The sequence below is a fragment of the Kogia breviceps genome, chromosome 12 (assembly GCF_026419965.1).
Source record: "Kogia breviceps isolate mKogBre1 chromosome 12, mKogBre1 haplotype 1, whole genome shotgun sequence".
In the NCBI taxonomy this organism is placed as follows: Eukaryota; Metazoa; Chordata; class Mammalia; order Artiodactyla; family Physeteridae; genus Kogia; species Kogia breviceps.
This window is the reverse complement of record NC_081321.1, coordinates 11,931,960-12,076,138: the sequence shown is the minus strand read 5'-3', so window position 1 is coordinate 12,076,138 and position 144,179 is coordinate 11,931,960. Positions and strand designations below refer to the sequence as shown.

The following is a 144,179-nucleotide window of genomic DNA, read 5'->3' as shown; positions in this document are numbered from 1 at the left end:
CTGTTGTGGCCTCTCCCGTTGCGGAGCACAGGCTCCGGACGCGCAGGCCTAGCGGCCATGGCTCACGGGCTTAGTAGCTCCGCGGCATGTGGGATCTTCCCGGACCGGGGCACGAACCCGTGTCTCCTGCATCGGCAGGTGGATTCTCAACCACTGCGCCACCAGGGAAGCCCGTGGGATATTCTTAAGTGTAATTGTCTGCCTGGGGTTAAGAAGGACATCATCCCTTTCATTCAAGCAGCAATACCTAATCTTGCCAAGATTCTCTGGCAAATGTTTCCGGCAACACGGAGAGATAACTCTTCATTTGTAGGACTGAGGTTCACTTTCCCTGCATGCACCACTCTACGGATTCACAGGTCCTACTATGGGTCCAGGGTAAGCATCCCAACACTCCAGTCACAAAAATTCAGTCCTATACACACTTAGGTTAATTTAATCCGTCCCTTCAGTGTAGATGATATATTGGATATAGATTTTAAAACACTGAGTTGACAGAAGCAAACCTGAAAATATTATTTCAAGTTTAGAAAACAAGCAGTAGGCAACATTTGCTATCTCCATAATTGCTTTCGTGTTTTTGACGTCATGTGAGTTAAATGACAACAATTACCAGGACATACTAATAAAAGTTACCATGGTTTCTATCATGGGGGTTCTTTTAAAAATATTAGAGCCTTCCGTATGCTGAGAGAAATCACTTGGCAAATCTCGTAGAACCTGTTTTTTTCCTGCCAAGCCTGCTTAAAATTCTTCTTTTTCTCAGTTTTGATTTAGTAACTTTAGATCTCTGCATTATGTTATGTTTTGCACGGAGCTATTGACTTCAGCTAAGGAACCGTGAACAATAATTATTTTGCATGACTAAGCGCTGGTACACCACCGTCAGACAGGCACTTTACAGTATCACTAGTTTCAAAATTTAGAACAGAACTGTCAAACAAGCAAATGCCTACACCAAAGACTTCTATTTTCAAGCTACAGGCATGAGTTCTATGATGTGCAATAATAGAGTGGATCTTTGTGTTCTCGTGAAAGCTCCTGATTTGACAGTCCTGGAAACGAAAGGCTGTTTCTTTCTAGAACAGATATATCAGTGGTAGCAACAGTACAAATTTTCAAGCAGGGCTGAGGTATGCCATGAGTGGTAGGAAAGGGAGACTCCAGGCACTGAGATTATTAAGTGTTTTTAAGAAGGACTGGTTTTAGGGTGACCAGAGAACAATTTACCCCGAACTGAGAACAACTGATTTGGTTCATCTTGGGTGCACATCTTTCCAATTATTCCAGAAAACTTTTATGGAGTTATCAATTTATACCCACTAAAATTTTTTATCCTAGAAATAATGTAAATCTAATTCAAATATTTCTCAACATTGTACAAAGCCCAAGAATGGAGCATGTGATAGTAAACATTCATAGACAGGGGCATACATTTTATATCAATTAAATGTCTTATACCTTTTCAGCACAGCCAGGTATGGTCTATCAGGAACATAGGGCCAAACAATTTCTATCTATAAAGTTAACTTTTAATCCCTTTAAATTTTTATAACACCTCAGTTCTTTTCTCTGTCTTTTCTTCTACTGATAATTTGCTTCTTAAGAAAACAATTTAGAACAAGTATTAGCTTCCTTACATAGATTAGGAAACCGAAGAACAGAGATTAATGACCTTGAAATGGCATATGGCAATTAAAAAATAAAGGGGAGGGACTTCCTTGGTGGCACAGTGGTTAAGAATCTGCCTGCCAATGCAGGGGACCTGGGTTCAAGCCCTCGTCTGGGAAGATCCCACATGCCGCGGAGCAGCTAAGCCCGTGCACCACAACTACTGAGCCTGCACTCTAGAGCCAGTGAGCCACAACTACTGAAGCCCACGTGCCGCAACTACTGAAGCCCATGTGCCTAGAGCTCGTGCTCCACAATAAGAGAAGCCACCGCAGTGAGAAGCCCGCACACCGCAATGAAGAGTAGCCCCCGCTCACTGCAGCTAGAGAAAGCCCGCAGGAACATGGCTAAGAGGCCACACAAATGACTCTGTCTTTATTTTATATTTAAGTATTTAACTTAATATTAAATTATTTGAAATATTTCCTTTTTATTGGCCCAGACAAGTGTTCAGTCTCTCCAAAATTAATTCATACTACTAGATTTATTATTGCTGATTTATAAATCAGAATTCAATTTATTAGGTAAAAAAGGAGACTTGTTCCTTTCCACTGATCAGATAGTCGTATCTTCTTTACCAAGTGCTCCCTTCCTAGGTGGAAAACCAAATGGGAAATAATAAATTGTCCAGAGCAAAAGAAATACCTCATCCAGGCTGTAGTAGAATTGGAGAATTATCTCAGGTTCCCTTCAGAGGATACCTTTCCATTAACCACAGAAATAACACCAGAATTTTTAAAGTGGATTCTCCAATTTTAGCCTTTCCCTACTAGTATAGCCTACCAAGCACTGCCTGTTGACGCACAGCTGCGATCAATCCACTCCTCCTAGAAACTTGTAGTAGAACTTAAGAAACAATGATTTCCACCAACAGTGCCCTTCCTTAACTCTTGTAACAGTCTTTATTTTAATATCTTTTTTATCTGATACAAGTATTGCTACTCCAGCTTTCTTTTGATTTCCATTTGCATGGAATATCTTTTTCCATCCCTTCACTTTCAGTCTGTATGTGTCCCTAGGTCTGAAGTGGGTCTCTTGTAGACAGCATATATATGGGTCTTGTTTTTGTATCCATTCAGCCAGTCTGTGTCTTTTGGTTGGGGCATTTAAGAAAACCATAATTCAGAAAAGAGACATGTACCACAATGTTCATTGCAACACTATTTACAATAGCCACGACATGGAAGCAACCTAAATGTCCATCAACAGATGAGTGGGCAAAGAAGATATGGCACATATATACAATGGAATGTTACTCAGCCATAAAAAGAAACGAAACTGAGTCATTTGTAGTGAGGTGGATGGACCTAGAGTCTGTCATACAGACTGAAGTAAGTCAGAAAGAGAAAAACAAATGCCATATGCTAACGCATATATATGGAATCTAAAAAATATGGTACTGATGAAACTAGTGGCAGGGCAGGAATAAAGAGGTAGACATAGAGAATGGACTTGAGGACACGGGGAGGGGAAGGGTAAGCTGGGACGAAGTGAGAGAGTGGCATGGACATATATACACTACCACTGTAAAATAGCTAGCTAGTGGGAAGCAGCTGCATAGCACAGGGAGATCAGCTCGGTGCTTTGAGACGACTTAGAGGGGTGGGATAGGGAGGGTGGGAGGGGCGTTCAAGAGGGAGGGGATATGGGGATATATGTATACATATAGTTGATTCACTTTGTTGTACAAGAGAAACACACAACATTGTAAAGCAATTATACTCCAATAAAGACGTTAAAAAATCAATCAATCAATCAATCAATAAACAAGGAAAAAAAAAGAAACAATGATTTCAATTGATCTGTCTTTCCAGTCTCATCTGTAATATGCATCAGATTGGAGGACAGTTAAAGTACTCAGAAAATGGGGTGAGTCTTCTTACCTGGTTTGGTCAAGTTCTATGGCATCAAAATCTTGACAGTGACAGTGAGGTCAACTGTACGTGCACCCACTTATAACAGTACCCAAAAGAGTAAGTATGTGTAACTCAAGTTTCTCTCTGTGAAAAGAGTATGAAAATCACTAAACAGACATTTTGAAAATAACCAATACATCTTAGTACACAAATAAAAACTGTGAAATTCGTATTAGGGAAAGTTTGCAATTTTACGATTTCCAGACACCCTCAGAAGAAGTTGGCAAATTAAAAAAGAGAGAGGGTTTTAAAAGTTCTATGTGAGATAGAAGAGACATAAAAATCAGTCAGGCTTACTAAAGCAGAAACCTTACAAAACAGGGCCAGAAGGTCAGGAGGAACAGTTAGGAGAAGGATGGAGAAAGAGAGGAAGTGGCTAGTGAAAAAGAGGAACTTCAGAGGGAGAAGAGACATAGCTAATTTTCAAATGAAGATTCTAAGCACAGTATGTAATGTAACCCTCCTCTTCTTTGCCTATCAGTCTTCAGTGAAGTATCCAACCCTCTAAAGACTGAAGGAATTAGTTTTTCTTCAGGAACTCATGAGCGGTGCTAAGCTGGGCTCCAACTAACAAGTTGAGAATGTAGAAGCCTCCTGAGCACAGCCGTGTCTTGGTTAAACAACACATCTACAAGGAACACACAGCAGGCTCTGAGCACAGTGCCAGCTCCCCCTTGGGAAGAAACTGGCAATCATTGGATTCAATGGCTCAATAACTGGCAACAACTTGATTCAGAATGGACTTTTCCCCTACGTGTCCTACTGTGTGTCCAGTAAAACCTATGCTGCATCTTGTTTTGGAAACCTTATTGCAAAGTCTCAGTCTTTACTTGGACACTTGCTTATCCTGCAGTCTATATATATGGAAGTCTGTATATGACGTCTATGGAAAGTGCTGACTGGCTGCAGACAACGACGGTCTCTGTGTCTGCCATCTCTTTGTAAGATCAATGACCTTCTATTCTGGTACTCACACAGCATAGGAAAGACAGGGGTGGGGTTTAAACCCCTATTAAGATGAAAGTGTTGCTTCCTGCTTCACATGAGACGTGAAAATAGATTGCTCTACATTGGCAGTGACAGGACACTTTATGTCAACTCTATGAAGTTTCCATCCCCCATATTCTCTGTCAGCAGTGGTTTAGGAATGCCAAACTATTTTAATAGCTTATGGGGCCAGTATACAAACTCTTTGAGGTATCGTTGATGTACAATATTTTATATATTTCAGAGGTACAACGTAATGATTCACAATTTAAAAATAGTTATTATAAAATAATTAACTCTTCCCGCTGACCTTTTGGCCCTGGTTTGTAAGGTTTCTGCTCTAGTAAACCTCTCTTCTTTTTACATCTCTTCTGTCTCACATAGAACTATTTAAACCCTCTCTCTTTTTTATTTGCCAACTTTTTTTGAGGGTGTCTGGAAATCATAAAATAGAAAACTTTCCCTAATACGAATTTCACAATTTTTATTCTTGAACTAAGATGTACTGTTTATTTTCAAAATGTCTGTTTAGTGATTTTCATACTCTTTTCACAGAGAGAAACTTGAGGTATACATAAGTACTCTTTTGGATACGGTTATAGTTATTATAAAATATTAGCTATATTCCCTGTATTGTACTATATAACTCTGTAGCTTATTTATTTTATACATAGTAGTTTGTACCTCTTAATCTCCTACCCCTATGTTGCCCCTCCCCTCTTCCCTCTCCACTGGTAACCACTGGTTAGTTCTCTGTATCTGTGAGTCTGTTTCTTTTTTGTTATATTTACCAGTTTGTTTTGTTTTTTTAATTCCACATATAAGTGATATCATACAGTATTTGTCTTTTGACTTATTTCACTTAGCATAATACCCTCCAAGTTCTCCATCCATGTAGCTGTAAATGGCAAAATTTCATTCTTTTCTATGGCCAAGTAGTATTCCATTGTGTGTGTGTGTGTATGTATATATATATATATACCACTTATTATTTATCCATTCATCTGTTGATGGACACTTAGGTTGCTTCCATAAGTTGGCAATTGTAAATAATGCTGCTGTCTTAACTGTACAGGCATACTTTGCAGATATTCCAGGTTCAGTTCCAGACCACCACAATAAAGTGAATATCGCAGTAAAGAAAGTCACAGAAATTTTTTGGTTTCCCATGGCAAGTAAAAGTTATATTTGCACTATACGTAGTCTCTTCAATGTGCAAAGCATTATGTCTAAAAAAAAATGACATACCTTTAAAAAATATTTTATTGCTAAAAAAATGCTAACCATCATAAAAGTCTTTAGTGAGTTGTAATCTTTTTGCTGGTGGAGGCTTTAAAATATTGTGAGAATTATCAAAATGTGACACAGAGACACGATGTGAGCAAATGCTGGTGGAAAAATGGTGCTGATAGACTTTCTCGATGCAGGGTTGCTGCAAACCTTCAACTTGTAAAAAGCACAGTGTCTGTGAAGTACAATAAAATGAGATCTGCCTGTGTATGAAATCCCAAGCCAGGCAGAGAAAGCAGAGACTAGGGGGAAAGTCTAGATGGATTGTCTACTCTGGGGTTTGTCAATTGACACTGGTTCCCCCCATTTCCATGCAATACCCTCTCCTCTGTTGTCTTATCTGAGAATATCTTCTCTCTCACATCAGTCTATCTGAAATCCATAGAGCCTCTTTTCTGAGGCTTTTACCTAGGTAAAAGTGATTTCATTTCTGCTGAACTCTTGCAGCAGATTATATTTACCTCCTTTATAGTATGTTTACTTTATCTTGTAATTTAATTACTTTTGTATTTTAATACTCCTACTAGTCTACTCTTACCTTTAAATGTATGGTATATAAATGTGCAGAGCCCTAAGTTTGTTGAAAAACATAGTGCCTGTGTGTACACACACACACACACAAACACAAAAAGACCAGAAGAAAATAAACTAAATGGTGATAGTTATTTTCTCTGGCTTAAATCATCCATATGATTTCCATTTTCTTCCTTATACTTCTCTTTATTGTTGAAAGTGTCCATCACAACATGTATTACTTTTTAATGTAAAATACAATAATAAATATATTTGATCAGAAATACAAATATGTGATTAGTTCCTTTGGCCAAAGATACTTTAGGCCCTTTATTTCACAAGACGCTCTCAAGTGATATCAATAAAACCCAAATCACTTATCATCTAGGGTTATTTGCCAGAAGGATGAAGAATTCGAGTTCATATCATGAAAACAGACTCTAGTAGCATCTGCTCAAGTGGTTTTCAAACTATTCTTTTCAGGAGAATTCTATTTTCAAAAGAAATCTTACATAGAATCTTAATATCTAAAATAATTGACAGCAAGGTGCAGGTTTCTCAAATGGTCGGAAGTCTTTAGTAATAGGAGCAAATATGCACTTACTTGGTTAGAAAATCCCTGAATCACCCCTTGGAACCTTAAGGTTCATCTAGTCCAACCCTCTTATTTTACCAGAGAGGAAATTGAGGCACAGAGAGGTTATAATGCCTGTCCAAGATCAATCAGCTAGTAACTAGAACCTACATTTTCTAAGTCTAAGGTTTTGGCTCTTATATCATACGGTCCTGAATCTTATTTGGGATTATTTTAGAGCATTACATTTATCTGACCTAACTCCAGATTGTGACATACATCCAAGCGAGTTCTTACCCTCTGCTTACACTCTAGTCTCAATGTCTAAAGTCCTGCTTTCATTTCAGACCCCAGGAAGCCTTCCCAGTCAAGAACTTCTCTCACCAAATGGCTCTTTGCTGACTTCCCAGGGCTTGTTCTCAATGCCTGGTCTATTTTCAGACCATGTGCTCATCACTACATTGTTCCTCCTTTGACAGACTGATGATTTGTTTGAACCTAAAAATATTGACATCTTTTCTGTCTATTCCACATTTGGCCTGATTTTACAGTTGAAAGCACTCCAGTCTCCACGTGCCTATCTCTAAATTCACCATTCCAGGCTAAGCAATACATCTAGATCTTCCTCCATTCTGTTTTCTCTTTCTTGCCCAACCCATAAGTCAAATCCTTGAGTACGTTCTATCTTGGTCTTACAAATTGGAGAAGTACGTCTCTCTCTCTCTCTCTCTTTTTCTTTCAGGGACACGAGTCTACAGGGTAATGATATAAGACAACAAATGACTAAGTGCTCAAATGAGTAGAACAGGCAATACCAGCTTCGCTGGTTTAGAAAAGGAAAGTTCAATCTGGGTTAAAACAGGAAAATGCTTTTGAAGAAGACAGCACTTTTTGGTACCATTGGATAGACAGTTAGGAGGCGGACCATGTGAGCAAATGAACAGTCTGAAATATAGCGAGATTGACCAGGATTGAGAAAAAAAGGAAAATGTTGTAGAGGGGATTTGTGAAAGGTTATTTTTGCTGGAGATTAAGATGAATTCTTTTATAGAGTACACTAAAATAATTTTAGTCACCAATCCTTCAGAAAATTTTGGTTTAGATATATGGCCACATCCTTCTCTTTATTTGTTATCATTAAGCTGTCTTAAGTGAAATCGTGAAGTAGGCAATAGTTCATCTGGCAAAAAAGGTCAGCCAGGCTTTTCTTTGAACCTAGAAATACATGAAATGTCTGCATTGCTTTCCTGGATCTAATAGTCAGTGACCACAGTCCTTTTGTGATAAATCATGGTAGCTGCCTACAACCTGAGGTTGATCTCAAAAAGTTTGGGCTCCTTCCCTGCCTACTTCTCTGTATATATTTGTTAGAACTTTTTATGTTACAAGTATCAGAATGCTGAACTCAAATCCAATTCAAAGGGATTTATTAACTCACATAATTGGGTAGTCCACAGGTATATCTAGTTTCCATAAGGAAACTTGGATCAAGTTTCATAAAATAAAATTGGGATGTCTCTCTTTCACTCTGCTCTGCTTCCTTGCTGTTGGCTGAATTCCAGGCAGCATTTCCCCTCATGCTTTCCAGATAGTCCTGTCTCTGGAAACACATTAAGCCACAAGGTAAACATTCTTGTCCCTAGTTGGTTTTAATCGAGTCAAATATCCATCTCGGAAATTGTATAGATGAAATACACTGAATGGCTTACACTGGTTATGTCAACTTGGAAGATGTTTTTGAATGCGATTAATATTTAAATTGGTGAACCTTGAATGAGCAGATTGTCCTCCATAATGTAGGTGGGCCTCATCCAATCAGTTGAAGACCTGAATAGAACAAAAAAATTGGCCTCCCAGAGCAAGAAAGCCTCCTTCAGTTGACTGCCTTTGGTCTTCATCTGCACCATCGGTCTGCTGGTTCTCCAAGCTGCCAGCCCACACTGAAGATTTTGGGCTTCCCAGCCTCCAACATCACATGAGTCAGGTACTTATAATAACTCTATCTATCTATCATCTATCCATCTATCTATCATCTCTATCTATCTATCATCTACATCATCTATCTATCATCTATCTACCTACATCGGCTATCTATCATCTATCTATCTACATCACCTATCTATCTACATCATCTATCTATCATCTATCATCTATCTATCTACCTATTTGTCATCTATTCTACCTATCCTACTGTATCTCTAGAGAACTCTGACTAGTAAAACCACTGAGTAGCTCCTTATAAGACAATGAACAAATATCCACTGAGACAGCAATTTTCTATGACCTTTGGTCTCGTTTCTGAGACCAAGTAACTGGCTTTGAATCTCAGTTCAGTGTTTTGTTAGCTATACAACCCGTAAGTTACCTGACCCCTCTGTTCCTTATTTTCTCCTTCTCTGTTCCTTACTTAAAGATAATAGAAACTACCTCATAGCATGTTGTGGTGATAAAAAAAATAAAGAAATACATGTTAAATGATTTAAACAGGGCCAAGAACATAGAAATTATTATATTACTAAATATTATTATCTTCATCATCATCATCATCATCATCATCATCACCTCATTTGATCCCTACTACTTCCTCCCCATTTACTGGGTTTCCAGTTTTTCCATATTATATTGTCCAGGGCTCTCAACTGAACTTTCCTGGCCTACTTTTTTCAGGCTTCTTCTGGCTCTTCTATCAGAATTTACTCATGCCAAGAAGATATCCATCAATGCATTCTTTCTATAATTTACAAAGCTGAACAGACAGCCTAGAATCACAGATTTTTAGAACTCATAGAGATCACCTAGTCCCATAGTTTACAAAGTAGGGTGCACAGGAACCCTTAATATCTTGATTCAATCCTGAGGGGAAAGTATTTGGATTTATATTTTTAGTGTAAAATTTAAGAAAAAAATAAGCTCATTATTTAATGAATGGATTCACAATAGTATATATATGACTTACCATAAATATGTATTAGGCTGTAAATGCTCTAAGATTTTTTTAAGCTAATAGAATAGTATAATCAAAAAAGTTGAGAGATCAGTGATCTGACCTATTCCTCTTACTTCACAGAGGAGGCAAGTGACCCCAGAGTATGGAACAACTTACCCAAGATCTCAACTGTGAGTAGAAAAACCTGGTTGTCCATGGGAGACAGTGTGAGATGCCCAGAGCTAAATTACTTAACCCCACTGGATCTCAGTTTCCTCGTCTTTAAAGGGGAAATCATGAACCCTACCAAAAAAAATTGTTATGTGTGTTAAATTAAATGAGAGCATATTTAAAGAGGGTAGTACAGTGCTTGGTCCAATTTAAAGGCTTGATTAATGTTCGTTCTCCTCCTTTAGTGTCTGAGTAGAGGTATTTCTATGGAAAACAATAGTGCTTTTCAAAAACTGGAATAAATAGCACTGTATTATTTGCTGCTACTAAAGATAAATGTCACTAAGTAAAAATTTTCCAATTCAAACTATTTTTTAAAGGATGCAGAGACTATAATAATATTAAACCTATCTACCACAGTAGACTCGTAGCTCAGGGATGTAGGAGTAAGGGGATCCTCTGCTACGCTGCCTCCAAATCAACCCACATGGGTCAACACTGTTGTTGGTACCAGGATTCTCTATCGAGGAGTCTAAGAACAGTAATCTGTTTGGAAAGGGAAGCCAGGAACTTGACCTAAAGCTGGTTATATAGAAAGCACACTGTTTACTTAATGTGTGTTTATTTGGGGTCGTATTTTAAGGGGGGGTTTCTATTGCTCCACCCCCACCCCAGCCATCATTGGCTGTTGCCACCCATTGTCACACATGCCTATATTCTGAGGCTGGCAGTTCTCCCATTCCTTCTCAAAATCCTATGCAAAAACTACTAAATCTCCTTCGTAGTCCTATGTGCTCTAAATAGCTGCTATACTATGCGAACTCTCCACTTTCAACTTAATAAGTCTTCCCATCCCTAAATCAAAACTAATTAGCTTTGTTTTTCAAATTGCTGACACTGGCGGTCTTCGCTATAACAAACCTCTGTGTGATTAGTGATATAACGGCTGGTGCTGAGCTTGGGCAAATATTTATAGAGTAATCATATTGGATAGGGTTGAATAACCTCTTGGATTAACTGAGAGCTTCTGCCAGGCGGTGCTGCAAAATTGTGCTAATTTAACGGTACAGTCCGTTGTTCCGTCTGCTGATACAACCTCTACGGCACTGATACAAATATAATCAGGGATATTAGGGCACAGCATGATTCCTTTCTTGGCACTCTTGGCAATGATGTGCCAGAAGAATCCAAATATCACTTTGCACATATAAATTATGTGGTAGGTAAGTGGAAGTTCATACAGGGAGAAGATTAAATATCTACACACCTAACACCACGATGAGCCTAAGGTAAGTAGTCACTGGACAAATAATCGTACTAATATACATTATTAGTATATTAGATACCAGAGGAGCAATTTTGCTTTTATTTACTCTCAGGAACAGTAAACAGATCCTAATGAGACAAGCCCGTTCTAATGCTAAAGGTGGATTTCTTCTATATCAAGCTGAATTGATATGAACTCCAAGTTCTCACAGACACAGGGAGTAAATCTGAAAATATACAGTTAATTCTTTTTTTTTTTTTTTTTTTTGCAGTATGCGGGCCTCTCACTGTTGTGGCCTCCCCCGTTGTGGAGCACAGGCTCCGGACGCGCAGGCCCAGCGGCCACGGCTCACGGGCCCAGCCGCTCCACGGCACGTGGGATATTTCCGGACCTGGGAACGAACCCGTGCTCCCTGAATCGGCAGGCGGACGCTCAACCACTGCGCCACCAGGGAAGCCCTACAGTTAATTCTTAACATGTAGTCCCTAACCGGCAGTCTGAAAGGAGACTCGGACCTTGGGAAGCAAGAGATGAAGGCAATAGTTTTTAAAGGTCGTGCGGTTAAGCAGTGGCCAAACAGAGACTAGAAATCCCATTTTACAAACCCTACCCAGTGCTTTCCCAACCTGGGCATAGAGACCTAGTATAGCAAAATACTGTAATATTGACATCCAAATGACTTTAGGAAACTGGGTCTTTTTCTCACACATATTCCTTACTCATATTGTTATATAATTTTTAGTTTAATAAAGATTATATATTTTCTATGTATAGGTGCTAAGACACAGAGCTTTTTATTTGCATAGATGAATTGCAATTGCACCATTTTTAAAATACAGCTTAGCTATCTGCCTTAGATACTCCAACCGGTTGGCTACATTTAGATGTGAGGAGAGGCAGCGTAATTCTTAAAGAGTTCTATGTTTCTTACAACTGACTTGACTGACAGTCCTTAAGTGCTATTTCTTTCAAAGCAAATATGACTCACAGCCCTTAGGTCGAGTGTGTGCACAGGCTGGAAATATTGATCTGTCCACATCCCAGAAACATTCAGACACAACAGAAAGAATTTTTTAACTTCATTCTGAATAATGCAATAGGAAAAACGTAGGAACAGGACACAATCGACAATGGTAATGTATCTGTAATGTTTTATAATGTCAAGGATTTAATTTAAACTCGAGAAAAAGAAACTGTCTTTCCAGCCCGAACTCACCCCCTTCAGCTTAACTGTGACAGTTCTAAGAATAGCAGGTGCCTAAAGAAACTTATTTAAAGATACAAATAATATGAATTATTTAGTCACTGAGGACAAGGTAGCCACCTTGTAAGTCACTCTAGTCAACAGCTCAAAATTTAGAAATGAGAGGCAGTTTGCTAAGTCTTCCCTTTGGAGTTTGCTAACAGTGGAATAAAAATATGTTCCCAATTGCTCCACAGCAGCACTGGCCAGAGGTAAATAGAGGAAGAGGCAGTTGCGAAAGGCAGCAGGGGACCCAGAGGTCCCCTTTGGTAGATGCTCCGTCCCTGGGGCTTCCTGAACTACTTGGAAACCCCTTTTGCTATTTTCCCCCCCCGTCAGCCTTCTTGCTACAATCATTTCTGGTTCCCACAGAAGGCAGCAGAGAAGAATCAATACTGCTGTGGGTTACAAAACATGAAGTTTTCTCAATTTTGGCTTCACTGGCTCTGCCAGCCCCACAGAAGTGCCCACAGCTGGATTCTTCCTTCCAGCAGGGGCTCAATGACAGGGTTGCAGGCTACAAGGCTGGCACTACCTGAAGAGTAGTATTTTCAAACTTTTTTTAAAAGTTAAGCTTTCTACAAATAGCTCTGTTTCCATTTAATAAATGTATACAATCCTTTCCTAGGGCAATAGCGATTGGCTTCCACAATTACATTATTTGGGGAGCAAATGTCAATGGATGAGAGAAAAATGGGCTAAAGGCGGAGAGAGCTGGTGAGCATGGGAGGAAAAAGACTGACAGGTCGCTGAAGGACATCTCCTTGCCTGCTGAGTTCTCTCCTCGCCCCCCACCTCCCACCGCAAATCATCGCCACTGTCTCGCACCCACTCCTTTCTCAGAATCTCTCTGGAGTCTGCAATACTGTGCTTATCTCTTGTCGCATAGATCAGAGTTATTGCTTGGAACATTGTCCACTTTAGCCGTCATCTGTAGGCTAAGACTTGCCTCTTACAGTGAAATCAGCCCAGTCCTTAGGCAGGGGGATTGTAAGCATTCATATTTTTTGTTTGTTTGTTTTTGCGGTACGCGGGCCTCTCACTGTTGTGGCCTCTCCCGCTGCAGAGCGCAGGCTCCGGACGCGCAGGCGCAGCGGCCACGGCTCACGGGCCCAGCGGCTCCGCGGCATGTGGGATCCTCCCGGACCGGGGCACGAACCCGCGTCCCCTGCATCGGCAGGCGGACTCTCAACCACTGCGCCACCAGGGAAGCCCTAAGCATTCATATTTAAGTTTTATCTTGGTGTTAAATCAATTTGTTTGCTATCAAGACCCTGTGACTAGTGCAGCCAAGTCTCCCCAAGGCTGGGTTCCGGTCCCTGAGCCTTCTTTATCACTAGTCCTTCACCTAATTTGACGCCCATCCCGGCAACTAGGTTCTTGACATTCACTACTGAATATCTGAATACGTGTCTCTTTAGGTCGTTGCCAGCTTTCTCTACAGGGATGGGGTTTCTGCAGACTCTATAACTACCTGCTCTGTCTCTGCTTAAGGTGACACATGAGGTTCCCTCTAACCTTGGTTCATATGGAAGCTGTTTTTCCCACTTGGAGTCATCTCCCCGTTTCAGATTCCCTTTCTATATTCACATCGTTGTCCTCCCAAAGCTAGATCAATAATTTGGTTATAAACCTATAGAAGATCTGGGAGTGTCTGTGGACTCTTGGACCTGACCTTCTCTGGTCTGGTTCAGTTCCACAAGTGTAATACATGTAATAAGTAATAAAAAGCATGAATGCTAATAGTAACTTCTATTTGTTGAATTACTTACAAGGTACTTAGCACTGTGATGTTAAGTATTATTTTAATATTCACAACCATCTTTTAATTTATACAGAGCTGCTAGCCTGCTGACAGGCATAAGGACATCTCTTTCCCAATTACGGAAATACTGTAATACCTTCTCGTGGGTTAGTAAATAGCCATGGCCTCAGTCTTCCAAGTGCCCCCCCATCAGACTCCCCAGCTCCCAGGTTCTCTTGCCATCAACTGCCCTCTCCATGAATGGGAATTAAAAAGTCAATTCCTGGCGCAGTGCCCTGGCCAGCGTTGACTCTCATTGGTGGCTGCCATGCCATCCTGGCTGCCAAATAGTTTTCATATCAGTCCCTGTATGTAGTGTCCTTAATCTACAAATTAGAAAAATGAGGCTCAGAGAAGTTTACTTGCCAAGGCCACACAATAAGGAAATGAGAAAGCAGAGACTCAAGTCCATGTCTCTCTGTCTTCATAGACCATTTTCTTCCCCCCATACCAGTAGCTCACAGACACAGAGAGATGGTTCTCAAACTTGTCTGCTAGTAAAAGTAAGCTTTTGTCAAAGTTGTAGATTCCTGGGCTCTTCCCTTTGGAAATTCTGATCCAAATCAACCGAGTGTTGGGCTCGAATCTACATTTTCAAGGTGAATCTTACGGTTATTCAAGCTTTGGTTAACTGCACTAGAGCATTTTTTCCAGAGTACAGTTTGAGACTGACTAGAATTATGGTGATATCTGCATGTCTTAAGTGAGCACATAAAGCTTTTAACACCATTCCTGAATCATAGAAAATGATTTGAACAGAACAGGATATGTGTTTCAGGTAGCAGGCTAGCCGCTGCTTGTTTTAGGTGAGGTGGTGCAATCTAAAAGTAAAGTCATTCTTTGTCATCTCTGGAAACATCATTAGAGATAACCAATAATTAGAATGAAGCAAGATTACAGTTTAGCTTCTCCCAAGCGGTTAGTGCTGAGAGAGGGGAGTGTGTGCTCTGGTCTCAGAACACACCTTTCTTATTAAAAAAAATCCAAAAAAAAAAAAAAAAGATTACAGTTTACAAATAGGTCAAGTGAAAAGGACAGAGAAGGAGAGCTAGAACAAAAACAATTCCGTGAAAACTGGAGAGGGGACACCGCGTTTACTAAGAAAAACATCCTCGTTCTAAAAACTATCAATTCACCCCAGTAGCATTCCAAAATCTGCTCTGCATTCACCTGTGAATAAAGAACTTCAAGGAACTTAAATGCATGTGATTATCTGGGGTGCCATTGGCGTTTCCCCCCGTGTTTGTCATCGTTCTGTAGCCATGTTTTTTTCCGGTAATGTTTGACAATGTGGTTTGTCACATAAAGCCTTTCCAGTAGCTTCTCCCTCCTGACGTCCTGTCCCCCATTTCTGCTGTTAGCAAGAGCTCATCGTGAAACATAAAAAGATGTCCAGAGGAAAGGCAAGAATCACATATTAATTGCACACCGCAGGATTAGGAGGCAATTCTCTTTCTCAGGGAAAGGCTTAGAAAGAAACAGGAAGAAAAAGAGCAAAATAGATGAGCGGTTGTCTCCAGTCTTCTCTTATAACGGGAACTGATTCATTAAATATTTCTGAGGACGGCAGAGTCATCTAACTCAGTAGAACCTCCTAGATGCTCTTCCTGGCATGTAAATCATCGATGAGCAGGAGAAACCTACAGTGGAGCTGAGATGTACTAGCACAGGACATGGCCCAAGCTGGGTTTGTTCTCTTCCAAGTGACAAACCCTGCCAAACGCGTAAACACCTGCCACCGTTAACAGTACGCAAACTCCCTTAGACAACTAAGAAACAGCTCATCGGATAAACCAATGAGTAAAATAAAGTGCAAAATGTACCCTCAGCAGAGGCTGATAAAATAAAACATTTAAACAAATTTAACTGAATACTTCCAAAGGGCACATCCAACAATGAGGAGAATGCACAGTGGTGAAAGCCATGGAGAGAAAAACAATATTGAGCCATTTTTCTATAATTCTAGAAAGCTGAACGCATATCTAACTGCACCCTCATCATCTACAAATAATGTAACTTTCCACTCTAGAGTGAAGAAAAATGAAATAAAATAAAACAATAGCAACAACAACAATAATAAAGCTTAAAATTACATGGTACAAGGGACTTGGAATAAGGAACCCTGTCTTCCCTTATTTATTTGGGTGAAGAATGAAGCTTTTCTTCATTTACTTGTTAGGTTTCTTTTTTCCTCCAGTACTTTACGCCTGTATGAAAGTTCCTGACTTAAGAGGTAGGGCTTAGCTAATGAGGTGTGTCAACACGACTGGAAGCCCATTTCTAAATGAAAATTGCACTGTGCTGTCAGCACGATCCCTTCGGGTTGAAGAGAGCATTTATAAAGCAGCAGGGGTGGTAGCCGGGGCTTTCTCTGTAAGAAGGGGCTGGTAGGGTTACCACAGCTAGCGGAGAGAGACGCTGAACTAGAACTATGGGCTAAAGTGATAATTCTCCTCCAAATTAGTCATATTTCTCCAGGTTACCTTCATAGATAGTGAGCAAAGGCAGACATAATCCCTCTCCTAATTGTAAACCAGCACCAGACTAATTATATTTCCATTTACCCCAGATACTCTAAAATCATAGGCTTTCTGTTTGCTAATTCCTCTTATTCATGGTTTTATGGCGCCAGAGGAGGCTTTGGGGAGTACGAATTGAAAAACAGTGCAGCAAGTTAGTTCCACATAGACATTAACTATGAAAAAGTAATGGAATGAAGGAGAAAAGGGGGAGGGAAGAAAAAGCCTCGTATTTAGTTGAGACTGATTTCAGTCAAGACTGGAGAAGGATTTGAGGCCTTGCCACACGTGCATGGGAGTCAAGGTCACAGTTGCAAGAGGACAAAGTAATGTTACAGACACCCAGCCTGTGTGTCTTATCCAGTAAACAGAGCCATTCTGTGATGAGCTCCACTCCCTTTGTCTTAGAATGTATTTTATTTTATTGTATTTTTATTTTATTGTATTTTGTATTATGTATGTATTTTATTTTATTTATTTAGTTTTTATTTAACATCTATGTAATTATGAGTATTTTTATGTCAACTTATTAACATTAGCTTGGGAGGGACCCATGCACCAAAGCTCTTGGGATAATGCTGAAAATCATACCATGTTGGAAGCTGACAAGTAGGATAAAGGGTGAAGGTCACAGTGGTAAACAAATTCATCAAGTCTTTCAATACTGTTACCCCCATGCCCCCTTCCCCAGTACTAACCCTGTATGATGCATGTGATGTGGTTCGAGTCTGTGTCAGGGGAATGATAACATGAGAATGTTATATAATTGTATGCTGGGAGAAGGCAGTGTGTGAGCACGCATACATGCATGTTTGTGTGTGTCTGTACGAGAGAGAGCGAGCGAGCGAGAGAGAGATCAGGCTACATAATTCTTGATTGAAGACAAACACTCTTAAAACCGGCTTGAATGCTTTATTCATCTATAGCTTTCTGATGCAAGTAAATAATAAAAAATCTTTCAAGCTATTGCCAGGATCACACAACTTTTGTCTCCCAAGTGTCCCCCCACCCCGAAGTGAGCAAACTCTCTGATAGCAAAAGTTGATGTCCTCCCTTGAAATAGGGGCGTTTAAGGTGGACACATATTACCCCGAGGCAGCGTGGAGCCAGAATTTGATCCTCCACGACTACACATCAAGGAATTTAATGGTCAGCTCCTCTACACGATAAGACTCACATGTATGCCACAAACAAACACCCTCACAAGTTTGTAAGCTAGCTGAGGACAGGGAGAATGTTCTAGCCATGCTTAGACCGCACCCACAGCCCGGAAGAGTTCCCTGCAGAAACGAAGTGTTTAAGCAGCATTGCTTGAAATGATGAGCAAGAGAAAATTTAATGATTTTCTGTGAAAACTTTTGCTTCACAGCAGACAAGTGGTCTGCGTTTTTAGTTTCTTAGACCTTTTTAAAAAAGTTTATTTTATTGAAGTGTAGTTGATTTATAATGCTGTATTAGTTTCTGCTGTACACAAAGTGATTCAGTTTTATATATATATATATATATATATATAAATTTTCATGTTCTTTTCCATTATGGTTTATTACAGGGTATTGAATAGAGTTCCCTGTGCTGTACAGTAAGACCTCATTGTTTATCCATTCTATGTATAATAGTTTACATCTGCTGACCCCAAACTTCCAGTCCCCCCCTCCCCCACTCCCCCCACCTTTGGCAACCACAAGTCTGTTCTCTATGTCTGTGATCTTAGACCTTTCTCATCCAGGTCAGGAAACATTGAGGAATTGAATTTAAATTCAAAGGTTGCTTGGTAAATACTGTTGGCCCTCCGTACCCACAAGCTCCACATCCACAGATTCAACTAACTGCAGCTTGCAAATAATTGGAAAAAACTCCAGAAAGTTTTAAAAAGCAAAATCTGAACTTGCTGCATGCTGGCCACCATTCACATGGCATTTACATTGGATTGACTACTATTTACGTAGCATTTGAATTGTATTAGGTTTTATAAGTAATCTAGAGATGATTTAATGTATACAGGAGGATGTGCATATTATGTGTTAATATTTCACCATTTTATATAAGGGCCTTGAACATGTGGGAGTTTTGGGTATTGCCGGGCGCGGAGGCTGTCCTGGAACCAGTCTCCCATGGATACCAAGGAATGACTGCTTGGAGTCGGAGAAGTGGAAATTGTGTATTCCCAAGAGATGATATTTGCATCAAGCTATGAAGACTCATGAGTCATTCCTCTCCACCGAAGGGTTCATTCTGCCAATTTTCTCACATTTTGTGTTCTCTAGTCAAGTTACCCTCTTTCTTTTGAATGTCGTTCTTTCCCTGGAAACACATTCATTTATCGTACTTTTTTTTCTGGATGCTATAAAAATCTTATCGTTTGTATTTATTATCACCATGTTCCCCATTTTTGTTTAATCATCATTTTTTCCTGCCTATCTCTAGAATATTCTCCCAACTAACTTGTTGATTTTTAAGGTCTAGCTTAAGACCTTTCTTTCTTCACCTACCCTGCTGATATTCTGATTCAGTCTGATACACAACCATCACACGTAAGGCAGTGAATTAAGTGCTAAGTGGATATGAACATTTGTGAGATATGGTCCTGGCTTTCATCATTCAGTATCAGTGTCACACTGATGAGCCTGTTACACTACTTTGGAGAATCATAGAGTAGGGTAGCCATGTGCACTAGGTTGTTGCATTCACATCCTGCCCTAACATTTGCTAACTGTGTGATCTTGAGCATCAATTTACGGAACTCCTTTGTGACTGTTTCCTCATCTATAAAATAGGAATTTTAATAACAGCTTCTACTTGGTGGGGTTATAGTGAGAGTTAAATGAGTTAATGTGCTTACATTGCTTAGAACAATCGCTGGCAAACAAAACACACAAACAAAAACAATGTGTTTGCAATTATTATGCACTACTTTCTCAACTGTTAAAACCTTCATATTTACTTCTTTTCAACTACCCGTAGGCACAGAGACATCTAGTATATTATCATCACGTGGGTGGTCTTCATTGTCACCCCATTTTCTGACTCTGTTAGTCATGGAGACATGGATGGTCAATAATACTTCCTCGAGTTCATTCGTTCAGTCATTTGCTCACTAAAAAATATTTATTGAGTCCTTGCTCTATGCCAGGCTCATTTAACTTTGGAGATACAACAATAAACAAGATAGGAATAAGCCATCTGACCTCATGAAGCTCTTATAGAAGAGAGAGGCTTATACCAATGAAATTTAAAAGAAACAAGAAAATTGTGATATAAAGGCTGTAAAGCAAATGAAAGGGGTGATTATTTATGAACACAAATTTGTGACTCATCATGAGCAGGGAGAGAGCATTTCAGGCTAATGAGACCAAGAAAGAAAACAACCAAGAAAGAAGCAAAAAAGCTTTGATATTTTGAGAAGTAGAATAAGATCCTGTGGCTGTTAATGATATGGGAGATGTGACAGAAATCTACTAATGGGAGACGTTGGAAGCCACGGTTAGGAGTTTGGATTTTTCTCTAATCAAAACAAAAATCAATTGAATGGTTATTTTTTTTTTTTAAATTAGAGTAGAGTTGATTTACAATCTCTGTGTTGAGGGTGGAACAGATTGTAGGGGGAAAAAATGCAAACTGGAGTCCCATCGGGAGGTCACTGCCATTGTCAAGGCCATGTAGATGGTGAAAGATGGACAATTTAAGGTGTATTTTGGAGGTAAGCAGACCATCCACCTGCCAAGTAAATGGGTGAGACCTTAACACTGAGAAACCACTTTCTCAGGAAGCGCTTCTCAGGAAGAAGCGAGGCAGGCAGATGGCACTTCCATGGGGGGGTGGGGGGCAGGGGTCATTTGGAATCATTCTGTTTAATTAAATTATAAAGAATACAAATTAAGACAAAAATGTATCCCAAATCTAAATTTACTGGGCTTCCCTGGTGGCGCAGTGGTTGAGAGTCCGCCTACCAATGCAGGGGATGCGGGTTCGTGCCCCGGTCCGGGAAGATCCCACATGCCGTGGAGCGGCTAGGCCCGTGAGCCATGGCCGCTGAGCCTGCGCATCTGGAGCGTGTGCTCCGCAACGGGAGAGGCCACAACAGTGAGAGGCCCGCGTACGCAAACAAACCAAATCTAAATTTACTAACAAATGATTACACATGATCTAAAAGCCCTTTTCTGGACAGAATTATAAAGTATGTAATGTTTGTCTTTGGCTTTATAATTCATACTTTTAAAAATATTGTTAATAATTTTTGAGAGCTTTGTATAAACAAAATGCCCTTCATTCATTTTTCTATTTAATTCACATAACAGCCCTTTAGGCATTTACTATGATTACATCCAATTTTATAGATGTGGTAAAATTGAATCTCAGTGAAGTAACTTTTCCAAGATGATTGAGCCAGACACAAGACAGCTAGGATTCAACCCAAGTGACTGACACAAGAATCTTAATTGAACCACTATTTTACAACCTTGATGACATCACCTAACTCTCTGTCTCACTCTCTTTTTCTGTCACACACACACACACACACACACTCTCTCTCTCTCTCTCTCTCTCTCTCTGTCTCTCTCTCTCTCTCTGTCTCTCTGTCTCTCTGTCTCTCTCTCTTCCCTCAGAGAGAATCTATTACTTTCAGTCTCTCCAAATCCACTAATGACCTCCCGAGTTTTGATAAATTACATCTTTCATTTCAATAGGAGAGCCACTAATTGTGAAAATCAAGCTTGAGCAAGGCAGTAGAAGAGATACTTCCTGAAACAGAGGAGCCTTACTGGGACCTCTGATAGCACATCATAGCCAGCCCTGTGGATAAATGTGGCCTTAGCAAGGAAAGGATAAATGATAGATGATTTGGAAGAAATAAAGGACAGGAGTGTTAAAATGTTTTAGGGCAGGGGACATTCAAATAAATGCTATTGGATGATTTATTTTCCAAAAGGTGTTAGATTCACTGCTGAAACACACCTCCATGTCGGCCAGAAATGTGGCCATAAAAAAATCTATATGTATAAAAAATTTACACTGTAGCGAGCTGACCTCCACCTTTCATTTACTAAAGCCACCACCTTAGCTGCGAGAACGCATTTCCAACTTTCTCTTAGACTTCAGCACCTGGATGTCCCCCAGCACCTCAAGCAGGATTTATTCAAAATTCAGCTCGTTACCTTCTCTCCAAACATTTAATATTTGAAATCTTAGTTAACACATCATTTCAGCAGTTGCCAATACCATCAACTTCAAAGGTTTCAGAATTGACTCCCTTGCTCTCCCTCAGCTCTCCAATTCTAATCCAAAGCAATAGCATATACAGACATTTCTTCTCTCAAATTATCTCACACATCTACACCTCTTTACCATCTGCACTGTGGCTCATGTAGTTCAAGTCTTCAACATGCCTCAAGTGCAATATCTCAGACCAGTTTTCTGAAAATCAGAATTGAGGACAAAGCCAAAGTGCTAACACTTAATACTGAGGGAAAGAGTGAGGGGAAAGCAAAAGCGACGTGCAGAAGAAGGAAAAGCAAGCACAAGGCGATCTGTTTCCGAACTGGCACCGTTTCTCAAGGAAATCCAGGTGCTTCCTCAGTTCCAGAAGATAGAATGAAAACACTTCCAGGAAGAATCTACGGGAGAGGAAGCATAAGCAGATTTTCTTCAGATCCTGTCTTCTATCTCTTATTGGTCAAAGTTTCCTCCTTTGGACTTTAACTTTCTTACAGTTCCATCTTGGTTTCTGGGTCCCTCTGGACAGCTACGGAAGAAGCTGGAGTCTCCAAGTACCCACTCAAGTAGGAACTAAGCACTAGAGCTACTCTGCCTCCCCAATTGCAGAGGGTAGCATGGAGGTCGTGCCGAAGCCCAGCCCTCACCTCCTGGGGAAGGTGTAAACGATTGGAGGTTTGGGACCCTAAGGTTACTCAGAACGTAGCACGAAATGGTGTGAGCAGTTGCTAGCACCCATCTGGCCAGAAAAGAAGGCAAATCACTGAGACTGGGGTGGAGAGGCAAGTCTGGGATCACACAAACTGAATCTGTGAAAGTTTACTCGGTGATACTCAGTTCTCCTCACAACCTCTAATAAAGTACGGGTCTTAGATGGCTAGAAGATGTCCTCACTTCTTCCCCAGAGGGAGGCACAAATCCAGTCATCTAAGACTGTGCTTTTTGCCATCTCCTAAAAGAGCTTAAAGAAGGTTAGCAGCCCAAGTTACATTCTCAGCTGCTATAATGACATTTATCATATATTTCTCTCTTGTATCCATTTTAGATTTTCCTCTCCCTTGGCCGGAACTCCAACTGGTCTGTATTTCTTACCTAGTGAGTGACCTAGCCCTACTTTCTGGAAGTGTCTGAGCTATAGCTTCCTTGTCCTTGTCAGGCTGTGATCGCTACCATAGCCTGTTCAAAATTATCAGAGGGCACGGAGCACCAAGGGAAGATCCAGTGAATATCCTCCATTCCGGACATGTTCCTTCCTACCTTACTTCTGTCGTAGAAGCTCCGGCTCCTGAGAGTAAACAGTACCATTTACCTTGACCTTTAGAGTTACTCCATTATGCCTGTTGATTTATTGGCACAGAAACCCCAGAGGGACCAAACAGTATTTACAGCTTTCAGTTCTAACCTCATAGAGCCTAAATTTTTCTAGGATAAGAGATAAATGAGAGAAAGGAGTGCAGTGCAAATAGACAAATCCTTCTTCTGTCCTTTTATTCTTCATCCTAAGCATTCTTGCTGTAAGGGACATGGTTCCATACACTGGCTGTTAACACCTCAAATATACTGCCCTAACCCCTCAAAGATTCCCTAAGCTGATGCCTTAACTGAGACTTCAATGGCTGTTCCACATTTTGTCAAGCTGCCTACTTATGAGTCATGGGGAAGACACATGCATTTCATGGGAACGAGCCCAGTGCTGTACCTCCTTTGCCCAACAATGGCTCTCTTAGGCCAGGGCAATATTGTGTGGGATACCATGTCAGTGGTTAAGGCTGGGATTTTTGCCAGGATGTCATCCTGGTGGCCTTGGTCCAACATTGAATCCTGAGTCACTGCTGAGTACCCACCAAGTCAATGGATTTTTTTCCATATTCAGATATCTATTCCATATCTCCAAGTCATTTATATTATCCTAATCCCTGCTAGATAATAGTAACAAGTTCTTGTAGTCTTTGTCTTTCTGAAATAGGACTCTTACTTCCCCACCGAGGCTGTGTTGAGACTCTATCCGGGTATTGGGCTACCAGCATTAGAGGGGTGGTGATCGCACATCTTGAGAAGAGCAAGCATTCTTTCACATGGCAAGTTTTCAACTGAGGTCACTGAATGGTCTTTGGATAAACGGAGGCTGTTCTCCTCTAAAAAAGAAAGAAGGAGCTTCTTCTGCCCCCAGAAGCGTTTAGAGGAACTGTTGGGCTTACCGTTCTCAGGCTTATCTACTCAAATATCTCAGGGGCCCACTCTTTCCCTATCGGACATCTAACTTTGACTAGGCCCCCTGACAAGGCTGTTTATTTAGTTTTCTTCTTTGCAGTGCTGCTTTATGATAAGATCTTAGGCCTGATTTACAGCACATTCTGTCGTGTGGCTACATGAGGTAAGAATCTCCTTTAAAGCTGCCCGTGGCTTTAACAGTGGGTTTTAGCTTGGCAAGGAGGTGCCCTAAGCCCCTCAAAGGTAGCTGTCTTACACAACAGTCCTTATAATTATCAGTGCTCCAGTGTAACAGCCACTTCCCTTCCCAATACTTTGCTTTGCAGATGCATCCTTTTCCCAATTAACTATAGGAGTGTCAATCACTGTGATGCCGCTGGATGCTAAGGATCCTTTTACCTTCAGACCAGTGGGCAATTCAACTTCAAAATTCCATTCCAGAAGTCTGCTTTCTGGTATCACTCCTCATAGAGTTGTCTCAACCTATCCCAGAGATTAAGAAAAAAATATGCACGCTGGTGTTTCATTTGGGTTTTGGGAAGACAAGGCAGGATAGTCATAAGAAAAGTGAAGCAAGAGATGAAACAAAGCAAATATAAGGTGAGCTGTTTACAGTATCTATCACCAACAACAGAAAGTCACAAAAAACCTGCAGCAAACTTGCAAGACTGAATAACACCTCTGCTCAGAACCTGTCAAAAAGAGGAAGCAGTGTATCTGCCAACTCCTCCCTGTCTAATGTCTTTAACTGGACAAAACCCTATGTGTTAACTCCCTACCCTTCTGGGTTGTGTTACCTGCCCCCCACTGGGCAGCTGCAAGTCAAATCTCCTGGTGTAGTTGGTTCCCATTGCAGTAGGTGTGATGCAGGTTAAGCCAAAAGAACAAGTCCTTGCTCCAGGGGAGGCTGAGCCAATTGGTGGTGTTAGGAAATGACATGATTGGGGCTATGGCAGAGGCTCACGAGTCTGATAGTGGCATCGGCGGGGATGCTAAGGGCCAGGATCTAGTACAATAGCCATTTCAACAGCCTCCTATGACCTCTTCTCAAGTCTATATTTATGGTCAGAGTTATTTTTTCTCAAACATAACCAACATCTTGTTTCTCAAACAAACAATGTTTCTCAAGCATCACCCGCAAGTTTTTCTAAAATATTAAAACTTCTTTATGCCTTGCAGCCTGCTCAAGACTTTCCCCTCATCTATCAATATTCCCAATCTTTTTTGTAATCTACTTTTTTGAGTGCAAGGGGTTGTTCCTTCCACCTGGAATTCCTCCCCCTCATCAACCTGACTGTATCTGAGCGATTACAACTCTTTGATCAAGGCCCCTAACAAATGATAGCTTCCCAATAAAACCTTCTAGGACACCCAGGCAGAAGACATCATTTCCTATTCTGTGTTTCCTAGTAACTTAGCCTAGACCTTAAGACTCAAGTCAAGTGCCATCTATTCAGAAAAAGGTAGCTGAGACTTAGTAGAAAGGGCACAGGACCTGGGTGGTCTGGGTTGGAATCTGTATTGGTTTGCCATCAACTGGGTGGCTTAAACAACAGAAATGTGTTGTCTCATAATTCTGGAAGCTGCAAGTCCAAACTCAAGGTGTCCATAGGGCTGGTTCCTGTGAGAAAGGCTCTGTGCCATGCCCTCACCTCAATTCTGGTGGTTTGCTGGCAAACTTGGGAATTCCTTGGCTCGTAGAAGCATCACCTCAATCTCTGCCTTCTCCACATGGCATTTTCCCTATGCGTGTGCCTGTCTCCAAATTTCCCTTTTGTAAGGAAACCTATCATGCTAGATTAAGGGCTCATCCCACTCCAGTAGGACCTCATCTTAACTAATTACATCTGACATAATCCTCTTTCCAGAGGGTCATATTCTGAGTTCCTAGGAGTGGGGACTGCAGCATACGACTTTGGGGGGACACAGTTCAACCTGTCACAGAATCCCAGGGACTTTAGGGAAGTCTCACACATTTTCTGGGCCTCATTCTTTTTATTAAAAAAATAGGAATAACAATACAGATATGAGACCTAGATTAAATGAAGACCAATGGCAATATTTAAAAGCTGCTAGGGGCTTCCCTGGTGGCGCAGTGGTTAAGAATCCGCCTGCCAATGCAGGGGACACGGGTTCGAGCCCTGGTCCAGGAAGATCCCACATGCTGCCGAGCAACTAAGCCCGTGCGCCACAACTACTGTAGCCCTCGTGCCTAGAGCCCGTGCTCCATAACAAGAGAATCCACTGCCATGAGAAGCCCGCGTACTGCAACGAAGACCCAACACAGCCCAAAATAAATAAGTTTAATTAATTAAAATAAATAAATAAAAGCTGCTAGATGGAATAGCAGAGAAAGAGAAGGGAGCAAAACAAAAGGAATTTTGCTTAATTATTAGAAAAGAGTGTCTGCATCTGGACAACTCACCATTTTAGAGTAGGATCTGGGGTTAAAAGATTAGTCAGCACAAATAGGGCAAGGATATGAGATACATGAAGAGTTCAGAGTAACGAGTTCCTCATTCATACGGAGTGTTTCTTTAAATAGTGAGGGGAGAGAATGCAAAATCTAGAGCAACAAAGTAAGAAAATTAGAGCACATCACATGATCTTTCTGCGTCTCAGTTTCCACATCTGAAAAAATGCTTATCCCGCCACAGATATGAGAAGAGCACCTTGAGAGGGAAACTATTGCTGGAAACATGTCAGCAAATGTAGATTCGCACCATTTATTCAAATGCATGTGCTGTTTCTTTCATACTCATCTTTCTATTTTTTTCATACTTATTTTTCACTATGCAAGTACGGAATTCAAACTTTCTACCTGTATCCACAGATATTTTTCTCTACTCCTAAATAATTTTCTTTTTTAAAAAAAAATAGTATTTCTTTGTAAAATTTTTATTATGGAAGTAGGAGACAAAAATCTTGAGAGTCAAATTCGTTCTCAGAAATCGCTGGCATTGAAAATACTTTGTATTCATTCATTGAAACTGTTGGAAAAATTGTACATTGGAATCCCCAACAAAGGCATTTTGCATTATTCACAGTGTTTAAATGAGGCTGTCAATCTCATCACACAATAAATAAGGAGGTTATAATGGTTTTGCATAGTCGCAGCTACTAATGATTTTGGCAGAGATTTCCTAATCTTGATTTAAATATTTAGAAGACCCTCAAACCTGTGCATGCGAGTGCGCTCACACGCTCACACACACACACACACAAACACACACACACACATGACAGAGAGAATAAGAGAGAGAGATTCTTCCAACAGTCCTCCAGGGGAATCACAACTCAACATCCCTCTACACTTCACTTTCCCCTTGGGTTTTCAAGTCTCTCACAATCAACTCCACGAAGCACTCAGTTTTGTTCTTTGTAATCATTATTTATGGTCTTAGATTTGCTAGTTCCTGTAAGAGGAGTGAGAGGAAAGACCAAAAGTTGAATACAATAAGAATTTCTTGAATGTCTTATAATCAAAGAGATTGAAAACATATATGTACATAAATATTATAAGACAGAAGACATCATAGAGAGAAATAAATTATGGTGTGTATTCAGATGAGGAAAAAAATCCTACTGTGGATGAGAGGGAAGGAGGACAAGGAACACCTTCATAAAGGAGCAGCATTTGAAAAGGGCTTTTAGCAATGAGCCGTATTTTTAGAAAAGATACTGAAACAATAAAGAAGTCAAGCTTGATTAAGTTGAGTATATTTGTGGAGTAGGGAGAGGTGAAGTTATGTGGTTGAAACATATAAAATGCTATTTTTATAAGTCAAAATTTTATGTTGGGGCCAAGCTATAGAAGATCTCAAATGTTAAAATAAGGAGTCTGAGTTTATTTTCTCAAAAAATTGGGAGACCTTTGAGAAGAGAGCATAAATGTGCACTATTTTAAAGAAGATTTGCTTGATAATTTCAGCTTAAGCTGAAAATAGGAAGAGCAGTTGTGAAGCTCTTGCAATACTGGGTACCAACGAAGCCAAGGCTCCCCCAGAATTCATGCCATTCAGCAAATATCTCCTCTTTCCTGCACCTACTTTCTATCCCCTGTACATTCCTATTTAGTCAACATCCTTCACCAATTCCTTTAGCCTCGTCTTCTATCCCTGTCCAGTCATAAGTATTCTTGCCTCTTCACCTGGTTAGGCAAAGCCCAGCTCAGCAGGAAGATAGGGTGTCCATCTGTTTGAACTTGCAGTAACAGCTATCATGATACTTATTCCATTCTACCATCATATCTGTTTGCATGTCTCTCACTTTCCCATTTCATCATGCTCATCTGAAGGGCAACCGTAATGCATTATGTATGTACCTAGGGCCTAGCAGGGCAGCTGGCACATACCAGATGCTCCATAAATATAGTTCAGTGAGTAAACTTCCCACCATATCAACTTAGGGAAAAAAAATTGGTGCCTATATTAAAACCTTCCATGACCTACTACTCAACATTCTGAATAGCATGCCAATGGTTTGTGAGTCTTATGGCCTGGGTTTTCTGGGCTATCCTCAAACCAAAATAGTTTATAATTTTCTGAAAAAATTTAATCCCTGTGATATCATTTCATAGAGCTGTATTTAATGCATTTTTTCAATTTTCCTTAGGGTTTATCAAATGCAGTTCTGGTCACATATAGGTGCCCAATAATATGTTTATTGATTGATTAGATAAACATTTCAGGAATTTTAATTACCAATCAACCAAATAAGTACGTTATATTTTTCAAACCATGTGTCCTACTTTCGTGTCAAAAACAACTACTGTATTTATAATTTATTCTAGATAAATAAGCACTTAGATACCAAGTGTTATGTTTCTTTCAACATTCTTGAAATGTGAATGCAACTAGTTCTAGCTGTTAAGACCAGTCTAGGTCCCGTTTGCAAACCTCCCAGCAAATTTGACTCTAAAAGCTTTGAAGAGAGAGATTTTTACTGAAGGTCTGTTGGCAAAACAAGGAGATTTGTTACCTTACACATTACAGAGCACGAGTTTCTGAAAAATTTATTGTTTCTTTTCCACCCCAAAGATCCACCCCTTAGAGCAACTTCTCTCTTTTCTACCCCACCCACAACGCTCTCATATGAGACTCAGTCATTCTGGGTTTTCTCACTCCATTCTCTGACCATTTTTCCTAGACTCCTACCCCTTGTTTAGAAAGTTTTCCTACAGGGGTTTCCCCTCTTCTTAAGTAAAGTAATTCAGCCACTCTCGGCTTATCCAATATTCCTCTCCAAAACCAACTAAGCAGCAAAGATGCTTCCTCCTGGTGTGGATGGGGATAAAAACAGGAATTTCAGAGATGTATTTAATATTTCCCTTATAATATTGTCTCCTAGAAGCACATTTAATGCCTCTTTTAAATTTTCCTTAGGGCTGGTCAGACACAGTCCTGAGTATATTTAGGTAATCAATAAATATGTGTTTATTGATTTGTTAAATATGCATTTCAGAAATTTGAATTATCGGTCCCTAAGAAGCATTTTACGATATGAATCTAACAGATAGTCCTTGGACACCTACTATGTGTGACACCGTACTGGGTGCCAAGGGAGCCTTGGATGGCATGAGGGACGTGCCAGAATCCCAGAAGAAGTTGCCACCACGTCAGCCTATCTATCTCACTAACAAAATAAACCTGGAAATTGACCTGAAGAGGTGATCTAAAAGTGTCTTTAGGCTCATAATTTTCCAAGGCTCATTATGCAATTTCACATTAGAGTTTTCAGCTCTTTAGATCAAAAAGTAATAGACCCACCCCAAACAAGCTAAGAACATAAGCAATATTTTGATCACTGTAGGAAGACTCATGCTCCTCTCAGCTCACTGACTGAACCAGGAAGCCTAATGCCTGCTCGCATCCTTTCATGCTGGAAAGCATCCACTGTACGTTAGGACAACTTAATGTTAACCAACATTGTCCATTAAACCTAGTTCATGTTCACTAGCAAGGAAATCATTTTTAATGGAAAGAATTCCATTTTAATGTTCCGTAATGGGCCATTTATTAGTATACAAGAGGGTCAGAAGACCTAATTAGAGACTATTTGAGCAAGTGTAAGTAACATGGTTTTCCCAGGTTGCCAATTGGGACTCCAAATCCCAGAGCAGAATACTTGGTTGCAGATATAGTATCCGATTTTACATACCTGTGGGATTATTTGAGTGTCCCCCAGCTCAATTTAAATGTCAGGTTGTGGAAATTTGCTTCAGTAAAGCAAGTTTAAGTCATATCCGTCCTTTTGATTTGTATAGGATCTGAGCAGCTAAAAGCCTGCTTTGTTTTGTTTTTTTAAATTAGCTCCATGGCATTCTTTTTTTCATTTTATGTACTTCAGTATAAACACTGAAAAGCAGAAACTTTTCTTTTTTATACAGTCCTGCATTCAGGACAGTAATTATCTGAATTGTTTAATTCCCGATCCCTTCCTGTGTGCACGTAACACACTTTACCAAACTTTCCTCAATATGAGATCTTCCTAACAGTTTCTTTTTTCAGCAGTTGTGAGGGAAGCTGTCTGGGGAGAGGGAGTAATTTTGGAATTTGATAGCAAGGTCCCTGAGGATATAAAAACTCGCTCAAAATGCATTGTACAACCGCCTCAGGCAAGGAAGGTATACCCAAGCTCTGAACATCTGGCTTGCAACTATTATTTACATAATGAACTCATGCTTTCCCACCCTCAATATTTACCTCTGGATCCTCTGCTCTCTCCCTCAAGGAACACTCCAGAAAGCAGCTGAGCCATCCTAAGCCAAAATGGGCCAGCTGGTAGCCAGCCTGGCCTCCACTTACCCACTTCACGATTCAAGTTCAGGTACAAGCTTTGCTTCCTACCTTTACCTTTTATGACTTCCACTTTCATTGTTTCCATCTAAGGTATTCCTTTTTCTGAATGTATTCATTTTTCCTTCAATCCACAACAAAAACTCTCTTCTTTACTTCTTTTTTAAAACAATTCTTTAACTAGGATCTTTACTGTCTCTGTTTAATTTTGAACCAGAACTTCAACTCATAGAAAACAAGTTTAAAAGTCATGCTTATGAGAAACTTACATAAAAGAAATGTTTAAGTCAACTTAAAAACAAATAAAGAAATAAAGCCAAAATTTTCTCCCAGATTAATCTATAAAAACAATGGAATGTACAAACACAGTGCAACAACATGACAACCTGATTCTGAAGTTAAGACATGTTAGCAAAGAAACAGGACTCTCCAAGATAATCTTGGCTAAAAAGAGTGAGGAAGAGTGGGAGATTTGTGTCCTACCTGCCGCCATCATTTTTATTAAAGCTCTAATAAGACAACGTGGCATGTGAATTGGGTTAGGTAGGCAGAATAATGAAAAGAATAGAGAGGTCTAAAATATTCCCACACAAATAATATGAAGCAGAAATTTGAGATCAGTGTGGGGAGCAATGATTATTCAATTAATGGGTCTGAGACAATTGGTTATCTACCAGAAAATTGAATGTTTGCTTTTTAACCCAGGTCATATCCAAAAATCAGTTATCAGTTATAAATTTAAAATAAATGTGAAAGGTAAAAACTATAGATATTATAGAATAAAATATAGAATATCTTTACAAAGTCAGACTACAGAGGATTTCTTAAGCAGGAATAAAACTGGCAAACCATAAAGTAAAAGGTAGATATATCATTACATTGAAACTAAAAACTTGTATTCATCAAAAGGTATAAGAAGTTAAAAAGACAAATCACAAATCACAAATCATTGACGTAGAATCGATAAGAAAAAGATAACCCAACAGAAAAATGAACAAAAATGTAAATGGGCATTTCACAGCAAAGGCAACACAAATAGCCCTAAGCATATGAAAAGATGCCTATCCTTATTGGCAATCAGAAAAATACAAATTAAAACCACAGTGAGAAATGATTACAGTAAGTTCCCTACATATGAATGAGTTCTGTTATTGATTTTTTAGTTTTTAACCCTTAGAGGCATGGTTTCATCTTGGATGTATCATTTTGCATGTTTTTCTCATATGTCCTTATATTTCTGAGATTTTTCCTTGTTAATACGTGTAGCTCTAGTTCACCCAGTTTGCCCACTGTATAGTGATCATATGTGAATGTAATCCAAGCTACTTATTAATTCTCCTGTTGGTGAAAATTAGGTTGCTTTCAATTTTTCTCCAAAGTCCAAAGCTCAGAGAAAGGTGTTAGTGATAGTCCAGGTTGGAGTTACCCATGTTCTGAGCTATGTGTTGTGTCTATATTATGAAAATTAAGAAGACAGGGGAGTCAAGATGGCCATGTGGGAAGACACGGAGTTAGCATCTCCCCACAACTAGGGCTCCTTCCAGCCATTTGTGGGGGACTCTGACACCCAAGGAGAAGGGAGGAGCCCCACAGTGAACTGGTAGGACATAGGGGGACTGAGGGGGAGGAGAAGTGGAAACCAGACAGGATCGGCGCCCCTGAGGCCAGGGAGATCAGGAGAGGCAGGTGGGAGGGACTCTCTGGGAAGAGCAGGAGAGGAGCTGAGGGCAATCGCCTGGCCCACTCGGGCCAGGAAGCCTGCTGAGCTCCCAGGCCAGTACCCCCTCCACAAAGGCCCATCCAGGCCACGTGGGTCCTGGGGGCATAGGAGGGAGGCCAGGGAGATCAGGAGAGGGAGAGAAGCAGAGAGGGCGATTGCTCACCCACTGGGGCATGGGGTGTCTGTTGAGCTCTCAGGATGGTCCCCTGCCCTCCAAAGTCCCCTGCAAGCCACATGGGTCCTTGGGGGCATAGGAGGGAGGCCATGGAGATCAGGAGAGGCAGACAGGAGGGGCCCTCCCAGATGGGAGGAGCACTTGCCCCACCCGCTCGAGTCCAGGAAACCCAATGGGCTCCCAAGTGAGGTCCCCTGCCCTCTGAGACCAGGGGTGGGGGGCACGCCTGGGTCCCTTCTGTTCCTTGAGCTTAAGGGCCACCCCCCACAGCCCCCAGGTCCTTTTTCAGCCCTGTGGATCCTGAGCATTGGCCCAACCCACCACCCAAACCTCAACCTTGCTTAGGCCCCGCCCTCCACAGCCAAGGCCTTCCCCCCCACCTTTTTTTTTTCTTTTCCCATCTCCTCTTTTCTACTATTGTGGTATTGATGTACCTTCCGTTTGTTGATTCATCTATATTTTTATTTTTATATTCTTCCTAACATATCTTTTAGTTTCCTAGTCTAATTTTATTTTTTACTTTGTTATTGATGTGTTTTTGTTTTGGGTTTTTTTTTTTTTGCCACCCCCAGGTGGCTTGCAGAATCTTGGTTCACGAGCCCTGGGTCAAAGCCGAAGCTCCTGTGGTGGGAGCTGCCAGTATGGACCACTAGACTAATAGAGAACCTCGGATCCCAGGAAATATTAATCAGAGTGAGGTCTCACAGAGTTCCTCATCTCAGCATCAAGACCCAGCTCTACCCAATAGCCTACAAACCTCAGTGTTAGAAGCCTCAGGCCAAACAACCAGTAAGACAGGAATACAATCCCACTCATTAAAAAGAAAAAAAAAAAATGAGACAGGAAAAAAATATGTCACAGATGAAGGAGCAAGGTAAACCTACAAGACCAAATAAATGACGAGGAAATAGGTAATCTACCTGAAAAAGAATTCAGAGTAATGATAGTAAAGATGATCCAGAATCTCAGAAATAGAATGGAGGCACAGATTGAGAACATACAAGAAATGTTTAACACAGAAAGATATAGAAGAACTAAAGAACAAACACACATATGAACAACACAATAACTGAAATGAAAATTACACTAGAATGAATCAATAACAGAATAATTGATGCAGAAAAACAAATAAGCAAGCTGGAAGACAAAATGGTGCAAATAACTGCCGAGGAGCAGAATAAAGAAAAAAGAATGAAAAGAATTGAAGACAATCTCAGAGACTTCTGGGACACTAAATTCACCAACATTCAAATTACAAGGGTTCCAGAAGAAGAAGAGAAAAAGAAAGGGTCTGAGAAAATATTTGAAGAGATTATAGTGGAAAACTTACCTAACATGAGAAAGTAAATAGTCACCCAAGTCGAGGAAGCTCAGAGAGTCCCATACAGGATAAATCCTAGGGAAAAAACACAAAGATACATATTAATCAACCTAATAAAAATTAAATTCAAAGAAAAAATATTAAAAGCAGCAAGGGAAAAACAAAAAATAACATATAAAGGAATTCCCATAAGGTTATCAGCTGATTTTCAGCAGAAACTATGCAGGACAGAAGGGAATGGCAGGATATACTTAAAGTGATGAAAGAGAAAAACCTACAACCAAGATTACTCTACCCAGCAAGGATCTCATTCAGATTCGATGGAGAAGTCAAAAGCTTTTCAGACAAGCAAAAGCTAAGAGAATTCAGTATCACCAAACCAGCTTTACAACAAATGTTAAAGAAACTTCTCTAAGTGGGAAACACAAAAGAAGAAAAAGACCCACAAAAATAAATGGGAAACAATTAACAAAATGGTAATAGGAACGTACATATCGATAATAACCTTGAATGTAAATGGATTAAATGCCCTAACCAAAGGACACAGACTGGCTGAATGGATACAAAAGCAAGACCCATATACAAACTGTCTACAAGACACCCACTTTAGACCTAGGGACACATACACACTGAAAGTGAAGGGATGGAAAAAGATATTCCATTCCAATGGAAATCAAAAGAAAGCTAGAGTAGCAATATTTGTATCAGATAAAATAGACTTTAAAATAAAGACTCTTACAAGAGATAAGGAGGGACACTGCATAATGATTGGAACATCAATCCAAGAAGAAGATAAAATATAGAATATAGAAAAATAGAAATAGAATATAGAATATAGAAAATATAGAATATAATATGTTTATGCACCCAACATAGGAGTACCTCAACACATAAGGCAAATGCTAACAACCATGAAAGGAGAAATCAACAGTAACACAATAATAAAAGTAGGAGACTTTAACACCCCACTTACACCAATGGACAGATCGTCCAAACAGAAAATAAATAAGGAAACACAAGCTTTAAATGACACAATAGACCAGATAGATCTAGTTGATATTTATAGAAAATTCCACCCCAAAGTGGCAGAATACACTCTCTTCTCAATTGCACATGGAACATTCTCAAGGATAGATCACATCTTGGGTCATGAATCAAGCCTCGGAAAATTTTTAAAAATTGTAATCTTATCAAGCATCTTTTCTGACCATAATGCTATGAGATTGGAAATAAAATACAGGAAAAAAACCTGTAAAACACACAAATATATTGAGGCTAAACAGTACGCTACTAAATAACCAAGAGATCACTGCAGAAATCAAAGAAGAAATTTTAAAATACGTAGAAACAAATGACAACAAAACATGACGACCCAAAAACCTATGGAATGCAGCAAAAGAAGCTCTAAGAGGGAACTTTATAGCAATACAATCTCACCTCAAGAAACAAGAAAAATCTCAAATAAACAATCTAACCCTACACTTAAAACAACTAAAGAAAGAAGAACAAAGAAAACCCAAAGTCAGTAGAAGGAAAGAAATCATAAAGACCAGAGCAGAAATAAATGAAATAGAAATGCAGAAAACAATAGCAAAGATCAATAAAACTAAAAGCTGCTTCTTTGAGAAGATAAACAAAATTGATAAACCCTTAGCCAGACTCATCAAGAAAAAAAGAGAGAAGACACAAATCAATAAAATTAGAAGTGATAAAGGAGAAATCACAACTGACACCGCAGAAATACAAAGGATTATAAGAGACTACTACAAACAACTATATGCCAATAAAATGAACAACCATGAAAAAATGGACAAATTCTTGGAAAGGTACAATTTTCCAAGACTGAACCAGGAAGAATTAGAAAGTATAAACAGACCTATCACAATTAATGAAATTGAAACTGTAATTAAAAATCTTCCAACAAACAAAAGTCCAGGACCAGACGGCTTCACAGGTGAATTCTATCAAACATTTAGAGAAGAGCTAACACCTATCCTTCTCAAACTCTTCCAAAAAATTGCAGAGGCAGAAACACTCCCAATATTCATTCTACAAAGCCACCATCACCATGATACCAAAACCAGAAAAAGATATCACCAAAAAACAAAATTATAGACCAATATAACTGATGAACATAGATGCAAAAATCCTGAAAAAAATGCTGGCAAACAGAATCCAACAGCAATTTAAAAGGATTGTACACCATGATCAATTGGGATTTTTCCCAGGGATGCAAGGATTCTTCAATATATGCAAATCAATCAATGTGATACACCATATTAACAAACTGAAGAATAAAAACCATATGATCATCTCAATAGATGCAGAAAAAACTTCTGACAAAATTCAACACCCATTCATGAAAAAAACTCTCCAGAAAATAGGCACAGAGGGAACCTACCTCAACATAATAAAGGCCATATATGACAAACCCACAGCAAGCACCATACTCAATGGTGAAAAACTGAAAGCATTTCCACTAAGATCAGGAACAGACAAGGATGTCCACTCTCACCCCTCTTATTCAACATCATTTTGGAAGTCCTAGCTATAGCAATCAGAGAAGAAAAAGAAATAAAAGGAACACAAATTGGAAAAGAAGAAGTAAAGCTGACACTGTTTGCCAATGACATGATACTATGCATGGAAAATCCTAAAGATGCCACCAGAAAACTACTAGAACTAACCAATGAAATTGGTAAGGTTTCAGGATATAAATTTAATGCACAGAAATCTTTTGCATTCCTATACACTAACAATGAAAGATCAGAAAGAGAAATTAAGGAAACATTCCCATTCACCATTACAACAAAAAGAATAAAATATCTAGGAATAAACATACCTTAGGAGGTAAAATACCTGTACTCAGAAAAACTATAAGACACTGATGAAAGAAATCAAAGATGATACCAACAGATGGAGAGATATACCATGTTCTTGGATTGGAAGAATCAATATTGTGAAAATGACTGTACTACCCAAAGCAATCTACAGATTCAGTGCAATCCCTGGCAAATTACCAGTGACATTTTTTACAGAATTAGAACAATCTTAAAATTTGTATAGAGACAAAAAAGACCCCAAATAGCCAAGGCAATCTTGAGGGAAAAATATGGAGCTGGAGGAATCAGACTCCCTGACTTCAGACTATACTACAAAGCTACAGTAATCAAGGAAATATGGTACTGGCACAAAAACCGAAATAAAAATCAATAGAACAGGATCGAAAGCCCAGAGATAAACCCACGCACCTATGGTCAACTAATCTATGACAAAGGAGGCAAGGATATACAGTGGAGAAATGACAGCCTCTTCAATAAGTGGTGCTGGGAAAACTGGACAGCTACATGTAAAAGAATGAAATTACAACACTCCCTAACCATACACAAAAATAAACTCAAAATGGATTGAAGACCTAAATGTAAGACTGGACGTTATACAACTCTTAGAGGAAAACATAGGCAGAACACTCTATGACATAAATCACAAGATCCTTTTTGACTCACCTCCTAGAGAAATGGAAATAAAAACAAAAATAAACAAATGGGACCTAATGAAACTTAAGAGCTTTTGCACTGCAAAGGAAACCATAAACAAGATGAAAAGACAACCCTCAGAATGGAGAAAATATTTGCAAATGAAACAACAGACAAAGGATTAATCTCCAAAATATACAAACAGCCCATGGAGCTCAATATCAAAAAAACAAAGAATCCAGTTAAAAAATGGTCAGAAGACCTAAATAGACATTTCACCAAGGAAGATACACAGATGGCCAAGAGGCACATGAAAAGATGCTCAACATCGCTAATTATTAGAGAAATGCAAATCAAAACTACAATGAGGTATCACCTCACACTGGTCAGAATGGTCATTATCAAAAAATCTAGAAACAATAAATGCTGGAAAGGGTGTGGTGAAAAGGGAACCCTCCTGCACTGCTGGTGGGAATGTAAATTGATACAGCCACTATGGAGAACAGTATGGAGGTTCCTTAAAAAACTAAAAATAGAACTACCATATGACCCAGCAATCCCACTACTGGGCATATACCCTGAGAAAACAATAATTCAAAAAGAGACGTACCACAGTGTTCATTGCAGCACTATTTACAATAGCCAGGGTGTGGAACCTAACTAAATATCCATCAGCAGATGAATGGATAAAGAATTTGTGGCACATATATACAATGGAATGTTACTCAGCCATAAAAAGAAACAAAATTGAGTTATTAGTAGTGAGGTGGATGGACCTAGAGTCTGTCTTACAAAGTGAAGTAAGTCAGAAAGAGAAAAACAAATACCATATGCTAACACATATATATGGAATCTAAAAAAAAATTTTAAATGATACTGATGAACCTAGTTGCAGGGCAGGAATAAAGAGGTAGACATAGAAAATGGGTTTGAGGACATGGTGTGGGAGGGCGAAGCTGGGACAAAGTGAGAGTAGCATCGACATATATACACTACGGAATGTAAAATAGTCGGCTGGTGGGAAGCAGCAACATAGCAAAGGGAGAGTGGCTCGGTGCTTTGTGATGACCTAGAGGGGTGGGATAGGGAGGATGGGAGGGAGGCTCAAGAGGGAGGGGATATGTGGACATGTGTGTGCATATGGCTGATTCGCTTTGTTGTGCAACAGAAAACTAACACAATATTGTGAAGCAGTTATACTCCAATAAAGATCTATTTAAAAAAAAAAAGAAGAACAGATCTGGGAGATTATTATTTTGTCTCTAAGCATGAATCAGCACTGATTGGTTTAAATACCTGTTGTGTTTTCCAGCCACTTCCTACTTTGAACCTTGGGCTTGAATATAGTTGACAAAGGTAGCACTAATTAATTAATGCTACTTTAGTTTGCATACCTGGAGTAGGGTCTCTTGGATATTAATGCAGATTTATGTAAAAATAACCAAATTAATACTGCTCTGGCACTTGTTTTAATGGGACTAGAGCCTAGTTCTAGATAGAAATGTTAAACATCTGCCTTTAGGAACTATTTTTTTTTTCAAGCACGTTTGATTTTGATCTATCTCATAAAGAGTTATTTTTTAAAATTAGAAAATCTCTCAAAACATAATACACAGCTCAAATGCTAAGGCAACAAAGAACATTTTTTTGTGAAAACAAATCAGAGAGTAAAAAAAGATAGGATTATTTTTACTGAATCATAACATAGCTTGAAACACAATCTAGAAATCCCTGTCAACACCAACTTTTTTACAGCTAATCTGTTCAAGACTGCAATTCTTGTAGCACCTCATCTTCTCCTGGGTTCCTGCAGGACCTCGATCAAGCTGGTTTCCTGCAGGTTTAGCCAGGACTAGCAAGAAATCCATCCATGAGGCTGGCACCCTCCTGTTCAACCTTCATATCACATCTACATCCTGAATCCAAAGACTCCACTGCCTTTGTTACTTAGGCAACAAAGTAGGATGTACAGTAATACAAGATAAATTATAAAGCTTTGGGACCTCAAAAGTTAGCCTGGAAAATGATGGAAGCTTGGGAGACTGGATCCATTCAAATGGCATAAAGCTTCTTTCACTTTTTGCTCAATACTTCTGCTCACACATAACACACACACACATACACACACACACACACACACACATCACACTTTGCTTGCTCTAAGAACTTCGTTAATATTATTGACCAATTGATTGTAAACAAGAGGGAGAAAAAAGGCTTCCAGAATATATGAAATAACTTTTTGGTATGATACATTTGTATACTGTTGACACAAATAGGCAAGATTGAGGTGCCCCAAATAATATTTGAGGATATAGAAAGACACTTTGGAAAAAAAGTTTAAAGCATTTTATAGGCCAAGGGAGAGCTGTTAAGGGATGTGACCAATCACTAAGTGGATAAAACTATTAGTGGCAGTAGTGTCTTGAACTTATATAGAACTTTTTATTTAATGTCATTTAGGGTATTTTATTAATAATTAAGCATACAGTATAACTTGATTTCCTATCTCCATAAAATGCATGTTAAATTCATACCAGATGTTCACCTACATTTTCCAACACGCCCTCATTGATTTGTGTAGTAGAATAGTCTTCTTCACAAAAGAGAAGGGGAGACATAAACCAAAATTTTATTGAGTGTCTACCATATGCCAACACATACTACATACATTATTTCATTTAATCCCCACAGAGTCATATGAGTATCATATTATTATTCCCAATTTATAAATGAGAAATCAGGGATTTAGAAAGGCAAATAACTTTTTAAATGTTTCAAAGCTAGAAGGTAGAAGAATCGGTATTTGAATGGAAGTCCATCTGGCTTCAAATCCCAGCAAGCTTTCTTTCCCCTGTGTTAAATCCTCCCTAATCAGTGTAGTATGTAACTGTGAAGAGGTAGAATAGGAAAATTTTCCCCTCTCCCTTCTGTAGGGGAGGAAATTTTGGCACCCCAAATTGTGTTTCTTTGGCATGAGGATTAATTTAGGCCAATTATTTTTAAGGCCCAAAAGACTCAGGAAGAAATGTTGACCTTCTCTCTAACCGCCTAAAAGAATGCAAACAGAGGACCTGTTACAGGAAGGGAGATGTCACCGTGGATAACTATAGTATGAACTAGGTGCATAGACAGGGAGGAACCTAGCAAAGCCTGTTTGTTAAAACTCCTCTCTGTGTCCCATGATCTCTGCATGGCCCATGGAACATCTGAAAACACTTGCTTTTCCATCTCCATGTAAATTGCCTTCCTCCCCTTTGAGGTCCCAAACCACTGCCCCCAACATCCTCTTCTGTCTTTAGCTGAAGATGGTATTCAAGGTGAAGCCTTCTGCCGCTTAGGTGAGTTAGTTTTCTTGGGTCTCTCTCAGGTATACATGTTATTAATCTTTTGATTTTCTCTTGTTAATTTGTCTCATATCAATTTAATCTTTAGACCAATCAGAAGAACCTAGAGCGGTAGAGTAAATTTTTTCCTCCCTGACACCATAATCTAATATCAAGGATGATCTTAATGGAGAAACTGACATCAAGCCTCAGTAAAGCCTGTCAGTAGTGAAAGTCTTTTGGAAAACTTCTTGGAACACCAATCCCTAAGGGTAGTCAGGCAACATGGCTTTACCTCCTCCTACTAAGTCATTCACAGCCCATGCCTTTCACTAAAATGCTGCTGATTGCAAGTGACTTCCAAATCCAAACAAGCATTTTAGGTCTGTTTAATAGATCAATACAGTAATTCGCTCCTGGGCCCCTGAAATCATTTGCTTGGACTTGATGTCTATGGCATCAGATTGAGGTGTATACATTAGCACGTGCAGGGAATTACACAAATAACTTGCATTGAAAGATGTTAAACCAATTTAGATTGTGTGAAGGAGGTAGCATTTAACTCATTTCCAAGTGACTGGGATTAAATGGGTCATTATAAAGGCAATGCACTCAATGAACATAACAGAGGAAAGTAAACCTTTTGGCCAAAGAATACACTCCATCATGTATAGATGCTTCAGAGTTCCACTGAGCAGAGGCTAGAAAGAAAACAGTCAAGAAAACCTAATATAGGTTGAAGAGGTTTTTTTTCTTCTCTTTTTTTCTTCTTTTTTTTAATCACTTCTATTTGACAGTGAAAGAATCTCCCAAGGGAAATAGTAGACGACCTGTTGCTTGATTCACTTAAACTCAGTGGACAAAACACCAGAGGGGAGCAATTTTGCCTCAACTCCCCAGAGGAACAGGGTCTATGTGGAACTAATAATAATTTTCCATCTCTAATTTTGATGACACGAAAACCACAGTTATGTGCTTATTTGATCCAGTGTTGGGTTGGATTCTAGCGGCAACATTTCATATCAACTGAAGTCTGTTAATTACGTGCACTGGGACACCAGCCAAAAGACCATTACAAGAGTCCAAAGGGAATAAAATAAAAAGTTTTAACATGGATCCTTCCATCAGGAACAGAGGATTGGCAGTGGAAGGAAAATTTCATTACAGCTGAGGTGTGACTCATTTGTCAGGTGTTGAAGTAAAAGAGGAGTCTCCATGAGAGAAACAAAAGAGATACCTTGAAAAGAGAGTTAAAGGAAGTTGTCTGCTGATCAGTAAATGACTTGAATGTGTCCATTGATGCAATGCTGGTAACAGTGAGGTCATGTCAGCATTCGTTCATTCATTTATTCAATCATTCAAAAAATAGTTTTATCACCAAGTACTTTGCCAGATGCTATCAATTTGAAAAAGAATAATACTCCATCCATGTCTGCAGGATAGAAGGACAAAGTGGGGAAAAGAGATATAAATAGATAATGATAAGTGATATCTTGAAGCACAGTGTTATAGAAGCACAGAGATAGAACATGTCACTTTCCATGGACTGAAGTGTAGGGACATCTTCCTAGAGGTCAGAAAACTTGACATAATCTTGCAATACGAATAAAACTTAGCCAACTGGAGAAGATAGTATTCATGAAATAGGAGACAGCATGGGCCAGAGGAAAGAAACTAAGGCCAGAGTTGTGGTGGGAACTGTAAGTAGTTTGGTGTTGATGAAGCAGAGAGAGTTGCTGAAGGATGAGAAACAGAGAGAGGCCAGATTACGGTGAGCACTGTGTCTTCTCAAGGAGCAAGGGCTTCATTCTGGGGAGTGACACAGTAAACCGAGGATGATGGCAGCTGAATAGAGAGGGGATTATAACGTCACCAGAGTGGAGACAGGATGATCAGTGGGAAGTCTCTTACAGTAATTACGGCAAGGCATCGCGAGGGAACACTGAATAAGGAACACTAAGGGTAGAAAAGAGGAGACAATCTGAAAAATATCTGAAAGCAAAGTGGGTACAGCCATTGACTGGATGTGAAGGCTTGTGAAAGAAGCCTCAGAAGCTTAAATGAGAAAGGGGAAGGGAGGGTAAAGAAAGGTAACAAGAGACTTAGGCATGACAGAGGCTGAAAGAAACCATCATAAAGACCTGTAGGGAGTCACCCTGAGTTCCTAAGTAATCCTGGTAAACCACACCACCTTCCTGGGCTAACATTTTTATTTCTACTTGTAGTACTTGGTTTGATGTCATTTAACAACACATCCAGCTCTATTATATTTAGTTTTCCTTTTTTTTTTTTTTTTACTAGATAACATATATCTGTATGCTACACGTAGAAGTGCCTACACACATTTTGGTTGATTGAATTTGAATCTAAATGTTCTAGTACCCACTGTGCCTTGCCTTCTTTCAAATCAAATAAGATGCCAAGCTAGTTTTAGAACGCTCTGTTAGGCCCAACGTTTCTTCCTCTTTTCTTTATTTTTCTATTAGTGTCTCTAAGAGACTGAAGCATGACTGAAAGTAACTGTCCACTCTGATGAACCTGCAGCACAATTCTGATATGAATCAGCATTTTCATTATACCGTTCAAATGACCAGTGTATAAGGCATTATGTTTCCTGACATTTGGAATCTCTGACTCATTCAGCGCTTACCTGTATGAGTGAGAAAAATGATAAAAATCAAAACATCATTTTGGTAGCTGTTCGGAGAGATGAGACTATAACGTGGCCTTTCTATTCTAACTTTTACTAATCTGCCCTGACATATAATTTTTTTCATTCATTTAATGAGTATTTATTGAGCACTATTTTGAGGCCCTTGAATGTTTCTGGGGGCGGGGGGCAGGGGAAGAGCAAAAATCCTGCTGTTATAACATTTAATTCTACTATAGGGAAACGTTCAATTAAATGTGTGTGTGTGTGTGTGTGTGTGTGTGTGTGGTGTATATGAAGAGGAGTGGATAGATGGATAGATAGATAGATAGATAGATAGATAGATAGATAGATAGGTAAATTAACAACTTGAGCAGAGTAAGACATACTAGATGAGGGGGTTCCTGGGATGTGGGACTTGCAATGTTAAAACCAGGAAAGTCCCAGGCAAACCAGGATAAGTTGGTCCCCAGAGTGTAGAGCGGGGACCAGTATGCAATTTTAAACAGGAATCTCCGCGTAGGTCTAATTGAGAAGATGGTATCGGAGCAAAGCCTTGATGGAGGTGAGGAAGGCAGAACCATGGTTATCTGGGGGAAAAGCATTCTAGACAGAGGAAAGGGCTGAGGAAAAGGCCCTACGATGAGGACATGTTTGGTGTGTATGGACATAGTGAAAATATGTACCCCACACAGCAAAATTAAAAGAGTGAAGTTTTAATCCAATGAGCAGTCCTCAAATGCAGGATCTTCTACTTCTTAACTCTGATATTGACCTCTCCAAACTCTCAAGGGGAATATTTTCACATTATTGGAAATATAAAAACAATTAGTTTAAATAGCTAGAGAATGGATAACATTATATTTGTGCTGAATCAACAAACCAAAAGAACTTGAACCCCCAATTCATTGTAGCCGTTCTTTAATATCCTTTGAGTCATTTAGACTTTGTCAATATAAATAAGCCTAACATGAAACCAATCAATATAATTTTTCTTCTGCATATTTCTGCCTTTGCCTTAATAATAAAATATGAGTGTGGGAATCCTAAAACATTCCATAAGTATTTGGTACAACCGTAATAACCCCAGCCTTTCTCCACACAAAGACTAAGTCAGTATTTCACAAGAAAAACAGGAACTTGCACGTTCACATTATTTTAGTTCTTGTTGACAGCGTATAATTCACACTGAAGTACATCTTTAGCTGAGAAGGACTTTATGTGGATTCATTAGAGCTCTTGTTTCAGCAAACCATGCAATTGCATGAAATTTCATATTCATTTTGCATGTCATGGGCAGAGTTTACCTGTTCAGCCAGAGTGGACACTTCAAATAAAACCGATTTACAGACCCCAAGTCTTTCCCCCCTGGTCATTTTCTACTCAAGGATACATTTTGGCCTAACATGTACCACATCACAACAGAAGTCCCTTTCTTCTCATTTTTTACTACATCCTAAGCAATTTCTCCAAGGACTTCCTCAGAGTTATCTGCAGATGGGAAAGGCAATTCACAATGCAATAAAATTTATCGCTCATAAAATTATGAATAAGCCAAACGTTAAAAAAGAAAAGTTAAACTAGGTTTAAAATGATTTTTATAATATCCACCACATGAATTGACACAGAGAATGGACTGCAAATGTAAGGGAAGGCAACAGCTAAATGTTGTGTGCTCTCTGGGTGTTAAATGAGGTCTGTCAGCACAGCACAAAGAGATTCAGGAAATAGTCACTGATTTCTCTCAGTAGAGGAGGCCAGAGTAAGGTGCAAAGTAGGTTTTTCTTTAAAGCAGATTAACTGGGTATGACTATAAGCAAAACCCCCAAAAGGAGGAAGTTGGAAATTAGATGATGAAGTGAAGTGAGTCAACCCAAATCATCAGTGTGGTTTTTGTTGTGGTTAAAAGAATAAAAATGCAAAAGGGAACAAAGAATTAAACCATCCTAACTCTTTTTTCTCTGAGTAGTAGAAGTTCTTTCTAAAAAGAAATATTAGAATACTTACCAATATTCAGAATAAGCTCAGTTTCCCACTTCACTTGCCTACTTAACATAGATACCCTTGGAGAAAATGACATTAGAATTTAGATTGAGGAAAACAGATATTATCAATGTCTAATCCAGAATTGTCAAGTCCCCACAGGGTTGAGTCTTTGGTGGTCTTCTCTTCCTACTTACTATACACACCTTTTCTGGATGACCTCATCTATTCTGTTGGCTCCAATGATTATCCACACATCGATGATTCCCAGGTCGCCATCATTATGGCTCATATTCTCATGTCCCAGGTCCATATTTCTAGATCCAAATATCTGAATGTTTCTTGGTAACTTCAACCATATGCCCCAATTCAAGCTAAATGTACTTTTTCTTCCGTATTTTCCATCCCAGTTAAATGTCATTCACCCAAGTGTGTGTGGGGACCTAGGGAGGGGGGGGATGTAGTCACCTTCCATACATCCCTCTGGGGCCAGTATCCCTGGCCCATTCCATCCAATCAGCACACTTAGGCATCAATATCTAGGGCATGTCTATTCGTTTATCTCTTCCTATCCATTTCCAGTATTACTTTTTCTCAGGTTCATTCGGGCCTTTTGCCTACTTTGCTCTGTATCACTGGAGATTGACCTCTGAAAACTCTGTTTCTGAAGCTCCCTTACCAATTGGATTCTACTTCCGTTCGATCAGTTGGGGGATGGGGGTTGTGCACGTGTGGAAAATTGCAGGCCTGAGAAGGGTGACAGTCCAGGAGCGCCCAGCGACACAGGGACCCAAATACTCCATGTTTACCAGGCTGCAGGGTTTTGCTCACGCTGTTTCTCTACGTAGAGTTCACCTTTTCCACAAGGCAAATTCCCACTTTCTTCACAGCCAACTCAAATATCATCTGATTGTCCCCTCACCTCAGGGGAATAAATCCCTCCTCTTATACAGGTGTCTTATATAGGCATTAAGAAACATGCTCTGAGCCCTTTGAAAACACGTTCGGTACAGCACTTAATGTGCCAGTGAAACTGGTCCTTCATCAAAGATACCAATACCTTGTTGATTATTAAATTACACGGGTACAATTGATTGCTTATCTAACTTGACATTTGACTCTTCAGTTCTTCCAAAATCTCCTCCTGGGCAATCTCACCCTGGCTGCGACTCCGATTCCCTTCCTACATTCCCACATAAGCAACTCTTTTTCTGACTTAAATATTGAAATCCTTCTACCTGCCTTGTTCTGCCTTTGTTTTACTCTCCCCACCCTCCCTGAATGGTTTCAACCACTCTTATGGTTCCTTTTAGCCTCGATAAATACATGACTCTTAATCTATATCTCTGGTCCAGGTTTGTCTCCTCGGCTTCAGATATGAATATTCTGGACGTCTATTTCAGTATGTCCCTCAGGCTTCTCAAAAGCAATACATCAAATCTTAGTCCGTTATCTTCTTCATGCCCACATACTCTCCGGCTACAAAACCCTTCCACTCATCTGTGTCTCAGCAAATAGCACTGTGAAATTTCTCCAGCCAGAAACCTGGGGGTCAAGATTGATTTTTCCCTCCCCAGCACAGATATTTAAATCCATCAGAAATTTTTGTAATGTTTTCCTCCTTCATGCCTCACTAATCTGTACCCTGCCTTCTACCCTCATTAAAACACCCATAAATAGGCTGTCATCATTTGTCACCCGGATCACGCCTTTACTAGCCGGTTTCTATGGCCTCCTATCCATTCTTCCCATTGCTGCGGGAAAGATGCCCCTTGTGGCTCTTTAGGATATAGTTCTGACTTCATCAACCCACAGCTGGAAATTTGGATGGCTTTCGCCTGAGTTCAGCATAAAATCTAAGCTCTATATCATGACACAAGACCCTCCACGCTTTTGGCCCCCCTCACTCATCTCTCACCCTTCCCTCTCTTCACTCTGTGCCCTCGTACTATCAAAATATCTGCAGTTCTCAGACTCTCAATTTGGTTTCACACTGGATTGCTATGGCCCACTCCACCCTCTTCCCAGAATGTACTTCCCTTCCTTCTTGACCTGGATGACCCTTTGCACCTCGAGACTTCACTGAGGCATTACCTCTTCCAGCAAGTCTCTTCTGTACAATCTCCTTCAGGTGCACTTCACCTGTTATCCCATGATGCCCTGTGCATATTTCTACGAAAATAACTGTCACTGTTTCCTAACTGTATTTTTATTTGGTCTCTACCATCAGACTATGAATTCCTTGAAGGCCAAATTTCTGTCTTTTTCTCTGGGCCCCCCCTACTTATTATAGCTTTCTAGCACACAAGAGATATAAAATAAATATTTTTTGAATGAAGGAAGTAATCTTATCATAGTTATATGTATAAAGCATATTTAAAATATATAATATACTCACTGGAGGAAATTGAAAATTAAAGATGACTTTATTCACCTTTGAATCCCTAGCATCCTAGCAGAGTGCCTGACACACAACATGTGCCTAATAAGTGTTGAATTTTTATTGGTCCTAAGTGGCCTAGATGAATTGATTTTGGTGCCTCAGTTCATTGGAAAATCATGCCAACCCTCTGCTCTCTTTTCCTATGCACACTACTGAGTAGCTTAGTTGTCAGTCGGTCATTTGAGGACGTATATTGGGCAAAGCACTGTGAAAAGCTTAAAAGGGTTGGTCTCTGTTCTCTTGAGATTTTTACAAACTAAATACATACATAAATGCATATATAAGCTTAATATCAGAGTCCATCTCATGGACAAGACAGACAGGATCTTACTAGCCCTATAAAATATTTCACCACAGCGCTTGTGCTCCACGGATTCAGAGATAACATCGTTCCCATTTGTATATGCTGCCTTGCAATTCAAAAACTTTCTAAAATCCAATATCAAGAGCTAGGAAAAGAGTCAGAAAAAGACATCTCACTCTATGAGATAACTCGCTCTAATTTCCTCATTAGTGAAAACGACATCATCATAAAGAATATCTGCCAACAATCTGATATAAAAATGTACATGCATCATGAAAAATAATTGCTGTTCAATTACTACTGAATTATAAAGCCATCATACAGGTGCAATAATGCAAGAGCTTTGAAAGTATGAAAAACTGCTTAGCTTAGGTAATTACATGTGTTTGAATAAAGTCCCCAGAATAAAATTTGCAGAGTTTGAAGAAACAATGAAATCAGAATCAAAGTGCCATTTATAATTATATATTTTTAAATTTTCTATTTTTTCTCCTGCATAAATTTTGGAAGGACAGGGATAATTTTTTAACTCTTGGGTCCAGGGAGTGAGAGAGAGATAAGTAGCTCTTCCTTTGCTTTTTACCTTCCCACCTCTCAAATTGGATCCACATGGACAGTACTACCAAGATAGAAATCTAGCCATAACCATGGTAATTGCATCTTTTAAAATAGTTAAATCTTACTTATGCCCTGTGCAGAGTTTACATATATGAAAAGTAAAATTTATAGAAAGGTAATTCTATTACTACTGTGAAAAAGATATATTTCTTGTAAATTTCCAGGGTCTTTAGCAAGGGAAATTAGAATCAGAAAACTAGAAAGTGCCTGAAATATCATGTAATCCAAAGCCGTTGGTCACCATATAAGGAAACTGAGGTCCTGAGAAGTTAAGTTTATTGTACAAATGTGTGTAGTTAGTAGAACTGGGTCTAAAAGCATTTCTATAATATTATGGACTTGATTAAGCATAAACTTTACAGGTCCAGGTCAATTTCTCATTTTCAAGATACTCAACCTTCAGAGCTCTAAGACAGATTTTTTTACCCAACTACAATGCTATAGAAATAAAATTGGACGGGCAACAAAGGGGCATGAATTTTATTGCAGGACAGGCTGTTAATTAGTTAAGTTAGCTTAGGCAAATCACTTCACCTCTCAGACCTTCAGCTGTAAAACACTGTAAAACAAGGAGCTCGGCCAAAATGCCCTCTTCTGGATTTAAAATTGTATAATTTTGACATTAGGTGCTAGTTGATCTAAAATGATGAATTTAAAAATTAGAGGCCACCAGTCCTACCCCTGTACCCACATCTCCAATCCTCCCTCACCCTATGGTAAGATGCCTTCTTTAAGCAAGCTGTCATTCTTTCAAAACACATCTGTTAGTTAATGACCAAGCTTATAGTCTAAGGGAATGATTGGTTTAAAAGTGGGTGCTTTAACATTCATCATTTTAAGTTTTCAAGACCAGTACTATAGAGGTTAATGATTTCCTTCTACATATCTTCCCTAAAATTGGTGCAGGCAAAACACCAAACTGAGGTGAATGACAAGAAATTAGTTTTACCTTCACACTGATTAACATAGTATGTGATTCATCTGCTTACTTTTTTCTTTTACTGAAGATATAATCTAGTGTTAAAAATAACAGCCAAATTGTTTAGTTTACTCCACAAAATAAAAAAAGAAGTGATTCAAAACATTAAAATTAAAATCAAAATACTGACTGGTACTGTCATACAGAGTGAAGTAAGTCAGAAAGAGAAAAACAAATATCGTATGTTAACGCATATATGTGGAATCTAAAAAAATGGTATAGGTGATCTTATTTGCAAAGCAGGAATAGAGACACAGATGTAGAGAACAAATGTATGGATACCAAGAAGGAAAGCAGGGGGTGGGATAAATTGGGAGATGGGGATTGACATATATACACTATTGATACTATGTATAAAATAGATAACTAATGAGAACTTACTGTAAAGCACAAGGAACTCTACTTAATGCTGTGTGGTGACCTAAATGGGAAGGAAATCCAAAAAACAGGAGATATATGTATATGTATAGTTGATTCACATTTCTCTACAGTAGAAACTAACACAGCATTGTAAAACAACTATACTCCAATAAAAATTTTTTTAAATAAAATAAAATAAAAGGATATGGAGCAAGTGGAACAAATACAAAAATAAAATAACATAAAGGCCATTCAGCTATTTAAAAAAATCAAAATAGATTACTGTTTTGTGGTTAATTTCAAAACAACTAAAACAAATCCATTTTGCTACCTTAATAAAAACTTTAAGCTTTTCTGAAGGTTATTGTTCGGGGGTATGTTTAGCAGAGGCTATGGTCTCCTATAGTCTTCTCTAGGTGCTTTTCAAAGGTATTACATAGCGCCCCATAAATTCTCATGAAATCCACATGGTATTCAGTGTAGGCGATTAAATAGTAACGTTCTAAGATGCTTTCGCCTTGGAATGTTTAACATCGTTACAGAAAGTGTCATTGGGGTTATGTTTCACTTCCACTCAAAGCAGGAAGTAACTCTTCCCACGTACACTCAAAGGGTATTTGATTCACCTCTTTCATCACCGATTGGATATTCTACAGGTGCCTCAAATTCAATATGTCAAATGGTAAAGATGACTTGACCCCAGCTCTGTTCTTTAGTGTTGAATAGCACCTCTTTCCACTGCAATGTCTATTCTAGGTCCTACTCATCATCCTTGATACTCTTACTTCCTCATACCACACATCCAATTAGTCCTAAAGACTCTGCCCCCAATTTTCTAGCAAATCCTAGCATTTCTTTTTCCATTCATTCTTTCCTAGATTACTACACTAGTACTTTGGGTAGTGGTGGTAGTAAAAGAAATAGCTAGGCATTACTGAGTCTTGTCAATACCTCTTAACTTGAGCCCATACTTCTGATCATGAGTGGAAAAAAATGATTTGGTATGAAAGACTTTAGTCCTTTATACCCTGCTTTATTGTAGAAATTCGTTCTATTTGACAGGTCCAACATATAAAAGAGGAATGACTTCAGGACTCAGTTAAATTTTCCATCTTATAAAGCCATTTGTGATCTAGGTTTGTTCTTATCTCTTTAGCTTCCTCACTCTTTTCTCCCACACCCCTGGAGCTCCTCAACCCAGGCCTTTTGAATCTGCTTCTGCCTTGAACCATTAAAAACAACTTCTTTTGGTCCTCAAAGAGTAAAGTGCTCTGTATTATGGAGAGCATGCCCTCTGTTAGGAAGAAGCCTCACCTTATACATTTACCCAGGGCTGAATTCTGTCCCTCTAAGGGATCCAAGCATGGGTATTGCTTCCATGGAAATCTTTCTGTAGACTTTCTGAGGTTGGGAAACAGGCACTGCTATATGCTCTGCTGTACTTTCTTCTTCCTCCACCATAGCATGTAACTCACTGTACTGTAGTTCTTGCTTAATTGTTGCGATTTCTCACTATGTGGTAAGCCCCATCCAGCCAAGGTTGCTATTTTGTCATCATGGGTTCCCCAGGGCCTGGCTGCTACTAGGTGCTTAATAAATACTGTTAGTAGCCAATAACAATGCTGTTGTTTCCTTCACAATATCCTGAGAACATCTAATCCTAAACTAATCTTTCATTTATTCACTCAAGAAGTCAATTGGTCATTTATTCATTCAAAATGTTTTCATATATAGGCATCAAGTGGCTTCTACCCAAGTATTAGAGTCAAGATTCTGGTAGCAGATTTTAAAAAAAAAAACAACAACTAAATGATCAACACTTCTTGTAGAGCTCTGTGCGAGAGTATGTTATTTGTGTCTGGGTATATCACAGCCACTCTCAGACACTAGACACAAACTGAAATAACATTCCAGGCACTGTTCTAGGCAGTGGGGTATAAAGATAAACATGAAACCACCCCTACTCTCAACACATGGTCAGTGAAGAAAATGCAAACTAATTGAAAACTACGTATTAAGAGAGATGTACAAAATGTCTTAAGAACACAGAGAAGACTATCTTTGAGAAGCAAAAGAACTTTGAAAAATTTGTTTTTATTGAAGTATAGTGGATTCACAATGTTGTATCAGTTTCTGGTATACAGCAAACTGATTCAGTTATACATACAAATATTCTTTTTCATATTCTTTTCCATTATGGTTTATTACAGGATATTAAATATAGTTCCCTGTGCTATACAGTACGACTTTGTTGTTTATCTATTTTATATATAGTAGTTTGTGTCTGTTAATCCCAAACTCCTAATTTATCCCTCCCCCTTTTCCCTTTGGTGACCATAAATTTGTTTTCTATGTCTATGAGTCTGTTTCTGTTTTGTAAATAAATTCATTTGTATCATATTTTAGATTCCACATATGAGTGATATCATATGATATTTGTCTTTCTCTTTCCGACTTAACTTCACTTAGCATGATAATCTCTAGGTCCATCCATGTTGCTGCAAATGGCATTATTACATTCTTTTTTATGGCTGAGTAGTATTCCATTGTATATATGTACCACATCTTTATTCATTTGTCTGTCAATGGACATTTAGTTTACTTCCATATCTTGGCTACTGTAAATAGTGCTGCTATGAACATTGGGGTGCGTGTATCTTTTCATATTAGAATTTTGTCTGGATATGTATTTTGTCTGCCCAGGAGTGGGATTGCGGGATCATATGGTAGTTCTATTTTTAGTTTTTTAAGAAACCTCCATACTGTTCTCCACAGTGGCTTCACTAATTTACATTCCCACCAGCAGTGTGGGAGGGTTCCCTTTTCTCCACACCCTCTCCAGCATTTGTTATTTGTAGACATTTTAATGATGGCCAGAGAATCAAAAGAACTTTTACTGAGAGTGTGATACTTATGCTGGGGTTTAAAAAATGAAGAGGTTCCCTGAGTGAATGGAAAATGAAAGTATTCCAGGCAAAAGAAATAGCATGATGAGATAAAAAAGCACACCATAGTTGTGCAACTGTTAATATGTGATCCAGCTCCGTGGCAGAACTGCAAGGGGAGATTCTTGCTACAAGTCAGGAACTTGATCATAAAGGGCTCTATGTGCCAGCAAAGAATTTGTAATGTGATTCCATATTCTAAAGGAGTTGTTCTCAAACCTTAAGCAGAAGATCAAATTGATCAAATTCAGATTTTAAAAAAATCTCCAGGGCCTTTATGGAGATTTAAATACAGGAGTGTTTTCCAATATCTTGGAATTGGAAATGATTTTAGGTGATATGTGGATTGAGCATTAAATAACATGGAATCCTGTGAAAAGCGGTTGCTTATGCATTATCTTCCAATCTTTTTTATCACATAAAAAAAAAAGCATCTTATGACTGTAGGCTCTGGAATCAGGTCACATAGGTTCAAGTCCCTGCTCTCCTATATATTAATTATCTTGAAATAAGTTATTTACATTCTGTGCCTTAGTTTCCATGACTATAATAGAGGTTTCATAAAAATAGTATTTACCGCCTAAGATGGTTTCAAAGATAAGTGAATGATGCTTAGAACAGAGCATGACCCAAAAAGCACTTAATAAATGTTAACTGTTATTTTTAATTAGCATTATAATATTTATTTTTACCTTCTATTTATGGCAAGTGATTCCACTTATGGTAATCATTTTAAATTTCCTTGTTAAATAGGCTTACTTTATTTTTGAAAGTAAATCATTTTAAATGACTATTAAGTAATTAGTATCAATATGGCAAAACTCAGGACAGTCAGAGGGGCAAGAGAGTACACACACTGATGACAGTGATGTCCAAATGACTGAGGTTTGACGTAGAAGGAGGCAATGTTGGAGCAGTGGTGCAAGGAGAAAGGTTAAGAGCTCAAGCTAAGATAAAGCAGAAATGGTGAAGGAAAAAGATGGATTTGTGAAATATTTAACAGGCTGGATTGACAGCACTCGCTGCCCTCAGAGTCGAGGAGAGCTCCTGGCACATGGTAGGTACTCAACAAAAACTTTCTGGGGAAAGGTAGATATAATAGATAAGGAAGAAATAAAGAGTTGAAGACATAGTCGTTTGAATATTTGAGTCATGAACTAGAAAGTAAAGCAAGGATCTGGAAAGAAGATAATGAGTTAAGCTTAGAATGTGATGAGTTTGCCTTTTCAGTAGAAATCTAGATGGAGAGGTCCACCCATTTACCAGGAACCCAGGAGAGATGACTCAGTTAAACATACAGAACTGAGAGCTATCAATTCCCTGTTCTTAAGCTCGTCTTTCTCTTTCGTTCTTGATCAAAGCAGGAAGAAAAATAGGGGCACTGTGGGTGGTGTCTGTAGAAGTCAGGATTCCCCAGAGAAACAGAGCCAATAGGAAGTGCAAATATATAGTAAGAGTTTCATTTTAAGGAATTGGTTCACATGATTATGGAGATTTGTTGAGTCTGAAATCTGATCGAAGGGGCTGGCGGGCTGGAGACTCAGAAAAGATTTAGAGTTCGAGTCCATAGGCAGACTGCTGGAAAATATGGAAGAGCCGATGCTTCAGGTGAAGTTCAAAGGCAATCTGCTAGAGAATTCTTCCTCTGAGGGAATTAGCCTTTTGCCCTACTCAGGTCTTCAGTTGATCGGATGAAGCAGGCTGCTTTACTCAAAGTTACTGATTTAAATGTACTAATAAATCACATCCAAAAACATCGTCACACAAACATCCAGAATAATGTTTGACCAAATATCTGGGTACAGTGGCTCAGCCAAGCTGACACAGAAGATTAACTATTACAATGTACATGCTATAACTCATTCCCACCTTACTTACTTTATACAAATACACCTTCTGTGCAGACTTCAATACAACAGCAAGATTCATAATAATCATTGCACAGTAGAGGAAAAACCCCTTAGGAGTGCAATGACCTTCATTCTTAGTTATCCTCAGAGAAAGGAGAATGATGGTACATTTTCTATGTTCTTGGGACTGTAAGAGCTATGATCTGTGGGGGGCGGAAGTAAATCTCCTCCACACTTGACAGAAGGATCGAGGTATAGATATTATACAACTGCCGGACCCTCTTTATAATAGAGGAGTAGGGGTTAGCACAGAGAATGTCTTTTTCCCAAAACGAATTCATAGCCCAATGTGTACATTTCCAGTTCCACTTTACAACCGGACGATGAAGCACAAATTGCCCTCCAACAAGTCTTTGATGCACAGTTTTTAATAGTTAAATTATAATAAGAACAAGCCCCACGTTCTTGACATTGTTTTCAAATCAGCTACGAAACCTCATAGTCAATGGAATTAAATGGAATCGATAGGCCGAAAAGAACAAATATCTTCCACTGACCTTTGTGCATACCATTTACGGAGAATTACTGAGCTAGAAAAATCTTCCCTTAAAAAACACGTATTGGGGCTTCCCTCGTGGCGCAGTGGTTGAGAGTCCACCTGCCGATGCAGGGGACACGGGTTCGTGCCCCGGTCCGGGAAGATCCCACATGCCGCGGAGCGGCTGGGCCCGTGAGCCATGGCTGCTGAGCCTGCGCATCCGGAGCCTGTGCTCCGCAACGGGAGAGGCCACAACAGTGAGAGGCCCGCGTACCGAAAAACAAACAAAAAAAACCCCAAAAACAACCCTTATTAAAGGACTTCCCTGGTGGCGCAGTGGTTAAGGATCCGCCTGCCAATGCAGGGACATGGGTTTGAGCCCTTGTCCAGGATCCCACATGCCGCGGAGCAACTAAGCCCGTGCGCCACAACTAATGAGCCTGCTCTCTAGAGCCCATGAGCCACAACTACTGAAGCCCGTGTCCCTAGAGCCCGTGCTCCACCACAAGAGACGCCACCGCAGTGAGAAGCCCGCGCCCCGCAACGAAGAGTACCCACCGCTCACCGCAACTAGAGAGAAAGCCCATGCACAGCAACGAAGACCCAATGCAGCCAAAATAAATAAATAAATAAACTTATTTGGAAAACAATTGTCTAAAAAAAAAAAAAAACCACTTATTAAGTGTTTAGAGGACCTATGAAAAGTTATCCTGTAAGTACACATAAAATTTGAAAGTATTAAAGCAACACGCTGTAAAATCATTTTGGAAGACACTACAGTTTTCTCAAAATTCATAATCAACTTGGAGATATTTTATAGAAATGCTTTTTAATCCTGCATTGTTAAAAATAGCCTCCTTAAAAGCAGGCCTTACATTTCTGGTATGTTCCCAATGCAACCCTTATGGGATCAGAAGCATTCAGGTTCTGGGCGCTCAGTAAAAACCATGGGTAGTCATTAGGTCATCAAATAAGCTTCTGACTAATGTTTTCTAATAAATAAGATACATATTTCAATATCTACAAGTATGGTCAACATTATTACCCCACATGTTGACATGACTTTTGTCTTTCCAATGAAAAATTCTAGCGATAAGTATAGTTTTTAACATTCCCAAAATAATACAGCCTTTTTAATTTAAAAAAATGCCTGAAATTTGCATTGTAATTTGACATTATATGTCAAGATGCCTAAAAACTTTCCCACACTTTAGCCCAGTAATATTGTTTCTGAAAAACTAGCCTAAAAATATAATCTGGGAATGGGAAGCTATAAGCACAAATATTCATTAAAGTATTGTTGATAAAGTTGTCTTTTCTTTTAAATGTGGTTTCATGGTCCAAAGTTAAAGGAAGACTGACTTATAACTGATCTGAGACAAATGTAACCCAAAATGGAGGAATCGTTAAGCGAGCCATGTATCTATCTATTAACGCAACCATAAAAATTCATGTTTCTAAAAAGTTCACAATGGCATGTTAAGATGCTTATAACATTACTTACAAAAGGGGTAGAAAACATACAGTAATTTTATACAATTATACAGTTTAAATATTTAAAGCCTACTAATAAAAACTAGCCATGAGGGGACAACATTAAAAGAAATGTTTCAAAAACATTCACTGTTTGTTTTTTAATTCTATTTTGAGACATTTTCCAAATTGTATCTAATGTACATACCTGTTTCTATAATGGAGGAAAAATATCTCTTTATTAAGGGTGGTACGGAGGGGGAGGGGGAGAGAACAAGCCCGAGGGTGTTGCATAAAGCCCTATGTTGCATAAAGCTAAAGTACGCCTAAGTTCCCACTTAAGAGCTCAAGTGTGTTGATAAAGATGGCATGCAATATATCCTGCCAAGTGTTATTCTCAAGCGAAGTTGGAACTTGTCCTTTAAGCTCATTCTGAGCTTGGTATTGAGAAATACCAATAAGAAAGAGGTGCTTTGCTATTGTTTCAACACTACTCAGCAAATACTGCTGCTGTCCCTGAATAACCACTCTCACATGCCAGGTCCCCGCCACGTGGGTCATGTTCTTGGGCAAGGATGCACAGAGAAGCCACAGAAGTCAAACACAATCGTCATCAGGCCCCAGGAAGAGGCGGTGCTACCCTGGCTTGGGAAATCACACCGCAGGAACCTTTGTCACATGCTGGCTAAATATATCAGCCAGTGGCTGGGGACCAGCTTTCCCTTCCATTTGCAACAAATAAAAACAAAGTATCACTGAGGACTCTTTGTAAGTCACAGAAACCTAATGGGGTTTAAGTTAAACCAAAATTGATTGGAAATTGAGTCCTTTATAGAAGGAAAAACTAATCATGTCTCCTTAAAGGATAAGGGCCATGGTGGCACTGAGTTCTCCATCAGGGCCACGTGGGCAGTCCCTTTTTGGTGCGGTCATCTGACTCAGCTTCTACCATCTCTAATCTTGTCATCCCACTTATGATTAAAATCCCTGTGGAAAAACAGCAAAAGTACTATCTTAGACCATGTGCTGATCCCCTTGGCCAGAAGAAAGCCCCACCAGGATCTCAAGTATAGATGGATGTCGTTCCCCAAGGTAGGATAACTACAGGTTGGGCTTTGCTCTAGACAATCCCAGTGTGTATCTGTTTTTTAGGAATAACTATAAGTAGCATCACTTGCACTCACAAGCGTGTCCAAGTTTGGATAATAAATTGCATGATCACTCTATACAAAGGGAAAACAGGGCATTGTTACCAAAGGGGGCAGAAGTGATGCTGAGTGGATGAAAATAGCCGCCATTACAATGAGACTCTTCGAAGAGGTCAACACAAAGTGTTTTGCACCCTATCTCTCAGGTTAAAGATAAGAATCAGAGTCAAAAGCTTTTATCAGTCTTTTGCTTTCGACTCCAACATGAAAATAACATTCCTGTACTCACCCCCTATGTTTTGAATTATTATGACCTTGACCCAATAATTCCATTCCCTTGTCTTCCTATGTCCTTGCTGCTAAACCCCTAACTGTTCAAATGTTCCCTTTTACGGCTGCTTTTTTAGCTTAATTTGTGCTCTTCTGCTTTCCGAAACAGAATGTTAACATCCATTCACCTAGCTGAAGGGTCAGGGTGATACCAGATCCGATACTCCCCAAAGCATGTGTACCCCTGTGGCTGACTAATAATGAGTCAAATAGTGCCTTGCACTCTGATTTCCTCTGAGAGGCTGTTCTATAAGCCTGGGGTCAACTTAAAGGAAGACGGGTTTTGTTTAATATTTTCTCTTTTCATTAGTGCACTTAAATTACTTTCTTGCAAACTCTGCTTGTTACCTAAATGTACTAGCACTTTTGTTACCTAATTAGCTTTCTTATCAGAATTCCAACCAAAAATAACAAGAAATGTAATAATGATAAGATATCCTGCCCCCTCAAAACAGATTTCCTTTTGCGCTTTATCTCTTGGTACTGTTCTGGCTTGTTTAATTAAAGTATCAGAAATTATTAGACTCAAATTATTTCTTGATCTAGTGCTCAAATTCTCCTGGAAAACTGCTTCTTCTGCCTCCATATTTAAACTTTATCAGTGTGAGGCAGATGAGTTTCCACACGTATGCAACTGGATTCATGTAATTCAATATAATTTTGGAGGAAGAGCCTAATTTAGCCTCTAAGTAATTAGATGAACAAATCAGATTTGGCTACACTGAGCTACCATGGTTTAAATACTCATGTCTCTTCTCTTGTGCTCTTGGATCATCAAAATGAACAACGCTAATGTGCAAAAAAACCGTATGAGACCTAGCAAGGAGTTGTGAAATTCAAAGCAAAGATCTTATTTATTTCTTCATTAGAGGAATGGGGGAAAAAATCACCAAGTTCAAACCACTAGCATAAGTAGTCTTCAAGGAGGGTAGTCATGTCTGTTACAGGCTTTTAAAACACCGATGAGAAAGTACCCTTAAGTCACAGCATTGAGAAGGAGAAAACCATAAGACACATCGTACTCTGTGAAAAAAATTCAAGTTGGAATCTGTTTGCTTCTGGTGGAGCTGTGTGAGAGGTTCACTTTCTTTGAAGCTGTCTGCAACAGGATCCCATTTTGCACTGTCAAGCTTGGCTATCACAATTACCAAGCCGCCATTTTAAACTTGTGTTTTATTGGAACGTAAGCCCCGGTGTTTGCAGGATGGCTTGCTGATGTACGTCTAGGAAGAAACAAACTGGTACAGGTTTGCTTGTTTCTGCATTTTCTAGGTGAGTGTCCACTTCTGACTGGATTGTTTTACAACTTATTTTAGTGGATTGTTATTAGAACGTTTGATTTATGCTATACCCACTTTGTTTTTAGCATAAGACGTAATAAATGAGCTAAGAATGTTGTTTCAATTTAGTTTATTCTCTGTATTATTTGAGGGATACTACTAATTGTGTGTGTGTGTGTGTGTGTGTGTGTTAGAGGATGCTTTGATACTTTTATCATTGCACTGATTATATTTTATAATAATTATCTCTTTAAATGTCTGTTTTCTGTACTCTGCAGAATGCCCTCCTTTCCCCCCTTCCTACCACAAGCCAAAATTTGTGACAAATTCTATGTGAAATATGAAGTTCATTTGCTTCATAACTAAAGCGAAATGTTCTAAAAAGTTGTTTTGAAGTTCATGTAGAATAATTGAGAAACGTTTTCATCAAAAGGTGGTCTTTTAATTAGTCATATAATAATTAAGATTGCACTTGAAGACATGATTTCCATATTATGAAGTACGGCTACATGCTAAAAAATGAATGAATTTAACGCTACACTGTGCTTCTTTACATAACAAAAAAGACATAGATCTACAAAAGTTTGAGAATGATGTGATTGCAAGCAATGTTGGGGAAATATCAAATTTGTTTGATATGGAATAGAGATCCAGTTGAAGAACAGTCTAGAAATTTCGGCTGGAGAGTTCAGGTTGCTCTTCTAGACAAGGAGTTACTGCAGATATTATGAACACATTTGTGAAATGCTTCAATAAACAGGACTGACAATCACAGTGAGAGGTTAAGAGAGAGAAGAGAAAATCTCAGGATGTTGGTCTAGGCGATGGAGAAGTGTCAATCCAGGAAAGAACGTAAAACCATAAATACTCGTCAGCTATGTAAGGTCACAAATATGATGGAAGGACAGAAATTAACTCCAGGTTCTGAGTTGAGGAACTTAGATAGGCAGTTCATCAAAACTGACCAGTGCAGCAGAAATGCAGTTTTGGGGGACAGGGGAGGTGAATGAGGAAGTGATGTGCATCAGGTACTCAACCTACACACAATTCCAATCAGATGGTAAAGTACCATTCACTGAACCGATCAGAGCGTGATTCAAACTTGTAAACTTCATTGTCTCAGTTCCACGAAATAAAAACGAAGTCGCTGCATGGCAAATGTTTGTTCACCATTGCATAAGTGTTTCTCATTGACTACTCTGTGCTAGATGTTGTTCCAGGATCTGGAACCCAACAGAGAAGAAAGCAGTCTCTTTTCTTATGAAGTTGACTTTCTGATGTGGGGACAGAGCAAATCAAGTAATAAATGGCTATTTACGTTTTCTTTAACAGGCTTCTGAGATGTCTGAGATCATTTGCGGTTTCTCTCACTCTGTTGATTAAGAACAAATAACCCTCGTGAACGGTGGTTTTTCTCTGGGGGTGGGACTGCAAACATCCTTAGTGTCTCACATCAGGTATTTCTGAATTGTTTTAACTTTGTTAAAATGGACACAATTTGCTTGTACGTTCTCTGAGAGATAGTTCAAGTCTGAGGGGAAAAAAACTAGGACTTTGGATTCATTAAAAACATACACTGAGGGAAATATTTACATTTAGGAAAATCGTATTACCTCCAGAATTGCCATGATTAATATTTTAATAAGACAATTGCATAACGAGGCTACGTTCAGAGGAAAAACTTTATTTCTGATGTGGTTTGGTGAGTCAGTGGTCTATACATATTTATTCCTTTTTTTTTTTTTTTTTTTTTTGCGGTACGCGGGCCTCTCATTGTTGTGGCCTCTCCCGTTGCGGAGCACAGGCTCCGGACGCGCAGGCTCAGCGGCCACGGCTCACGGGCCCAGCCGCTCCGCGGCACGTGGGATCTTCCCGGACCGGGGCACGAACCCGTGTCTCCTGCATCGGCAGGCGGATTCTCAACCGCTGCGCCACCAGGGAAGCCCTATTCCTTTTTCTTTTCTCTGTCTATAGGCTCTGCTTTGTTATCTGTGGCTGCTTTTCCCTTGGAGGGTTTCTACAGAGGCACTCACCGTATGATTAACAACATACCAAAAAAGGAACAGACCGAGCTGTTTCACGTAGCACTGGTGACCATCTGCCTCGGCACAGGAGGAATAAGGGCCATCGTCTGTCCCCTGGGTGCTTACAGCCTTCAGGAGTATGGATGCCAGAAACAAATGTCCTTTTTTAACAGGTAAGTAGCACTGGCTAGGTGAGAAAAGAACAGACATTCCTCCCCCTTTGGGCATCTCTCATTGTGTGCTCTCTGGTCCCGTTTTGATGATGGTTGTTCAGTCTTTGTCATTGATGGGGCTGGGTGACAGTGGGACAATACTTTTGACGATGATTCAGCCGGTAGTCTGGGAGCCTATGAGTCAGGTATAGACCAACACAGTTTACCAGCACCTTCTTGAAACACACTGATGACTTTATCCTCCAAGTAAACAAGTGTGAGATGGCATGTCATACGGAACAGAATGTGGCTTTGTAGCCAAACAGGCCTTGGTGGAAATCTCAATTCTACTTCACGCAGTTGCCTGACCTTGGTCATTTCTTCTTTATGAGTTTAACCATTTCTGAAGGGTTATAATAATACCTCTTCCTGGGTTTTATTAGGGGTAATAATATGTGTATTACTGGCAGAGAATGTGGCACATAGTGGTAATCAATAAGCAGTAGATATTATTAGTTATGTCTACATTGTAATAGACTAACACGGCCGAGATTATAAATTCAGAGAGAAGATGAAAAGGATGGAAGAAGTATTTTACAGTTCATTGAAACATCAACCAGCATCTCTATTTAACATCCACTTCACCCCCAGCACCTGAAAGAATTTGTATTCCATGGAAATCAAACTACATTTCTGTACATCTCTTATACAGTTTTATGTGTTTTCAAGGAACCAATTTTTATTATCAAATGCAAATTCAAGGAAAAATTGAGATTTTGATCTTAAGATAGAGTATTTCAGTGTTTAGTAGAGAATTCTGTTGTTGTTATTGGCATTCACCAGTTGATGTCAAATATATATATATATATATATATATATTTTTTTTTTTAATTCTTTTTTTTGTGGTACGCGGGCCTCTCACTGTTGTGGCCTCTCCTGTTGTGCGGAGCACAGGCTCCGGACACGCAGGCTCAGCGGCCACGGCTCACGGGCCCAGCATGGCTCACGGGCCCAGCCACTCCGTGGCACGTGGGATCCTCCCAGACCGGGGCATGAACCCGTGTCCCCTGCATAGGCAGGCGGATTCTCAACCACTGCGCCACCAGGGAAGCCCAATGTCAAATATATTGAAGATATATTGTCTTTTGCTTCCTCTTCTCTGTGAAATGGGTTAGCATCATTTTTCTAAAATATTCTGCCATTCCATCAATGTTAGCAATGGATAAAAGCAATGCACAGACAGCATCAGACAAAATGTTTAAAGAAAATTCATATTAAAAACATTAAATGAAAAAAATTTAGAATAAATATTATCTAGGTACATATAGCTATCTAAGACAGTTCCTTTTTCTTTCTTTTTTTTCCATCTTTCTTTCCTTCTTCCCCTCATCCCCCGGTTATATTAATATGACAAAGCACTCAGGCCTATTTTGGATTAAGTCCAAACGTCAGAGAATAATGCAGTTTTACCAAAGGTGGAAGGGACTTTTTACTTCCTTACAGCAAATTCTGCCTCCTTGACCTGCCCAAAGGAGAAAGAAAAATCCTTCTTTTTTATTCTATTCAGAGGTTTTAATCCTTAATTAGCAACATCATTTTGATTAAATAAGACTCTGGAGGATTAAGACTAAAGAGCAATCAGTTGTTCTGAAAGATAGCTCTGGAGAATTTATTGTACTGTGGTCTTAGTCATTCAGAGTTGTGTTTAATCAAAGTGACATTTCTCAGTGTTGATTACAAAGGAGACATTATATGAATGAAATATTTCCTTGGGGAAACGGAGGGAACACCCAATGGGTTCATGCTTTAAGACATTGGAAAGGCGGGGATGAGGAATGGGGTGAAAATGAATTTCTGTAGCCAGGCCAAATTTAGGATGAACACATTTCGACTTGGTGACTTATTATTTTCTGATTTCATTAAAATCTCTGATACAGGAATCATGCAATATTTTGTAAAGTTAAGCACCAAGAAATGTGTATAAAGAACCAGGGTGTTATTCTTTAATGTGATTAGAGAGTGTAGAAATAATAAGCTCCTTGAAGACTGAATATGGTTGTTGTTTTTTCCCTCGGTTCAAATACTAAGCTTTTATGAACAGCTGCTTGTTGCACTTTATAGAAATGACTGTTCATTCTATTCTTGTACATACCGCAGGAGTTGGTGGCAAGATAGCTGGCAGGGTCCTGGCTCTGTGACTTAGGAGTCATATGGTTTTCAGCAAGTTCCTTCACCTCTCAAAGCACAGAACGGGGATACCTTGGAGGGCTGTTGTGGAGTTTTTACACAAAATATCCTAGCACATTTTAGGCATTCAAATCAGGGTAATTATGACTGTTATTATTAAATGACGAATAAGTCATCAGCTAAAATCATTGTCCAACTTCTGGGAAAGAGGAAGGCCATTTAGGAGAAGGTCATCTTTAAAATGAGCAGCCCATTGATTTATAATCTATTTCTCCAAGTCAAAAATGCCTCTAGAAATTACAGGCTTGGTTAATATAATGAATTTCAGCAGTGTCTTTGAAAAAGCAACACAGCTAACTTTTGACCACTAATCTCTCCCTACAGAAAGACTTATTACGTTTCAAATTTTTGAATTCAGGTCTTTAGTAATATATTCTAATTCAAGTTCCTACTACATATATTTTTCTGGTTTAACGACAGCAGTGGTATGCTTATTAAATCACTTATAAACTGAAAAAAAAAAAAAAAAAAAGCAACACAGCTCTTGAACCTATAACCACTTGAAGGCTGCATCCAGTTCTGTTTTCAGCATAGATGTCAGATGTTCATAGTTACGGGACCCTTAATGAGATGTGTCGTTGCATCTCTACCACCTAAAGCTTCCCAATGATCATGTGAAATAGTATAGACTGGAAGTCTAAAACACTGAAAGCACCACTTCCGAGTAGAGCTGCCAAATGTAGGTGAGAAAACCCCTCCCAGCCAACATCACCCTCTGGTACTGGATCTTCCTCGACTATGTACCTAACTGAAAGAATAAAGCTCAACTCCCTGAAATCAAGAGGCATAATAATCTGCCAACATCTCCTTGTGCCATCGCCCAGATCGGAACCTGGCTCTTTCAGCATTTTCCCAAATCTGACATGTACAATAAGAGTTACCATACTGGCGATCATCTAAGTAAATACACCTGTGCAGAATCTTTTCTGGAAACAAAATGAATGGTGAATAATTAAGTCTGTTCATGAGCATAATTTTAAATCCTACCACAATTAACCTTAAATCTTGCTTCCTCATGTTCTACTTACTTCACCTGATAATTTGCATCCCGTCTGTATATCATAGTCTGTTACTAACCAGTTACCAGAGTGAATGATACATGATTTAAAGGCTCAAATAGTAGATTGGTATACATTTCTTGAAAAAGTCTAGAGACTGACATATTCCATCCCAGAAATTTTGAATATCTGGTACTCAGTTTGACATTACATAATATCTGTCTCATACTAAAGTGTTCTGAGTTTAAAATACTTGCTCAGGGCTTCCCTGGTGGCGCAGTGGTTGAGAGTCCGCCTGCCAATGCAGGGGACGCGGGTTCGTGCCCCGGTCCGGGAAGATCCCACGTGCCGCGGAGCGGCTGGGCCCGTGAGCCATGGCTGCTGAGCCTGTGTGTCCGGGGCCTGTGCCCCTCAACGGGAGGGGCCACAACAGTGAGAGGCCCGCATACCACACCAAAAAAAAAAAAAAATACTTGCTCAAATTTAATACCTTTTATCTTGGGAAAACACTAGAAGTAAAAAAATTATTATCCCACAGCCTTTTTTCCAAAGCTGTTTTAATATTTACTTGAGCGTTGTTTGAGAGCAGTGATTCTCAATCCTAGATGTCCAAGAAAGCCACCTGAGGAACCTTAAAAAATACTGATGCCTGGGCCCCATCACCAGAAGTTCTGATTATGTTGATTCGAGGTGGGCATCAGAGACTAGGATTTTTTTTTTAAGCTGCCTAAGTAGTCACGTTTGAGAGCCACTGCTCTCAAGCAGCATTGCATGATTTTAAGAATCACTTGAGGGCTTTGTTAAAAAATGTTTCCCATGCCCTACCCCCAACCTCCTAGATCAGAATTTCCTGGGAGCACAGCTGGGGAACAAACGTGCATTTTTAGCAAGTGCTTCAGAATTTTGAAAACAGTTCCAGAGACACAAGGAAAGTGGATTCCAAAAGTGGTCTAGAAATATTCTTGAAAAGAAATGGAGCTAAACATGGAGGGAAGCGCCTATTTCGTACAAGGATGCTTCCAAAATTTTTGATGATCCCTCACAATTTTTTACCACACTTAGAAATCTACCTGTTTGAGAAATTCTACCTAATCCTTGAGAAGAGAAACAAAATACGAATTTACATAATTCTGCAATAGTAAAATCATAATTTCAGCTAACAAAATCAAAACAGTTCATGGAATAGTCTTATTAGTACTCATTAATACAGGCATATCTCGTGTTATTGCTTTGTTTATTGTGCTTCACAGTGATAAAATTTTTAAATTTTATAAATTTAGAAATTTTTATAAATTTTAAATTTTGTAAAATTTACAGAAAGTTTGTGGCAACTCTGTGTCCAGCAAGTCTATCAGTGCCATTTCTCCAAAAGCATTTGCTCACTTCATGTCTCTGTGAAGCATCTGGTAATTCCCACACTATGCAAACTTCATTATTATTATATTTATCATGGTGATCTGTGATCAGTGATCTTTGATGTTACTACCACCGTGCGCTGAAGGCTCAGATGATGGTTAGCATTTTTTGCAATAAGGTATTTTTTTTTTTTTTTTTTGCGGTACGCGGGCCTCTCACCGCTGCGGCCTTCCCCGTTGCGGAGCACAGGCTCCGGACGTGCAGGCCCAGCGGCCATGGCTCACGGGCCCAGCCGCTCCGCGGCACGTGGGATCCTCCCGGACCGGGGCACGAACCCGCGTCCCCTGCATCAGCAGGCGGACTCCCAACCACTGCGCCACCAGGGAAGCCCAGGTATTTTTATTAAGACATGCACGTTATCTTTTTAGACATAATGCTATTGCACATTTAGTACATTACAATAGAGTGGAAACATAACTTTTATATATACTGGGAAACCAAAAACTTTGTGCAACCTGTTATATCTCGGTGGTCTAGAGCCGGACCCATAGTATCTCTGAGGTATGCTTGCACTCAGAATATCCTCTAGGTTGCATACTGAGGAATAGCTTGTAAGTAGCTTTCTAAAAAAATCACTAGACCTTCCAAGATTCTATTTTCATAGGCTCTAGCCAAGTTTCACAAATGCTACCCACTCACCCCAATTACAAACAGGCACCTCCTTCATTATCTTGGCCAGAATTGAAAACTTTCAGAAAATACACTCAGAATACCTCTCCAACATATAACCATGTAAACTAAAAAGTATTGAAGAAAGAACGAAAAAAAAAAAGAGAAATTTCTTACATTTCTTACTGATCCTGCAGCCTGCTGCTTTTTTTAAAGCCCTGCTTGGTCGCTTTTAAGCTTGGCAGATGCATCAGCAGGGACTTATTTTTATCAATAAACACGCAGTGGTTCAAAGATCTTAAACTCAGGAAATGAGAAAATGATACACATTGTTAAAAAAAACAGAATTCAACGGCAGAAATTTGAAGACCTAATGGGCTTTATTAGGCGATTCATGAATTGGACAGTGCCCCATCCAGCAACTACAAGCGTGCTCTGAGGGGTTGTACGAAATGGAAGGTTTTTATAGGAAGAAGGGTAGGGCAAGGGAGCTATTCGCAAAAGAAAAGGCAGCATTATTTTTAGGCCAGGGTATCTTCTTTTTGGGGAGGTGGGGTAGGGAGGGAATGGCAAGGGTTTTACCACATAGATTGTCTCTTCTTCTGGGGGATGGAGAGGGCCTACATGACAGATGACCTCGTTGATGCTGACCAGAAAATTCCAGACTGGTTGATGAAGATTACATTTCTGGAGAAGCTCGAAACTGCAATTAAGTCCTGTATCTAAGCCTAGGTTTGGTATCATGGGCTTTAGCACAAGTGACGCCATTTGGGGCCTGTGGTTTTCTCTTCAACAACATAAACAACTGTTAAAATTGGGATTTGGCAGAAGGCCGGGAACAAAGACAGAAAGGGAATGAGAGCAAGTTAAAAGAGTGAGAAAGGCAGGGAGGGCAGGAGAAAGAGAGTGAAGCATTCCCCCCCAGTTTCTTAATTAAAAGTAAACCTTTTCCTTTAATCGTGCTGTCAATTCACCCAAATCAATTATCTTCCTTTATTAAGCCGTCTTTTCTTTAATAGCATTGTTGAAAAATATTTATAGATAAAAAGTAGGAAAAAATGATATAAATGAACTGATTTACAAAGTGGAAACAGACTCACAGATTTCGAAAACAAACTTTTGGTTGCCAAAGGGGAAATGTGGAGGGAGGGATAAATTAGGAGCTTGGGATTAACATACACACACACTACTATATATAAAATCATCAACAAGGGCCTGCTGTATAGCACAGGGAACTCTACTGAGTACTCTGTAATAACCTATAGGGGAAAAAAACTCTCAAAAAGAATGAGTATACGCACATGTATAACTGAATCACTATGCTGTACACCTGAAACTAACGCAATCATTATACTCCAATAAATTTTTTTTTTAAAGTAAGAAATGCAAAATTTCCTTCTGGTCATTCTTTCTCCAAATTCACATCAGCTAGAATATTCTTTGAAGCACTTCAGTGGGCCAGTGGTTATGCTAAAAGAAGCAATGATTGACAACAGCCATCCACCATGAAATCAGCGCCCCAGTGTTTCATTGACTCTTCTAAACAGTTCAATTTTAGCCCATTGAAGAACCACAAATCCCCTGGTGAATTATCTCAATATTGTTCAAGGCAGAATAGAATATTCTGTCTGAATTCTTAAAATTGTCCACTAAGGCTATGAAGACCCAGAAGTTTTTCTCCCCTCTTCAATACCTTCTTAAATAGGTTGGAAAGCCCATTTCAAACTATTTGTTTTATAATCACTTAAAATAAGTCTGAAGCGAGTCAAAATTGGTCAGTCTAAGAAGTGACAGAATATTTGAGTGACTTTAAAAACTATCACTAAATAAATTAAGGTGAATATTTAATATAAATAATCTCAAAAGGTTTTCTGAATTTTGCAGCAATAGGGGCTTTTCCCCCTTATTTGTATTCAACACCATAGAATCATGAAGACCAAAAAAAAAAAAAAAATTACCACTTATATATACCCCCAATTATTTGCAGTTCCCAGTCTGTATTTAAAAGTAGACTAGAGAAACATATTTTTACTGCTGCTTTCAATTTTCCTTAATCACTGGTATTTGTTTTGCTTTAGTGCTTTGCTCTCTGACTTTCTGTGTGAGAGGTGCTTTATATATTCAATTTGCTGGTGAGCTATGAGATGAAAGGAGTCTTAATGGTGAGTTTGAAGACTGTGGATTTTTATTTCTTTTATTTTTTTTACAGTTGATACATATACAGTTTCACCCTTAATTATCTATGGCTTGTCCTGTCCATGGATCAACAAAGATTATATAAAACATGATTGTACTAGGTAATTCTTTCAGAAAATTACACATCAAATAGGTTGGGTGGCATTTGTTAAAACACATTTAGTACTTTATGTGAAATCTCTCCCTATACAGAGATATTCAGCACTATAATTCTTTGGTTTATAACTATATTTCACAAGATGTAAGTCTTGGAAGAATTGTAATTTTCCTTGACCCTCTTTAGAGCAATTCCGTTTACATCCCCCTGTGGTGTACTGAAGAGTCACACAGTGTCCTCTTGGATTTTTTCTCAGCAATACTTAGCATTTGAAAAAAAGCGTGTTTTTTTTTTTTTTTTTTTTGGCTCATGGGCCCAGCCGCTCCACGGCATGTGGGATCTTCCCGGACCGGGGCACGAACCCGTGTCTCCTGCATTGGCAGGCGGATTCTCAACCACTGCGCCACCAGGGAAGCCCGAAAAAAGCGTTTCTTAAAGATGGAAAGGACCTTAACATTGCTCTGCAGTTCCAGCCTCTCTTGGTTGTTACAGCCACAGTTCAAGTGTGCAGCTTGCAACTGCACGGAAGGATGACCTGAGGCAGAGCCCAGGGACTCTACCCCATTGTCCTAGAAAATTCTAACTTTGTACCCCTCTGCACTGTGATAAATAAATTGCTATCAGTGGATTACAGTCAATCAGCTTGCTCAGCATGGCCATGTCTGACATTTGATTACTTTTCTAGGTCAGTTATGGAGAGTGGATGTTCATGATTTTGAAAGGGGTGATCATTTATTGAGTGCATACATATTCAAAACTTAAACTGGACATTTTAAGCACATGCAGTTTATTGTATCTCACTTATATCTCAATAAAATTGTTTGAAAAAACAAGAGAAAAAGCAACAGTAATAAAGATAGTATGGTTTTGGCATAAGGATAGGTTAGTAGAACAAAATTGAAATTCAGAAAAAACAACCACGTTTATAAGGTCAATTGATTTTCAACAAAGGTGCCAAAAAATTCAACGGGGAAAGGATCATCTTTTCAATAAATTGTGCTAGAATAACTGGATATCAAATAGAAAAAGTTACTCATGACACCTGACTAAAAAGTTAACTCAAAGCCGATCATTGACCTAACATAGAGATCTAAAGGCATAAAACTGCTTTTAAAAAAAGGAAAAAATACTTGTGACCTACATTTAGGAAGTATTCTTTACATAGGACACAAGAAGCATGAACCAATTAAAAACACTGATGAAATTCATTAAAATTAAAAACAGCTGCTGTTATCAAAAGATTTAGCTAAGAAAATGACGAGGCAAACCAGAGATTGGGAGAAAACATTTGTAGAACACATATCTGACAAAAGACATGCAGCCTGAATATATAAAGAACTTTTACAAATCAATAATAGGAAGATAAACTACCCAGTTGAAAAATCATAGGGGGATTCCAGGACAGTCCATGACAGTAGCCCCATTCCTTCCAGGTCCTCCTTTTTTACATCTAAAAAAACCTGGACATAACACAACAAACATAGGAAGATTCTGAACGGTGGAAAGATGACAGACTCTAGCTAGAGATCTTGGAACTTGAGAGAGGAGAGCAATGAGTTTTCTGGGTTTTCTTTTTGCCAACAGTAGAGAAGCCTGGAACTGCCCAAAGGCATGGTGAGGAGAGGGCAGCTCCAAGAAAAGCCTGCTGCCCATAGGTAAAGTACCAGGGAAAGGGTAGCCTAACATAAAATATCTTTTTGATAATACCTGCCCTACTTCAAGCAAACACTGTGGAAAAACTGCCCCACCCTCCTACTCTGGCTCCATAGTTTCAGCAGGAAAGAGGAATCTAATGTATGTACACACACACACACACACACACACACACACACACACACACACACACACTGGAATACTACTCAGCCATAAAAAAGAATGAAACTTTGCCATTTGCAGCCAAATGGATGGACTTGGAGGGTATTTTGTCAAGTGAAATAAGTCAGATACAGGAACACAATTACTGTATGATATCACTTATATGTAGAATCTAAAAAATACAACAAACTAATGAATATGACAAAGAAAGAAGCAGACTCACAGATATAGAGAACTAGTGCTTGTGGGGTTGTGGGAATATAGGGGTAGGGGGAGTGGGAGGTATAAACTACTGAGTGTAAGATAGGCTCAAGGATGAGTTGTACAACATGGGGAACATAGCCAATATTTTGTAATAACTATAAATGGAGAGTAACCTTTAAAAATTGTATAAAAATTTTTTAAATGAAATTAAAAAAAAGAAAGCTGATAAACAACATTTGCAAAATCTAGTTCAGCTAACATGCTGCTAAGTTGTAGCTTATATTTATTAAAATCATTAAAATTAGCAATTGTTATATTAAGTAACTCAATGATAGTTTTATTTTTGTTTTGGTATCCCAGGTTTTATTGGATCATGAGTCTAAATGCAACTGTTGTCTTTCTGGGACTGTCTTATATCCAGCACTCGGCGGCCTGGGCCCTGGTCTTACTTACTCCTTTTATGTCTACACTTATGGCTCTGATAACCCTTCATATGATGCACTATAACCTGATTTATCAGCCAGAAAAATGTAAGCAAATCACACTTTACATTGATTTTTTTGGATCTTATGGTTTTCTCAACACATCTTCTTCCTCTTGGATTCCCTATAATTTCTCTTTCAACTCAGATAATTTGTAGAGTCTGTCAGTTATTATACTTGAGAGCAACAGATTCTTCAAGAGTATCAATAATCTCTATCTTCTTTGATCAAATTTTTCCATGTTTGGGCAGTGAGGTACCCTTCATGTTGGGCCTGAGTCCTTCAGACAAGCCTGTGTTGTCTTTGAATGCTTCCTTGCTTTCTGGTATGCCAAGATAGTCTATGGTCATCATTCTCTTCCCTGAACTTTGAATCATCTCTTTCTTAAAGAACTGTTTCCTTTTCTTGTATATATACTGGTATTTAGAGACTACAGTCTTGGTGATGGAGATGCTTATCGCTACTTAGTCCGTCATGGTTTCTAGGTCTTTTCAATGCACAGACCTAGAAAATGTCCTTTTTTTTTCTCTAAGATAACATGCATTTTGGACTATACGAATACCCTAATCAAAACCGGAACTACAGGATTTTTACTTAACCTTATCAAACTCAAGTCTTTTTCTACTTCTTCCCATGCCAAAATCCCAGTTCACAATGATTATTGACAGTCTCAAAATTCTTCTTATAGTTTTTTCTTTAAGTTATAATCCCTGGGAATGTACACTAAGATGATTATGTTTTAAAGTCACTTGGTATAGTTCCTCTCTGTTTGGTTATGCCACTAACTTTAAACACAATTAAGTGCATTTGTTCCATTTGTGAGGTTAGTTTTTTTTTCAGTTGTTGATAGAGTGTAATATGATTCTTATTTTGTGTTAAGCACTTTACATCCTGTATCTCATTTAATACCATATCAACAATAGGAAATAGTGTTAAAATTCACTTTTTGCATGTAAAGATTTAGACAATAGTTACTAAAATCTGGACCCAGACCATTCCTAATAAATTGGGAAAAAGCACAAAATCTTAGTAGCTCTGAACTCACAAGTCTCCTATCCAAAGTATTTCTATATTATATTATACTCAGTCTAGCCCACTCAGAGCTAAATGTGAAAACTGTTAAATAGCTCATATAACTCTGTCATAAGCATATATTGTTTAACATCCAGCACTGATCCCCCTTAAATCACAGTAACAATACTTCCTATATCTTTGAAGGACCCACAGGTCTTTGGAGACCTTATTGAGCTACACTGTGCAGCCTTGCCTGTTGGACTTTTTAATTATATATCTGCATAAATCAGGTTTTTCCTTCTTCTAGTTTTAGTGAGATATAATTAGCATACAGCACTATGTAAATTTAAAGTGTACAACATAATGACCTGACTTCCATACGTTATGAAACAGTCGCCACAACAAGATCAGTGATGACCCATCACCTCATGTAGATACAAACTACGAGAAAAAAATTAAACAAATTTTTCCGTGTGATGAGAACTCTTAGGATTGACTCTCTTAACAACTTTCATCTATAACATACAGTTGTGTTCATTATATTAATCATGTTGTACATTACATCCCTTGTACTTATTTATCTTATAACTGGAAGTTTATACCTTTTGACCATTTTTGTCACCATACAAAGATATTACATTGCTATTGACTAGATTGTCCACACTGTATATTTCATTCCTGTGACTCATTTATTTTGTAACTGGAAGTTTATACCTCTTAATTTCCTTCATCTGTTTCATTCATCCTTTAAAAATCCTGAGGTATTTTTAAAATTTGAAAATTTTAAATCCTTGGAAGCATTTAAAAAATTTTTGTTTTAAATCATAAATAATTTTATGGATCTAAAATCCATGTACAAACAAGGTCTACTTATATTCCTATGTCCCCTCTATTCCTTTAGGTGTCCATTTACATATTTTTAAAGAATCATCCTTCCATTTTTTAAATAAAGGAAAATACTAAAATTGTATATATGTGTATGTATGTCTATGTATATGTATGTATTTCCCCCTTCTCCTATAAACAGTAGCATTTTATTCACACTTTTCTCACCTGCTTTTTGCATTTAATATAACCTACGAATTGCTTCATAACTGTATATAACAATATTCCTCATTCTTTTTCTAGCTGGATAGTACTCCATTGTTTATTTTACCGGTCTTATATTGATGGATGTTTGGTTTGTTTCTTTACTTCTGCCACATTAAATAGGTTCTAAAGAATAGCTTGGTGCATACCTCTCTTAGCATTTTTCCCCAGCAGATCTTTAGGATAGATTCCTACAAATTGGAATAGTAAATCAAAAAGTAAATCCACAGATAATTTTGCTACATATCGCCAAATTCCCTTCTATAGTGGTTGTACCATATTGTATTTCCACCAAAAATGTATGACAATGACTATTTCCCTACAGTCTCTCCAATTTTTTTCAATTTTTAGATTTCTATACATTGAAGATATTAATTCTTTGTTTACGATAAAAGTTGCGAATATTATTCCCATTTGTCATATATCTTTTAATTTTGCTTCTCGTGTTGTCATCCATGCACAACACATTGTTTATTTGTTTTGTCTTTTGTGTGGTTTTTGTTTTTAATCAAATTTATCAATCTCCCTTATTGCTTCTAGATTTTGATTCATGGTGAAAAAGTTTTCCTCATTCCCAGATTATAAAGGAATTCATTCATATTTTCTTTTGGTATATATATTTACCTTTACCTCTGTGACCCATGTGGAAATTATATTAGAACAAGTTTTATGAGTGAACTCAATTTTATCTTTTTCCCATATGACTGTCACATTATCCAACCTCACTTATTTAAAAGTTCGTATTTTCCCCACTAATTTGAGATGCCACCTTCCTTGTATATTGCCACTTGCATTTCTAGAGTTTCTATTCTGCTCCTTTGGTTAGCCAGTCTACCTGTATTCATATTCATCTATCTTGTTTAACTCTGACCTTAATTTCTAAATAACACATTTTACTTTTAGTAGTACTTTGACTGCTACCACTGTTTCTACCACTTACCTATACAACTACCAGTAACAGCAATGCAATAAGTTATATTTTTAAAACTTCACTGTTGTTACTTCATTTCTCCACATACCAGTGAGGTAGGCAAGAAGGGCCCCATATTTTCTTTTAAAGACTAGACTCCATGTCCTATGCCCCTGCTCCTGTACCATCCTGAGCTATCTTTACCATTTCACCTACCGTGTTGTGTTGAAATGATCTATTTCTGAATATAGTTAGAAATTCCTGTGTTGCGTACATACTTGGAATATGGTAAATGCTCAGTGTTTCTTATTGTTAAACTGAGTACAGAAAATGGGACATACTTGAATTAAATGACTTGCCCAAGATGTCACCGGCAGTGGCTGAAGTGGAACCAGAACCCAGGCCTACCTTTTCTCAGGCTAGAGCTCGTTTTATTACGCCACATACTGAAGCAGTGAAACGGGGAGAACATCATCCCCAGAAGCCTCTAACTTGTTTCTAGAACAGAGCTCTGTGTTCTGTGGATCACAGCTAGGCAGTACACAGCCTTCCGCTAGTCTGCAGAATGGGTTCATTATGCAAAAAGGGTCTGAGAGATCCTCTCTGTCAGCCCCAAAAAGGCAAAAAAGAGGAAAATGTAAAGGAAGTATAAAGTATAAACTTGGTCTTTATCAAAAGACCACTTTGACGTATTCTAAAGTGTGTAATTATCAAATAATTCTGATTTTTTGTGACTAATTATGTATACATAATTTTCATATTCAAATTTTCTAAATAACTATTTGGCATCCAACCATTTGCTTCCTAATCTCCTATTTGAAAATATATTCATCTGAATAAAGAATTACAACTCTTTAAGTAATACAAATCTATCTGATCACCTCTGTTTACTGCCAGCCTACTCTAGTCTATATGTTACATATTTTAACATGTGATAAGGTAACCTTCCTTTGGACATTTACAAGAAAGAAACTGTATTAGCTGCAGTCAAATTATAAAATGTTCACCAGTGGTTTACTTCACACAATACTATATCAAATGAATATTCTGGAGTTGTTTTGCTTTGTTTTGTTTTCTATTTCCAAGTTATACGATCACCCAATTATGATGAAGTAAAACTCTGTCTTGCCTCTAGAAAAGTATATAATCCTTATTTTGGCTTCTTCCTCTCTGACTAAATTGGAAATTCCTCAAAGCTGTAATTCAAAGCCATAGGTGACCTTAAAGAAATGATTTTTTATATGCTACCTTTTATTTTAAGGTAACTTTTCAAATGTGGACCATGCATTCCATTATGTTTAGCTGTCAAGCATGGCCTTCATTTGCATTTCTTCCCACTGCCATAATTTTGAGAACTGGCAGGTGACCAAAGAAGAAAAAAATGTGCATCTACCATCTAGAGTGCAATGTAGGCTTTTCTTTATTATAATTAGGTAGCATAGATATTCATGATTAGATCAAGGTCAGAGGAGCAGAACATCAGAGCTAAGAACTTAAAGGTACAAAGAATAGAAAAATTGCTTTCTAAAGTTTTTTTTTTTTTTAAATAGTAATGGCTACAAATCTTTAAGTTTTTCAACAAAGCATTTAAAGTAGTTCATCTGTTTTCTTTTAAAATGTGCATGCCTGGTGTGTTTGCCACGCATGTTTAAACTGGAGCTTGAAAAAATATATAAAATAAAATAAAAAATAAGGGCTTCCCTGGTGGCACAGTGGTTGAGAGTCCGCCTGCCGATGCAGGGGACGCGGGTTCGTGCCCCGGTCCGGGAAGATCCCACATGCCGTGGAGCGGCTGGGCCCGTGAGCCATGGCCGCTGAGCCTGCGCGTCCGGAGCCTGTGCTCCGCAGAGGGAGAGGCCACGACAGTGAGAGGCCCGCGTACCGGAAATACATAAATAAATAAACTGGAGCTTGAAGTTTCGGTTGCATTTTCAATTCAGGTTTTTTTTCAACTTCCCGTTTCTGCTCCTGGTGCAGAAAACCAATTTGGGGATTATAATGACAATGGATTTTTCTTTTTAAGGCTGAGTCTACAAGACACACAAAATTATTTGTATAGGGCTTCCCTGGTGGCGCAGTGGTTGAGGGTCTGCCTGCCGATGCAGGAGACGCGGGTTCGTGCCCCGGTCCAGGAGGATCCCACGTGCCGCGGAGCGGCTGGGCCCGTGAGCCGTGGCCGCTGCGCCTGCGCGTCTGGAGCCTGTGCTCCGCAACGGGAGAGGCCACAACAGTGAGAGGCCCGCGTACCGCAGGAAAAAAAAAAAAATTATTTGTACAGAAGGCATGAGTTTTCTATCAAGTCTAATAGATTATTCCAGGAAGGTGGTGTGATGTTTAGATGTAGAGGTTTTCACGGGGACATTCCTCCTAACACTCGGGGTAACGACCTTTGGATGGGACAATGGGCGCTCCCTTTGGGTAGACAGATTACCATGTAGCTCCTTTTCCTGACCGCTCGAACTTTCTGGCTCCCTCTCAGTCCAGCTGATCAATTTCGGTTTACTGCTTCCTCTTCTCTCCGACTTACAACCCATGTAGTTCATTGTCCACTCTTGGGTACCTTTTCTCCTCTCACAGTCTCCTAATGGGAAGCCCTCCGATTTATTCCAGGGACCCCACTCTTCTCACCCTCTTTCCTTAAGTAAACTCTAGTCCCACAGCTTTTAATGCCAACTATACACCAAATGCTCAATTTCATTTGACCTCTCTCCTCACCTTGAAACTCATATATATCTGACTTCCTATTTAACATTTTGATTTTGTTATCTAGCGCTTATCTCAAATTTAACCTGACCAAAACTCAACTCTTGATTCACCCAACTGCAAACGGATTCCATTCTTGTCTTCTCCATCTTCGTGTAAGTCACTGAAGCCCAGTGGTTTAAGGGGAAGGAAAGTAGCATCCTCAAATCTTCTCATTTCTTCAACCTCTCCCCACATTGGAAGGTCCTATTGATTCTCTGACAACACATCCATTGTGTTCACTTCTCTTCTTGCTGTTTTATGTCCAAGTCATCACGACTTCTTACCTGTATTCCAGCTTCCTCTCTTGTTCCTTAAAATCCATTATGCACACAACTACCAGAGTTCCAGAGTAACTTTTAAAAAATATACATCATATGTCCACTCTGCATAAAATTTCTTAATGGTTTCCCATAACATAGAGAATAAACCCCAAGCTCCTTTGTTTTGGCCTGTGAAGTCTGACCCTGACCAAATCTTAGACCTCATCTCCTTCCAACATTTTTCCTGAGCTACTGCCTCATTGGCCTTTCCTGTTCCTGAGCTTCTCCCTGCTCATTTCTGCTTCATGACATGCCTGATATATGCTTCCTCTAGGTCTTTTTGCCTATTTCCAGTCTATTCAATCCTCAGTTCAAATTTCAACTCTTTAGGTGTCCTCTACACACTACCCACAATCAGTCTCTATCTTATCACCTCATTTTCTTTTCATCATTGAACTCACCTAATATTTCCTTGCTTGTTTAGTGTCTTCTCAGGGATCTCTAGATCTTGTTCACTACTATATCATTAAGGCCTAGAAAAGTCCCCAACACATAGTAGGTATGTAATAAATATGTTAAATGAATGAATGATTGCATTCACATTTGTTTGGCATCAATTACACACACGTGGAGGGCTAAAATTTTAGACCTCATTCATACCTAATCATTTCTTGTTCTTAACCATTTTGTTTTTGTTGCTTCATATCACCATATCAGATACAATTTTACTTGTTTAAATAAATTATTTTTTCAAAGTGTGTATTCAAGGCAGTGCTACTCAAAACTTGGTCCATGGTGTAGTGCTGATCATAAACTGTTTGTTACTGGCGTGCAACATAGAAAATAAAGACACTGAGAGAAAACATGTAGAAATATTATGGAAAGTTACATCATATGTCTGTTGAATCTAATAACCAAAAGATCAGGTTTTATATTTTGTATCTTTGTTTTTATTTTATTTTTTAGGTATTCCCTTTTTTTTTTTTTTTTTTTTTTTTTTTTTGCGGTACGCGGGCCTCTCACTGTTGTGGCCTCTCCCGTTGCGGAGCACAGGCTCCGGACGTGCAGGCGCAGTGGCCACGGCTCACGGGCCCAGCCGCTCTGCGGCATGTGGGATCTTCCCGGACCGGGGCACGAACCCGTGTCCCCTGCATCAACAGGGGGATTCTCAACCACTGCACCACCAGGGAAGCCCTAGGTATTCCATTTTATCGTATTTCACAAATGTATTGACCATAATAGTTGAGAATTTTTTAAAAAAAAACTTATCTTTTAACACAGCTAGTTTCAGAAGCGCTAATCCGAACTACCTTTCTTTAGAAATAATATGATAGTGGTATTTAACTACTTAATAAGACTGGAGGTATCAATTTATCATGCATAAAAGCAGATCCAGGGCTTCCCTGGTGGCTCAGTGGTTGAGAGTACGCCTGTTGATGCAAGGGACGCGGGTTCGTGTCCCGGTCCGGGAGGATCCCACATGCCGCGGAGCGGCTGGGCCCGTGAGCCATGGCGGCTGAGCCTGCGCGTCCGGAGCCTGTGCTCCGCAACGGGAGAGGCCACGGCACTGAGAGGCCCGCGTACCGAAAAAAAAAAAAAAAAAAAAAGCAGATCCAAATTTATCTTGTGACAAATAGTGATTTGTTTATATGGAAAAGAACTAGTGAGTTTAAAACATATTACATTCAATAAAGTCCTGAATTTAAAACATAGGAAGGAAATTGGGGAGAATACCTCTTGAAATAACCCTTCATCCTGCAAATAGTTAATAATAAAGTCTATTTGAAAGCACAGAATAAGTTGGATCAATGCCAGTAATGAGCCTCCCGTCTACATGGTACTGTTTCGCAAGAGTTGATCCGAGAACAGGTTGATGAGCAACAGAGATGAGATGAGAAGGAAATGTCAGGAAGTCAAGCCTCCTAGCCCAGACCTGTCCAAATTCCGTCTCTAGACTGTTCATCAAGACATTTTCAGTTTTCATCTTACCAAAATCTTAAGTAAACTAATTGAAATAGCTGGGAATAGTCTCTTAATAGAGAAGTTCTTTCTCCAGTAGTAAAGAGATGTCCCAATTACTTCCTTGTTAAGAGACACAGACCTTGGTCACTCACAGGTGCTTCTGTTCCCTTGGCCTTCTCAGTTCCGGTCTGGCCACAATGACTAAGGAGGCAGTAGTGACTGTAGATATGAGCCTATCCCCTGCCAGCAATTATCCCGACATACTTCCACTTGACCTCAACACACTTCACAGAGGCCTCTGCTGTAATCACTCTTGGTCACTACCAATTTGGGCTGGATTGGATTCAGTGACTTAGAGGTGAAAGGCTCCATATTCAATTACCAGGCTCCCAGCTTCCTCAATTAATCAAACACTGACATAATAGGTCTATTACAACTCTTAAAGAAAAGACCAGATCAAATCACTATCATCCCTCTATACCCATAAAAAGAAATATTAATAAATATCCTTTATTTAAATTTAAAAACCAATACTCTGTGGCATTTAAATGAGCTTGGTTAGAAGGCATTTCACCTAGCATTTTACTATAGGAAACTTGAACATAATTAAAATGATGATCAAACTATTATCTGAGTTTCTACAGCAGCTTTCTTTGGAGAAACTCAAACATTTTTATATTTATTTTATTGTTTATCCTGCAACCATAGTTTGGTGTCTTAGTAATTTGTGAAAGGGTTTATCTGGTCAAAAGGAGTGCTATGAAAAGTTGTATCATGATGGCACAGCTGAACTGCTAACCAAACCGGGATCTCTTACCTGTCATTGTATCAGGAAGTCCTAATGGAGTCAAAGAAAAGGTGAAATCTGAAAGATCATAAAAGAAGCAACAATGAGATTGCAAATCACTAGCAGTAAGTGATTGCAAACATCTAAAGCAATAAAATACTTCTGATGCTAAAGCAACAGCCATATAAACCCAGAGGAAACTACTGGAAAAGTCAAAAGCCAACTAATCTAATCTGAACTTTTAGTGACACTATCAGCATACATAAAGTCATTTGAAGAGTTCAAAGTTTAACCTTATGTCTGAAATTCAAGGATAAAGTCAAAGCAGAGAAAATATTTCCTTTCATCTACATGTCAAAATAAGAGACTGCCTTCTACCTAACAAGGAAAGTGAGGATTATTTATAAGGCAATTTATATTAAAAAATAGTACCAGTTCTTTGTGTTAAGGCTGTAAATGAAACTTCAGGTTGTCTTATTCATTAATGTGTTCAAGTTAGAGGCTTCTGAGAGATTCTGAAATCTTTTACTTTGGTGCTTTATTTTGTCACCTTTCTTCCCTTTTTAATATGCTTCCACTGATCTTAGCTTTTTCATTTTTCACATCATCTGTCAGGCACCACCTTGGGCTGGTCACCAGGATGCCAGAACCCTTGTCAGATGCTTACTCCTTTGAATTCAATCCCTTGGGTGCTAAAATCTTCTCAATCACTTTACTGCCTTTCATCCTTACAATTGTCATCTTTCTGATTGACATTTTGGAAACTTGAAGAACAGTTCCTTTACTAATATGTAATATTTCCAGTTGCTTGCAGGTTACTCCCTCCTGACAACCTTTGGGGTGTTTGTTAATGCACTAAAAACATGCTGTCTGCAGTATTGCCACCTTGGCAGAGGTATGACAAGCTGGTTAGACCATGCCAAGGAAAGAAATGGCGGCCGCTACAGTGAGGTCCATGTGGAAAACACAAAATTTTTCTTCACCCCTCTCCCTCTCTTCATTTTTCAGCTCCTCTACAGAATGTGCATTATGCAGGTGAGGAAAGGTAATTAATACTACCCCTAGCAACAATCAAATGATTGCATGTTAACATAACAAGTAAACATTTCTTTTCACCCCAACAAGCGCTTCCCATATACTTCTTTAGGCTGTTATCATATAAATACATTACAGGCTCTAATTTGAAGAGCTAAGTGGAGTCAGAGGCATACCTAAGGAGGACCTGGGTGTAATGTTTTTCCTATAGAACTATGAATGTCTATCAGTAGGTGCAGACAGTACTTCAGAGAATTTTTCATAAGGCCTAAGAGTAATGCACAAAAATATGAGATCTATGGATAATTACCCAACTATTCCCTTCCAAAGGTTTTGCTTCCTCCTTGACCAAGTCTTTAAAAACTGGTACTAACAAGTAGCTAAACTGGCTGATTTGAGTACCACGCCCCACTGTACTCTTAAGTATAAATACTAATCAGCAAACTATTCTTTTCCTACCAATTCTTAGTTCCCTTGGTGAATCAGTCCCTATGCTATGAGGAAATCAGGGGGAAAATACTAAGTCCAAAGTACTGTTTATAAATATATGTGATTTTAATACAATTTTAATGTAGTAATGGTCAAAGATTCACTTACTTATGAAGAAATATAAATGATTATAAAAGTCTTTGAAGAAATTTGGGACTCTTCCTTACTAACCTCTACCTTGGAATTAGATGGCTAATGAGTGAGCTATATTCTTAAATCATAGAATAATAGAGCTGGGAAAAAACTTAGAGATTAACTTATTCAACTACTTCATTTGTTGAAGAGGAAACTGAGGCTCAGAAAAATTAAGTGATTTTGAAGGGGATAAGGAGGTCATACAGTGAATAGTAGTGAAGGAAAAGCAGAATCTACCTTCTTATTCTTAGTACAATGCTTGCTTCTCTAAACCAGGGGTCAGCAAATTATTACCTGCAGGCCAAATCAGCCCACTGCCTTTTTCATATGTCCTACAAGGTAAGAAGGTTTTTACATTTTTCTATGGTTTAAAAAAATCAAAAGAAGAAAAATGTTTTGTAGCAAAAGACAATTATTCAAAATTCAGTGTCCATACCCACAGACATAGAAAACAAATATATGATTACCAAAGGGGAAGGGGGAGTGGAGAGGATAAATTAGGAGTTTGGGATTAACATATACACACTACTATATATAAAATAGGTAACCAACAAGGACCTACTATATAGCACAAGGAGCTATACTCAATATTTTATAATAGCTTGAAGGGAAAAGAATCTGAAAAAGAATATATATATATATATATATATATATATATATATGAATATATGAATCACTTTGTGGCACACCTGAAACTAACACAACAATGTAAATGAACTGTACTTCAATTACAAAAAAGAAAGTAGCCCGTGCACAGCAACCAAGACCCAGTGCAGCCAAAAATAAATAAAATTAAATTCAAAAAAAAAAGGAAGAAAGTACAATTGTTAGCAAAGGATAAGTATAGAACTTCTGTTTGGTTAGAAGGATCCTGTCCTTCTAACCAAACAGAATAAAAACTTCTTCTTTAAAAGAAAAAAAATTCAATATCCATAAATAAAGTTTTATTGGAACACAACCACTCCTGTTTGTTTGTCATAGTATGTCTGTTTATGCATGAAAACAGCAGAGTTGAGTAGTTGCAACAGAATCCACATGTGGAAATACTGTCTATCTGGCCTTTTACACAAAAGTTTGCTGACCCTTGTTCTAAACAATGCATGAAAGCTAGGCTGATTTAGCAGATTCAACCCCTCTCTTGACTCCACAATAGTAGATGGAACAAAAACACAAAATTACTACCTGTATATATGTCATTAATAGCATGAACACACACTCCCTCTTGCGAGAGCACCAGAATCACAACTAACTGCTGAATAATGATCAACAGGAAGACTAGGACTCACCAAAAAAGATACCCCCGCATCCAAAGACAAAGGAGAATCCACAATGAGATGGTAGGAGGGGCACAATCACATTAAAATCAAATCCCATAACTGCTGGGTGGGTGACTCACAAACTGGAGAACACTTATACCACAGAAGTCTACCCACTGGAGTGAAGGTTCTGAGCCCCACGTCAGGCTTCCCAACCTGGGGGTCTGGCAACAGAAGGAAGAATTCCCAGAGAATCAGACTTTGAAGGCTAGTGGGATTTGATTGCAGGACTTCCACAGGACTAAGGGAAACAGAGGTTCCACTCTTGGAGGGCACACACAAAATAGTGTGTGCATCGGGACCCAGGGGGAAGGAGCAGTGACTCCATAGGAGACTGAACCAGACCTAACTGCTAGTGTTGGAGGGTCTCCTGCAGAGGCGGGGGGTGGCTGTGACTCACTGAGGGGACAGGGACACTGGCAGCAGAAGTTCTGGGAAGTACTCCTTGGTGTGAGCCCTCCCGGAGTCCACCATTAGCCCCACCAAAGAAACTGTAGGCCCCACTGCTGGGTTGCCTCAGGCCAAACAACCAACAGGGAGGGAACTCAGCCCTGCCCATCAGCAGACTAGTGGATTAAAGTTTTACTGAGCTCTGCCCACCAGACCAACACCCAGCTCTACTCACCACCAGTCCCTCCCACCAGGAAACTTGCACGAGCCTCTTAGATAGCCTCATCCACCAGAGGGCAGACAGCAGAAGCAAGAAAAACTACAATCCTGAAACCTGTGGAACAAAAACCACATTCACAGAAAGATAGGCAAAAGGAAAAGGCAGAGGACTATGTACAAGATGAAGGAACACGATAAAACCCCAGAAAAACAACTAAATGAAGTGGAGACAGGCAAACTTTCAGAAAAAGAATTCAGAATAATGATAGTGAAGATGATCCAGGACTTCAGAAAAAGAATGGTGGCAAAGCAAGAAGATGCAAGCAATGTTTAACAAAGACCTAGAAGAATTAAAGAACAAACATCTAGAAGAATTAAAGAACAAACAAACAGAAATGAACAATACAATAACTGAATTGAAAAATACACTAGAAGGAATCAATAGCAGAATAACTGAGGCAGAAGAATGGATAAGTGACCTGGAAGACAGAATGGTAGAATTCACTGCTGCAGAACAGAATAAAGAAAAAAGAAGGAGAAGAAATGAAGACAGCCTAAGAGACCTCTGGGACAACATTAAATGCAACAACATTCGCATTATAGGGGTCCTAGAAGGAGAAGGGCGAGAGAAAGTACCAGAGAAAATATTTGAAGAGATTATAGTCGAAAATTTCTCTAACATGGGAAAGGAAATAGCCACCCAAGTCCAGGATGTGCAGAGAGTCCCAGGCAGGATAAACCCAAGGAGAAACACGCCAAAACACATAGTAATCAAATTGACAAAAATTAAAGATGAAGAAATATTGTTAAAAGAAACAAGGGAAAAATGACAAATATGAGGGAATTCCCATAAGGTTAAGAGCTGATTTCTCAGCAGAAACTCTACAAGCCAGAAGAGAGTGGCACAATATACTTAAAGTGATGAAAGGGAAGAACCTACAACCAAGATTACTCTACCCCGCAAGGATCTCATTCAGATTCTACTGAGAAATCAAAACCTTTACAGACAAGCAAAAGCTAAGAAAATTCAGCACCACCAAATCAGCTCTACAACAAATGCTAAAGGAATGTCTCTAAGTGGGAAACACAAGAGAAGAAAAGGACCTACAAAAACAAGCCCAAAACAATTAAGAAAATGGTAATAAGAACATACATATCAATAATTACCTTAAATGTGAATGGATTAAATGCTCCAACCAAAAGACACAGGCTTGCTGAATGGATACAAAAACAAGACCCATATGTATGCTGTTGACAAGAGACCCACTTTAGACCTAGGGACACATACAGACTGAAAGTGAGGGGATGGAAAAAGATATTCCATACAAATGGAAATCAAAAGAAAGCTGGAGTAGCAATATTCATATCAGATAAAATAGCTTTAAAATAAAAAATGTAACAAAAGACAAAGAAGGACACTACATAATGATCAAGGAATCAATCCAAGAAGAAGATATACCAATTATAAATATATATGCACCCAACGTAGGAGCACCTCAATACATAAGGAAAATACTAACAGCTCTAAAAGAGGAAATTGACAGTAACACAATAATAGTGGGGGACTTTAACACCTCACTTACCCCAGTGGACAGATCATCCAAACAGAAAATGAATAAGGAAACACAAGCGTTAAATGACACAATAGACCAGATAGATTTAATTGATATTTATAGGACATTCCATCCAAAAACAGCAGATTACACTTTCTTCTCAAGTGCCCGTGGAACATTCTCCAGGACAGATTACATCTTGGGTCACAAATCAAGCCTTGGTAAATATAAGAAAACTGAAATCATATCAAGCATCTTTTCTGACCACAATGCCATGAGATTAGAAATCAATTACAGGGGAAAAAACGTAAAAAACAAAAAAACATGGAGGCTAAACAATGTGTTACTAAATAACCAAGAGATCACTGAAGGAATCAAAGAAGAAATCAGAAAATACCGAGAGACAAATGACAATGAAAACATGATGATCCAAATCTTATGGGATGCAGCAAAAGCAGTTCTAAGAGGGAAGTTTACAGCAATACAATCCTACCTCAAGAAACAAGAAAAATGTCAAATAAACAATCTAACCTTATACCTAAAGGAACTAGAGAAAGAAAAACAAAGAAAACCCAGTCAGTAGAAGGTAAGAAATCATAAAGACCAGACCAGAAACAAATGAAATAGAAACGAAGAAAACAATAGCAAAGATCAATAAAACTAAAAGCTGGTTCTTTGAGAAGATAAACAAAATTGATAAACCTTTAGCCAGGCTCATCCAGAATAAGAGGAAGAGGACTCAAATCAATAAAATTAGAAATGAAAAAGAAGTTACAATGGACACCATAGAAATATAAGGCATCATGAGAGACTATTACAAGCAACTCTGTGCTAATAAAATGGACAACCTGGAACAAATGGACACAGTCTTAGAAAGGTATAACCTTCCAAGACTGAACCAAGAAGAAACAGAAAATATAACAGACCAATCACAAGTAATGAAGTTGAAACTGTGATTAAAAATCTTCCAACAAACAAAAGTCCAGGACCTGATGGCTTCACAGGTGAATTCTATCAAACATTTAGAGAAGAGCTAGCACCCATCCTTCTCAAACTCTTCTAAAAAATTGCAGAGGAAGGAACACTCCCAAACTCATTCTATGAGGTTGCCACCACCCTGATAACAAAATCAGACAAAGATAGTACAAAAAAAAAAAAATTACAGACCTATATCACTGATGAATATAGATGCAAAAATCCTCAATAAAATACTAGCAAACAGAATCCAACAACACATTAAAAGGATCACAAACCATGATCAAGTGTGATTTATCCCAAGGATGCAAGGATTCTTCAATATATGCAAATCAATCAATGTGGTACACCATATTAACAAATTGAAGAACAAAAACCATATGATCATTCTTATACACTAATGATGAAAAATGTGAGAGTGAAATTAAGAAAACACTCCCATTTACCATTGCAACAAAAAGAATAAAATATCCAGGAATAAACCTACTTAAGGAGACAAAAGATCTATATGCAGAAAATTATAAGACACTGATGAAAGAAATTAAAGATGATACAAATAGATGGAGATATATACCATGTTCTTGGATTGGAAGAATCAATATTGTGAAAATGACTCTACTACCTAAAGCAATCTACAGATTCAATGCAATCCCTATCAAACTACCACTGGCATTTTCTACAGAACTAGAACAAAAAATTTCACAATTTGTATGGAAACACAAAAGACCCCGAATAGCCAAAGCAATCTTGGGAACAAAAAATGGAGCTGTAGGAGTCAGGCTCCCTGACTTCAGACTATACTACAAAGCTACAGTAATCAAGAAAGTATGGTACTGGCACAAAAACAGAAATATAGATCAATGGAACAGGATAGAAAGCCCAGAGATAACCCCCCCCCCACATGGTCACCTTATCTTTGATAAAGGAGGCAAGAATATACAGTGGAGAAAAGACAGCCTCTTCAATAAGCGGTGCTGGGAAAACTGGACAGGTACATTAAAAGTATGAAATTAGAACACTCCTTAACACCATACACAAAAATAAACTCAAAATGGGTTAAAGACCTAAATGTCAGGCCAGACACTATCAAACTCTTAGAGGAAAACATAGGCAGAACACTCTATGACATAAATCATAGCAAGATCCTTTTTGACCCACCTCCTAGAGAAATGGAAATAAAACCAAAAATAAACAAATGGGACCTAATGAAACGTAAAAGCTTTTGCACAGCAAAGGATACCATAAACAAGACCAAAAGACAACCCTCAGAATGGGAGAAAATATTTGCAAATGAAGCAACTGACAAAGGATTAATCTCTAAAATTTACAAGCAACTCATGTAGCTCAATAACAAAAAAACAAACAACCCAATCCAAAAATGGGCAGAAGACCTAAATAGACATTTCTCCAAAAAAGATATACAGATTGCCAACAAACATATGAAAGAATGCTCAACATCATTAATCATTAGAGAAATGCAAATCAAAACTACAATGAGATATCATCTCACACTGGTCAGAATGGCCATAGTCAAAAAATCTAGAAACAAGAAATGCTGGAGAGGGGGTGGAGAAAAGAGAACACTCTTGCACTGTTGGTGGGAATGTAAATTGATACAGCCACTATGGAGAACAGTATGGAAGTTCCTTAAAAAACTAAAAATAGAATTACCATATGACCCAGCAATCCCACTACTAGGCATATACCCAGAAAAATCCGTAATTCAAAAAGACACATGCACCCCAATGTTCATTGCAGCACTATTTACAATAGCCAGGTCATGGAAGCAACCTAAGTGTCCATCAACAGACAAATGGATAAAGAAGAAGTGGTACATATATACAATGGAATATTACTCAGCCATAAAAAGGAATGAAATTGGGTTATTTGTAGAGACATGGATGTATCTAGAGACTGTCATACAGAGTGAAGTAAGTCATAAAGAGAAAAACACATATCGTATATTAAGGCATATATGTGGAATCTAGAAAAATGGTACGTATGGACCGGTTTGCAAGGTAGAAATAGAGACACAGATGTAGAGAACAAACGTATGGACACCAGGGGGGGAAAGCGGCGGGGGGATGGTGGTGTGATAAATTGGGAGATTGGGATTGACATGTAGACACTGATGTGTATAAAATTGATGACTAATAAGAACCTGCTGTATATAATAAAATAAAAATCTAGAGGGGCTACATCCAAGATTCTGAAATTTGTATGGATGTGTTCCTCTGACTTCTTCCAAGTTCGCAATCTGATTCACGTGCTAGAAATTGTTTTGTCACCCATGCTAGAGATCAACATCTATCCTCTTCTACTAAGTGGGTTTTCAGATTCTTAAAGAAAAAGGCCACAGAAAATATTACATTATATTCACACAGAAAATATAAGTAAAGCCAAACCAAATGAATCAGCTTTTTCTAAAACCTCAACTCCAAAAACTGTTTCTTCACAGGAGTTAATATTTCACTTCATGTTGCCAAACAAAACAAAGTTTCAGCAATGGTATCAGAGAGACTTGGTGTTGGGAAACACTTTCACTGAGACTGAAGTCTGATCTGGTAGCCTCTATTCCCATGTTAACTTCCCCCTTCCATTCCAAGAAACTCATTTAAACATATTTATCACTACAGGGTAGAAACAGTTTGTAAGTCCAGGTTAGCTGTTTCTAACATATGCCAGGAGTATTCAAACACAGCAATTTCAGATGATAGAGTAACTGCTTGGAAATTATTTGGACTATTTTAACGTAACTGAGCTAAGAGAATCCACATTAAACTTTGGGTGCTTGTTCCTGCAATAAGTAAATGTAACAACTGCTATTTATTAGCTGCTACATAATGCTGGAGTTGTGATGGGCTTTCCTAACTTTTAATCATAAGAGCCCTCAACCAGCTAAGGTCTTTTGCTAACTGTTGAGGGTTAGACTTCATGCTTTGGTAGTGGGTGTATTCTTTTAACCTCAGAAGGGGAGGAGAAAGATGGCAGTTTTGTAAGCTTGGATAGACACTCTAAGCCACAGCTTTGACACACAAGCAAAAGCATGATGCCTATTTAGTTCTAGGGTAGTGTAGGTGAGCAGGTAAGGTGTGCATATCTACAGGTGAAATTTTAAAACATATCGCCATTTGCATCCCACACACTTTAATCACTGTCTCCCATGTTGTTCTAGAACACTGTACTGTTCAATATGGTAGCCACTTGTTGCTCTTGAGCATTTGGAATGTGCCTTGTCCAAAATGAAACATACTATACGTGTAAAATACCAGATTTTGAAGACTCAATATGAAAAAAAAAACAAGGTAAATATCTCATTAATAATTTTTATATTGATCATGCTAAAATATTTTTACTTTATTGGGTTAAATAAATGTATTAAAATTTTAAAAAATATCATGAAAACAGAATGGAGAGATTAATCATGAGTACAAAATTACTAATGGTTCCATGGTACGCCTCGAACCTTCTGTGCAAACAGCACAAATTACTGATTCTTACCTTCATAATGTAGTGACACCTGATTTTTTTTTTTTACTAAGTTCCAGTCTTCTCTGCAAACTGTTACATATTTTTTTTAAATTTAACATAAATTAGAATAAATTTTGATAAGCTAATTTTTAAGCATATCACCAAATCTAGATGCCTAGTTTATTGCAAAGAACAAATACTAATACTTATTGACCACCTATATGTGTCAGAGCCTCTAAAAGATGACTTCACAGTGTCTAATTTAACCCCCAAAGCAAGCCTACAGGGCAGATTTTATTATTCTAAATCTGAGTCTCAGAGACATTAAGTAACTTGCAGTTTGTTCTTGGTTACCCTACCAGCATATGGCAGAGTGGCTCTCCCTACCCCAGGCTGGTATCAATGCCCACACTTTGCTGTTACCCACTATGCCTCTTTTGCAGCTGGGTTAAAAATCCCCGGTACAGACTCTACAGGTTCCAAAATCATATACAGTAATGTTATACCAGAAACTTCAAAGAAATGGTTAGAATGTACTTCTCAAGGGAGGCAGAGGAAACTTCCGGCTGGAATAAGATTTTTGCCTCCAGATGAAATAATCACTAGTATAAAGGCGATCAAACTACCAAGAATAAAACATCATCGAATTCCATATTTTAAATTTAGTAGCCATTATTGACCTTCAGTTCCAAGACACACGTTTAAGATATATTGATATTAAGGCCAACGATGTTGCCATTTGACATTACTGGCCATTCAAAAGTGAAAATGAATCTCTATTGACAGCAGTTATTCCTGAATTCTCAGAGGCTTGTATGAAATAAAAGTATTTAAAAATTTAAAAGGAGATGATTTCAGAACTTGAGGCAGAAGCAGAAATGATTTCAAGCTTTCAAGATATCGGGGCCTTTTTTTAGATTATGCAATATATTAATATTGCTTCACTAAAGATTAATAGTACATTTGCCACATTATTAAGTTAACAGGTTTCTGTGTCTGTGACTCATGCCGATAATAACTTTATTCCTGTTAACAATAATTCTCGCTTGAAATCAGTAACAGAAACTTCCAAGTTGTGCTGAGATCCTTTCAGTCCTAGAGTAGCTCTGCTGCCAGCACTATTTTAAAAACCATCATTCATTTTCCTCTGACTGGGAATACATGGTTAATATTTTGATTGAACTAGGGCAGAACTCGCGAATACTCCCTTCCCTCTTGCCATCTGTACCCAACCAAAACAATCCTGTTTACAATCCCAAGGGTCAAATTAAAGATTGGAAGATAAATTATCACCAGGACATATTTTATACAGATAGAAAGAATCTCAGTGAAAAATGTGGTCCATTCCTGGGTTTAGGCAGTTAACATAGCAACAGGCTCATTTTACAACTGGCTGGCTGGTTAGCAGCTGTACTGACTTATGACTCTGCTTCTCCTTATACCTTCTCGAATTGCACAATTGATAATAGAGAAGGAGTTAGTGAAGGTTTCAAACAAGAAGTTGTCATCTGGATGTTTGAGCCGGGTTGCTCTCCCAGGATGGAGGTAAGGCAGGACTCCTAATGTAGTTCACATGCTGTAAGAAAAAAAATGGAGAATCCATTCCTCAAGGACAAGACCTGGGTTGACTTTCTCACCAAGCCACTCAGTAGCTTTGTGTGCCCCTGGAAATTAAAGAAATACTCTGTGCTACTAATGATAATGACAAAGACGTGATTATTGCATCACAGCTCATGAACTAGAAAAGTGAGGAGATGCCCCTTTTCCTGTGACACTGTGCTTTAGTTCTGATGTTATGACCTAATGAGAGGTTAGGAATACTTGAAGAGACTCCAAGTTAATGTTAGAGTTTTAGTTAGTATCAGGATTTTTTTTTAAATGAAGAAATTCTAACACTACCTTGAGGGTGTCCAGTGAGGTAGAGGTGTTGTTGGTGTTTTGGTTTTTTTTTCATTTCTGCTACTCTATTGTGCAACTTTTTTCATGGAGTTCCCTTTTTGGTTCTCTAGTGCCACACAATTAGTTTAAAAGGAGCGTATAGACACAAGTATGTTTTCTCTCCCTTTTCTCGTTTTACTTGGCTTATGTTAAAAACAAGGCCAATCCAGGGAGCTTATAAAGACAGCCTACAACAAGTAATGTGTTTCCTCACTGGGTCCCCGCTTCTTAGGGAAAAATCATTCTTACCTATTTTGCCACCAAACTCGATGCTATTTAAAGGATCTAGTCTAGCCCCAAACTATTTTTTTTTTTTTTTTTTTTTTTTTTTTTTGTAGTACGCGGGCCTCTCACTGTCGTGGCCTCTCCCGTTGCAGAGCACAGGCTCCGGACGCGCAGGCTCAGCGGCCATGGCTCACGGGCCCAGTCGCTCCGTAGCATGTGGGATCTTCCCGGACCGGGGCACGAACCCGTGTCCCCTGCATCGGCAGGAGGATTCTCAACCACTGCGCCACCAGGGAAGCCCCAAACTATTTTTTAATCCAGGTGAAAATTAAAGTCTTAATACTTTCTACTGGCTTTTGCTTTATTGTTGGAAAAAACAAAAAGCTTATTTGCTTATATGCAAAATTTATTACTTGATTTCTTATGTGTCATCCCAAGCACAAAATTAGGGTCACTTTTACTTTTCCAAGGAAAATTAAGAAGATAGACTAGATGACAGAATATTCATCCATAAAGAATCAGTAGAATTGTAAATAGACTAAACACGGTTCCTACTCTCCTTTGTCAGTTCATAATCATGACCTTGAAGGCCCGGGGAACATCCAGCTAGCTCATCTGTCACAGAGTACTGGCAAGGGACAAGCCATCTGCCACAGGACACTTCCTCCAAAGTTACTTTAACACTGTCTTCCTGAATGGTTCTTTCCCCTTTCAAATACAGATTCCTTCAGGATATTATCTGCAGACCATGAATTCCAACCTGAATTTGGGTGGATTTCTTCTGCCAGTTGCAGTAATGAATGTCGTCAGCATCCTACCACTACTAATTTTAGCTCCTTTCATGGAGTATTTCAGCACCTGCCTATTTCCCTCTAAGAGAGATGGCCCATTTCTGTTGGCATGCATTAGTAAGTACAACTTACCATTTCAGGTGAATGGTTTACAACTTTTAAAATTAAAAAACACTGTACTAGGATCTAAGCTAGCTATATGCTCTGGAGTAGAGTCTGATTTTGACAAATTGGGAAGAAGGTGAATTTGAGAGTGATTATGTCCAGCTTCTCAAATCTCTACATAGACTTCAGTGTCCCATTTTCTTCTCATGCTTTTATGCTTCCTCAGAAGACACACATAAAGACTTGGTGCAACTTCCAGTGCCACCAAATGGCCTCTTCAAAGCAGTCTCTACTCCTAAGTCGATGCTGAGAATGTTCTTAAAAATTAACACAGGTAGGGCTTCCCTGGTGGCGCAGTGGTTGAGAATCCGCCTGCCAATGCAGGAGACACGGGTTCGTGCCCTGGTCTGGGAAGATCCCACATGCCGTGGAGCGGCTGGGCCCGTGAGCCATGGCCGCTGAGCCTGCGCGTCCGCAGCCTGTGCTCCGCAATGGGAGAGGCCACAACAGTGAGAGGCCCGCATACCGCAAAAAAAAAAAAAAAAATTAACACAGGTAATGGTCCTAAAAAATAATGCTGGGCTATACTTGGGAGGCTTTAACTTCTGAACAAGCAGAAAAATTTATTAAAAGTTAGTTGTATTCACAGCTTTAATATAGTATTTCTTCCAATAGTAAAGTGTATAACAATAATTTTCAAACATTTTTTCCAGCTTTATTGAGATATAATTGACATACTGTATAAGTTTAAGGTGCATAGTGTCATGAATTGATGCAAGTCTATATTGCAAAATATTTATCACAATAAGCTTAGTTAACACATCCCTTACCTCACATAATTACAGACTTGCTGTTGTTATGGTCTGCTCCTATTTTTTAAAATTAATTTATTTTATTTAATTTATTTTTGGCTACATTGGGTCTTCATTGCTGCGTGTGGGCTTTCTCTAGTTGCAGCGAGCGGGGGCTACTCTTCGTTGCGGTGCGCGGGCTTCTGATTGCGGTGGCTTCTCTTGTTGCGGAGCACGGGCTCTAGGAGCGCGGGCTTCAATAGTTGTGGCACGTGGGCTCTAGAGCGCAGGCTCAGTAGTTGTGGCACACGGGCTTAGTTGCTCCGCAGCATGCGGGATCTTCCTGGACCAGGGATCAAACCCGTGTCCCCTGCATTAGCAGGCGGATTCTTTGGTCTACTCCTATTTTTTTAAGTGAAAAAAAATGTTGGACTTCTTTCTCAGAACACAATCAGTAGACTATAAAATAAAATGTCTGCCAATGAAATGGGAGAGGAGGAGCATTCTGGCCACACCCTCCTCTGCCTCGCTGTGCCCCCTCAGGTGCTGCTGTGGAACAAGAGGACAAACGATGGTACAGGAAAACCAGACTCAATCTAACGACCAGAGATGGGGCTCTCAGCCCCTGCTCTGCTACTGAGCTGCTCCTGAGTGAATTGGAAAAGCCACTTAACCTTCCTTGTCTTCTAGTTCACTTATTTATTTATTTTTTTTTTATTGAGGGGCATGCCCGAGATAAATTTTGGGTCCCTTTGTTCTGTAAGACTTTTGAGATCATTCAGGGTGACATCAGTACCTGGAACCCAGTTGGGACACATAGTGAAAGCTCTATAAATGTTAACTAATATTGAGTCATCATTTGCAAGGGGCAGGTCTCATTGTTTGGTGAGTATAAACACAAAAGGAAGGGAGTTTGAAACGCTTAAGAAATAGCATGAAATGCTATTTAAGAAATGGCAACTTTATGTCTTATCATCTACTTGAGAAATAATTTCACTGAAATAGCCAAGGTCAAGCAACTGAAAGATTCTTTTCTCTTGGTTAACCAGTTGTTTTTCTTAATTCCTCCTTTGTAGAGATCTGTGAAGACCAAGCAGTCTTCTAGAAACCCATTATTATATAACTTTTGCTGTTTCTCTGTTTATAACTTACATTGTAGGGTATGTGCTTCCTATTTACCAAAGCCATCAACAAGATCACTCCAGATCACATCACAAAGTAGATTTGTTTTTGGAAAGAACTCAAAGTGACTAAACTCTCCCTAGTTTATTTTATCTTCAACTGTAGAGGTCTTTAGTGCATATTCTGTTTTGATTTATTACGTAAGCCAGTAACCCTGACATTCTTTATTGTCGTAGGTTTAGGCAAACTATAAATCTTAATAGGTTTGGACAGTCCTTAAATCTTAAAAAGTGCTTTTTTTGTCTGCCAGTGAAATCCAAAACAGTATTAGTAAATGCTCGTCACTATTTGAGGATACAAAAGAAAAGTAAGACATCGTACCTACCCACAGCAAATGTACTATTAATATATTGAATGCAGAAAAAAATGGGGGTAAATTTACATTGCAAAATATCAGAAACTTTGGCAGTCCTGTACAGAATCATGAAAATTGAGTCTAAGCTTCCAAATTATGCTTTAGTACTAAAACATTTTTAAAATTGAGCTACTTTAGAGAAATATGGTATACAACATGGCTGAAAGAACTACTTTAAAAATCCTTCCTGGGGGCTTCCCTGGTGGCGCAGTGGTTGAGAGTCCGCCTGCCGATGCAGGGGACACGGGTTCGTGCCCCGGTCCGGGAGGATCCCACGTGCCGCGGAGCGGCTGGGCCCGTGAGCCGTGGCCGCTGAGCCTGCGCGACCGGAGCCTGTGCTCCGCAACGGGAGAGGCCACAACAGTGAGACACCCGCATAACACAGACACACACAGACACACACAGACACACACACACACACATCATTCCTGGGAATTCCCTGGCAGTTCAGTGGTTAGGACTCCACACTTGCACTGCTGACCAGGTGAGGGCTCGGGTTCAATCCCTGGTTGGAGAACTAAGATCCCAAAAGCCATGCTGTGCAGCCAAAAAGAAAGAAAAAAAAAAAATCCTGAGAATAAGAAATCTTAAATTCACTTGAAATATGAGCAACTTTCTCTTGGACAATTCTCCGCTCTTGCATATTTGAAATCATGTCTATTCTTAAAGAAGTGTGTGTGCTTTTCTGGATAGAGGAAAGTTAGACAGAGTTATCTAACATATTGTTTGATGTTAATGAACTAAATATTCCCTATGAAGATTGGTAACAGACTTATTGGGCAGGAAAAAGAAAAAAACTAGATTCATCTAAAAAAACTGAGCTATATTCTTCTGCATACAGAATACTGAATTCAGTTGTTTCTAAGCCAGACTCCATTCATTTGTTCATTTACATACTTGTTCACTTGTTTGCATAATATTTTGCTATGGGAATATAAAGAGGTATGCATCTTTTAAACTAAATGTTTGCTTAAGTTTTCCATATTCTGCTTGTGATTATGGAAGGTTAATAAGTTTTATCAGGACATATAAACATAAACCTAGGGTACTTTTTGATAGTAATTTACATAACTGAATTAATCTAACATTAAAATTTACTTTCACTTTGAGCCCAAGTGCCTTGAAAATGTGAGTGAAGTATATAAGTATATAAATTATGAACATACAAATATTTATGAATTCCTAATTGGAACCTAAGTACCTTCATATACATACCCCACTTAACTTCATGATAATTCATCATTTACTAGGTCAGTGGTCTCAAAGATAATGTCTTCTTTGAATTCAGACCTTCTAATTCTAAGCCCATGGCCTCATCGTCATCATCATCATCGTCATTGCACTGACCCGCCGTACAAAGTTCTTAGATTATAGAAGTTGTCAGTGTTAATTTGGAACCCTGACTGCGATTTCCCGTTAAGGCTATGAAGTGAATGAAAAATTCTTTTGTCATCACAATGAGTAGTTGCTCCTGGAGTCCCCCACTCCCTTTCACATGCAGTCATTCCCCATCCTGTTTAAGGAGGCAGATGGTATAGACAACGACGATGCCTAGTGTTTGACATGGATAATCACAGCCCGGGCCAAGAGTGAGGGATAGAGAAATCTCATTCAGTTGGTCAAACTAGAAATTTAATAAAGGGAAAAAAATGAGCTCACTTTCCTTCATCTAGCTCATAAACAATGCAAAGAAAGAGGAGTTTCTTACTCAAGATAGGACATTCCTGAGTTTATGAGCTAAAGAAATCAACAAGTGTACCAAAGTACCAACAATAAAAAAATCTCCATACCTTCCAGAACTGTGAAAGCCAAAGGTTTGATACGCTCAGAGTGTTTCATCAAGACTGTATTTTCCTAATGGTACATGTGACAGATTTGTCTGTTTAAAAGTCAATCTTAATATACTAAAAATCTAGAATCAGTGATATTATGATTTAGCCTCTGTTATCGTTGGATATCCTTTGTTTTAGCTTTTTTCAGTTCAAAAATGTTTACACCATGAGTATTTCCTTTCCTTATCATTAATTAAAGCCCTGCAGTGTGTGGCATTTAGTAGCTAGTGCTGACACACACAAGTATTAATCTGACTAAAATTAGCCTAATTAAGATTGTTATTAAGCCCTATACAAAGCAGAAGTGTACAACACAGTAGGTAGCAATTATCTTGGCTTTTAAGTAGCATTGATGTTGAAATGCAGATGAAGTATATTCAAATATCTGCCAGACCTTCCTCTTTAAAATAAAACTTGAAAATTCAAATTCTAACTTAAAGTCTTTTATGATATAGGTACAGCCTATAGGTGTTGGTTCCTTTTTGTATAACCATTAACTTCTACTAGTTCTAATAATTGGCAGTGATATAAAATTTCTTTTTGGTTGGAATCAAAATGCTTGATAAATTAAAAACCAAGTCAGAGATCCAATCACCTTCATTGAAAGTAGGACTATTTCATCAAAACTACTTTTTTGGGCTTCCCCGGTGGCGCAGTGGCTGAGAGTCCGCCTGCCGATGCAGGGGACGCGGGTTCGTGCCCCGGTCCGGGAGGATCCCACGTGCCGCGGAGCGGCTGGGCCTGTGAGCCATGGCCGCTGAGCCTGCGCGTGGAGCCTGTGCTCCGCAACAGGAGAGGCCACAACAGAGAGAGAGGCCCGCGTACCGCAAAAAACCAAAAACTACTTTTTCTCTATTATAGTTTTTAGAACTGTGACATTTTTCCAAGAAACATCACAATGTATACCCATCGCAAAATACCAGGCAAGAAGAAGTGTATAAACACTAAAAGAAGTAACATGCAAATATCTAGCCTGAATAACTCGTTCATTCGGTTGTTCACTTGTTTAACAAAAGCACGTTAATATTCTCAGGTTCTTACTTTTAAAGTTGACATGAACACTGGAATTAAATTTGAGGTGAAGTAGGCCATCTAGTAAACCATCTGAAGCAATAATTTATACCTTACAGATATATTTGTATAACTGATCTCCATGTAAATGAGTCACCTGCTCCAGATTCAGAAGTTAAAATACAAACTGAAGCTGAATCTCCTGAAGTGAGTTCCCAGTGGTCTAAAGAGAAACGAAAGACAGACTATGGATAGCTCAATTCAAATACAGGAACATACCACTAGTAGGAGAAACAATAAAGCAAAAAACATATGCCATTCTAATAGTGGGTGAGAAAGATCTTCCACAAAGACAGCAGATATGTATGATGATAAAATCACAGCTGTCTCTATAAGAGTGTTTTATGGACACCAGTATTAGTATTACATTAGCTAATTTCATATTCTCAGAATTTTCCAAAATCATGGATCCAAGGGCAATTTCTCAAGGACTCAATAGAATTCCATACGTACTGTTGTGTTACATATCAGAGACTCATACATCAAACTACACATAAAAAAACCATTGTTTCCTCAGTGAGGTAAATTTAGCCAATAATGGAAGAATCTTAACATATCTATATTGTAGTATTAGATTCTGCTTCAATAGGAAAAGGCAAGTACAACTGAAATGTTTGAATAAATTCTGACTTTAAAAAATTTCATTGGGGTCTAGTTTGGAAAATTATTACATGGTGGGATAATAGAATAAACTATAAGAGCTTTAAGACTTTTATAGACCTGTCTACAATCACACAGCCAATATTAAAACATACATTATTTATCTGAATATAATATCTCCTTTGGAACCATGTGCTTTATCTTGTAAATACAGATCTGCTAGAGGGGTAAAATGTGTACATGCTGATTAACTGCACTCTGCTTTGGACGAGTTATGATCTAATAGAAGTTAGGAATAAAAATGGAGCAGATTAAATTTACGTTGGAATCCAACTTTGTTATGAATTTTTAAAAAGCCATTTTTCACTTGCACCAGAGTGCAGTAGCAAATAAAAAGCAAATGTAGTTACCTAGATGCTTCAGGTAAAATACACTTTGCCCTAAAATATCTAGGTAAATGAGTTAAATATTTGTGCTTTGCTTGAAATTGTCTGGAGAACTATCTTTCATTGGATTTTCCTAGACCAGGTCTCATAGTGCTCTATGCTAGAGAAGTTTAATGTGTGTAGAAATCTTGGATCTTGTTGAATGCCGATCTGATTCAGTCCTTCTAGGATGAAGCTTGAGATTCTGTATGTCTAGCAAGCTTCCAGGTGACCCCTAAGCTGTTGATCAGGGACTATACTTTGAGTTTCAAGGACAGAGCAAGAGGCCAAGAGACTTCTCTCTCACATTTCACGCCTCTGTACAGGAAACAGAGGCCCAGGTAAAAATGCCACAATTCCGCATCAAGTCAGAGCTAAAATTCATCAGTAGGCAATAAAAACTGATGATTAAACCAAGGTTTGGCCAACCACTACACTCGGGCCAGATCTGGCCCACGATTTGCTTTTGCACTGTTTGCAAACTAAGAATTGTTTTCACAGATGACCATTTGCAATTGATTTGATAAGAAATGATAACTTTGAATACCAATGAAGTGAAATTGCATCCCCCCAAAAAAAGAATTATTATTTTGAATTTCAATTAAAAAATTTGTAGAAACTTATTCTATCTCTTGTAACATAAGTACCTACATATCTTCAAAATGTTGCCTTTTGTCCCACAAAAACTAAAATATTTATTACTGACCTTTTACAAAATGTGATTATCTCTTGTCTAAACTATTGCCTCTAATGCTATAAACATTCCTGGATAAAATATCAATATAAGCCTTTTTACATAGGACAGGTGATAACCAAACACAAAAAGGGGGGGGTGGACATGATATTTTTTATCTAAATTTACACTAAATTAGTTAGAATGAGAGGTATCATAGAAGATACTCATAGAATTCAAATTCTGAAGCAAGAAAGCCAAGAAATTTTGAAAACTTATTTCTATCTATCTTAACACCTTCTTTAAAGTTCATGGGACTATCCTACAATTTAATTGCACAATTTGAACAATTTAATTTGTATGTAATATCTGAACATATCTGTGATCTGTTTGCTAGTGCTATCAGAACAAGATACCATAAACTTGGTGGCTTTCACAACAGAAATTCATTTCTTACAGTTCTGGAGGCTAGAAGTTCCAGATCAAGGTGTTGGCAGGTTTAATTTCTCCTGAGGCCTCTCTCCTTGGCTTGCAGATGGCCTGCCTTCTTGCTGTGTTGTCACCCTTCCTTTGCTCTGTGTATGCACAGACTTGCTATCTTTTCCTCTGCTTACAAAGATACCAGTCATATTGGCTTAGGGCCCCACCCTTATGACCTCATTGAACCTTAATTACCTCTTTAAAGGTTCTGTCTCCAAATAATCACTTTGGGGGTTAGGGCTTCAACATATGAATTTTGAAGGAACACAATTCAGTCAATTGTGTGTGTGTGTGTGTGTGTGTGTGTGTGTGTGTGTGTGTGTGAAATTGGGTTGCATATTATGCTAGATTGGCAGCATTTTTTCCTTTTACAGTGGTACATAAGAACGTTTCCTCATATAGTTAAATTAATCTGAGATTCAGGGAAGTGTGGTAGGTCAGAAAACAAATAAAGGTTTTAAATATTGCTAAAGAATATGATTATAAAATATTTTAAAACAATAATCATATATATATCATTGCAAAACCAAAGAAAGAATTTATTTTTCTGCATTTAATAAGTAGGTGATTTCCCCCATTTTTTTTTTTTTTTTTTAACCTCACCACACAGCTTGTGGGATCTTAGCTCCCTGACCAGGGATTGAAACTGGGCCCTTGGCAGTGAGCACATGCAGTCCTAACCATTGGACTGCCAGGAAATTCCCACCAGTTATTTAATTAAAAAGTTTCCTTAAATTTGCAAACTGCTCTACCAGTTACCACTAGCTTTTTCCCAGTACTAACACATATAGGGTAATGTACTAATGGCCCCTTTTCTTCCGGAAATCTTGCAGACTTCCACGTCTTTGTTCTCTATCTCGACTCTAGATCTGCTGCACGGTGCTTGCCTCTGTTAGGTCTCTTTCTTACCTCTCTTCCACTTTCTTGGTTTACTCCCTCTTTTATTACCCTTTATCTCTAAGCAGCTTCTTAAGAAAGGGTATGTGAAGGTAAAATTTCCAAGTACTTATGTGACTACAAAGTCTTCTTTACCCTCATACTTGATTAATCGGTTGTACATAGAATTCTAAGTTGAAATCACTTTTGTTCAGAATTTTAAAACCATCGCTGTATCGTCATCAGGGACTTGAGTGACTATTGAGAGGCCCAGTGCCCTTCTGATGTTCATTCCTATGTTTATGACCTCTTTTTGTAACTGGAACGCTCTTCTCCCTACCTATGATATTCTAAAATGTCATATTATTGTGCCCTGGTGAAGGTCTTTTCAACCACTGTACTATTCACCAGGTGGACTCTTTCATTCAGAGAAATGTTCTGTTATTTTTAAAAAATAATTTCCTCTCCTTCATTTTCTCTGTATTTCTTTTGTCAATTCCTATTGATCAGCTGTTGAACCCTCCTAAAATAATCCAATAAGTCTCTTTAAAAAACAACAACAATAAACCTTTATCAAGGTATGATTGACCTACAAATAGTTTAAAACTTTTTGTGTGTGATAAGAACACAACATAGGGCTTCCCTGGTGGTGCAGTGGTTAATAATCCGCCTGCCAGTGCAGGGGACGTGGGTTTAAGCCTTGGTCCAGGAAGATCCCATATGCCGTGGAGCAACTAAGCCCATGCACCACAACTACTGAGCCTGAGCTCTAGAGCCCGCAAGCCACAACTACTGAATCTGTGTGCTGCAACTACTGAAGCCTGCGTGCCTAGAGCCCGTGCTCTGCAACAAGAGAAGCCACCGCAGTGAGAAGCCCACGCACTGCAGCGAAAGTGTAGCCCCTGCTCGCTGCAATTAGAGAAAGTCCGTTTGCAAGCAACAAAGACCCAACGCAGCCAAAAGTAAAATAAATAAATTTATATATAAAAAAAAGAACACGGGCTTCCCTGGTGGTGCAGTGGTTGAGAATCCGCCTGCTGATGCAGGGGACATGGGTTAGTGCCCTGGTCCGGGAAGATCCCACATGCCGTGGAGCATGTGGGATCTTCCACATGCTCCGCAGGATGTGGAAGCATGTGGGATCTTCCATTTTGGCTCCATTCCATTCTTTGTTGCAGTGCGTGGGCTTCTCATTGTGGTGGCTTCTCTTGTTGTGGAACATGGGCTTTAGGTGTGCAGGCTTCAGTAGTTGCAGCACGTGGACTCAGTAGTTTCAGCATGTGGTCCCTAGAGCATGCAGGCTTCAGTAGTTGCGTGTGGGCTCTAGAGAGCAGGCTCAGTAGTTGTGGTGCATGGGCTTAGTTGTTTTGCAGCATGTGGGATCTTCCGGGACCAGGGATCGAACCTGTGTCTCCTGCTTTGTCTGGTGGATTCTTTTTTTTTTTTTTTTTTCCCGGTACGCGGGCCTCTCACTGTTGTGGCCTCTCCCGTTGCGGAGCACAGGCTCCAGACGTGCAGGCTCAGCGGCCATGGCTCACGGGCCCAGCCGCTCCACGTCATGTGGGATCTTCCCAGACCGGGGCACGAACCCGTGTCCCCTGCATCGGCAGGCGGACTCTCAACCACTGCGCCACCAGGGAAGCCCCTGTCTGGTGGATTCTTAACCACTGCACCACCAGGGAAGCCCTTCTTCTTTATTTTTAATCTATAGTTTTCTAATTTATTTATAATAAAGTATTGCATTTTATTAAAAAACAAGTTTTACTTTTAAAACTGATGACAATTTAAATGTGATAAAGAAGATAAATATACACTCTTTGACAGTACTGACAGGATATCAAAATGGTATAATCCTTTCTAGAGCAATTTAGCAATATGCATCAAAAGAATTAATAAGCCTTGATGTCTATTTACAAGTAGGGGCAAAGAACCCTTTTCTTTTTTTGAATTTTATTTTATTTTTTTTATACAGCAGGTTCTTATTAGTCATCTATTTTATACATATTAGTGTATATATGTCAATCCCAATCTCCCAATTCATCACACCACCCCCACCTTCCCCCCTTGGTGTCCATACGTTTGTTCTCTACATCTGTGTCTCTATTTCTGCCTTGCAAACTGGTTCATCTGTAAGGCCTTCTATTTCTTCTTGAGTCAGTCTTGGTAAGTTGTTATTATCTAGAAATGTATTCATTTCCTCTAGGTTGTCCACTTCGTTGGAGTATAATTGTTCATAATAGTGCCTTATGATCATTTATCTTTCTGTGATATCAGTTGTAACTTCTCCTCTTTCATATCTGATTTGATTTAATTGAGTCTTTTATTTTCTTGGTTGGTCTAGCTAAGGGTTTTTCAATTTTGTTTATCTTTTCAAAAGAAAAAAACAACTCAGTTTTATCAATCTGTTATATTGAATATTCTATTCTCCACTTCATTTATTTCTGCTGTAATCTTTATTATTTCTCTCTTCTGTTAACTTTAGGTTTAGTTTACTCTTCTTTTTTTAGCTCCTTGAGAGGTGAAATTTAAGAAGGTTAAAATCATTCTAAGTATCTTTTTTACCACAACGGAATAAAACTAGAAAGAATAACAACAAGGAAAATGGGAAAACTCACAAATATATGAAAATTAACACACTCTTGGAAAACCATTGGGTCAAAGAAGAAATCAAAGGGGAATTTTAAGTGTCTCAAGACAAATGAAAAGGAAAACACAACATGCTAAAACTTGTGGGACACAGTAAAAGCAGTACTAAGAGGGAAGTTTATAGTGATAAACACCTACATTAAAAAGAAAAAAGATCAAATAATCTAAGCTTACATCTCAAAAAAGGCTCACTAATATAAGCTGCAAATCACAACCACCAACTTTAATTTTAATGCCATAGACATTCCATCTTCAGCTAAATCCATCAACAGTGGTTATTGAAAACACTTCCCCTCCATTCCCTCAACTTCATCCTCATCCACTTACTCTTAGCAAGAGATTGGCCCCTCTAAGTTGCAATCTTAAGGTCATATGGTACATATATATCCTCGAATTCACCTTTCTAGTTCTCAACATTCTCTGTATTCTAAATATTCTATATATTTTCTCTTTTCTTTTAAAGGATGATTCTTTTTTCTCCTTGCTATGAAACATTTTGGTCCCATGATCCTCTTTTCCTCTCTCACTTACTTCAGGACATTTTTATATTATTTATTTCTTGCTTTAATAGCTTTAATTTTTCCCACCCCCAGTGGCTCCTTCCCTCTGCATACAAACATGGTCAAGCCTTCCATGTCTTATGAAACAGCTCCCTGTGATCCTGCTAACTTCTCCAGCAACTTATTTAGCTTTCTCCTTTCTTGCACACCAAACTTCCTAAAAGAATGGATAACACCATTTACACATATTTACTACCCACTGATTCTTTAAGTCCTTGTTTTCTGATTCTATCTAGGAGTTCTGTTGAGTTAAAAGATAACCAATAATCCATTTAAAAATACAGTGGACTTGTCACATGTTTTATTTTCCTCTATATCTCAACACATTTAACAGTATGGTCATTTATTTATTCACATGTGCATCCATAAGTATCTGTGTGTGAGTGTATGTATGTATGTTACTTACATGTGAATCAGGGCACTTTTCTTGGTAGCAAGAAACTGGTAAGAAAAACAAACTTGGTTCTTAGTTTCATGAAGCTTCCAGTAAAGTCACTGAAACAATCATGGTACAAATGGACCACCCAAAATTATTTAAATTTGGATTGTGGTAAGTGTGGTGAATTAAATGGGTATTATGGAGAGATTAACAGGCAGGGTCTAATTTAGATTATGAAATGCACACCTGAAGGATAAATAGGAAGGTTAAGAGTAGGGGAAAATGTTTCAGAGAGAAGAACAAAGCAAGGGCTCTAAGTTGAGAAAGTTTAAGGTGGTCAAGAAAAACAAAGAAGATGGATGTGGTTGAAGTGTGATCAGAGATGAGAAAGCAGCAAGCAGTTAAAGTGCAGGGATGAGCACAGGCAAGAACATACAAGCCATGTTAAGGATTTTGGGTTTCATCCTAAGGGTGTGGAAATCTATAAAAGGAAGTCAAGCAGAAGAGTAACATTGAATTTGCATTTATCTAAGATTGCTGACTGTTAGGTGCTTAGTAGGTTACAGATGGGCAAAAGTGGGAACAGAAAGACCAGCTAATATGGTATTGCATACAGTCAGGCTAAAAAGGTTAATAATCTAGGTTAGAATGATAGCAGTGGCTATGGAGAGAAGCAGGTTGATTCACAATATATTCTGGAAATAATTTTCAGATAATAATATATTTAGAGGCTGGGACCCCAGGTTTCTGCTCTGAGTACATGAAGGTACTGGAGGAGTTGAAGAAGAATGAAGGAGAAGAATTAGGGGGAAAAGATAAAAAGGTCTGTTTTGAGTATCCTCTTTGAAACCTTCCCTTAGATGTGAACTATCTTTTTTGTGTGTGATTTTTTTAATTTTATTTTTTTTTCATTGAAGTATAGTTGATTTACGATGTTGTGTTTGTTTCAAAGTGTAGTGACCTATCTTTCTGACTTTTCTTTCAATGGCTTTACTTCTCTTTCTTGCCCCCAAATGCAAATATGAAGACATTGCTTAATGTCCTCTTCTTTCTCCCCCTAATTATCTTTCAGTTTCACTTGACCCTAAATTCCAACTCTGTGTAGATGGTTTCATAAATCTTCCTCTCTTGACTCAACCAATGTGACCTATAACTGACATTTTTGGTTGTTTTCTGACCACTTCTCTTTAGATTATCTCTTTGCCCCTCTCACTCAACCCAAAATCAAATTTATTTTCTCCATATCTACTGTGAGTCTTATTTTTATTATTGTTACTAGCATATCTCCAGTCCCCTAGACTCACAGTCAACCTTGACATCTGCTTCCTCTTTGATCCCTGCTTCAGTTGCTATGGTTTTTATCAGTGGAATCTATTGCATCTTATGTTTCTGCCATCTATATTTCCTAGAAGTGGGACCCCTGATTGTAACTCAAAACTCCTTTATACTTTATTAAGATTATCTTTTAATTCCTTATTTCCTACCTTCAATATCACTCCCATTCTGTCAACCAGCACACATGGCCTTTAGAGTAATCACCCTAAATTCCAGTTCTAATCATTTCACTTGTGTCTAATATCTTCAATGGTCCATTACCTTCAGAGTAATTTCCAAATTCCTAAAAATATATTAAATGCCTCTTATGATCTGACCCCAATCTATCTTCTCCCCTGATTCCCAAATAACTTGTGTTTCTCACCATTCTGGAAATTTTTCTGACATCCTCACAACTCTGTGCTTTTGCTCAGGCCATTTGTACTGCCTTCACTTCCTATTGAAACCCTTCTTTCTTTCAAGCATGAAATGATTTATCTCACTTCTCCATCTAGAAGTAAATTCTTCTTCTTATAGAATTGAATATGAGTCTGCAATGACTGAGAACAAGTATTTTTTATCTTACACCCCGCCCCCCCGCAACTGCCCTAGCAAACTGCTTTACATATAGCAGTAACAGAGTAAATATTAAATTGAATTGACATTTTAGGTCTCTTTCTGGTGAGTCTTAATGTGCCAAATAATCTAGATAAATCCTGTGATGAATTTTATTTTAAAGGTAGATAAATTAAAATTCCTTTTTAAAATATGAACTGTTAACAGAACCAAAATCTCTACTTCATTATGAATGGGCCTTCATGGAACCTAATTTAAAGTAATAATAAATTTAAAAATTCCTCAAATTTTCTGTTATTCATATTTCCTCCTTTTTTACACCTTCTATTTCTTGAGGTCTCAGTAAAGAGCAGATTTTATGGATACATTTAAATGCTGAGATACAATCAAAAAATTTACCTAACAGTTTCTCTATCAACCAAAACAAACACTAAGCTATTTAAACATTAGATTGATTTTTCTGAATTGAAAGCTTTGCCTTATCTGAAATTTTATGCAAGTTAGCAAAAGGTGACTATCTCTAAATTTCAAGTAAATTCCATCAAGCTAAAGTTTGCCTCTGCTCTAACAATGGGATTAAGTCCAGTAATATGAATGATAAATTGAGAAATGGAATGGTTGCAGTAGATATAAACTGTACCAAAATTGTAACAAAATCTCTACTCATTTTCAACCAAAATTTCCTAGATAATTCCTTAAAAGTAAAAGAGAAAAGTTGAACCACTATCTGAATAATTGCTTCCATTTATATTTGTTTCCTAGTTAATTCACCTTTAATATTTTTTTTCCTAAGCAAAAGTTTCTAGTCTTTAATTCTGTAATAGCTGCTTTACGTTTTCTGTAAAGATTAGAGAAATGTCAGAAAACTGAGGACTGATAATGCTTACAGGTTATTTCAAAACTGTTTTCAATAATAATTAAAATCTTATAAAGAGATCATTGTATTTAAGATTCTCCCAAATCATTTTTGATTCAGATATATCTTAAAAAGTTATCAGAATAATATAACTTATCTGAGGATAAAAGTTCAAAACCATTGCTTTAGCTTCAATAATAACTGCTACTAATTGCTACCAGGAACTGTTACAATAATAACTGTACATTGTCTTTAAATCTCATAGCCATCCTACAAAGTAAGCATCTTTAACCCCATCTTAGAGCTGAGGAAAGAGATAATGAAGTTAAATAACTGAGGCCATGTAACCAGTAAGTCAGGAAATAAGGAACTAATGTAGCCATTTCTGAGAGACCAGAGCCTGAACACAGGAAAATCACAAAACACAGTTAGCTGGCATCTGGATATCCCCAGAACAACAGCAAAAACAGCAGATGTTGAGGATACATCCTCCATGTGTAAGAAATGCTATAGCCTATTACAATGATTTGGAGGCTCTTTTCAATTTTTTTTTCACTTTTTCTTCAGTTGCTGGCAATCTTTCTGCTGCATCGTCTGTGATGGTAGCTGGTTTCTTTGAAATACACAGAAAGCACTTCCATCCAGTCGAGCAGCCTCTTTCAGGCAAAGTTGTCACCATTTCCTCCATGCCCTGTTTCCACCTGGTTCTTCAATACGTTTTACTTGGAGTGGCTGAAACTCTGGTCAACCCAGCCTGTGAGTAACAATTTTTTCACCACCTGTTAGAACATACTGAGTCTTCACACAGAACACATCACCTCAAGCAGCTGGAGATCTAGTCCCACCTTGGAGATTTCCCACAATGCTTCAGAACAAGCCTATGCATCACCCTCATTTTTAAAAAATGTATAATTACTCTTCCTTCCTTTACTACATATAGACTATGATTAATTCTACCTGAATATAGATAGAATGGAACGGAACAGAAGATTTACAACCTGGTTAAAGGCAGTGATCATTTGGTCAGATACACGACAGGAGGAAAAAACTTTGGTAAATCTAGAAGACACCGCTGATATATGCAGATGCAAACTCTCCTCTTCTCCCTTACCTCTTCCCATCCCGCTCCCTCTCATTCAGAGATAAACTCACATATATACCCCCTCCAAAAATGACATTTCTGATGTACTTTGAGAGTATATAAGCATGTAAGTGCAATGAAAATTTGAGTCAATTTTCCAGACAACTCAATGTCTTTAAATTAAATGACACTAAATTAAGTGGGATCACTAGTGTTTCATAAGACAGGTTCAAAGTAACTTTATTAAAAATCAAGCATTCTCTGGCATATCTAGATGGCTGATATTAATTAAACTAGCCACTTTAAAATTCATCAAAATATTTCTATGACTTCTTGCACAGAAATGTGTGTGTGTGTGTGTGAGTGTGTGAGTGTGTGTGTGTGTGTGTGTGTGTGCGTATTTATCAGTGTGATCTATTGCATCCTATATTTCTATCTTCCTTGTAGTTACCTGTATGGGGAATCCTGATTGTAACTCAAGCACCAATTATACTTTACCAAGATTATTTTTATAACCTCCGAACTCTTCCTACCTTTAACATCTCTCCCATTCTAGCTACTCAATTCACAACCTTTTGAGTAATTATCCTAAATGACAATTCTAAGTATTGTGCTTTCTAGCAAATTATCAGTTCTGAGGGGGAGTCTGTGGGGAATCTCCATATTTATAGCCAGCTTATCAGAAGCGATGGCAGCCCTGGGGACCTCCAAACTTGTAAACTGGGAAGATGGAAGGTGGTAGTCAGAGGGGAAGGCACAAAGTTGAGATTATGGAATGGTGACAATTATTACTCTAGGGCATGGGTTGGCAAACTTTTTCTTAAAAGTGTCAGATAGTGAATGGCTAGGTTTTACACTCTACTCTCTGTTACAACTACTCAACTCTGTCATTGTGGTGTATAAGCGATCAGAGACAATATACAGCGAATGGCTGTGGCTATGTCCCAATAAAACTTTATTTATAAAGAGGTGGCAGGCTGGACCTTACCTGACTGTAGTTCAACAACCCTGGTCTGGGGTGCAAGATTCAGGGTGTGGCCATGGGTATGAGTGGCTGATGTCAAGTGGAGGACAAGGACATTAGAAAGGAGGTCGGGAACTGGGAAACCAAGAGATGGCAGGATGGAAGGTTGGGAGGATGATCTATATGTAAGTGTGTGTTAAAGTTGCCGAGGGTTAAGGCAGAAGAGGAACTGGAGAGTGTGAGCATCAGAGGGGAGCTGATGACTTTGAAAAATAGAAGAAAATGTCTTCGAGATTGGTGGCTGACAGCACAAAAGAGAAATATTAGGTGATATAATTGGGTAACATGAGATTCAAAGCTGAAGCTTTTTAGGGATGAGGCAGGAAAAATGATCTGAAAATGGAAATAGTATAAAGTTCCATTTTCTAGTTCTGTGGTGCTTCTCCACATGTTCAAAATAACCCCTCACCAGATGCAATAAACACATTTTGACTGTTTACGAACAACTGGAGTAAAAGAAATTTCCAGCAATGAGTCCCTAGTACCAGGTGCCTCAGGAAGGCAGTTCTGGCCCTATAGTTTGTAGATTCCGCATATGCTGTGATGGGCATCTTTGCAAAACGCTAACCACCCTCTACCTGGAGACACATTTCAGCTCTCCTTGGCAGGAGGACCAGCTTTCCTGTACACTGAATATTTTTTAGAGTCTTCACAGTAAAACGAGAATTTTAGAATAGTGGCAGACTTGTTGATCATATCTATACTACAACATGCCAAAAGAAGTATCATGGAGCATAAAAAATCAAGTTGATGATCACCAAAGTTGAAAAAGATCAGAACATGCAAGTAGATGCCTGGAACTGGAGAGGACTTGAAGTGCTAAGTCTTATAAAAGGGAACCGGAGGCTTTCAAAACGATGAAGGTGACATCAAAGAGAGATTCACCAGCAGGCAGAGAGCTGGCAAAGTGTGTTCATGAATTATATACCGCACCAAAAGTTCTAGCAAGAGAAAAGCACAGGATTAATAATTAACTAGCAAAGTAATAATGGGCTTGTAGAGTTGCTGCTTTTTCTCAGTGAAAGAAATCGGCCTACTTCGCCTTTCTGCCCATTGTTTGTCTCCTCATATTTATAAAGAGGAAAGTTCATAAGCCGCATCCTTTTTATACCTATGAATCATTTCTTCCCAAAGCCTCTTTAGCATTTTCCTCGTACTCTCCTTTGGATCTTCCTGAACAAACCTTGCGAGCTTGGCCTCGGGATCCTGCTGGTGGTTTGCACTGCACAGGAGAGCTCTGGTACCCACGGCCTCCTGGTGCTGATGTTTGAAGCCCTTCTTCACAGTATTTTATTTCTCACCATCATTACCTTCATCTCCAGTAACTCTTTGTGGTATTAAGTGCCCAGTTAGCACCGTCCTTAGTATTGTGCATATTTCTGCTTTCTGCCCTCCCAGAGTTTAAAATCCAGGAAAGATGTACTGATGCTTTTTCCCACCCTCGGCCCCAGAACTCAGCACATCTGGAGCACAGAGACTCCTTTAAATGTTTATCAAATGATAAATAAAAACACGTGGGGAACACACAGAAAGCAAAACAGAAATGTTAAATGAAAACAGGAAGGAACGTGAATACATTGACATTAGGTGTTAGTAAGTTCATTTAAAAGTGCTGGACAAATGCAGAGTTTTACTGGGGTAAAAGTACGGAGAAACCAGGGGTGAAGTCTTCCTGAGAGGGAAGGGAGAAGGTAATAAAATCTCATTCTTCTTAGAGAGAGGGAAACTGAAAGTTTGGTGCTTACGGTATATTGGTTTTCTATCGCCACATTTCTTTTTTAAAGAAAAGAAGTTTATCTACTACTAGTGTTTATCTACTAGCTCTCATTGTAGAAAAATTTGCAAAGTTCAAAAGAGTAAAACTCCAATAATTCAGCCAGTCAAAGCTAAAACTGTTCACGTTATTTAATGTGTCTACTTACAATATTTTGCCACTCATAGACAAAAGAGAGAGATGAGTACAATAAACGCCCATGTATTCATGTTCCAGCTTCAATAATCTTCCACATATGGCCAAACTTGTCTCATTTGTACCTTCATTCACATACTTTCTTCCTCTTCATGGTATAATTATGGAGCAAATAGCAGATATCATATCATAATAAATACTATAAATATTTTAGCTTTATCCCTTAGATTGCCATGCATATTTTAACCTAGTTATGTTGATATGGAATGCACAAAATTATATATACTTATTTTGTTTACTTCTGATATTCAAAAAATTATTTTTAAGCGAAAATTAGAAAAAACTTTGCTCCGTGATTTTCTTTCAGCCTCTTACCACCATCGTTACTATTACTCCAACGATGACTTGGGGGGGAAAAGATAACCATTTTGGAGACCCAATGCTTAAGCTATTGTCTCTCCTTAAATGGGATAATTTAAATGCATATAAAGGGCTTTGCACAGTGCCTTACACAAGTAGTTAGGGGCTATTTGATTTGGTAAAATGAATACTGTTAAAAATAGCTAACCTTATTCAGCATTGTAAAAAGCACTTTACATATATTATAGCAAGTAACAGTCACAGCACCTCAGCAAGTGAGTGACGGTCTTACTCTCATTTTATAAAGAACACTGAGGCTTGGGAAGTTTAACTAACATACCTAAAATCACAGAGGTAGTAAACAGTTGACCCAGGATTTTAGTATAAGCTTATCTAACTCCAGAGCCCATGCTGTTAACCTCCATGCTAGTTTTCTACGATAAATTCAAGATTTCTACAGGGAACCTAAGGATGTTTATAGAAGTACAGAATCATACACCTTATTGATAGATTGTCATATTATCCAGTACAAGCCTTAGCTCAATCCAAAATTCATAAGAAATATTCCAATTGAGGTGAAATTTGGGTGAATATATTGGGACACTCAACCATCAGTAATCAAGTTTTCCTTGTACCATTACAGCAATATATTTTGCCATTTTTTAATTCCTTGTAGACATCTGTAAATTGTAACATCATAATATAGCTTACTATAGTAACTTTAAGAAAGTCCAACAGAAATTTTTCCTGTTTTGTTAAACTTTCTTTGAGGTGTGACCAATACTAATTTGAAGAATATCTATGAAAGTATTTTAAAGAGAATGTTCTGAATTCGGACCTTTTTTCTTCTCAGTCACTGTAATACCATACAGATTTGTTCCAAGTACCATCAGAGGAAACTTTATGAATTGTTTGACACTGTTCAGTGGATTTGGTTGTTTCATGGGGGCAGTGACGGTGGAACTGGTCTACCTCATCTCGGAAGGTAAAAACAGTTCCATGGTATGCTTACATATATATTGATTTGATGACTAGAGAATTGAGAGACAAAACCTTAAGAGAGGGGCTTCGCTAGTGTAGTATTTTTTAATTGATCCACTTTTTCAATTAAGATAGAATTAAGATAGGGAATAGACTCTATATTCATTAATTTCTAGAAATTGTTTTTCTTTTGATAGGGGGAGGCAATTACAGAATGTCACTTCTCATGAGACCCTGTCTGCCGTCTTCCTTCCGTGTATTTTAAAACAAACTGGTCACTATATTCTTACTAGGTCTTTCAACAGGGCTGTATTCCATAATGTGTCTTAGCTGGCATAGGTAACTCTCAGAAAAGGTAAGTCCTGTGTAAATATAAGAGGACAGGGTACCTGAATGATCCTTTATCCAGAAATAGTGTCTGTGCAACCAAAGAGGAATTGTGAGTTGAATGACAACTGATCTTGGAAAATTTTCCCTATAGATATTTTGGTAAGGAGAAACAATCAATCTGAAAAATTCACATGCAACATAAAAAGTACTACTCTTCTATGGGCTGGTAGACAAATCAAACAGGATAACATTAAAGATTAGCGGTCACAGTGAAATGTCTTTGGCTGTTTTTTAAATCTACAGACTTTTTCCTTTATTTGTTCTGAGAGGTTAATACAGCTTAAAATTTATTAAATTTGCTTGTGCTTTTTTTATGGGAAATACTGCACGCCTATTCTTCTCTGTTTTCAAAAATACTTATTGTTATACTTTTAAAATAATGTAAAGAAATATTCATTTGTATTCTCTACAAATAAATTTTACTTACCTACATTCACACTATGGAAAACATAAATTCTATGAATGAGAAATGCCTTTTAACACTAGGGTATCCATTCAAAAAATATTTATGGAGGATCCACTCTGTTCCAATTACCATATTGGGCTCTAGAAACACCATGGCAAGCAAAATAAACTTCCAAGCCATCACAAAATTTCCAGGGGTGTAGGGAAGCAATAAAATTGAGTGATGAATTTGATGATAGGTATAGTAGAGTTCCAGGGAACAAATCTACAATCCTTGATTGTTAAGATCAAACCCTGTTCTTTTCTTAGTTGACTGAGAAAGTTAAGCCAAAGTATATATTGAATACTTAACCATGTGCCAGGCCCTGTGCTACATGGAATTACGTGAGATATGGTTCCAGTTTTCAAAGGGCTCAAATCCAAACTGTCACAATTAAGTGTGAACTACAGGAGTTGTTGACAACTCTGATGATTAGATTCTTTAAATGCAAACAAAGAACAAGGCACTGGTATTAGGATTTTATAAGATAACTTGGAAAATTCTTACCTGTATCTCTACCTCAACATCTTAGTTGTTGAACATGTTTATTTTCTTCAACATTACGCAATGAAGATGTTTCTGCAAATTTGCTTAAAAAAGGTCTATAATCAAATTACATTTGACGTATTCTGGAAAGACTGCAAGGTCAAACATTACTATCAGTCTGCCTTTTATATAAGTCTAAATTTTTCATATACGTGCTTAAGCAACTGACCCAGAGTCTGGCCAAACTTCAAGTTAAGTTCTCCACAAGTCAGTTCTCACTTTGGTCATCGGCCACAAGTTTGGAGGCCCCCAGGGCTGCCATCACTTCTGATAAGCTGGCTATAAATATGGAGATTCCCCACAGACTCCCCCTCAGAACGGATAATTTGCTAGAAAGCACAATACTTAGGATTACAGCTTTATTATAGCGAAAGAATACAAATGGGAATGTGATAAAGGGAGAGAGGCATAAAACAAGGTCTGGGAGGGTTCCAAAAGTGAAGCTTCTTTCACCCTCAGAGATGTGGTACCCAACTGGCATATCAGCGTGTGACAATACGCAGAGTATTATCACTCAGGGAAGCTTACCTGAGCTTTGGTGTGCAGACTTTTTATTGAGGCTTTATTATGTAGGCAGATTGACTGAAACATTGGCGTGGAGTTGAACTCAATCTCCAGCCTCTTTTCTCTCTGAAGAGATCGGGCTGATATCCTGTGGCTCAAAACCCCGACCCTCTAATCGTCTGGTTGGTCTTCCTGGCCGGCCAGCTCCCATTCTGAGTCATGTCATTAACATAAACCATCAGGTGGGGCTTAAGAGGCCAACCGTGAATAACAAACATACTTCAGGCACTTAGGAAATTCGATGGTTTTAGAGCTTATCTCCCAGTAACCAGGAAGAAAGACCAGGCAATTTCTCTATCCCGCACAACTATTCTTGCAAATACATTTCACTGAAAACCTAAATTTTTATTGAGAATCTGCATAGTGTGGTAGGATCTGTTATATACATTACTGGGTTTATTACAGCAATCTTATAAAGTTGATATTACTATCGTCATTTTTGAAATTTAATAATTAAGACAGAAATAAGAAAACGAAGTGCTCCAGTCACCACCACTAGTATCTGACAGAGCTCTGACCCTCCCAGCATTCTGAAACCAATGCCAATGTTTTTCTTCAATATTTATTTACTTATTTAACTTTACTTTGGCTATGTCAGGTCTCAGTTGTGGCACATGGGATCTTTGTTGTGGCATGTAGGATCTTTATTTGCAGCCAATGTTGATTTTAATACATCAGACAGCTACTAAGAGTCACACAGTGTAAGGGCTTTTTACTTCTGCAATACAATCTCCTTGGATGGAGGTCTGCATAGAGGGTATTATTGATAATATTCTAGACATAGTAAAAGAGAGATGTTTAAAAGTTTATAAAATTTTGGCAGAGTTTGGTGCCCGTGAAAGGAGGTTTACTAAGAACACATGGTGAGGACATCTTAGCAACATGGGATGTGCAGGGGAGATTCTCTAAACTTATGTTCAGAAGAACACCATTTAAATTACTGATGATCGATTTACTTCTGAAAATTTTTTTTTTTCTGTTCATAGTAATACCATGTTACATCAAATCACATCCTAATAAATTAGAATCTTACAGTTGCATGTCACCTTAGAGGTAATCTAATCTAACATTGTACCAAAAACTAGAAGATGTACCATCATTTTCCAGTGCCCAGAAATATTCTCTACTTTGCGAAGTAACCTGAGTCTACCCATCTGTTGATAACTGTATTCCACAGGATAAGCTTAGTTTTCTATCCACATTTATCAAACGTTTGATAAATATTTGAAGTAATGTGGTACAATGTTTAAAAGAGTAGGTCCTGCGCTTCCCTGGTGGCGCAGTGGTTGAGAATCCGCCTGCCGATGCAGGGGATACGGGTTCGTGCCCCGGTCCGGGAAGATCCCACATGCCGCGGAGCGGCTGGGCCTGTGAGCCATGGCCGCTGAGCCTGCGCGTCTGCAGCCTGTGCTCCGCAGTGGGAGAGGCCACAATAGTGAGAGGCCCGCGTACCGCAAAAAAAAAAAAAAAAAAAAAAGAGTAGGTCCTGTAAGTCAAACTATATGAATTCCAATCCAGGTAGTCTAGCTGTGTGTCTTCAGTTTTCATGCCAGAAACAACAACAATAAATAATTCATCATGCTGCTGAGAGGATTAAGTAATTAATATGCACAGTAAGTGCTCAATAAAGACAGCTATTATGATCCCCTTCTATTTTATAGACAAACCACTCCAGTTTTTTTCATGTTACATGATTCCCTGATTTTTCACTATCAAAACCCTTCCGTCCGTTAAACAAACAACACCTTGTCAGTATCTTTCTTAAAATATGGTTTCCAGAAGCAATCGCAATACTCAAAATGGGTACATCAAGATAGATATGTTACTTTTATCAACCGTCTCTCTCTCGTTCTTTCCCCTTCCTAATGCCAACAGCGACTGTGGTGACTTTTTCAGTAGTTGCATCACACAAAACCCGAGGCTTTTTTTTTTTTTGCGGTACGCGGGCCTCTCACTGTTGTGGCTTCTCCCGCTGCGGAGCACAGGCTCCGGACGCGCAGGCTCAGCGGCCATGGCTCACGGGCCCAGCCGCTCCGCGGCACGTGGGATCTTCCCAGACCGGGGCATGAACCCGTGTCCGCTGCATCAGCAGGCGGACTCTCAACCACTGCGCGACCAGGGAAGCCCCGAGGCTTTTTTTTTTTTATTTTTGGCAGTTTCTCTCAATTCAGTTCCAGTCATCTTATCACAATTTCTTTTCCTAATTAAATGGGGGACCTTATCTCTATCTTTAACAAATGTCAACCCATCATTCTAAATAACAGACATTTAAAAAATTTGATTCTGTCATCCAGTGAATTACTAATCTTTACTTCTTTACCAGTTTTGTGTCATCTGCAAATTTAGCAAGCGAGTTCCTAGACTTCTTCCAGGTCACTGATAAAATTGTTGAACTGGACGGGACCAAAACCAAAGCCTTGTGGAAAATTCCTAGAGATCTCACTGCAAGTTAATGACAATCAACGAATCCTCCCCTTTTGGATATAATCATCTCCCGCTTCACCTAATTACTATCATTCAGCCCCCACACTTCTCCATCATTCCCAGAATGACATGACAGGAGACTTTTGTCACATGTTTTTCTAGGAATTGGATATATCTGAGTTGGTGACAGTCCCTTTAACCATCAGATTAGCACTCATCAAGAAAGGCAGTGAAGTTCATGTAGATGATTTGGTTTTAGTGACCCTAAACTGGCATATGGTGACAAATTCGGGCCCCTAAGAGAGGGTGACCCTTTGACTTTTTGCCTGACTTTGGCTAGGTCATCATCACTGTTTCCTCTTACATAAAAAAAGAGAATGCTGCACTTCAGTTTTCTCAGAGATGATGGGAGGATAAAATTAAGTAATGTATTTTAAATTTTAATGCCAGAGAATATTTTAAATATAAAAGAAGGCCATCGTGGCACACTTGGTTAGAAATAAGATGGGTCTATTTAATCAAACAACCAGACCAATTTCTTTGACAGAACCGACCATAGTGAAAAGAACATTGTAGCTCTATGCTTAAGCATCCCACAAGCCTCCACATTCCACTTAGCATATAGGATATTTTAAACCTTTAAGGATTTATGTCAGCAGAGCATGTGTGTATGTGAGCGTGTGTGTGAGTGTTACCATATGATTGGAAAAGATGATCAGCTATCACAGTCTCCAAGCTGCATTAGTCATTTTTAGCACCATGATGGAGAATGGTGTGAATGCGGTAAATTCAAAAGATTTCTCAAAACTTGACTGTGCAGACAGATAACTGTTAGAATGACATTTTCAGTACAAGTGAGAAAACTGATCCTTCTGGGATCGCTAACTCTGAGCGCTTTAAAGAAGATACAAGACTAAACCCATCCTCCTACACTAATCATTTCAGGAATAGTTTATCTAAAAGTAGCAATGCTAATAAAAGGGAGTGAAGAAGTCAGTCAAACTGCTTATTTTGACTCTATGCCATTAGCAACCAGATCGATGTTCTCACACACATGAGTGCGAGCTTACCTTTTGACAAAAATAACAAAATAGAATTCAGTGAAAAGTGACATCTTAGTTATGGATGTGTAGGTGATTGAAAGATCCAAAGCAAAATGTCTCAGAGAAACTGGATAATTGGGCAGAATCAAGAGGTCAAGGTATACATCTTCTTGTCCTTATTAGTCCTTCCTCTTCAGAGTTCAGGAAAGAAGCAGAGAATTTAGCTGTTTAATTCCCACCAAGAGCATTTTCAATTAGAAGAGTGATCTTTTAAACTTCTCATTTAAATATCTATCGTTACTGAGACCAATGACAGCCATCTCAGCATGAATCAAGGAGTCGTTCTTGAAACAGGAGTTTGCAGTTGCAGTAAACTTGAAAGAAGAAAGTGTTTATGCATCTGGAAGGCTATTCAACTGGATATCACGGGTCCGTGCCTATTTTCTTAAGAGACGTGTTTCTTCAAATTCACATCAATGCCTCAGGTCTAACTACAAATGGGTTTGGAGATGACAGATTTTTAGACCCAGAAGGGAAAAGTAGTGGCCTGCTACCCCGTAATTCACCTTTAGCCAGGCCATAGTCTACTTGACCGTCAACTGGTTTGGGGCTACTCTTCTCGTGGCTAACGTGGCGCGCCCCCAATGAGCCACGGGCAAACCTGCTCTTGGTCCTCCGTCAGAACCGGGTGCAGAGCCCTCCTTGTCCAATGGGGTTATAGATCCCAGAAACAGCTTATTCGACACCCTCAACCTTTAGCTCCAGAGAGCCCCTTAGAGCTGCTTGGAGGCCTTAGGGTTCATAACAGTATCAGGGCAAAACCCAAAATACTTTTTAGATGTGGACAGGAGCACCCATTGCTGTTGGCTCATGAGAGGTAGAAATGGAGGAACTTGGAGTCAGAACAACCTGAGTTCAAACTCAACTCAGCCCTTGATAAACTGTGAGGTCTTGAGCACAAGGGGTTCAGAACAGCCCTCCCCAAGATGTGCCAGTTTGGCATATTATTTATTTGAGCTAAAGTTTGGATTATTTTGAGCTAAAGTCAGTGGAGACTTTAGTGCCCCTCCCTTAACTTCCTAGAAAAATTTAAACTGGGAATTGTTCCCGGAAAACGAGTTTTCACCAGAGGTAAATTTTACCTAAGTGGCCCCATCTATATGGCAGGGCAAACATCTAATTACCAAACATCTGCTCTTTTTCTTTATTATCCTGTGAATTCACCTCTTTCTTTGGAAGCTCCAGGCCCCTATCCCATTTCTTACATCAGGATGGCATATATACCTCATTTTATCTTTCTGTCTTTGAACCTCCTGTGTACGTAAGGTTCCCCGTGAGTACAAAATTAAATTTGATTTTCTCCTGTCAATCTGTCTCATGCCAATTTCATTCTTAGACCAGCCAGAAGAACCTAGGAGGACAGAAGAAAGTTTTTCTCACCCCTGACTGCACATTACGTAACCTGTCTGAGTCTCAATTTCTCCTTCTCTAAAATGGTATCACTAACAATTTCCAAGATATCTATGAGGACCAGAGGAAATAGATATAAAGCACCAGATCAGTAAAGGTGCATAAAAATAATGATTTGTATTGTTATTGTAATTTGAGTGGGATCTCAACATTTTCCAAGTAGGCTAGGGTTATCATGGGCATGATGTTCTGGTTTGGCATTTTTATAATTCTTTAGAAAAGAATGTGTCCCATAAATGCAGAGCTCAGGTGTCCTATCAGCTTCAGTTCCAGGACCAGATTGGGATGAGATGAAATAAAGTCACATTCTGAGATTCTTCTTGGCCTCATGGACGCATGCCATTAGAGGTGCTCCCTTTGCATGGCAAACTTACATGTCTAGATAGAGTTAGATTCACATCCATGTTCCTGCTAAGAGTGTCTGCAAGCGGTGTTGAAGTTGACACTAGAAAGATGAGTAGTATTTGGCTTGGTGAGCATAAGAGTGAAGAATTTCTGGTAGAAAGAACATATACCAAAGCCTGGAAGTAAGGAATCACCTGGTGCATCAGAGGAACTCAGAGAAGATCAGTAACCTGAAAATATTCAGGGAGTATCACATGAAGTCAGGTTGAGAAAGTAGAAGTAAAACCATGCAGGACCTTTGGCTTACAGGGATTTAAAAAAAAAAAAAAAAAAAAAACCTGTATGCAATAAGAAATTATAAAGGCAATCAAGCAAGTGACTGAGCTATTTGTGTTTTAAGATCACTGTGGATGCAATGTAATTTGAAAAGGAAAGAAGAATGGCTTGGGAGAAGCAGGAAGGGTTCAAATGAAGCAACTCAGGCAAGTGGTGGTGATGAACTAGTGAGGAAGGAGGCAGATGGAGAGAAATGGACAGATATAAGCTTGATTTCAGAGGTAGAATCAATAGTGCTTAGTGATGGTATTGATAAAGTCAGGAGATGGTAGGATGCAGAAGAGAGGAGTGGTATCAAGGAAGCATCCCAGATTCTGCCAAAAGCAACTGGGTGGGCAAAGACTCTATTTACTAAATGGAGAACACTAGAAGACAAAGAGGTTGAAAAACTTTTCAGCCATTCGTTTTTTAACACATTAAGTTTGACCTACCTGTGAGACATCCGAATGGAAATAGCTGGATCTCAGAAAAAGGATCTGGGTTAGATATATAAATATGAGACTCTTCGGCACAAAAATAGCATTTGAACCCAGGGAAGAGAATAAAATGATCTCGTGTGAATATTAAGGACGAGGAGAAAAAGGACCCCAGGAACTAGACTTGAAAAGCCTCAATAATAGAGGTTAAATGGAGGAGAAATGGCCAGCTGGAGAAGGAAAAGGCCAGCCAGAGGGTGGAAGGAAATATATACGTACATACATGTGTGCGCGTGCGCGCGCGTGCGTGTGTGTGTGTGTGTGTGTGTGTGTGTGTGTGTGCTGAAGATAAGAGAGAGGACTGATTCAAACAGGAGATGATACATTGTGTTAAATGCTACTGTGAGATCAAGTAGAGTGAGGAATGGAAAGTATCCATAGATTTAGCAACATGGTCATCACTGGTAACTTTAGCAAGAGTCATTTCAGCAGTGAGGAGGGAAAGAAAACCAGATTGGAGTAGGGTCAAAAATATCTAGTAAGTGAGGAAATAAAGGCATCACATGGAAACAACTCTTTTGAAGAACTTTATCTGAAGATTTAAGAAATAAAGTGGTGGTTTGGAGGAAGCTGTGGGTAGATTCACCAGATTTAGCGCTTAAAAATATAAGGCACCCAATTATGTTTGAATTTCAGGTAAACTAAAAATTTTTTTAGAATAAGTATGTCCCATGCAATATTAGGGATGTACTTTGCATAAATTATACTTTACAAAATTATGTGTGCGATATTTAGGACATGCTTCTACTAAAAAATAATTCATGGTTGTTCTGAAACTCAAATTTAACTGTGAGTCCTGTGTTTTACCTGGGAAACTGAGATGTGGGTTTGAGATGCATTTTTTTTAATCTTGAGAGATACTTGATCTTGTTTAACTGATGAAATTATCTGGCACAAATGGAGAAGTTAAAAATGCAAGAGACAAAGGGAGTTTGACTTCTTTCCTGCACTGAAACAGAAGAAAGGAGAGCGTGCGTGCAGGTGCAGATGTGTAGTTCTGGTGTTATAAATATTCTGGAGCCTTCCTTTCAAGGTTCCCAACTTTCTTTATAAAGTAGGCAGCAAACCATTCATGAAAGCAAAAGTGGCTTAGGATGAGAATAGAGAGTAGGAAAGACAGGGGGATAGGAATTTGTTATTTCGGGAGCTAGAAAAGATGTTTTAGAAGAGAAATGTTGAGAAGGGTGGCAGTGTTGAGGACCCAGTTGACACTGGTGATCCTGAAGGGTGATTTCAAACCACCTAAAGCATGATTTTGCCCAGTGCTACTCAGGTGCTCAAGGCAGGCATGAGACTGTCTGGTAGATTTTAAAATGGTCTAAAGACCATAAGACACAAGAAGAAAGGCACAAGCTCTATTCTTGATTTTAAGTAATTTAGGGTAAATCTTATAGGCTATTTCCCTATAAATATGCAAAAAATGAGAAAAGCTTTCTTCTCAAATTTTGATATTAATAAATCTACACCATTAGCTAATTAGAGGTGCAAATGAAAGGACAGACTGTACAAGCAAGCAGATTTGGGGCAAAAATCAGTTTCTGCTATATACATGATGTTATTTAAATTCAATATCTCACTCTTTGAAATAGCTCCACTTAGAGCTTGATTTATTAATTCAGTCCACAAAAACACATTAGGTCCCTACTATGTGCAAGAACTGGCTAGATACTGAATTAATAATACCATGGCTGATGTTTAATTAACACGAAGAACCTTATAGAAATATTTGACACTCAAATTAATATCAGATATATTCATTTGACTAATGCTATTACAATTACAGTTCAGAGCTAATGGCATTATCGGGCTATTATCACAAAGCATTGCCTCTCTTCTAAAACTCATTTCCATGATAATTCTTTGAAATCATCATGAGAACACACTATCTTGATGGGTTTTTACCTCCCAATGCTCTTCAAGAGAATGAAATCACCCTTATGAGAAAGCTTGTTATCCCAAATATCACCCAGGCCCGTTCTCCTGCAGTTCAGGTGAACAATGCATAGAGATTTCTCAACAATTTTGAAAGACACTGTGTCCCTTCCTGGAAACAGCAAGTTGATTTCATTTTTATCCACAATTCCCAAGAAGCAGAAATGCAAATTTTAGTCTCGACGCAGACATTGTTATGAGAACAAAGTATTGAGCATGTACAGATCCGGGGCCCAATCTCCAATCACCCATTCATTCAACAAATATTTATTCTGTCTCCTTTACATGACTTTAGGCAAACAGTTTAGCCTCTCTGTGCCTCTGTTTCCTTGTCTGTAATTTGAGGGTAATAATAATTTGAGTAGTTATTAGATAATTATGAAAAAGTGGTAGAAAAGCCAAAGTTAAAATACAGTTGTTAGGCATTTTTTCCTTCAGGTATCATGAAAATTAATGTGTTTTAAAAATTAACTCAGGTAGGAGAGCTATGAATCTCAAATGAAGCATTTAAATCAGGTTACTGAAAGGAGGAAGGAAAGAAATTAACATTTATTAAGTGTCAGTTATATGCAGACCTTGCTGTATGCATTTCACAAAGATATTATTTCATTAAATCTTCACAACAATTCTTTGGGGGTAGATATTTGTAGCCCCACGATGAAGAAGAAGAAAATGAGCTCAGAAAACTATACAAGTTGCCCAAATCATATAGCCAAGGTGGATCCCTGATTCCAAAGCTCTTTTCACTGCACAGGGTTTATTTCCCTGGACACAAGCACGTCCACCCTGGAAAATGATGGTTACATCTTTTTAATTGCACACTTCTTGGCTCCCAAGCAAAAAGCACATAGTGAAGTGATAGATGTGCCTAAAATAAAGTAAGGTGTAAAACCCATTTCAGTTTTGTCTCAACAATTTTGGATGTTTGCTAGATGACCCCCATTATAAAATAACTTTAAAAAAAGACTAACAAGGTTTGAGATAAATAATTGCTCCCTGTGTCCAACTATCATTTGAAAAATTTCAAAAGGCACATTTTAAGATTTTCAAAATTTCAATAAAAACAAAAATAAACAAATGGGACCTACCTAATCAAACTTAGCTTTTGCACAGCAAAGGAAACCATAAACAAGACGAAAAGACAACCCACAGAATGGGAAAAAATATTTGCAAATGATGTGACTGACAAGGGCTTAATTTTCAAAATGTACAAAGCTCATACAACTCAACAACAAAAAAACAAACAACCCAATTGAAAAATGGGCAGAAGACCTAAACAGACATTTCTCCAAAGAAGACATACAGATGGCCAATAGGCACATGAAAGGTTGATCAACATCACTAATTATCAGAAAAATGCAGATCAAAACGACACTGAGGTATCACCTCACACATGTCAGAATGGCCATCATAAAAAGTCTACAAATAATAAATGCCAGGGGGGGTGTAGAGAAAAGGGAACCCTCCTACACTGTTGGTGGGAATGTAAGTTGGTGCAGCCACTGTGGAAAAAAGTGTGGAGGTTCCTCAGAAAACTAAAAATAGAATTACCGTATGATCCAGCAATCCCACTTCTGGGCATATATCCGGACAAAACTATAATTCAAAAAGCTACATGCACCTCTATGTTCATAGCAGCTCTACTCACAATAGCCAAGACATGGAAACAACCTAAATGTCCATCGACAGATGAATGGATAAAGAAGATGTGTTACATATATACAACGGACTATATCTCAGCCATAAAAAAGAATGAAATAATGCCATTTGCAGCAACATGGATGCAACTAGAGATTATCATACTAAGTGAAGTAAGTCAGAAGGAGAAAGACAAATACCATATAACTTACATGTGGAAGCTAAAATATGACACACATGAACCTATCTATGAAACAGAAACAGAATCATGGACATTGAGAGCAGACTTGTGGTTGCCAAGGGGGAGGGGGGTGGGGGAAGGATGGAGTGGGAGGCTGGGGTCAGCAGATGTAGGCTTTTATATATAGGATGGATAAACAACACAGGGAACTATGTTCCCTGTGAGCACAGGGAACTATGTTCAATATCCTATGATAAACCATAATGGAAAAGAATATTTTAAAAAAGAATGTATACATATGTATAACTAAATCACTTTGCTGTACAGCAGTCATTAACACAACATTGTAAATCAATTATACTTCAATAAAAGTTTTTTAAAATAAAAAAATAAAGATTTTTAACAGTTCCATTACCTTTAGAATAAAACAGTAGTTAGTAAAAAGGGGAAATACTGCCTCTTCCTCCAAAAAGAGATAGCCAAAGTCTGCCTGAATCAAAAACAATATGCTTTAGCACCTAAAATAATGCCATGTATACTTGAGGTATTGGGTAAATCTAGGATTTCAATAGAGAATACAGTGAAATGTCACTGAAGGGTTCAGAATCGACCAGTTTTTGTATTATTATTTGTATTATAATTTCCAGAATAAAATCTTAGGACAGGTTCGTAAATAGCACGTAACTTGTTACAATATTGAGGCTGTTGTCCTGTACTTGGCTGAAGAAGAGTTGGTTGTGATTGAAAACCAGCCAATTCTAATCTTTTATAATAAATCAGAAATGATTTTTAGAAGTCAAATTTTTTCAAAAGTATGTTTGATGAAGTGGTTTTAAAATATTATTTTTCTGCCATAAAGGTAATATATGATGAAATAAATCCAAAGTATAAAAGAAGGGAGAAAAAAATGACTTTGAAAAGATAATAGCAATTATTATTTGGGTAAATTTTCTTCCAAATTTTTTAAAATTTGTGTGTGTAGGTATTAAATTTATATGGGTATATATTTTAAGCAAAATTAGTGTCCAAATTAATCCTGCTGAAAGCTCAATAAATAAATTTGTATCAAGTACTCACCTGTTGTTCTTTCCTTAAAAATATTGAGAGCATATTTCCGTGTCTCTCCAAAAGAATAAAAGCTCACTTTTAACAATTACTTGATATATTTCATTGCATGGATGAATATATATCTTAATTTAATTTGCCTTTCCCTTCTTGAGGAATGTTTAGGTTGTTTCCCATTTTCTAATGCTACAAATATTACTAAGGTGAGCCTGTTTTATATAATGTTAAAGTACATCAACTTATTGTCTCCGTGGAATAGAATCCTGGATATGTGATTGCTTTCAATGAAGTTAAATATTTTAAAGACTCTTGAGAAGTAAAGCCAAGTTGTTTTCTAAAAGGTTACATCAATTATGCGGCCAGTGTGGTAAGATAATACTGGTCTCAATGTATTAATTTCAGCTCTGAGAATATTACTATTTTAATCTTTGTTAATCTGATTAGCAAAAATTATATTCCACTGTTACTTTAATTTGTGTTTTTAAGAACAGGAAATAGAAATTTTTAATGTTATGAACATTGCTATCTTTTTTTCATTCATAAAATGACATATCATATTCGTTGCCCATTTTTCTTTTGGTCTATTTGTGTTTTTTCTTATTGCTTTCTATGTCCTTGAAACTTCAGAGATATTATCATCATCATTTATTGTTAATATTTTCCCAGTTTTAACTAAACATTTAATTTTATAGGTGAGTTTTTTTACTTGTGTTTTGCTAATATATGTAATCAAGTCTATCAACCTTTATCACTGTGATTAATTTCATTGTATTTATCTATAGTTATGGAATTTTAGTAGATTAATAGTTTGAATAGAATTTTCTCATTCACGTGGACTTAATTTTCATGTTAAGTAAAGATAACACTTATTTGATTCAAATAAAAAAGTTGCACAACATAGTTTGATATATGTTGAGAAAGGTTGGTTAAACCAAAAATATTCCACAACCATAGGATACATGATATGAATCTGATTAGTTAATGATGTGTACTTTATTTTTATTGGTTGGTGTTTTTTTTAGATATTTTTGATGTGGACAATTTTTAAAGTCTTTATTGAATTTTTGTTACAATATTGCTTGTGTTTTATGTTTTGGTTTTTTGGCCACGAGGCATGTGGGATCTTAGCTCCCCAACCAGGGATCAAAGCCGCACCCCTACATTGGAAGGCGAAGTCTTAACCACTGGACCGCCAGGGAAGCCCCGTGATGGGTACTTTAATATAGCCTTAGTGCTCAGGTGATCTTAGGACTGTTTCGGGGCTATCTTTGTGCCTTGTTCCTTTTAGTTGCCTCTTGATTTGAGCTTAGTATCACCCTCTTTTTAATTATTACAGTTTTATGATATACAATACATATCAGGTATTACTAATCATACTTCTTTTGGTCATTCTTCATTTATAAAAATATAATAAATATAAGAATCGTATTCCCTATGGTTTATACCTCCATATGAATTTTAAAATCATTCTTTTAGTTTTCCCCAAATCCTGTTTTTATTTAATAAAATAAGTAGAAGTTGTCAGCTAATTTTAGGAAAACAAATAAAAGCTTTTACAATAAGTGTTCTGTCTTGGTGTATAACATTTTTACTTTATTCAATGTTTAAAAATTTAGTTCAGTAAGATTCTTTTCTTCATATCTATCCTTAACATTTCTTGTTAGAGTTATTGTAGGCATTATATGCTTTTTTTCTTTTTGCTATTATGAACTGAATCATTTTCCCTCATTACAACTCACTGAGATAATCACTATTACATAGGGAGATTATTAATGTCTATGTCTTCATCTTGCATCCAACTTTTTAAACTTTCTTAGTAAATTTATGAGAATAGTTTAGTTGATCCTTTTAAGTTTATAGCAGTATTCTCTAATCTTAAGATAAATATAATTTTTATCCTTATTTTCAATATGAACTCCTATGCTTTGTATCCTCATCAGTACACAGAACTTCCAGGGCAAAGTTAATACCAGAAGACACTCACATTTTATCTTGCTCATGATCTTAGTATGAATTTTTCTCAGTTTTCTATTAAGCATATTTGTAGGTTTATAAAGATAATCTTAAATGATACTCTTTACCATGAGAAAATTTCTATTTCTTGCTCTCTAAGATTTAAATAAATCAGGTTAAATTTTACTGAATGCTTGTTAAACAGCTCTTGAGATCACCTTTTGGTTTTTCTTACTGCTCCTGACATTATACTATATTTAATTAATAGATTTTTCAATATGAAGTCATCTTAACATACATGGGATAAACAATCCTCAGCAGCATCAATACTTGATGATCTTTTGCTCTGGAAGATCCAGGGGAAAGATTCACTTCTTCCATGAAAATTAAAAGGTTCATTCAGGGCCTAATACCTCTTTTGAGAATCATTCTTTGTAATGTTTTCCTGCTATTTGCCGCCATTAAGATTTTTCATCTCTTCTTAATTCTATTTTGGCAATTAATGTTTTCCTAGATAATCATCCTCCTTGCATAAGATTTTTTGACAATAACATAGCATACTCATAACTAAACATTGTTATCTCTTTTGATTCTTTTGTTGTGTATTTTGATTGGATTTGTCAGGATTTTTGTTGTTACTGTTGTTACATTTTCCTGCAATGAATCAGCTCTTAGAACTATTTAATATACTTTAAGATACTGACTTTCTGTTCTATTTCCTTCCTCTTACTTTCCGTAGATATTTTTAAAGTTATTTTCTGATTTTTTTGTGTGTTGAATGTTTAATTCATGTATGCTCATTCTTACTCTAAAAATGAAAACAGTGTGCCTTTAAATCTGTCTCGTAACAGGATTTAAATTTGTATGCCTAAATTTGTAAATGTAATTTTCTCATTTTCTTTATTTTCTAAATACATTGTGATTGTGGTTTTCATTTCCTCTTTGACCAGCTAGTTATTTAGGAGCAGAATCTTCAATTTATAGGAATTTGGTTTGTCGTTGATGTTACCTAAACTTCTATAAGTTCTATAACTTTTTTCTTTCTACTAAACAACGTGGTGGTCTTAATTAAATTCTTACCAATTGTATTATTCTTTTTTATTGAAGTATAGTTGATTTATAATAATGTGTTAGTTTTGGGTGTACAGCAAAGTGCCAATCACATTATTCTAATTCTCTACATTGTTTTCCTTTTTGCCTATTCTATCAAAAATTGATCAAAGTGTGACGTATGTAATCATTCACAAGAATTATCTACCTGTTATTTATTTCTGTGTTTCCAACAGATTTTGTTATGTTTCATTACCTAAGGGATATTCGTTGACATATCTTCAATTTGAATTGTACTTTTTACCAATATAAAAAGATCCTTGATGTCCCTTTGACATAGTTTTTCCTTTGAATTCAATTTTTCCTGAAATCAGCATTTTCTGCTACTTTATTTTCATCTTTGCCTTATGAGTTTCTATTTATTATTATTTTAACCTTTGTCATTTTGTGTTGGTGTGTTTTGTAAGCAACAGTAATAATATATATTATCATCACATTTCCTCCCTCATATGTATTTTTTTTTCTATTTACTCATCTTCAAGGTAGATATTTACTGAGAGGCAGTATCTACTAACTGAGAATGTATATGGATTTCCTTACCTCTGGTCACATTCCATATTTTTGCCAAAATCTTCTCTTAAGGTGCCCCATTAAAACCCAAGTTACTGCAACAAGCAGACTGCTGAGCTAAGTGAGAACGTTATATCTATATCTTTTTCTGGTTCTCCAACACTCTGATCAGACAGTATGATTATACTTTGCAGTCTCAAGCATACTTGACTCTCACTCACGTTCATCGGTAATGCTTTCCTTCTGAGAACTACAATGCCAGGCCCCCATTACTTCTTGTCTCAGGGTTAATGGAAGTTCCACTACCCCATGTATCAATAGTTTAGCAGCAGAGGTACTTGGCGCTGGGCACTGGTTAGGGGGATGTAGGGGAGGACTTCTCCCCCAAACAGTAACTATGCATTAGATCAACAGGAAATACTATAATTCTGTCTAGAATTGACCTTGATTTCTGTGGTAGGGGCACTTCCTGATCACCTCCTATTCACCCCATTGGGGAGGGAAGAATCCTCCCCCTAAATAGCATAAGAAGGCTGAATACGTGGGCAGATGAGACTGACAGCAGTTTATTCATCACCTGTGCTCACAGCCCAGGGGACCAGAGCATGCCATGCCTGGCCCTGTGGGGTTGCACTGAGGAAGAGAGGGAACAAGCAGGGTCTGTAGCAGCAAAGCAGTGAGGTGATCTCTGGTTCCTACAGGACGATGTGGTTGCTCGTCTGAATAATGTTGAAAGCTGGTAAGGAAGTGAACTCTGTTAGGTTGAGGACCGGGTGGAGCGCAGCTGGTCTGGCTAATAGGGAACTAGCCAGGAGGGGACAATATCCCCGCGTGGGGAACATATCTGACAAAGGAAGCAGGGAAATGTGCGGTCAGGCCTTTGGGACCCTGTGACACTCAAGCCATAAAGGCAACACACGAAATGTTAGGTCTTATAATACAGGACATAAGATGGGACAAGAATAAAGTATGTTCCTCTTTTACGTCAGCAGCTTTGTGCTGTTTATAGCCTCATAGCATATGTGGGTCACCGTATGTATTTTTCTATCGTGTTCCAAAAGCCTTAAATTTAGTGTAAATTACCCCAAGAGGCTCACGATAGGTTGAGTCCCACATAGGTCAATCCCAATATTTAGGTGGAAATGTCGTCTTAGGTATTTTAAACGGTATTTGGGGTAAGCTAGGTCAAAGACTGCTGTCCAGACGTTTTTAAACTGTTGAGATGCTAAGGAAAGTCATAAAATCAGTAGTTCTGTTAGTGCCAGTAGGGGGCTGTATTCATGCAGTGGTGAGGGTAAGAAATGAGGGTTCTGCTGAATGATGATTCCCTTTACATCTCTGTGCCTTCACCCTTTAGTCAATAACATACAAGAACTAGCTTAGATAAGTCTACAGTCTGTTTATCTCTCAAATGACCATGATCGTTTAAGATAAATAGAAACATTTTACTTAGTATCTATAAAGTCTAATGCTTGAGTAATTACAGACATACCTCAGAGACACCGCAGGTTCGTAAAGCAAGTAAAGCAATAACAAGTCACGTGAATTCTTTTGGGTTCGAGTGCATATAAAAGTGTTGTTTACACTGTACATTCCTTGTACTGCAGTCTATTAAGTGTGCAATAGCATTATGTCTAAAAAACAACGTACACGGTAATTAAAAAATAATTCCTTTGGGAAAGTGGCACTGATAGACTTGCTTGACAAGAGTGGCCACAAACCTTCAGTTTGTAAAACATGAAGTATCTGTGAAGTGCAATAAAATGAGGTGTAAAAAAAATAAAAAATAAAACGAGGTGCGCGTGTCTCCCTTACTAATCCATGAGCTCCTTTTCTTAAGCAACGTGGAATGCCCATTTCCTGGCACATAAAAATTTCTTAACAAATGATTTTCAAATGAACAAATAAACCTAGCTGAGCAAGAGATATTTGAGGAAACTGTGAGCAATGCCAAATATTTTGTGAGTGCTCTATTACCTCAACAGCCTAACACTCATTACTAATTAGCTGGTTATACAATTAAAGTATGTAACTGGGGCTCGCTGTCAGCACTAACAAATAGCACTTTGTCATTCCTTGGACTCTTTACGTGGCTATTTTCTTCTCATGTTGATAACCTGTCTGTCCACTCCAGCTAAGATCTAGAGAAGTCTAGTTAGTCCCATTCGAGACCTAAAGTCTTCACTTTGTCTCCTTTTGCAAGGATACTCCTGATTTCAATCAGGTACTAGAAATGTCCGATGAAAAATGGCACAAATGTGAATTATGACAATAAAAATTTATAAGCTCCTAAAATAAAGTTATAGTACCTAAGAGCTGAGTCAACTGACAATGTTAAATGGAACATTTTACAACCAGTCCTGGGATAATGATAAAAAAAAAAAAAAAAAAGGCACACAGAACATGAAGAAGTATCTAACAGGAAATGGGCCCAAGATCAAGCTCAGCTACGTGATTTTGCATGAGCATCTCTAAAGAGGGGAGAGGTGATAGCCTAATGTTTATGGGTGCCTCCTTTGTGCCTAACCCTTGACTTCTATTTTCTCTTTTACTTCTCATAACAGCTCAGTGAGAGAGGTACTGCTGTCATTTTAGAGAGGAGAAACCAAGGTTGAAGGGGTCCAGTTGAGCAAATGCCCAACAACAAAGCTATTAAATAATAGAGACTTCAAAAGTCTCTCTGATTCCAAAGCCCATACTATTTCCATTGGGTATATCTTTTTATACCCAATGCTATCTCTTTACATAGACACACTCTCTCTATACATATAAAACAAATTTAAGCTTCATGGAGAATCTCTCTCTCCAACTTGATGCTAGTGTCTGTTCCATGTTATCAATTCTGGTGACGGTTCTCTTTACCACAAAGCTCACCATGTAAATTAGCTATACAGTCAACGTTAAATTATAGCTAAAGAAGGCCAAAATACGGGGCTGGAATGAGCTCAGCATTAGGAAGAAAGCTGAACACGAAAATGATATTTAAGAAAGAATACTACTATATATAAAATAGATAACTAATAAGGATCAACTGTAGAGCACAGGGAACTCTACTCGATACTCTGTAATGGCCTATATGGGAAAAGAATCTAAAAAAGAGTGGCTATACGTAACATTCACTTAGCTGTACACCTGAAACTAATGCAACATTGTAAATCAACTATACCCCAATAAAAATTGTTTTAAAAGAAATAAAGAAAAAATAGAGGAGTATTATCAGGAGTCTGACCAGGTGGTATGGCACTCTTTCATTTTATTTTTAAAATAATTCCGCTCACAAAATATCCGGTGTTACTCGTACATTTCCACTGCCTTTAACTTTTCTAGTACGACACCCTCGTGTCACCCCACATGCACATAATGCCAAGTCACAGTGCTTCCCAAGCGTGCCCACCCCGGCATGCGCAGTGACAGAGACGCAAGCACACCGGTGTGCCCGGGGGATCTAGCGCCACCTCCTGGTGGGCTGGTATTCGCTGTGATTGCACAATTTCTTGGAAATATTCTGTTTTACCTTTAAAGATCTTACAAAATTGATATTCTTCTCCCTCAGCTGACTTTGTTATAGAATAAAGAGAGTCTTTCCAATTACCTGTTATGGACCAAAATGTGTGCTCCGGGAAGAATTAATGCCGTGTTAATTCTGAGGCTTTGCATACTCTGTGCAACCTCCTCTTACTCTAGCCAGAGAAACACGGTGACAAAATGGTATCATCGCATGACATGCAAAGTGCTTATGTGAAATGAAAAGGACAAAACTGTGAGTGGGATATTAATTAAAGAGAAATAAGGAAACAGGACTGCTTGAATAGGCTTAGCAGGATGGCTTAGTTCTTCCTGAAAATAAGTGTGATGCTATCTCACCTTACCTTGACCTCTCTACCCTGACTCCCCCATTCAAGTACAATCAAATGTTTAGTTTCTGTACACACACACACACACACACACACACACACACACACACACACGTTAAGAGGGTTACACAATACCTGACAGACAGACATAGAGGGAAACATTCAGGGAAATTTCTCCTAAATATCAGATAAAGGCAGCATGTCAATATAGCAATAAAACCATAAATTTCTATTGTAATGGAACACAAATTAATAAAATGGGAAAGTAGAACTTACAAAATAGCTTTAAACTCAATACCAGATTTCATTATAGGTCCTAGACTATAATGGACACAAGCTAATTTTCATGGTTGTCCATAATAATAGTCATTGGGAAGTTAAATGACAGAAGAGAAGCAGCTTTAAATGGGAAATGGCACAATTATTAACAGCTGTCATGCTTATGCACTTGCTGACTATCAACCTTGAACAGAGCATCTAATTCAAACCCCATTTAAAAGTATACACTGTCAAGGGAGAGGCCAAGAACCATATTCTAGTTCAGGAAGCAACCCATAACCCATGTGCGAAAGATGACACCGAAGATCAAGTCTATTGGAATGTAGGCGGCTTGCTCACAACCCAAAGTGGGAGCTGCCCCTGTAAAACAGCAAGGAAACGCCAAGAACCTTGGCATCTGACCGCTCACAGATGATCCATTCCTGCTCTCATGATGAGTAACATTTTGAGGGGAAATATTCTGCCCATTCAGAACAGCGATTGAATTTAAGTTCTCTCTCTGAAGATAGATTTTACCTTTTAATCAATCTTTTAAACTTCTGTAATGCTCTATATGTGTGATATATTTGTTAATACTAAGATTCCATTCCTGTTTTTAAAGTATTGCATAAAAATAAGTGCTGCATGTATAATATATATGATATAACACATCATATTTCATATAATGTATTTAATAATAATATCTCAAAACCAACTGATGAAAAATTGAATGTGTGTGTAAGACATAGAGATAATATGGATATAGGTACATAGGTGTAGTTATGAAAAGAGAGTTCTAGCAAAGATCAAAGCAAAAGTCACAACTTAGGAGCAAAGTAAAAGAAATTACCTGAATCCTAATTAGTTTCATATATACTCAGTTGGACATCAAAAGGAAGTGAGGATTCCTTACTTAAGGGTATTAAACTGAAGGAATACTCATCAGGTTAAAAGAAAATCTTCACATCAACCAGAGACTGCAAGTATTTGACCGACAGGGTCTGTGATATTATAACAAGGTAACAGCGGATTATCTTATCTAAGTTATCAAAATAAAGTAATACCTGACATCTACATATATTATCTCACTGGCGTTACAATTAGCACATGCAACCAGCTATATGGTGATGGTAAATATTTTTCATACATTCAATGTATATTTACCAAACAATCCCTATGGGGGTGCCAAGCACTGTTCTAGATATTAGACATGTAAGGATGAAAAAGACACATGTGGTTCCCGCAAATTAATAGCATAACCAGGGTTACTTTTATAACCCAGCTCTTCTGACACCTATATTGTGTTATGCAAATCAAGTTTTTCTGACCTTCAAAACATTTGGCCTGCCTTGCTTATTATTTTACTGTTAATTACAGAATTAAATGAATTTTAACTCTGAGTTTCAGATGTGCTTTTTGCTTTGTAGGTATTATTCAAGCGAATAAAGCTCTATGAATTGTGGCATGATAAAATATTCACAGAAACTTACAACCCCACAGTTGAATAACAATTACATTTGTTCCGAACAGGCAATTGGTTTCCAAACACATTAAACAAAGGCAATTTAGAAAGCTTCTTCTTCTTGGCATCATTAACGTTGTTGAACGTCCTGGGATTCTGGAGTGTTTCACAAAGGTAAGTAAGTGTGTGGTAAGATGAACAATTTCTGAGTCCATGAAAGAGTGATTTGGGAGCCATCACTGAGCCAATGGGAATCCTGTATTCCATGACTGGACCAATTAGCATATTAGAGAAATTTAACAGATATTCGGAGCAAGAAATTTCCACTTAGACTTCACTTTTTCTTTTCTTTTTTTTTTTAACATCTTTATTGGAGTATAATTGCTTTACAATGTTTAGTTTCTGCTGTATAACAAAGTGAATCAGCTATACGTATACATATATCCCCGTATCTCCTCCTTCTTGTGTCTCCCTCCCACCTTCCCTATCCCACCCCTCTAGGTGGTCACAAAGCACCGAGCTGATCTCCCTGTGCTATGCGGCTGCTTCCCACTAGCTATTTTACATTTGGTAGTGTATATATGTCCATGCCACTCTCTCACTTCGTCCCAGCTTACCCTTCCCCCTCCCCGTGTCCTCAAGTCCATTCTCTACGTCTGCATCTTAATTCCTGTCCTTCCCCTATGTTCTTCAGAACCTTTTTTTTTTTTTAGATTCCATATATATGGGTTAGCATATGGTATATGTTTTTCTCTTTCTGACTTACTTCACTCTGCATGACAGACTCTAGGTCCATCCACCTCACTACAAATAACTCAATTTCGTTTCTTTTATGGCTGAGTAATATTCCATTGTATATATGTGCCACATCTTCTTTATCCATTCATCTGTTGATGGACACTTAGGTTGCTTCCATGACCTGGCTATGGTAAATAGAGCTGCAGTGAATATTGTGGTACATGACTCTTTTTGAATTATGGTTTTCTCAGGGTATATGCCCAGTAGTGGGATTGCTGGGTCATATGGTAGTTCTATCTTTAGTTTTTTAAGGAACCTCCATACTGTTCTCCATGGTGGCTGTATCAATTCACATTCCCACCAACAGGGTAAGAGGGTTCACTTTTCTCCACACCCTCTCCAGCATTGTTTGTAGATTTTGTTGAGGATGGCCATTCTGATAGGTGTGAGGTGATACCTCATTGTAGTTTTGATTTGCATTTCTCTAATGATTAGTGATATTGAGCATCCTTTCATGTGTGTGTTGGCAATCTGTATACCTTCTTTGGAGAAATGTCTATTTAGGTCTTCTCCCCATTTTTGGATTGGGCTGTTCATTTTTTTGATATCGAGCTGCATCAGCTGCTTGTAAATTTTGGAGATTAATCCTTTGTCAGTTGCTTCATTTGCAAATATTTTCTCCCATTCTGAGGGCTGTCTTTTGGTCTTGTTTATGTTTTCCTTTGCTGTGCAAAAGCTGCTAAGTTTCATTAGGTCCCATTTGTTTATTTTTGGTTTTAGTTCCATTTCTCTAGGAGGTGAGTCAAAAAGGATCTTGCTGTGATTTATGTCATAGAGTGTTCTGTCTATGTTTTCCTCTAAGAGTTTTATAGTGCCTGGCCTTACACTTAGGTCTTTAATCCATTTTGAGTTTATTTTTGTGTGTGGTGTTAGGGAGTGTTCTAATTTCATTCTTTTACATGTAGCTATCCAGTTTTTCCAGCACCACTTATTGAAGAGGCTGTCTTTTCTCCATTGTATATTTTTGCCACCTTTATCAAAAATAAGGTGACCATATGTGCATGGGTTTATCTCTGGGCTTTCTATCCTGTTCCATTGATCTATATTTCTGTTTTTGTGCCAGTATAGACCTCACTTTTTCCATTGGTCCTTATAATAAAATAGTTCTTTCCTCAATTCTAAAACAAGATTTTTTTTCTCCACCATATAGTACCATTTTAGAGTTAGAAATAACCATATCGATAATAAGAACGAATGAGTCATTATCATTAAAAGCAAATATCATTAAACAAATAGCTAGAAATCTAATGATGCTTAAGATTTGGATTCCATTCAGGCCTTTAAATCAGCAGTGACCATTTCAAGGTCAATAACAAACTGTGCAAAATCATTTAGCCAGTCAGTCACCTGAGACCATTCAGTGGCTTAATATGTATTATCTACCACCCATCCATTGCCAGCCTGTCTCCTTCTCACCTACATATTCTTGGATGGCTGTGTTCTTTTGAGCAAATTCTCTAACCTCTCTGAGTCTCTGTTTTCACACATGTAAAATAAGGACAGTAATTCCAACCTTTTGTGGGCTTTGTAGAGAGACGAATTTTGATAAAGGACCAAGGGTGATGTCTGCCACATAGCAGGAACTAAACAGATTTTTATTTTCCTCACTTCTTTTCATTCATTTATCTATTTAGTATCTCATGTATTGCCACTTATTCCTTGCCTGAATCATTCTTTTGTTCATCTAATAAATCTCTTCTGGAACATCAGTCATGTGATAGGCACTGTAATAAGTTAGAAGGACATAAAGTCAGTATCAGTAAACGTTTAGTGTCACCTATGTCCCTGCTCTCATGGAGCTTACGGTCCAGTGTAAGAGAGGCACTTAAACCTCACGAAAGACAGAATTAATGACAAAACCAAAAGTCTTAATGGCTCCCTGAAATTTAAAATTTCTGACCTTCCAAAGTGTATATTATTGAAGTGACTCTCCAGGATGCATAATTTCCCTAAAATCCTGTCTCATTCTTAGATTGAAAACCAAATTAGAAAGTCGGATTCTTGCAGAAGGATTCAACAGAAATGTCCCCAGCTTTGCAGCAAAAAGTGTCGGCAACAAAAACTGAAACTGAAGGCAAGACCTTTCTCCCCTCTGTCCATCACCTCCAAACACGAGTGGTGCCCATCCACTAATTCTCACAAACCTGCGTTGTGTCTCAATTTCAGTTACTCTCCCACTGTAAGAGTTGACCCTGTCTTTCATGAAGTAGTTTGAAAGGAAGTCTCTAGAGGCAGCCCAGTTGAATCCAGTCCCACAACTTAGCTGCACAAACTTTAAGCTGTTTAGCCTTGCTAAGCCTCAATTTCTACTTTGTACAAAGGAAATAATAAGAATGGTAACTGTGTCATAAGGTTGCTGTGAGGATGAGTAAATTGCCAAAGTGTTAGCAGTAATAATAATGGCCTCATATGTTGCCTTATGCTCCCTTCTTTTTATTATTTACCTAGACTCATGCTGAGATATGGCTAAGATGACCATGATTGTGGACTGAATTCAGGTAGAACTAGTGCTGGAACCAAAAACCTGCTAGCTCAGGGACTGATTCATTTATTCATTTATCCATTCATTTAACCAACAGGTTAAGCATTGTTCCAAGCACTAGAAAAATAAAACCAAAGAAAACAAAGTACTGGTCTACATGGAGTTGGCATCTAGTACTCAAAATATTTAAGTATGATTCTTCTGTGATTATCGAGCAAGCGAGTTACTGTAAAGTGAGAGATGGTGGAGTTGGGTTTCAGAGAAGGAGGCAAGGATAAAAATTACAAAGAACTAGAGATTGGAGGAACCAAAGATGAAAGGAACTAAGGGATAGTGTAGGGTTTATTCCGAAAGAAATTGGATTCTTACCAAATCTTCTCCATCTCCTGTATACTTTCTTTTGTCCTGCATACTTTTTGAGGGAAGGTAAAAAAGAGAGGGTGAAACAAAGCAGGAAGGAAAGAAATTAATTTTCCATGTGTTGAGCATTTCTGTCTTAAGCAGCAGGTTTGTCCCCCTCCCTGTTCTGGAGATCATACCATTCCACTTTATAAGTAAGAAAATGAAAGTGAAAATCTAACTAAGTAAATTGACTAAGTTCACACAAGTAGGATTCAAACCCTAGTTTGTCTCCAAAGCCCATATACTTTCTCCTAGACTACGCTGCTTCTAAGTGCCATAAAGGAGCCCTTTTCCTGCTCCCTGATGGCCCCTGAACTCTCATGGGGGAGGAAACCAGTCCCTTCAGTTCAACGAACTATACCCACCACCACCTTTTGATCAGCCTCCACAAGAAAAGAATGTGTGTCATGTTTCAGAAGAAAGGGGAATCTGGAAAATTTGCCTGCAGAGATTAAGTAGCTAGAACCAACTACTTGAGTTCAAAGGCACACATTGCCTTGGGTATCTATTTCCCACTGGGATCCAAGGGGCCAAACCAAAAGAGTTAACCAAAAAACTCTCTGGAATCCAAGGCATCGGATCACTGTCTGCAGTGAGAAGTGCACGATTCCAGCTTATTTCTATACTGATTGTTTCTGTCAAACGCTAAGGAACAATAAGGATGCAAAGAAACAGGAGAAAACACAGACGTCCCAGGGACAGCATTATTGAAACATATTATTTATGAGTCAGATGGTGTTTGATCTTAATATACTTCCAATCACAATCCAATTTTTACCAAACCCAAAGGTGTATTTGTTCAGAGCCAGATACTGGTGACAAATCTATCAAAAATAGGACAGTGAGACCAGTGGATTAATGATGAAACAGCAGCCTCACTAATATACAGGTGGAATTAGGTTTGTGTTAGCACCTGAGAGCACCCTACCGTCAAGTTTATATTAGTGTGTGACAATCCTGGTGTAAGTCCTAGAACCAAACTAATCTTGTAGGGGTCGGTAGGATATCACTGAACTGAGTATAATTAGGAATATTCCATGAATGTCAGTCCAGATGTAACTTCCATTACTACAAAAAAAAAAAATATATATATATATATATATATATAGCAAACAATCCCCTGCCTCTGCCTCTGTCTGTATTAGAGTCCTCCTCAATCAAATCTGAAACAGGGCAATGGTGACATGACACATCTGAGGTTCTCCAGGTTGGGGGTGGAGGAAGTAGGTGGATGAAATGTCTTTCCTTGCTGAAAAGTATTATACAAACACCTCTACAGTCCTTACTATAACTATGTATCCTACATCAAATGCTAAAATAAAGGATATTACAGATGTTTATGGGGGGAGAGAGCAGAAGCGTATTTGTTATTACAACTTGACACCACTGTCCCTCCAATGTTATAAAACACATCTTATAAAGTTGATATCATTGTGCTTATTTTGTTAATGATACCGGTAATCTTTTGTGCATAACCTGCAATGATTATTGAAAGAGACATAAATCAGAGAGAAATGATCAGTCATTCAAGCATATCCTTTTCTTACAGTTATCTCTAGCAATATATTAAGAAGGAAAAGAAGGTAAAACTCTCTAGCATTGGAAACTTTCACAAATCAAAAAAAAAAAAAAAGAAAAAATGTCTGACCTCAGAGACTTAGGTGCATTTGATAAAATTGAACTTATGGCCCTTGACCATTTGTTCATTCAACCAATATTTATTGTACATCTGCTATGTACCAGGCACTGGTCAAGGTACTAGGAATACAGCAGTGAATAAAGCAGGCTGAAATTCCTCTCCTCCTGGAACTTCTTCAGAAATGTTTAAGAAATAAGTTGCCTTTAGAGGCAGCATGCCATAGAGGGAAAAGGCCAGGACTCTGAATAAGAGAGTTCTGGTTTCAAACCCAGGCGCTGCCAACTATTACTCATACAAGCCCTAAGCAACTTATTTAACCTCCTAGAAGTTCAGTATTCCTGTCTGTGAAATGGGGATGGTTCCACCCCTCCAGGGTCAGAGTGAGAATTCGGTAAGTTAGGGTGAGCACTGAACCATAGCATGCTGCCGGGCACTTAGAAGATGGGAAATCCAGATTTTTCTTGAGTCAAGGATAGAGGGCACACATTTTAGAAATACGTTCGTGGAGTTTTTCTTTGACAGTGGTGTTTTCCACACAGTCTCGGCACCGAATTTACAAACCCTCGGTGCATCTGATAAATCTTTCGAGTCCTGCCGCCATGAGATCTACAAGGTTGATAATCCCAGACGTTCCAGTTCCCTCACTGTCAGACTCGCTGCATGTTGGAAAAGAGCGCCATCTAAAGGTCCTCATGAGACACCTTAATATGTCCTAAAACTCCTTTTGTCGTTTTATAACGACTTTTCTGGTGAGCAGTGCTCTTAAATAATCATCACTGTTGTGCCAATATCTATGGGCCTATAATAAAAGGAAGAGAAGCACGGGGGAAAGGCAAATGATTTATCAAGTCATCTACATCTGGTCCTAAAAAAAGCTTGCTGGCTTGCTTTTTTAGATATTGTAATCTAAATCATTTTAATGCCCAGAACATCAGTGGAAGTCATCTTGAAGAAACATTTCCCCTCCATGAAAAGTCTCTGAAATTTTATGGCAGTACACAGGAATTTTCTTCGAGTATTGATCTTTGGGGGAACGGCCCTACGAAACTCTGTTTGACTCAACCTGTCTTATGAGCAAAGTATTCACTGTTTTCTTTGGCTAGACACTATGCATCTTTGTTTTAGAGCTAATATGTGTGAGAGTGGCCTTATGAATATTATCTGTGTGCTTTACGAAGACTAGTTATGACTCCTCTATCCATAATTATGACTACTACACTTTTGCATTAATATGTTATACCTTTGAATTAATGAAGTAATTTCAAAGTCTAAGTAATTACTCTGTGACAACAAAAAGTTAATATTTCCAATACTTTAAAACTTTTTAACAATGGTTCGGCCATTAAAAGCAACCTATATGACATTTTTTAGTTTTCATGTGTCCTTAGAATCAAAATAACAGTATGTTAACATTCTTTCTTTCAATGCATTTATTGAGTACTTACTGCATGCCAGGCATAGTGATCAGATACTGTCTATGTCAGAGTAAATAACAAATTTATACACAATTTCACTATCCTTCATCTTGCTATTACACTATCAAGTTATGAATTAAGGAAATATTCTCTGAATCAAAGAGCAGCATTACTAAAATAGAAGTCCTTAACAAAGAGAATATTCACATACTGAAGAAACTGTAAAATAAATGTAAATGATGGAATTATTGCGATTGAAGGAAAGAAGAAAATTAAGGAAGGTTAAATGAGTGTTGGGAGAAGGGCAAGTGATCAAGTCAATCAGGGATGCTTAAAGAGATTCCCTAGTCCAAAGGATGTCTTTTAGTCTCCACTGCTACCAGTTCAGACGCACTCAGAAAGTTATCTTCTAAAAGAGATTTTTCCCATATAAGCAAAGAAAAATGAAAAAACTCATTTAAACCAAAAAAAAAAAAAAAGGGCAAATACAACTAGTGACCCAAATCTTTGTAGCAGTGCTTGTCAAAGTTTTGTTAAGGACCCCCTGCTTCAGGCAACTCTTTCTGGCCCCTATCATAGACTGCTTTAACCCAAACCTTTTTCCAGGAATCGGCAGTTCTACCAAACCTTCCCAAGTCTTTTTTTTTTTTTTTTTTTTTTTTTTGCGGTACGCGGGCCTCTCACTGTTGTGGCCTCTCCCGTCATGGAGCACAGGCTCCGGACGCACAGGCTCAGCGGCCATGGCTCACGGGCCCAGCTGCTCCGCGGCACGTGGGATCTTCCCGGACCGGGGCACGAACCCGTGTCCCCTGCATCGGCAGGCGGACTCTAAACCACTGCGCCACCAGGGAAGCCCCCAAGTCTTTTTATGCTCCCTGACATCTGAGCACCGCTGCTTTCCGGGACAGTTCAAGCTGGATAGGAGAGGGGTGTTTATCAGTTGATTGCAAATGATTCTGCAGTTAAGCACCTCCCTTGTGACCTAAAATATTTTAGATCTGTAGAATAAAAGATTTACACATCTTGATGAGGTGTGATATGCATTTTTAATTGCAAAAGAACAGCTGTAAAGCACCAGGTGTTTCTCTTACTCAAACTATTTTTTGTTTGTTGGTTCTGAGGACAAATGAAAAGACAAGCTCTTATAGACAAAGATTCTTGACCTGTAACTTTTTTGAATCCTTCTTTTTTTCAGCATTTGTTCTCGGACGAAACAGTGAGGCCAATCCTTGACCTGCCTTAGAGTCTTTCTTTGCTGCAGAACGTTGAATGCCAAGTTTGCGATTTGGGTTTAATGAACACCCCAAAGATCAAGAAACCTTTAAACACCTCATCTCAGTACAAGTCAGAAGCTCTAACGGTCCCTCTTGCCATTAGAAAAAGGGTTTGCCTTGTTTTGCTGTTCCCCGCCGCCCCAAATTTGCCTTCCTCTCCTTAATTTCTACATCATAATAGAAAAAGGCGCTCATTATGCTTTCACTCGTCCTTAGAGATGAAAAGAGAGCTACAGAATTCTAAAGATGACCCTAAGCGAACACCAAAAGAGCTTAGAATTCTCACATCGGGGGCCGACGCTCATGATTAGCTAAATTGCAGGAACTACACACGCTTCCAATGGAAACAGGACGCATTCGTGCGCTAGTTTCTTGTCTAGTGCTTAGCAACATTATCACTGAGCACCTGGAATAGTTTAGGCATTAAGTGTAATTGCTTTTGCTTTACATAAATCTGTAGCTTTGTAAATAAGCGGAGCATTTCAGCTTCTCTGTAACACCAATTAACTTAAAGGGATGCGTTGTTTG

The 144,179-nt window shown here is 38.4% G+C and overlaps 1 protein-coding gene across 1 annotated transcript; it reads left to right on the top strand.

The window, feature by feature from the left end:
* The first annotated feature begins 59,673 nt into the window (after window positions 1-59,673).
* SLC15A5 (solute carrier family 15 member 5) lies at window positions 59,674-143,962 on the top strand. The gene is given in 12 exon segments (XM_059081532.1): window positions 59,674-59,753; window positions 59,755-60,011; window positions 61,994-62,216; window positions 72,138-72,307; window positions 81,841-82,061; window positions 93,494-93,680; window positions 108,852-109,040; window positions 113,512-113,643; window positions 135,710-135,815; window positions 141,859-142,013; window positions 143,573-143,593; window positions 143,868-143,962. Coding segments are annotated over 12 exon segments (1,836 nt in total).
* Window positions 143,963-144,179: the final 217 nt, after the last annotated feature.